Below are 114610 nucleotides of genomic sequence, written 5' to 3' on the forward strand. Positions count from 1 at the left end.
CTGATTCCAGGATGCTCTGCATGCAATTTCATTGTGTAAGAGGCCCCCAGTGCTTTTTACTCCACACTATGTTGTTCTGGACTTGGGTGTAGGGGGAAGGGTGAAGATTAAAAATGGCACTTCTTTTAAGGATCAACTCACCTCTCTTCTCGTTTCAGGCAGGATGTCCCTTCCCCTGTAACAAGAAGGGGAATTTACCTGGCAGTAGGATCCCTATCAAGGAAAAGTCAGTCTAGGTTGGGGCCATAAATCTCAGGTTAATGTCCAGTTGGACCAGAACTAGATCCCTCTCTTCCTAAGCAGTAGGAGTGGGTGTGGAATATGGACAGAGGACTAAGGAAGTGTGTAGGAAACAAAGACCAGACTCCACTGGATATGAGACAAAAAGACTACAGATAATATTATACTAGAGTTAAAAGAAAAGAGGCACATCTGTATGTGCTATTGTGAAAAGAAGCCCAAAACATGTTATTAAAGTAAAAAAAAAATTAATCAAACAACAGAGATATTATATCCCATTTATGTTTTTTTAAGTCCAAAATATATAGGGAAGTGAGAAAGGAATAAAGGTATAAAGTTTTCTGTGTTTAAATATTTTGCAATGAGTATATACTTGTGTATTACCTGCAATTAGAAAGTATATTTTTGGGGTGCCAGGGTGGCTTAGTTAAGTGTAAGATTTTGGCTCAGGTACTAACAGCTTAGAGCCTGGAGCCTGCTTCAGATTCTGTGTCTTCCTTTCTGTCTACCCCTTCCCTGCTCACACTCTCTCACTCTCTCTGTCTCTCTCAAAACAAATAAACATTTAAAAAATTAAGTATATTTTTATAGCAGAAAGTATGTTTTTAAGGCAGCAGTAGGGTTTAAAAGGGAAGGTAAGAGGGCGTCCATGGGTGGAATACAGGATTTGCATAAAAGAACCAGCTTCTGTCCTTAATGAAGCCCTTCTCTGTCCCCTCCTTGCAGAACATGGGACTGTCTTCTATGGCAAAGCGAAGTCTCTGGTCCTCTTTCAGCCCCAGAGTACCCCAATACCAGACCCCCAGTTACCAGGATGCCCTCAGGGGTCAATGAAACAGCCAAATGTCCAACTGGTAAGGAAAAGTAGGAAGAGGAAAATCAGGAGGAGGGAAAATTCCCAGATTCTCCAATGGGAAGGTTAGACTCCCAAGTTCAGGAATGACTACATCAAACTTCCCTTTGGAGGCCTCTATGTCATGCTGCAAACTGAACCCCAGCTCCAGGCTAAAGATAACATTTTCTACTGAGTCACCTATATTTTCCCTTTTGATTCTAAGGTCATTTTATATATGAAAATGTTGACCTCCAGAGATATGAAATGACCTGCCCAAGATTACACAGCAACACAGAAGCAGAACTTGCCTTTAGAATCCCAACCAATGCTCGTTTGTGTTTGTTTGTTTGTTTGTTTGTTTGTTTTTATCAAGCGATACTATACTGCCCTATTTAAAACCCAGCATTTATTTTCGTCAACTTTAATCTTGACCCTCAACCCCATTCCTAATTCACGGTGGGCTCAGGTGTTTCTGGCCACAGCCCAGTGGAAATGGTTTGTTTTGTTTTCTGTCCCTCCATGCTTTCCCTTCCCATCTTATCACCCAGAAATCTCCCTCTTGACCATGTTTCCTTCTTGAAAAGGGCAGTCATGGGTGGGAGGAAAAGAATGGATTCGGTCCCTGGCCTGATGTGGCTCTGAGGCTGTCTGGCTCTTTCCTGCACATTGCAGAAGATGACAATCACCAGGAGGGCTTTGGGGTTCCTGCCAACTGGGCCACCTCCTTTCTTCTTTGGGATGTCTTATCAAGGCAACCTCTTGACCCTAGTGATGGAGGAGGACAACAGGCTTTTAGTGGCCATAATTCAAGAGCCTAAGACCCTGAGATGAAGATTTGAAGAGAGATCATGAAAGATAATTTATGGTGGGCAGAAATCTGTAAACTGGGACAAGAGCAGCAGCTGAGTCCAGGGGTCAGTGTCTGGGAGTAATTTAGGAAAGTTCAGTGCTGACAGCTGTGTCTGGAGTTGAATGCCAGGGCCAAACCAGCTCCTGGGCTGCTCGGCTGCTTCAGGCTAATGAAGCTCTGGCTCAGGACACAGAGACAGCTGTGGTATGGCAGAAGTCAGGGCCCCTGGGGGCCCAGGCCCAGCCTGGCTGCTTCATAGCAGTGTAACCTTAGGCAAGTCCTTAGGAAAGAAGGAAAGGAAACGTCCACTGAGTGAGTCCAATGCCCTTTCACATACATTGTCCTCAGTACAGTTTATCCAGGAGGATGATGTATGTCCTTATCTTACAGGAGAGTAAGCGGAGATCATCAAGGTAACCGAGATCATTCTGGGCTATCTGGCTAGGGAGTGGGAAGACAGAAGAAATACCAGTCAGAGCTTCTGAACTCAAGTTCTGGGCTCTTTTCCCTGAGCTTTCGCTTTTTTCCCTGTAAAACAGGGACAATAATGTACCCACCTTGTGAATGAAGTCACCCATAGTAGGTTCTAAATAAACCCTTCCCTTTTCACAACCTTGGTCTTGAAGAGAGAGTAGTGGCCACTTTCTTCCTAGGAATGGAGTAATCTTTTACTTTTGCCCCTCCCTCCCATCCTGTTTATGGCACCTTTTTCCTAGGAATGAAATCATCTTACTTTTGCCCTTCCCCCCATTCAGATGTGTGGATCGAGGCCCCAGGAGGTGCCTCCGAAGGGAGGGTATTTGGATTTTGGTTTCCCCTCTGCCCGGATCCCCAGGCCTTCTCCTGACTCTGGAGGGCTGGCTCCCTCATCTCCACCTCCCCAGTTTTGGCGGGTGAGTTGACATCAGTGGGTGTTCCCGGGGAAGGGGAACTCTGAGCCCAGCTCCAGGAGCCCCTTCCCCCACGGCCCAAGACAGCCCCAACCTCCTTCCTTAGATACTGCGGCGTGGAGAGGCCCTCTGAACTCCCAGCCCCTTTCTTCTGCAGGTCCGTGATAGCAACACGCTAACCCCCTTCCTCAGCCCCCGCATCGAAAGAGAAGGGGACGACTAGGGTCCCGGGAGCGGATGCTCAGAGACCCGGGAGAGTCCTTGGGCGCCACGCGGCTCAGCCCAGGAAATGCGTCCTGGTTCTGGGGTTACGAGGGGAGCTGTCCAGCCCCGCAGGGTGAACTAGAAGAAAGAGTGGGCCAACGCCGACCCGCCGGAGGGAGCGGCGGGCGCCGGGGCGGGGTGGGGCATCGACTCCCCCTCCGGCCCGCGGGCCCCGGGCGTCGCCCCCGCCCCCCACGTGGCCGCAGCCGTCCCAGCCCCTGCGAGGAAGCGGCGCGGCTTCCTGGGGCTTGGGCCGGGGATATAGGCGCCCCCGCCCGGGCCCGGCTCAGCGCCACCGCCCCTCCTCGCCTGCTAGCCGCGCGATGGCCTCGCTCCGGGCAGAGCGCGCCGCCGGCGGCCCGCGGTTCTCTACGACCCTCGCGGGGCGACCGGCAGCGCTCCGCCTCCTCCTCCTGCTGGGCGGTGAGCGCTGCGCCCCGGGGCTCGGGCGGGAGGCGCGGGAGGCCCGGAGGGGAGGGGGGGCTGGACCGCCGAGGCCGAAACGGGCCCCGGGGTGAGGGCGGAACAGCGCTGTGCTCCGACAGTCCCCGGCTCCACCTCGGTGAAGGCGCAGCGCGAACTGCTTCCCACTTGGAGGAACGTGGGGTGCCGGGGGCCCGGCGGAGAGGTCTTGGGAGGTCTGGGGCTGGCCTGGAGGAAGAGGGTTTGGGGTCTGGATGTGAGTGGGAGGGAGCTGGTATCAGCCCTCTCTTCCAGTCACTGAAGCACCCCTTGGGAGCCTGGATTATTCTTCTTTCTCTTCTGCGAGTAGCTCTGACTTCCAAGGGTCTCAGACCCCTCCTCCAGGCTCCACCGCCTAGATCCCCGCCATCCTCCTTCCCTCCCCCATTTCTGCTCACAGCTGTCCTGAAGCCCCAGGAGTCCCTGGCTCAGCTTCTTCCCACTGAAGGCAGCTTGAAGTCAGAAGGTGTGTACCGCGCGACTCTGGGAAGGTGGCCGAGGGCAACGAGGAGAGCTAGGTCAGTGGGGAGGGTCCCTTTCCCACAAGGCAGGCCCCAACCCCAAATGAAATCGCACTAAACTCCCTTCCGTTCTCTCCTGGGGTTCCTTGTGGTCTTTCTCCCTCTCAGCCCACAACCCACCCTCCCCGCCCCCTCCCCCCCCCAGCTCTGAGCTGGCTCACCTCAGGTGGGTTAGAAGACCCCAGAAAAAAAACGTATATGGATGTTCCCGTCAGGCTGGGAAGTGCTGAGCACATGGAAGGCATTAACATTTTTCTGAGCTGAGACTCTCTCCTTGGGAAATTTTCTGAGGCTGTTCCTGGTGGCTGCCATGTCTGAAGACAGGAACAGTGGAAGTACCTGGACCTGAGGGCTTGGAGGGAGGGCCAGGGGTGTGGTCAGTGTGCAGCATCTGTGCCCACAGAGAACAAGATGGAGGACTATAAGGCGAATGCCCGGTTTTGCTGGCAATCTTATAAGGAGCAGATGGACTCTATCCCCAAGGACTGGTGCGACTGGACCATGATTAGCAGGTAGGGGCAGTGCTAGGGCAGCTTGGACCAGGGGTGGGGCCTGCTCCTTGTGTGTGGGCCTTGAGTGTGGGGTATTCCTCTCTCTGGGCCCAACCCCATATTCACTCTAGTCTTCCCTTGCTTCCAGGCCCTATAGCGACCTGCAATATTGCTTGGAGCATTTTGCAGAAGCATTTGGCCTGGGTTTCCCCAATCCCTTGGCAGAAGAGATCATCTTTGAGACTCACCAGATCCACTTTGCCAACTGCTCCTTGATGCAGCCCACCTTATCAGACCCTCCAGAGGATGTGCTCCTGGCCATGATCATAGCCCCCATCTGCCTCATCCCCTTCCTTGTCACCCTTGTGGTGTGGAGGAGTAAAGACAGCGAGGCCCAGGCCTAGGGTGGTGGTGTGAGCTATTAGCAGTCATCTTACTCCTTTCCCCTGCCACCACCAGGTCTCTCTCTTCCCCTCCCTGCCTCCTTCTCTCACTCTCACCCCCACCACAGACACTTGAATTGCTGGAAATGGAAGCCCAGTGGTGGCACAAGTTTTGTAATCTTCAAAATAAAACTTTTTTTTTTTTTTTTTTTTGGTACTATCCCCTCCCCATCCCAGAGTCTCTACCATTTCCCACAGCTCTGGGCAGCAGAGCTGGAAAATCTGGATACCAGCACTGTTTTGTTCACTTGCCTGCTCCTCACTATTCCTCTCCCCCCACTTGAAAGCCACCCCCTACACTGCTTCCTCCCAGGGCTGGGCCTTTCCTGTCCTTATCCAAAACCAACACCAGGAAACCTGCAGGAAGAGACTCCCTTCCGGCTTGGATGGCAGCTGGGGAGGTGTGGGGGAAGGGGCAAGGGTGGAATCTCTGCTGTGACTCCTGCGAGAAGGAAGGGGGACTGCCTAGGGGCTCTGAATTTTCCTCTTTTTCATGCCTCAGTTTACTCCCAGGGCCTAGGAATAGAAACCTTGATATGACGAAAAAGAGTTCATTCCTAAAGAGCTCAGGATTGAAGGGAAAGGCAGTGGGACTTACTCTACTAACTCCACCACAGAACTCCCTGTCCAGGTCCCTGGCCCTCATCCTACATTGTCCTGGACCCTGGGGGTGTGGCCTACAGCCTGTTAGCACACTGCCCCCTGGTGTCCACTGGAGCTAACAGCCAGAAGATGGATATGACCTGGAAGAAGCTCAAAGCTGAGGAGACTGGACCCTGGAATCAAACATCTGTCATCCCCATAGCAACCATTAGTTCTTAGCAAACCCTTCTATCAGCTTCCTAAGCCATACTGATACTCCTCTAAGACACCTTCCCACTTTCTAGGGACATACCTAGCCTCTGAACTCACCATTTCTGTATATGACTACTCTTACATGTTCCCTGGACAGTGAGGCCCAGTTTTCCCCAGAGGACCTTCATCTTCAGTTCTTCCAGATCATCAAAAATACTAGAGAACAAGGACAGCTGGATGGCTCAGTCAATTAAGTGTCTGACTTTGGCTCAGGTCATGATGTCATGGTTTGTGGGCTCGAGCCCCACATCAGGCTGTGTGCTGACAGCTCAGACAGAGCCTGGAGCCTGCTTTGGAGTGTGTGTCCTCTCTCTGCCCCTGCCCTGCTTGTGCTCTGTTTGTCTCTCTCTCCCCAAAACAAATAAACATTAAAAAAATACTAGAGAACAACTTTGTTCTCCATAAAGACACCTGTTTATTTTCTGTGGCACGTGGAGCCTTGTCAGGGACTTTCCTTCCCTCCTTGCTGAAATATTTGCCTCCCTGAGTACATGCATATCCATTTCCTTGGGACATGCCTGTCTATTCCACAGGTAGATATCTGTATGCTTCCTAGAATGTATCTACTCATCCTCTGAGATAGACTTCTCTCAGGGCATATCTGTCTCTCTAGGGGCATACCTGTTCCCTAGGACATTTTGGGTTTTCACCTGAGATAAGTCTCTGCTCTGTTCCCATGAATGCATTGGTCTTCCCCAGAGATATATCTATCCTCCTTTTGGCCCATATTTGCCTTCATGTGTTTTACTAATGTACATCAAGGGCATACTGGTATAAAATACTGTGTATGGTATATTGTGTTGGAAAGATAAGTTAGGACTTGGTTTCTGCTCTCAATGACTTTCCATCTAGTACGGGAGCTGACATGTGTACCAATCAACAAAAGCAATGGAGTGTGTGATTAGAGTCACGAAAGGGATACAAACCAAATGTTATCTAAGTGCAAAAAAAGGAGGGGTCACACCTAGCTGAGGTGTGATCACAGGAGGGTGATTGCAGAGTTTGTACACGACTATGCCTTAGGATGGAGTGCATTTCCCCTAGGGAAGAGAATAGGAAAACAGGTAAATTAGGAAAATATTGTGATAATCCAGGCTTGAGAAAAAGAGGACATGGGTCAAAGGAGTGATGGATGGGAAATAGAAAATAAAAAGTAGAAGAAATGATTAAAAACAGGGGAGGGACTTTGGATATGAAGGAGACGAAAGAGAGGAGAGGTTAGAGCTGATTGAGGCTTTGCATCTGAGTTACTAGGACAATGATGGAAGTAATGGTAGAAAATGGCCATTAGGGAGAGAAGCTGGCATGAAGAAAGGGATTTACAATATGAGCTAAAAATGGAACAAGCTTTTATGTCCCACAGAGAGTTAGAAATGGGAGGGGTGTTGGTGGTGGAAAGAGATGGGAGCTGGAAATACAGATTTAGGAATCTTTTGCACAGAAATGTCAAGTGAAACCATGAGAAGGATGAAAGTTCTCAAGACAGAAGATGTATTGAAAAGAAAGCTAAAAGGGCACCTGGGTGGCTCAGTCGGTTAAGCTTCCAACTTTGGCTCAGGCTATGAGCTCGAGGTCCATGAGTTCAGGCCCCATGAGTTCAGGCCTCTATGCTGACAGTTCAGAGCCTAGAGCCTGCTTCAGATTCTGTGTCTCCCTCTCTCTCTGCCCTCCCTCACTCACACTTTGTCTCTCTCTCTCTGTCTCAAAAATGAATAAACATTAAAAAAAAAAAGAAAGAAAGAAAAGAAAGCTGAGAGGGCACCTGGGTGGCTCAGTCGGTTGAATGTAGCTCAGGTCATGATCTTATGGCTCATGAGTTTGAGCTCCAAGTCGGGCTCCGCACTGACAGTGCAGAGCCTGCTTGGGATTCTCTCTCTCCATCTCTGTACCTCCCCTGCTCGCATGGTTCTCTCTCTCTCAAAATAAATAAAAGAAAAAAAGAAAAGGAAAGGAAAGAAAGCTGAGGTTAGGTTCTTAGGAAATGTGCACATTTATTTTATTTTTTTTATTTAAAAAAAATTTTTTTTTCAACGTTTATTTTATTTTTGGGACAGAGAGAGACAGAGCATGAACAGGGGAGGGGCAGAGAGAGAGGGAGACACAGAATCAGAAACAGGCTCCAGGCTCTGAGCCATCAGCCCAGAGCCTGACGCGGGGCTCGAACTCACGGACCGCGAGATCGTGACCAGGCTGAAGTTGGCCGCTCAACCGACTGCGCCACCCAGGCGCCCCTATTTTTTTTTAATGTTTATATCTGAGAGAGAGAAAGAGAGAGAGAGAGGGCGAGTGCAAGTGGGGGAGGGGCAGAGAGAGAGAGGGACACAGAATCAGAAGCAGGCTCCAGGCCCTGAGCTGTCAGCACAAAGCCTGACACAGGGCTCAAACCTACAAACCGCAAGATCATGACCTGAGCCAAAGTTGGATGCTTAGCTAACTGAGCCACCCAGGTGCCCCATGGAAAATTACACATTTAAAGAATGAGGGGGAAATGAGACAGAAAGATCAGAGAGACAGTAGCAGAACAAGGATAAAGCAGTGCCATGGAAGCAAAGGAGATAGTGCCTTTTGAAAGAACATTGTCAACAGAATGGTCCATCCATTCATACAACAAATATTTGCTGGGTACTACTGTGGATCAGGAACTGTGCACAATGAAGGGTGAACTTGGGTGGGGGAAAGGTTAAAGATCGGATAGGAAATTGAGAGGGTGACAGAGTCAAGGAAACTGTACATATTTTCAAGTAGGGATGGCCTATGCATATTTGTCAACTAGGGGAGAGGAGCCAGAGGAAAGGAAAAGAGGGTAGATGACACCCAGAGAAGTCCTGGAGGCACTTGGAAAAGAGAGGCAAGAAGATATGCCAAAGGTTGGCCTTGTAAAGGAAGAGGGACACTTCTTCCTTTGAATCCAAAATGAAGGGGTAAAAGTGGAGAGAAATTCTTGTGGGATGCATTAAGTGTGGTGACAAAGAGGGACAAAAAGGGAAAGATTAAGAAGTTCACATGTTCGGCCTCAAGTTCACAAAATAGAGAAAGGCATTCTGCAAAAGGAGGAAGATGGAGACAGGTGGAATGACTTGACGACCGGAAAAATGTGAAGAGTTACCTGGAGGGATGTGACAGGGAGTCAATAAAAGTGTTGGGCTTCACCGAGAGCCCAGCAGTGAGGTTAGTCAGGGAATCTGGGGGTTCAGCCAGCACGTTCAGACAGAATTGGGTAGTCTAGGCTGGGTAAGGAGTCAAATACGACCACAATGGGTCCGGAGTCTTGAGACTAGGAAGGTGAGGATGTGAGAGATAGATGGCTGTGGTCCAAAACGGCAGCAATGAATCATGGAAGCTGACCCATTTTCAGCAATAAAAGCTACAAATATGCTCCCATGGGTGCTGCAGGAGACCAGGGAATGGTGGAGTCGAAGGACACAGTAATTGAGGAGGCTGGGGAATTGTGAGTGAAGTTAAATGCAACTGACACGTGTTAACATTAAAAGAAGCCTTAGCAGAGTGAAACAAACTATCAAGCTATGCCGCTTTGGGGGAAGTCACTGCCCATTTCTAGAGCTGAATGAGACTTCTCTGGGCTCTAAACGGTACGGATTTTTAGGTTCATAGCAAGAGACTGGCAGAGAAGCAAGATACCTTCCGTTGGGCGGCCCTTCTCGGGAAAGGCCTCCGGAACCTTTCTGCTGTGCTTTTTGCCCGGACGTGCAGAAGCGGAGGCCGGAAGTCCTCTGCCCGGAGGTTCCGGGTTTCCTGGGCTACTACGATGGCGATGAGTTTCGAGTGGCCGTGGCAGTATCGCTTCCCGCCCTTCTTTACGTGAGGCTCAGACCCCGAGAAGCCCCGCTGTGCCTCCCTCCCCTGCCCCGGACCCCGGGCTCAGCCCTGATGCTTCAAATGGGGAGGGGGAGAAAGGACCCGGTCGCCACCACCCTTAGTCCCTCACTTTGTCCCCCAGACGCGCCTGCGTCTGTGCTGCCTCTCGCCCTCTCACGCCCTCTAATTCTGCGCCCCACCCCCTTCACCCGGCAGGTTGCAGCCGAATGTGGACACTCGGCAGAAGCAGCTGGCCGCCTGGTGCTCGCTGGTCCTGTCCTTCTGCCGCCTGCACAAACAGTCCAGCATGACGGTGATGGAAGCTCAGGAGAGCCCGCTCTTCAACAACGTGAAGCTACAGCGTATCCTCCCTCAGGCTCTTCCACAGCCCACACACACGCACTTCTGCACTTGCACACATGCCCAGACTTCACACCCCCTTCACCCCAGTAGGCAGGTTCCCACCCAGACTGGACTTGGGAAGGAGCCATATGTGTAGCTGACTTCCATTTTAGCCCCAACCCCCAATGCAAATGCAGCATCAGACCCTCCAGTCCTAGGTAGTGATGAATACCCAGGTGTCATTCCGGGCTTAGAATCTCTGACCCAAAGCCAAGTCCCCGGTTTTCCAACCTGAGCCCTTTTGACTGTGAATCTCCTGTCCTCTTCTGAGTGAAGCTCAAACTCTGGTACTACCTTAAGTAATTTTCTCCACCTACTCTCCTTCTCCCAGGAAGTAAGGGTCATTTGTTTTTGCTTCCTGATTCATAGCTAAAATATCTGTGGAGAAAGTCTGAAGGAAGAAGAGGAGACAGATGGTGACAAAAGGGAGTGCGTTTCATTTCTAAAGCTCTTCCTTTTTTTTTTTTTAATGTTTATTTATTTTTGAGAGTGAGAGGGCACAAGTGGAATAGGGACAGAGAGAGAAAGAGAGACACAGAATCCGAAGCAGGCTCCAGGCTCTGAGCTGTCAGCACAGAACCTAACTCGGGGCTTGAACTCAGGAACTGTGAGATCATGACCTGAGCTGAAGTCCCACCCTTAACCGACTGAGCCACCCAGGTGCCCCCATAAAGCTCTTCCTTTTAATTGAACTAGTATCTCTTTACCTCCCTCCCCCCTTTATCCAGGAAGTGCCAATTTATAGCCTTTTGGGGAATTGCACATATATGTGCGTGGGAGGGAGAGGAAGGGGACAGGTGGTTCTTCGCATGAGACTGGCCTCAAGAGTTTTTATCCCACCTAATTCATTCCATCAATGCTGTTCCCTTAACTTTAAACCAGGGAAGCTTCCTGTGGAATCAATCCAGGTTGTATTAGAGGAACTGAGGAAGAAAGGTGGGTTCAGGTCCTCAGATTTCCTTATTTTTCCTCCTAGTTGGGTTTTCCTGAGGGCAGCTTGGCACAAGTCTTTGCTTTTTTTTTTTTTTTTTTTTTTTTATTTTATTTCTGTTAACTTTTATTTATTAAGTAATCTCTGTACCCAACATGGGGCTCGAACTCACAGCCCCTGAGATCAAGAGTCCCATGCTCTACCAACTGAGCCAGCCACGTTTCTCTGAGATTTTAGTTTTAAGTAATCTCTCTCACCCAGCATGGGGCTCGAACCCACAACCTCAAGGTCAAGAGTCACCCACTCCACTGACTGAGCCAGCCAGGTGCCCCATGAGTCTTTGCTTTTAACAACTTTCTTTTTCTCTCCCCTGGCTTGGAGCCCATAGTGTTCTATATAGAAGATAGTCCAATTCCCTGGGTCCTTTTCCCTATTGGTATTCATTACTGAAATCTCTCCATCTGTGTTCTGAGACCTGGAGAAAGGTGGACGGAGAATTGGTGCCTTGCAGATAATAATAGTAAAACAATTCTTGGATTTCACTTCCTGAAAGCTGAATCTCTTCCACTCTTTATACATTGGTTTTGCCTTTTGTCCCTTCTTAGCGTAAGATACTTTCATAAGTATCTTTTTTGTAGGAAACCTGGAGTGGTTGGATAAGAACAAATCTAGCTTCCTGATCATGTGGCGAAGGCCAGAAGAATGGGGGAAACTCATCTATCAGTGGGTGAGACTGTTCTGCCACAGTGACCCATGGCAAAGGAGAATTATATCTGTGTTCAGCAGATACCTGGTGTTCCTAGGTCTGGACTGAGCAAAGTGGGAAGGGGAAGAAAGAGGAAGTATAGGTCTTCCAGGCAAACCTCTTTCAATGACTCAATTTCCTAGGCTGCATAGAACTTCCCTACCTTTGTAGGAGGCCAGAGGCTACGTGAGGCCATGTTTGGAGAATGCAGTGCTGGGAACCATGAGTACTATTGTTGGCTGGCGTCTCTGGCCACAGAAGATAAATGGGGAAAGGAAGGGAAAAAAAAAAAAAACAAAAACAACCCTGGGGCCCCTCCCCCACTAGGCGCTTTGGGGCTGTCCACAATATGAATGAGACATTCTGAACCAGTATGGGTGTGGGGACAAACTGTCTTCCCCAAATTCCTAGCCACCACCAGCCCTAAACTTTCCCAAGGGAGAGAAGAGGGGAAGAAGCATCAACAACCTAAATATAACAAACACATGCCACCTATTCCTGAACAGGAAAACAAAATGAGAGGTCACTCCTCAGACATGTGAAGGCCTGTGGTTTAGTGGTTCCGTATATGTGTGTACACGTATAAATATAGCACCTGTAGGGGTTGTGGTTTTTAGGCCACTCCTGCCGAGGTGACAGTGAGCCCTGGTTTGGGAACAGGTATCATTCGTGGGTCAGATAGGTGGAGTCAGTGAGCTCACCTTCCAGGAGATCCCTGGTCCTTATTCAGTCACTGTTTTCTGTGTCTATAGGTTTCCAGGAGTGGCCAGAACAACTCCGTGTTCACTCTCTATGAGCTGACCAATGGGGAAGACACAGAGGATGAGGGTAATGCTTCTCCCTTTCCCTCCAGTTTTGTCATCTGAATCCTCCAGTCCTTGTTCAGCTGACATTCAGACTTCCCATCCCTGCCTTTGAATTCCAAATACTACATGATAGAAGGGCTCTTAACCCATGTCCAAGGTTTCCCTAAGCCACCTGAATTTACATGCAAAATACCCCCAAATTTTGTCAGTGGGATATGTGCATTTTTCTAGGGATAGAGTCCATATTAAAAGATTGTCAAGGGCATCTGTGATCCATGAAAAGTTAAGAATTCCTGGTGTAGATAATGAATAAGGAACCGGCGCAGAAGATTAAGCCTGAAATCTCATTCTTTGCTGACGCTGGCTTTCTTTCACCCTTTATACTTACAGAGGGCTCAAGATTTGTGGGTGTCAGCTGAAGGGATTGGGCCAACACCACCATCCCCACCCCTAGGCCTTTTAAATACTTTAGTTTCTAGCCAGGTGAGGATTTATACACTGTTTGATTTTTACATAGTGTAAGTATACTCTTAGCTTTTTTATCTCTGACTTCATATTCTGATCCCAGGATCACCAAAAGTTCCAATCGCAGCTGGGGAGGAAAGGGCAGCTCCCCTTTCTGCCAGGCCCTGGCTGCCGTAACAGAGTTTACAGCTCTTGGCTGTTCCCCCCCTGCCCTACAGGCCTCTGCTTGCTACTCCCACCATTGCCCCATGACTTCAGTGCCGCAACCATGCCCAGCCCACCACTCATGCTGGGCAAAACTGGAGGCTTCCTCAGAAAGCAAGCTCCCTGACTCAAGCCGTAGGCCCCCGCAGGGAGTGAGGTGTGCGAGCCTGTTAGGGCTTGCCACCTGCTTCTCACATCTCCCTGCAATATCTTGCCATATCTCCAGATATTCAGCTGGCCCTTGGCTCCCAGCCTCGTTCCTTTTAACTAGGAAAGGGCAGATATCTGTGCTGGCCCTTAACAGTCTCCTGGTCAGAGGTATGGCTATACTTTGTGTTAGGACAGGTGCTCCTAATGGGTACAGGTGTGCAAACTAGGGTCAGTGTCCAGTGTCAAGGACCTTGACGTTCCTAGGTTTAATTGTCCCCCACTTTGTGGCCCAAAAGTAGATGGTGTCACTCTCATACATCAGATACTAATGGCACATGGGTGGGGGATACACATGAGGGTTGAGTCCAACAGAAGAACCCAGAAGGGGAAAATAAGTGAGAACTCACATTTTGTGCAGACTCTGGCTTTCTCTCACCCCTTACTCTTAAGGCGTACCCAGGAAGGATTGGTGGCAGCGGCAGCAGTATAGGTGGTACATGTCTACCCTGGCCTCAAGGGGTCCCAGCTTCCAGCTAGACTTCTCCTCAGGGGCCTTGAGCCCCCAGGAGCCAAGTGTCCCTGACTACCCATCTCTCCCTTCCAGAGTTCCATGGGCTGGATGAAGCAACCCTACTCCGGGCTCTGCAGGCCCTACAGCAGGAGCACAAGGCTGAGATCATCACTGTCAGCGATGGCCGAGGCGTCAAGTTCTTCTAGCAGAGACCTGTCTCCTTTTACTTCTTACCTCCCACCCTTCCAGGGCTTTCAAAAGGAGACAGACCCAGTGACCCCACAGACTGGATCTGTGACTCCACCAGACTCAAAAGGGCTCCAGTCCAAGGATGGGTTTCCCACTTACCCACGTTTCTGTCCCTGGGGAAGGGCGAGGCTGAGGCGCCTGGGAGAAAAGATGTGCTTCTCCTTGCCCTACCTCCTCTCCCATCCTAGACTGTCCCTGAGCCAGGGTCTGTAAACCTATAACTCCACATGTGTTCACACACGTAAGTACATACACACGCCTGCACAAGCTTCTGTCTCTTCCCCTACCCACCCCCTTAGCTGCTATTGCCTCCCCTCTCAGGCTGGTGCTGGATCCTTCTTAGGGGATGGGAGAAGCCCTGGCTGCAGGCAGCCTTCCAGGCAACATGAAGATAGGAGGCCCAGGAAGGGGCCTGGCAGTGAGAGGCCAGGCCCGACACTGATTTTATGATATTAAAAAGCTCATCCCCACTGCCTCCTGTTGGAAGTTACTACTACAATGGGCATAGGGAGGGCTGTGAAGTGTTGCCCCCTCAGTGAATCCCAGCCTAGGAGAGGGTAGAGGAGGCTTATGGCCTTTGTAAATGAAAAGGTGCCCCGGTGCTGGCAGGCTCCAGGAGGCCTGTGGTTTTACATCTGCTGGGTGGGCTGTGTGGGGGAGTGCTGATGGAACACAGCTTAGGGACAGACTGCTTTCTGAATTGGAGTAACTTCATGGCTTCCCCTTCTCCCCCATGAAAGTCCTGAACTGCTCTGAAGCCCCTCCCTCCATCCCACTGGTCCGGGGTGGGGTAGTTGAGGCCAAGGGGAGCTGAAGGGGTGTAAACCGGATATGGACTTTGGTTTATTGGGAACTTGGGCAAACAGAAGGAGGAGGAAGGAGAGCCCACAGAGCAAAAACAGCTACTGTGGCCAGGGATAGGCTGCGGCCAAGGTAGGAAGGCGGAGGGGATGGGTGACCGGGTCCTTGGCTTGGGGGAGGGACTTGTCCTGGGGTGCACACACCCATCCCTGTGCAGCCCAGAGGGTCAGCGGCTTGGGAGAAAACCAGACCTTTCCATTGACCTCTGTATTGTCGGCCTGGGGCTACTCCGGACGAACAGGAGGGGGTGGCGCTACCTTATCTGGGGCTTGCAGGCGGGTGGTAACCTTCCCTTAACCACCCCTCTCTCCCCCCACGCTTCTAGGGCCGGAGGGCCGCCGTCACGTTTCCTCTCCCAACCCCAGCATCGTGCCTCCCCCAGCTACCCCCGCCCCCCGACAGGTTTGCTCACTCTTAGTGCGGGAGGACACACGGCCGCCTCGCACCCGGTCGACTTCGTAATGAGCCTCCGGGCGGTGCACCGGGAGGCGAGGGAGAGGAGGGCCTGCGGCCGGGGGCGGGGCGGCCGAGGTGAGGGGCTGCGCACCCGATTCCGCGCGGCTGGCCGCTCCGAGGGGGCCGCCCTGGGGGGATGAGGGCGGGGCCGGGGGCGGGGCTGCAGGACGGTCGAGCCGGGACTGGGGCCCCTGTAGCTCAGCCCGAGCGCTGCGCACCCAGCCAGTCCGCCTGTCAGACCGCCTCGTCTCCAGCCGCCCGGCTTGCTGCCCTGCGGCGCCGGCCCTTCCTCATGCTGGCACCCCCGGCCTCCGAGACTGCGGTCCCCATGTCCCAGGCGGAGGCCGACCTGGCCCTGCGGCCCCCGCCGCCTCTCGCTGCCGCGGGGCCGCCCCGCCTCGGGCCCCCTCCTCGCCGGGCGCGCCGCTTCTCCGGGAAGGCTGAGACCCGGCCGCGCTCTTCCCGTCTCAGCCGCCGCAGCTCAGTCGACTTGGGGCTGCTGAGCTCTTGGTCCCAGCCAGCCTCACCCGCTCCGGAGCCCCCTGAGCCTCCGGACTCCGCTGAACCCGACCCCGCGAAAAGCCCACCGCCTAGCTGCCCAGAACCCTCCGAGGGCACGTGGACCGGGGGAGCCCCCGCGAAGGCTGCAGACTCAGCGCGTCCAGAGCTAGCAGTCTCGGCAGGAGGCCCGGGGTCCCGGGAACCGCCGAGGGTCCCCGAAGCCGCGGCTCGGGAGCGGCAGAGGGAGCAGGAGGAAAAGGAAGACACGGAGACCCAGGCAGTGGCAACGTCCCCGGACGGCCGATACCTCAAGTTTGACATCGAGATCGGACGTGGCTCGTTCAAGACGGTGTATCGAGGGCTGGACACCGACACCACGGTGGAGGTGGCCTGGTGTGAGCTGCAGGTGCGGCTGGGCACCCCCTCTGTGGCACCTGGGATGGGACCCTTTGGAGGTCTGGGGATGAGAAACCTAGGGGACAGCAGCAAGGGAGAGATCTATTTTTCCAGTCAAATGTCTGGACACTCCTGCCCCACCTTGCTCTGATGATTAATGAATCTGACTGATTCTGGGCTGCAGAAGGAAAAACTGAGGCAGGGGGTACATGGAAGCTCCCCTATGGGTTGTGGACATTTTAACTTTGAAGTCTCTGTACTCAACCCTGAGAGGTGGAAGATAGGATGCTAAATCGGGGAGGGAGCCAGTTTGGATCTGAGGGGGACCAATTTCCCTCAGTAGTAACAATCTCTTCCTTTCCCGTTCCCCTTAGTACTGAGACACTCAGTGTGACCCTGGTCCTCCTCCTTCACCCTGGATCTTTGCAGATTAGGAGGCTGGGATGATGGAAGCTAGAAGCTGGGGCAGGGTCCTCTCCATTTCCAAAAGATTTAGAGTGGTGGTAGCAGGACGGGGCCCTCCCCAGGCCCCTTCTGGAACAGTCAGACTTCTAGACTTCTCCACAACTGGGGGAGGGGGAGACAGAGAGTTCCAGCCCTGGCCTGAATCCAGTCCTTCTCCTCATCCCACTGTCTACCTGGGCTCTCCCTTCCCAGACCCAAGGCACTGAACCCAATGGGCTTTAGGGGGATGTTGGTGTGAAGGATTTCTTCTCATGGAGGGAAGAACCCAGTTAAATCTGGGCCAGCAGCAGCTTTGGGCAGAGCCTGGGTAAGGGTCCTCCCCTCCAGCCCTGGCGCTGGGCTCGCCCCTTGCGCCTGCCAGTGGCGCGCCCTAGGCTGTAGGCCAGGCAAGGAGAGGCAGCCAAACCAATGGGGTGGGGGGGCGGGTGGCGAGGGATATGAGAGGGGGGCGGGACGGGCAGGGGGCGGTCTCCTGGTCCTGGATCTTTCTCTCTCCCTCTCTGTAACTCCCTCTGCAGCCCTCCGGCCTCCTGTCTGGATCTAGCAGTTCCCAGTTTCTGGGGCCAACCCCGTTGAGGGCCCCAATTCTCTGCCCGCTGTCAGCCTGCTGCCCGCCTGCTGCCTGCCCGCTGCCAGCCCCTGGGGCGTCCCCTCCCGCCCCACGGCTGGCCAGGGAGGCCACAAAGGCGCTATTGAGCTCAGGGCTCCTGGACGGGGCTGCATAAAGGCCCTTGTGTCCAGCGGGGGGTCCAGGGGCGGCCCCAGGCTGGGCGTGTCCTTGCAGCAGCCGGAGGGGGCGGACCGAGAATTCGGGGTATACAGCTCCTTGGGCGAGCGATGACCTAGCCCCATTCGCGACCTAGGCCCTTCCTCGTTTCTGGGGAGGTCCTGGGCCTGATGTGATCTTGACTCCCACCCATCCCCTACCCCCACAGACTCGGAAACTCTCTCGAACGGAGCGGCAGCGATTCTCTGAGGAAGTGGAGATGCTCAAGGGGCTGCAACATCCCAACATCGTCCGCTTCTACGATTCGTGGAAGTCGGTGCTGAAGGGCCAGGTTTGCATCGTACTGGTCACCGAACTCATGACCTCCGGCACGCTCAAGACGTGAGCTCTGCGCCTGGTGATAGTGTTGGTTGGTGGGTGAACTGGTGGTGGGAGGTCCCCACTCCTTCTGAAACTTCTCCCAGGCTCCCCAAACTCCAGATTTAGGTCCAAAATCAGGCTCTCACCCACCCCTACTGCATCCCTGCCTTGGTGAGTGGCAGTGTCTACCCAGCACTCCAGCTGAAACTTGGGCGTCTCCCCAGATGCCTCCTTTGTCTCCGCTCTGTACATCCACCTTCTCCACCAGTCTGTCTCCAAGGCCCTTCTTAAAATGCCCCACTCTGCTTTCCTTGTTCCATGCGCTGCCACCTCAGTGGTCTGGAGCCCTGCAGCAGCCCCCTAAAGGGCCTTCCCCCACTCTGCCCTCACCTTTCGGAGCAGTCCTGTCTTCCCGCAGTCTGGTCAGCCTCTCTCCATTCCTTAAAACCCCTTAAAGGTTTCCCACCACCCTCAGGAAAAAGTCCACACTCCCTAACCTACTCACAAAGTCCTTAGGATTTAGCCTCCTCTTGAGCCTAAATTCTACAAAAACTGAATTCCCAGCACCTCCTCCCACCCTGCCCTATCACCGCCTGCGTGCCTTGGAGCACAGTGTCCCCTCGGCCTGGAAAGTCTCCATCCCTTCCCCTTTTCACCCTTGAACCCCTACTCATCCTTCAAGATGCAACATAAAAGTTATTTCCTTTCCGAAGCCCTCCCCCACGCCCAAGACAGTTAGTCATCCCTTCCGGCACCCCCACAGCCCCTTGGCGCAGCCTTATCTGTGAATTTATGCCTGACCCATTTTGTAATCTCGGGTCTACTACCACACCCCCGACTCAGTTTCTCTGTGGGGCGCACCGCGGACTGAGCTAGAATAATGCTGGGAGAAAATGTGTACCTGGCGGTGCCGGTGGAACTAGGGTAACTTCCCAGTGGGGGTCTCCTCCCCCCCCCCCCCCCGCCGTGTCTCCGCCCCGACCCTGGCTCTGCGCCCCTCCCCCAGATACCTGAGGCGGTTCCGTGAGATGAAGCCGAGAGTTCTTCAGCGCTGGAGCCGCCAGATCCTTCGGGGGCTTCATTTCCTACACACCCGGGTACCCCCCATCCTGCACCGGGATCTCAAGTGCGACAACGTCTTTATCACTGGCCCTTCAGGGTCGGTCAAGATCGGGGACCTGGGCCTGGCCACGCTCAAGCGCGCCTCCTTTGCCAAGAGCGTGATAGGTGCGTTCCTCCAGGAGGTCCTTGCTATTCCTACCTCCCCCGCGTTAGAAGAGACCCTGGGGGCCCACTCTCCCCAGCAGGGTCCTTGGAGTTGCACGGAGTTACAAGAGCATGGGGAAAGTGGGGAGACTTATGGCATCCTCTCTGCCCCGCACCCCTCCCACACACACGGTGGGGAAGGGTCCGTTACTAGCACTCCAGAACTCGTGAGGTTGCTCTCCCTCCCCGTCCTCCCCCCTCCCTCCCACCTAGCCTGTGGTACGCCCAAGAGGAAAGAGGAAGCCAGAGGGAGGCTCTGCAGCCTAATGCCTGCTGTGGATCCTACAGGGACCCCGGAGTTCATGGCCCCGGAGATGTACGAGGAAAAGTACGATGAGGCGGTGGACGTGTACGCGTTTGGCATGTGCATGCTGGAGATGGCTACCTCAGAGTACCCTTACTCCGAGTGCCAGAATGCCGCGCAAATCTACCGCAAAGTCACTTCGGTGAGAGGGGACGGGGAGGGGAGACAATTCCAGATCTCCTCCCATTTTCCGACCCTTACCAGCCCGCGTCAATGCCCTTTCCCTTAAAGAAAGCAGGCTAGACGCAAAGATGCTCTGGTAAACACTGAAGGATATTGGATGCACACACGCCCTATCCCCTTACTAGCTGTTTAGAATAATGATGTGTGTAGCACTCTCTAGAGTTTGCAAACGATTTCACATCTGATCTTTTACCCGCAGCGTGAGCAGGACGTCTCGTCCTGCCCTGCGCTTTACAAATGGGAAAACTGGCACAACACTGGGAGACTTGTTCAAGGTCATACTGTCAATACTTGGGCTGGGATTTGAAATCAAACCGTCCAGTAGCTGTCGCGGTGCCTTTGCGATTGCATGCTCTGCTGCCCCAGACGGGGTGAGGGGCAAGCAGAGAGCTGGGGCGCAGAGGCCTGGAGGCCTCATGCGCCCCCTTTCCTCTAGGGCACAAAGCCGAACAGCTTCTATAAGGTGAAGATGCCTGAGGTGAAGGAGATCATTGAAGGCTGCATCCGCACAGATAAGAACGAGAGGTGGGGTGGAGGGGGCAGGGTGGGGGTGGATTCAGGGGCCGGGGCAGGGGTGGGGGGACGGCGGCAAGGCTCGGCTCACCCCAGCACTCCCCCCAGGTTCACCATCCAGGACCTCCTGGCTCACGCCTTCTTCCGCGAGGAGCGCGGCGTGCACGTGGAGCTGGCGGAGGAGGACGACGGCGAGAAGCCCGGCCTCAAGCTCTGGCTGCGCATGGAGGACGCGCGGCGCGGGGGGCGCCCGCGGGACAACCAGGCCATAGAGTTCCTGTTCCAACTGGGCCGGGACGCGGCAGAGGAGGTGGCGCAGGAGATGGTGAGCAGAGGACAAACTGCCCTGCGCCTGGGCTTGTGCGCGGCCTGTCAGTGCCATGCGGGTGGGGCGCCAGGGTGGTGGGAGGGGCACGCAACCTGCCCCTCTCAGAGCGTCTGGTAAGTGTCCCCCTGGCCCGCGCGCCTAAACACACGCACGCCCCAAGTGCGGGCTCACAGCACATTTCCTTTTCCAGAGCAAGCCCTGGGTCCTCCAGCCTGCTTTGCTCTGCTTCCTGCTGCTCTGATTTCCCTGGAATGCTCTTCTCTCCAATTTATTTATTTTTCTCTTTTCCACCCCCCGCCTTGGTCTTTTTTTTTCCTCCCCTCTTTCTTCCTCCGTGCTCAGAACCAGGAATTTCAGGAAACCTGTCCCCTCTAGGGTCAAAATTAAATGCTTCGTTCCAGTTCAACAGGTCCTCCATTACAGGACCCACCACCATTGGTCCTGTTTTATACCAGGATACACTCCTGTCTCTCTCCTCCACTGGACTATAAATTCCTTGAGGGCAGAGACTGTGTTCTATTGATTTTTCTATCTCTGACAGTGCTCGGCACATGGTTGGAGCTCATTAATAATCCCACATTTGTACATGGCTTAGAGCACTTTCACATGCATTCGATTGTTGTTACCAACCCTGCCGGGAGTGATTTTATCCTGATGTATTGATGAGGAAATGGAAGGTTCAGAGAGGTTGAATATCTTGTCCAAGGTCCTGAGCAAGTAAGTGGCAGAGCTGGATTTAAACTCAGGCTGTTCAGATCTTAAGTCAGATCACCCTGTCCCACCTCCCTTACATGTGCTGCAAAGTTTGAGATGAATAAGGAGTTGATGAACAGAAGCTGCCAGCGCAGGAGAGGCATGCATGGGAGAGAGAAGATGCAGGACTGTTTAGGAAGGCCTGAGAAGGGGAGAGAGTATGAGGTTCTTGATAGAAGACCGGCAGTTGAAAGTGTGGGGATCCTCTATGGTAGGTCTGGATAGGGAACCTGAGAATGTGTTTTTAAATGTAGCAGAACAGGTGTCCTTAGCACAGCTCAAACCTGACCTAGGATCAAATCTTGATCCATTATGTACAGGGATTCTTTTCTTTTTTTTTTTTTTTAATGTTTATTTATGTATGTATTTTTGAGAGAGAGAGGGAGAGAAAATGCATATATGTTGGCACACAAGCTGGGGAGGGGCAGAGAGCGAGGGAGAGAGAGAATCCCAAGCAGGTTCCACACTGTCAGCGCAGAGCCTGAGATGGGGGCTTGAACTCATGAACCATGAGATCATTACCTGAGCTGAAATCAAGAGTCAGATGCTTAACTGACTGAGCCACCTAGGTGCCCCCCACTTTTTATTTGAGAGAGAGAGAGAGAGGGAACAGAAGGAAAGGGGCAAAGAGAGAGGAGGAGAGAGAGAATCTTCAGCACGTTAGGCTTGATCCCATGACCCTGAGATCATGACCTGAACTGAAATCAAGAGTCAGCTGCTCAACCAGCTGAGCCCACCCAGGTGCCCCAAACAGGGGATTCTTGATGATGACACACTATTGATACCTTTAGTTGGGAGACTGTCCTGTGTATTGTAGGATGTTGAGAAGAATTCCTGGCTTCCACTCACTAGATGCCAGTAGCACTGAGGTGTGACAACTACAGGTGTCTCCAAATATTGCCAAATGTTCCCCCTTACCCCTGAGAGCAGTTGATCTACTAGATAACCATGAACTAGTCACGGCTTTACTTATTTCTAAAACAGGGCTAAGCCCACTTCAGAAGGTTGTTGGGGGGATTTAACGATGACAATGTAAAGAGTTGTCAGTTAATGGACATGGTGCATGATCAATAAATATTAGTGTCCTTTCTCCAGGAGAAATATCCCGAGGCCTCAAGAAGGTGTCCTGATGGGTCTTTGAGTGGAGTCCTCACCTCAAACCGTGCTCCTCGCCCTCTTAACTCCAGGTGGCCCTGGGTCTAGTCTGTGAAGCTGACTACCAGCCAGTGGCCCGCGCAGTACGTGAACGAGTTGCTGCCATCCAGCGGAAGCGCGAGAAGCTGCGCAAAGCTAGGGAGTTGGAAGCCCTCCCCCCTGCACCAGGACCCCCACCGGCAGCTGTCCCCAAGACTCCTGGTCCCCCCAGTGTCTTCCCCCCTGAGCCTGAGGAGCCAGAGGCAGACCAGCACCAGTCTTTCCTCTTCCGCCATGCCAGCTACTCATCTACCACCTGTAAGCCACCCCTGACCTTGGGATATGGGATGTGACCTAGGTCCCAGAACCCTTGGCCTCTGCCCCCGCCCCACCCAGAAGTCCAATCCAGCAGCACTGTCACTTACCCTGCCTTCCACAACTAGCCACGAAGCTCCTTCTGGGAAAGAACTCCCACAGCTCCAGGCCCCTTCTTGCTCAGGCAGCCCCCCCCCTCCCCCCCGCTCTGCCACCCTTTATTTCCCCTTTTTTGATCCCCTCCCTCCCCCACCAGCGGATTGCGAGACTGATGGCTACCTCAGCTCCTCCGGCTTCCTGGATGCTTCAGACCCTGCCTTTCAGCCCCCTGGGGGGGTGCCATCCAGCCCCGCTGAGTCCCATCTCTGCCTGCCCTCGGTGAGAGGGGGTCACGTGGGGGGCTCCCAGACATTCCAAGCCTGTGACCTATCTTTCTCCTTGTAAAACCCAACCCCATGACCTAGCCCCATGTCCCTGGAAATCCACCACTCTGTCCTCATCTTCCTTAATTCCCTCTGCCTAGTACCCCCAGCATCCTTGACACCATCTCCCTGAACCCCCAAAATTGTCTTCCTCTGACCTCGTGAACCTATTTCCCATTTCAGGCTTTTGCCCTGTCCATTCCACGTTCTGGCCCTGGCAGTGACTTTTCCCCAGGAGACAGGTAGGTTCTGGTAGGGGTTGGGGGGCAAGGGTGAGACATATGGCGGGTCCCAGTGTCCATTCTGACACTCCTACCTCCTTTTTCTTTTCTAGCTATGCCTCAGATGCAGCATCAGGTCTTAGTGATGTGGGAGAAGGGATGGGACGCATGAGGAGACCCCCAGGGAGAAATCTCCGGCGTAGACCCCGATCCCGGCTTCGGGTCACTAGTGTAAGGAAGGGGCATAGGAGATGGGGAGTAACCTACGGGACCAGGAGGGAACTGTCAGGGGCGGGTGAGGGAGGTCAGCCAAAAAAGGGGAGAACAGTGTGTGACTGGTACCATAGAGACAGCCAGTCTGGTTTCTAATATCAGACTTTGGGGGCAGAGTCTGCTTCTGTCCAGTTCCAATCTGGCCACCGTCACTTGGTTGGAGTGGGGTGGGGGCACGTGATGAGGACAGAGGGCTTGACCTCCTCTCCTCTGCTGACTTTGAATCTGAAGGTCTCAGACCAGAATGACAGAGTGGTTGAGTGCCAGCTACAGACGCACAACAGCAAGATGGTGACCTTCCGATTTGATCTGGATGGCGACAGCCCGGAAGAGATTGCGGCTGCCATGGTGAGGGGGGAGGGAGAGGAGGACAGAGTCTTTGGGTCTAGGATAAGAGTCTCCCTCCGGATGTCCCCTGGTACCGAACTATCCCTTCCTCCCACCCAACAGCAAGGGTTTTTAAAGCATGATGACGCTGAAGACATCTGCTCTTGTTTTGAGGGCAGTTTTTATTTATTCAGTGAGGTTTGGATCCTCAGCTAGAGCAATTTCAGACTAACATAGGGTACACACAGATGCTGTGGTGAGGTACACGCTAGACACATGATACTGTGGCCATGAGTAAAGGGTGGTCTGGGGGCAACAGGGAGAAGAAGTAGAACTTATTCAAAGTCATGACAGATGGTTAAGAACAGCAGTGAAGACTGAAAAGGGCAGGTCTAGAGGAAGTACAGCATCAGGACAGGCATGGAAGCAGGGAGTGACTTGGAATATGGGGTGGGGGAGGGGGGCTTCATGAGGAGACCACTGCCACTAGAACCAAGAATTCCTCTAGGAGACTTGTGGAAGCGAGGTTGGGCATGCGGAGTAGGCTCAGATTATAGACAGTCTTAAGAGTTAGATGGAGTGTAACATGGTGAGAATAGGCTTTAAGAAGTCCATTCTGCCATGGGAAGTGGGAGAGGGTCGGGGGTAGGGAATCCAGTTGGCAGATGGATACGAGAAGCCACAAATGGTCCAAGGAGAAGATGGATTATGGGGGAAGAAAAGAAGAAAAGGGGGGCATCTGAGGGTTGTTTCAGGAAAATAAGTTACTCTGTGATCCAGTTTTTTTATTCTATTTTTTAAAGTTTATTTATTTATTTTGAGAGAGAGAACAAGCATGAGTAGGGGAAGGGCAGCGAGAGAAGGAGAGAGAATCCCTTGAGGGCTCTGCACTGTCAGCACAGAACCCAGTGCGGGGCTCGATCCCACGAACGTGAGATCATGACCTGAGCTGAGATCAAGAGTTGGACGCTTAACTGACTTGAGCCACCCTGGCACCCTTCCAGACATTTATTGATGTAATACAAGACAAATAATAGATGCTCAGGAAACATTTGCTGAGTTGAAATGATAGGGAGTTAGGGAGAGAGGATACCATGGGCAACTTGGAGCGTGGAGAAGCTAGTGGGAGTAGACCGTTAAAGGAGAGAGGAAGTTGGAAAATGAAAGTAGATGTTCTTAGGGGTCATGATGAGCTTGAATGACAGAGAGGCAGGCAAGATCCTCCCTGGGAGCACAACATGGTCAGGCAGGCCCGGAGGCAGAAGTGGATCGAGGAGTTGTCAGCATGGAAGGGAGAGTGAAGGGAGACGAGCTTGAGAAGCCAGAGGCAGAGAGGGTCTGAGAGTGGGTCTCAGTGGATGCCCCCATTTCTGGGACGGGTGAAATAGGTCATCAAAGGACACAGAGATGGAGCCTGAGAGGTAGGAGGAGCCCCAGAAAATGTTAGGGAAAACTGAGGGAAAAGAGAGTTTCAAGGAGGTGATGTGGGGTAAAGCCTGAGGCGAGCCCACACTGACTTTTGTCAGGAGAAGGTCTTTGTGCGAAACCAGCTTCCCTGGAGTGGGGGAAATGGATGCCAGCCTCTGTGGTGAAGGAGTGAGGGGAATGCGAGAAGCATCAGGCTTCGGGAACTCTCTTTGGAGCTTCCCCTCCATCATGTCACTCACCTTGTATCCAGGACAAAGACAAAATATCACTCGGCACACCGGCTTATCATCTTCCATCAAGCCACTTGACCCTTCAAGAATCTTTCCTCCGGCCACACTGGTGTCTGAATGGTCCCCTGACGAGGCTGGCTGCCTTTCCGCTTCTGCCTCCATCTCCTCAGGGGTCTCTTGCCTTGAAAGGCAAAGCCAAAGGGACCCCTCCCCCGACCACAGGGGTCACCCTCCACGTGTCTACAGCAGACTTGGGTCCGCTCTTCCTGCTGTTTGTCCCTACATTTTTTTTAAAGCTTATTTATTTTGAGCAAGAGAGAGAGAGAGAGAAAGAGAGAGAGAGAGAGAGAGAGAGAGAGAGAGAGAGAGAGAAAATCCCAAGCAGGCTCCATGCTGCCAGCACAGAACCCAATGCAGGGCTTGAACTCATGAAACCCTGAGTTCATGACCTGAGTCAAAACCAAGAGTTGGATGCTTAACTGACTGAGCCACCCAGGTGCCCCCTTGCCCCTACATTGTTAATGGCTACCTGTGGTTACAGAGTAAAGTCCCAATTCTGGAGCATGGCCTTTTTTTTTTTTTTTTTAAAGTTCTTTTCTTTTAATGTTTATTCTTGAGAGAGAGACAGAGACAGAGCATGAGTGGGGGAGGGGCAGAGCCAGAGAGGGACACAGAATCTGAAGCGGGCTCCAGGCTCTGATGTGTCAGCACAGAGCCTGACACAGGGCTTGAACTCACGAACTGGGAGATGATGACCTGAGCCGAAGTCGGATGCTTAACCGACTGAGCCACCCAGGCACCCCTGGAGCATGGCCTTTAAAACTCCCAGCACTCCCAGCTCTGCTCTGGTCTTGACTGTTTTGTGAATGTGCTATGTCCTCTCATACCTCACAGCTGTTAATTCATGCCATTCTCTCTGCCCTTCTCTTCCCGACGAACAGCATGGAACAGAGGAAAGGGTGGGCTTTCACTTAAGACCCGAGTTCAAATTTCAGCTCTGTGATTTACTGATTTGGTGAATTGGGGCAAATTTCTTAAGCTCTCTGAACCTCAGTTGCTCATCAGTAAAATGATAGTACTCATTTGGCAAAGGTGTTCTGATATGATATGTAATTTATGAGAAGTGAGATCACATATGAGATATGAAATTATACGAGAAGTGTCCGTACATGGTAGGTCCTCGATGAAGGGTTGCTTCGAGGCTCAGCTCTGTGTGGCCATCCCAGCTTCCCTTATTCCCCCTGGGTGGCATGACCTGCTCTCTCTTTGGAATGGCATTTAAAAAAAATTGTGGCAGAAAACACATACCATAAAATTTACCATGTTAACCATTTTTAAGTATTCAGTTCAGTGGGGTCAAGTATATTCACTTTGTCGTGAAACAGATCTCCAGAACTTCTTCATCTTGCAAATCTGAAACTGTACCCATTAGACACCTCTCCCTTTCTGCTGGTATTGCATTTGATCTGTACCTTGACCACAGTGCCTTTCCTACCATGGACTGACTTGCAGTAAATCGAGTTGTGTAGATATGTGTCTCTTCTACTAGATCTTGGACTTCTTCAGGACCAGGACTTTGTTACATGCTTTTCTGCATTCCTCACCTAGAACAATGTACCCGTACCCACAACAATGCCTGGCACATAGTATGTGCTCCAGTGTTTGTGAAATTGAATGTTACATTTACCATTTATTGCCTTATTTTCACTTGGTGTGTGTGTGTGTGTGTGAGTAAGCCTGCATGGTTTATGAGCCCTATGAGAGCAGGAGTTATGTCCAAAAGCATATGATGCAACCGTGGGAAGAACTCAGGCTCTGGCTTTAGACAAGTCTGGGGGCAAATCCTGTGATGTTAGGCAGACTGAACTTAACCTTTTTGAGCATTGGTTATCTTAACTCTAAAATGGGGTTGTTGGGGCACCTGGCTGGCTCAGTCAGTAGAGCATGCAACTCTTGATCTTGGGGTTGTGAGTTCGAGCCCCATGTTGTGTGTAGAGGTTACTTAAAATTAAATCTTTTTTAAAAAATCAATAAAATAAAATGGGGTTGTTAACACAGACCCGAGAGAGCTGTTGTTGGTGTTAGATGAGCTCAGACATGTAAAGCATCTGGGCCATGATGCATCCTAGGGATGTTAGCTCCTGTCCTCTAAGGTGTATTTCTCCTCGCACCACATGGTGCCTGGCATACAGTAGATACTTACTGAATACTTATTTTAGGTGGGTGGTTGGCAGAGCAGTCGGGTAAAGGGTTGGTTTTTAAAAACTTTTTTTTAATGTTTATTTATTTTTGAGACAGAGAAATACAGAGCCTGAACGGGGGAGGGTCAGAGAGAGGGAGACACAGAATCTGAAGCAGGCTCCAAGCTGTGAGCACAGAGCCAGGTGCAGGGCTCGAACTCACAGACTGTGAGATCATGACCTGAACTGAAGTCTGATGCTTAACTGACTGAGCCACCCAGGCGCCCTGAAGGGTTGGTTTTTAAAGATCAGTGCAGGGGAGAGAGATGAGTGAGATAACAGCCCTCTGTCCCCTTCCTGCTGGCCCTTGCCAGGTGTATAATGAGTTCATTCTGCCCTCGGAGCGAGCCGGATTCCTGAGCCGCATTCGGGAGATCATCCAGCGAGTGGAGACCCTGTTGAAGAGAGATACTGGCCCTGTGGAGGCTGCTGAGGACCCCCTGGGCCCCCAGGTCAGACCTCTTAGATCATCTTCGGGGGGGGGGGGGAACAGACTCTCTGCTCCAGACTTCATTACTCTCTGCCAACACCAGCCCCCGTGACTCTAACTCCTTCATCTGTGTGACCCTAACACAATGGTTCTTACCCCATTTGAGTATCTGATGAAAGCCATGGGCCCTTGTTCTAGAAAAATGTGTTCAATGCATACTTTTCTTTTTAACTCATTATTCTGGTAGAATTTCAGACTTACAGAGAGAAGTTGCAAGAATTGTACAAAGAACTCCTACTCTTTGCCCAGATTTGCCAACTATGACTGTTTTGTCATGTTAGCTTTATCATTCTCTTCTTCTCTCCCGTCTCTGTATGTATGTGCACATATTATTTTTTTCTGAACCATTTGGGAGTGAATTGCATACATCATACCCCTCTACCTGTAAATATTTAGCACATGCACTTTTGAGTCCCTTGAAACTCCTCTTTAGGCTCCTAGAAGTTCATGGGCCCTGGATTAAGCCCTGGCTGAACCGCCATCTAAGACTCAGCTCTTCCCCACTGTGACCATGGGCCCCTTCCTCTCCCTCAGGTGGAGCCAGCACCATTGCCTGCCCTCTCTGACCCCCTCCCAGACCCATCCCGTGGTATGTACTGCGTTCTGTCCCTACTCATCACAACCTTTGCAGCTGCTCCTGGGAAGGGCTTAGGGATTGGGGGACAGGGAACTCAGCACACCTTTCTCGCCAGCAGAGCTCCAGAGCAGCACCTCCCTGGAGCAGAGTTGCTGGGCAGCCTTCTCCACCTCGCCATCTTCTCCTGGAACCCCCTTGTCTCCTGGAAGCCTGTTTTCCCCCGGAACTCCTGTCTCCCCAAGTCCCATTTCCCCCATCACTTCTCCCCCATGTTGCCCCAGTCCTGTCCCATTCTCCCAAGTCTCTTCAAATCTCTCTCCACAGACCCTCAGCTCCCCACTGGCATTCTCCCCCAGTGCTGCCCAGTTCCCTGGCCCTGCCTCTCAGTCTCCACTGAGTTGCCTTCTCCCTTCTCCACCTGCCTTCTCTCCCAGTTGTTCTCAGGTCACCATTACTCCTCCTTCCTTTCCCCACTGCCCCTCTGCTTCCCCCCTTCCCTCCACCACAGCAGCCCCTCTCCTCTCTCTGGCTAGTGCCTTCTCACTGGCTGTGATGACCGTGGCCCAGTCCCTGCTGTCTCCCTCACCTGGGCTCCTGTCCCAGTCTCCTCCAGCCCCTCCTGCTCCCCTCCCTAGCTTGCCCCTGCCCCCTCCCCCTGCTCCTTGTGGCCAGGATAGGCCTTCACCCCCAACAGCTGAGACGGAGAGTGAGGTGAGTAGGAAACCAAGAGGGATGGTTAGGGGAGATCCACTCTGGGTCATTTCCCTTCTCACGGACCCACACTTTGCAGGTCCCGCCAAATCCTGCTCGGCCACTCCTGGGCGAAGCCAGACTAGCGCCCATCTCTGAAGGTGAGGCCTCTGACCACTGACCTTCCGCTGCCACCTTCCACTTCATACCCTGCCAATTTCTCTCCCTTCTTTCCTGACTCTTTCCTTCTCTCTCGACAGAGGGAAAGCCACAGCTTGTGGGGCGTTTCCAAGTGACTTCATCCAAGGAACCAGCTGAGCCTCTACCCCTGCAACCAACATTCCCAACTCTCTCCAGTTCCCTGAAGCCTCCAACCCCTCAGCTGACCTCGGAGAGCTCAGACACAGAGGATAGTGCTGGAGGCGGGCCGGAGGCCAGGGAGGCTCTAGCCGAAAGTGACCGTGCAGCTGAAGGCCTAGTGGCTGGAGCTGAGGAGGAAGGGGACGATGGGAAGGAACCCCGAGGGGGGGGCAGCCCCCCACCCCAGAGCCATCCCAGCCCAGTGTGGATGAACTACTCATACAGCAGCCTGTGTCTGAGCAGTGAGGAGTCAGAGAGCAGCGGGGAGGATGAGGAATTCTGGGCTCAGCTTCAGAGTCTTCGGCAGAAGTGAGTCTGGGGAGGAAGGATAAGAGGTGGACTTGGGAGAGCAAAGCATGTGGCTAGCCCTCATGGTCCTGGTGCTTCCTCAGGCACTTGTCGGAGGTGGAGGCACTACAGACACTACAGAAAAAGGAAATTGAGGACTTGTACAGCCGGCTTGGGAAGCAGCCCCCGCCGGGTATCGTGGCCCCAGCTGCTATGCTGTCCAGCCGCCAGCGCCGCCTCTCCAAGGGCAGTTTCCCCACCTCCCGCCGCAACAGCCTGCAGCGCTCTGAGCCCCCGGGCCCTGGTGAGACCGCAGTGGCCAGGCTCCCTTCTTTCCCAGGTCCCCTTCCCTACTGATCTGGCTTTCTTCCAGGCCCTGGGGATCTGCCCCTTGGTTTGGGGGCATTAGCCCCCCTCTCCCCGTGGCCCCTTCCTTCACTCAGTGCTCTCCCTCCCCATCCTGCACCCAGGCATCATGCGAAGGAACTCCCTGAGTGGCAGCAGCACCGACTCCCAGGAGCAGCGGGCAAGCAAGGGGGTGACATTCGCCGGGGATGTTGGCAGGATGGTGAGGGCGGGCCCAAGGGAGGGCGAGCCCAGGGAATGGTAACTGGCTGCAGCTTCACCCTTCTCCCATCCTGAAGGTTTCGTCAGTGCTTTTTCTTTTCCCTCCAGTGAATTCAGAACAGAAGCCATGTGTCTCTCCCATACCAGGGCCCATGATGGAGTTCGTGCTCTCAGAATCTGCTGACCAACACAGCTCCGCAAGAAGACCCCAGTACTGAGGAAGTAGAAGGCCAAAGGGGCATGGAGAGTGCTGCTCCATTAGAGGGAAGAGCCAAACACAGGGAATGATTTACTGTGTAGAAGGTGTCAGTTCTGCAGCCTACCATCCTCATTCCTCCACCTCCCCAGCCAAAGGTCAACCACTAAGCAATTCCACTCAAGCCCTAATGCTTCTAGAGAGCACACTCCCAGCTGAACAAGTGTAGGGGGTGTACTCACATAGAATTGGCAACAGTCAATTAAAATGCCGAAAACTAGGAATCTGTGATTCTGACTGTTGTGTCTTAAGAACTGGGAGTAAAGGCTTGTGGGGTAAGGCAGGGGAAAATTTAGAAGGGACTCTCCTCACAATGGGAGCAAGGCTAGAAGCTGCCCCGCTTTCTGGCTTCCTGCCAACAGTTCATGAGGAAACTGCAAGATCAACCAATGATGCACTTGACCAAGCTAAGATCTCATCTAGACCCCACCTTAGGCCTACAAAGCAAGGTCCAAGTGGAAATTAAAAGAATTTTAATTCCCTCATCTTTCATCTACACCTCTCAGAATGGGTAAAGGCAGGAAAGTTGGGAGTAGGGGTGTATTGTTTTTAAGGGTAGAGGACAAAAGAGTGACCTTCCCTCCCTGGAGACATAGTTTGGTCTCACACAGCCCAGTGACCTACCATGATCTCTCCCTTAAATCAGATGGGAACATCTCATGGAAAAAAGTAATTCTAGTTAAACATTTACAGCTCCCTGGGGCAATGCCACTGCTGCAGCTACTGCTTGTGGAGCTTTCCAGCATGGTCATGCCATCCCTCAGCCTCAACACACGCATCTTGGCTCCAAGAGAGGTGACTCAGTTTATTATTCTCAACCTAACCCCATCTTTTCCACTTTAGGTTCCAACACCACACAGAGCTGCCACCCCACCCCTATAACAGCTAAGCCCCTGGGAGGTGGAGAAGGTAAACCACAAAGTTAGAAAGACCGAGAAAAGCCAAGGTCAAGGTTGTACAACTCTCAAATAAGGAAACATACTATAAGAAGGGCTCAGTGACTGGACACAGTGAGCATGAAGTGGCCAATATTCCCTTGACCAGGCCAAACGCAATAAATCCCTGGCTTCTTGGGCTCATTCATCGTCCAAGGTTGAGGCCAGCAATGCTGTGTGCAGGCTTTGATTTCCACAGGGTCATGGGGCATCATCCACCACGTGAAGGGGCTCCAGCAGGTTGGAGATGCATAGTGCCCATCTGGTTCAGGGTCCCGATGCCCTCTCCATGGCTCGGGCTCGGGCAGCTTTGGCCTCGTCCTCCAGCTCATCTAGGAAACGCTCCTGGGACACGGAGTAGAAGGTGTAACCATCTGGGGAAGTGGGTTCAGGAAACCACTTGGAGTATGCACATTGCCTTTTCCTAGCCTTGTTCCACCACCCTTGTTATTCTCTCACCCTCCCAAATCAGTGATTGGATCTTCTGCCCTCTGCTTTTCTGAGCCTTGATTATTCCGTTATTATTGACAAAGCATATTAAAAGAGCATCTTACAGTGACAAAGTAAGGTACATTAAACGCTTGGCTCAGCATCAGGAATGGCCAAGACTTTCACGGCTCTGGCTCTTTTTACCACCCCCACACTACCTAGTACTCGCCACTGTTCCCCTGTCTCTGCCCCCATATGCCGTCTCCTGAGCCTACAGTTTGAACGGATACAAATAGCTAACACCAGGGCCCCGATGCCCAGGCCGGTCACGATGTTCCGGGTCCGCCGCTGTGGTAGAGTCTTCTGCCACTGGGCGAGCTGCACCTGCCGCATGAACTGCAGCTGCGCGGGAGTCAGCTTCTCTCGAGTTGGGTCGATGCGCTGAGCCACGGGGGCCTTTCCACTCTTAGCATCGAGAGAATCACCAGCTCCTGGCGCCGCCATGTTGCCGCTCCGCCCTTCGTAACCCCAAGGCGCGGGGCTTGCTGGGAATAGCCGTCCTTGGCCGCAGCAGCGGACTCTGGGAATTGTAGTCCGCGTTTTCTTTCGCGAGGGGAGTGCGACTCTTGGCCTTAGGGGAAGGGGGAGGGGGTGGCAAACCAACCGAGCTTTCTGATTGGCTGAGGGGTCCGTGGCCGTTAGGGCGAGAAAGGGCTGTAGAAGGCTCGAGGCAGTGGGGGAAACTGGGTTTTCCTCAGACTTGAGGTGAAGACAAGCACACAGAAGGGGACGAGGAGTCCCAGACAGAGTGTGGCGGAAGACTGGGGTGAAGCTAAGGGGGTCGGTTTATGGATCCCGTGAGCCGTCCAGGTGCCCCCAAAGGCTTCTGAAAATGCAGGAACCTGTGAGGTCAAGATTGGCCTCCCTCAGTGACTTTCAATTTGGAGCTGTTGCCACAGAGACGATCGAAGACGCTCTGCTTCACCTGGCGCAGCAGAACGAGCGAGCCGTGCAGGGGGCTGCCGGCCGGATGGGCAGCTTCAGGGAGACCCGGATCGTGGGTGTGGACCCAGGGCCCGGGAGATGGTTTTGTGGGAGACTGGGGCACCTGTCTGGGAGGCACCCCAGCCTGGAGGTTCTGTTTGCCTTCTTCATTCAAATAAGTGTCGTTAGTAACCACTATATGCGAGGTACAGGGGATACAGTGATGAACAAGATAACACCAGCACCCTACCCTTGATTTCAACCCATGTAGAGTGCTTCCCCGCACCGCTTGGGACAGAAGGACAAAACAGAGATTCAGCCCCTGCTTTCAAACCATGCCTAATCTTTAGAGGATATTAGAACAAATCTGTAAATGACCAGGTACAGGTACTGTTAGTTAAGTGACACAGCAGATAAAAGAAGCTTTCTGGGGATGGAAAGGAGCGATAGTGTGAGGTGAGGTTAGGAAGATTTAAGAGTGTTCTCCAGGCATGGTAGACCTCAAAGCAGGATGAGGTTTTGGTTGATGAAGGTGGAGGAGGGAGGGGGGCAGCATTTCTACCAAAAGGGGCTAACCTGAGTAAAGCCATGGAAACAGGGAAGCTTAGGGTGAGTGGGGGTACAGTGGTTAAGTCCAGGTTGTCCAGAGCATGTGGGGGAGGAGTTGAAATTAAGACCAGAAAAGTAGTTTGGAGACATTCCATATGGGACTTTGAATGCCAAGGGCCGGGGTGGGGGACTGTTTATACTTGGCTTAGTAGGAAAACAAGAAGGCATTGAAGGTTTTCAAATAGGGGAGTGATATGACTGTAACCTTCCCCCTAGAAAAAATTATTTTGGCTGCGATGTATAGAATGGAGTGGAGTAGGGAGGGATAGGGGAGAGGTAGACCAGTAGGAATCTTCTGTCACTAGTTTAGGCAATAGGGCAGAGGGAATGGCAGGGGAGGATGGATTAAAAACATTTCAGAGACAAAATGTTGGGTTCTGCCGTGGGTGAATTTAAGAGGTGGAGAAGGCAAAGAAGACCATGCCAAAGGGTTGAGTCTAAGAGAATGGGAATATAGTGGTGCCATTAAGAGAAATACAGACATCTAGTAAAAAAATAATACAACAGGGCATGACTTTTGTTTGTGAAAGAGAACAGCTTTGGTTTCAGATCCACTGAGTTTCAGGTGCTTGTAGAACCTCTAAAGGAAGGTTTCTAGTAAGATATTAAAAAAAAAAAAAAAGTCAGAAGAGAGGTCAGAACTAAAGATAACGGTTTTGGAGTTATCTCCATAGTGATACTGTTGAAACTGGTAGAGAATGAGTCTGAGAGGGAGAAAAGAGAAGCAGGTCAAAGACATTTCCTCCCTTGGGAAACATTTTGTGTTCAGGCAACTGGAGTAGGGAGAAGAGTCATGAAGGAAATTCTTAAAAATAGGGAGATAGGAACAGACCCAAGGCACCTCTGGAAGCCAAGAGGAGAGTTTCAAGAAGGACGATGGTCAGCAATGTCAGCTGCCTCAGGGATATGAACGACGGGATTGAAAGTTGCAAAAAGGTGATGATGTTTAACAGTTTGGACCTGTTCTCTGGCCTTTGAGACCATCATTCCGGCAAGCTGATAAAAGTAGAAGCCAAACCACAGAACGTCAGGGAATTCACGAGGAAGTGGAAGCAGCAGGTTTGAGCAAAGGCTCTCAAGAAAGTTAACAGTGATGCAAAACTAGCTTAAGAGGATAGAAGGGGAGGGTCTTTCAGGTAAATGATGTATGTTTTTAAGTGCTGGAGGGAGAGCCAGCAGGAAGGGAAAGCGTAACCATCACCTATTGCATCTAACCCTAGCTCAGTTTGCTTGGCAAATTAAACTAGAAAATAGAAACAACTGCCCAGATAATTCAGTCCCAAACCAAACCCAAACAACTACACACAAACACACACACACACACACACACACACACCGAAGAAGTAAGGCCTAACCTCCAGCAAACAAAAGGACTAATAACACACAGTTCCGTGTGCTAGGGTATTTTGCTTAATTGCTTAAACTAATTATCTTCTGCATTGGGCACTGCTAGCAGGGCTTTAGTTTCTATAACAGCCAGGCTTTGTACATATGTGTAACATGTGTTGGGCAGACTGTTCAACTGTCTTGCGCCAGCTTAACTTTTATGTGCCTAAGAAAGGCAAATTTTCTCTGAAGACACATGGTCATTTGACTATGCATAATTCTTTGCTAACCAGCGCTAAAAGTCCCAAGTTCTGTGGGAGCTTTCTTTGTTGAGAACTAACATTTACCCTTGTTTCCACCCTCTAATGATAATGCAAACTAAATAGAATTCTATCTGGGGCTGTTCTTTCAAAGAGAAACAGAGGCGGCCTAAGATTTTGCCAAGGTATCTTGCCCTTCCCATCTTCCCAATGCCCTTGCCCCCCTCACAGAGTGGGCTGTGGTCCCTGACGTAGGGGATATTTCTTCAAAACAAGCCACTCCCCAGTAACAAACTTGCTCCTGCGGACAGGCTCAGCCACTGCAGATTTACCCAACAAACGGGTGGTGGAGAGATGGTGTCCAGCTGTAAGGTGAATCCTGTTTGTAAAGCAATGGGAGTTCTCCAGAGGGTGGTTACTAAACAAACACTGTTACGAAGAGTATTGAAGCTCCAGGAGGGACTTTTCTGTTCCTGTCAACATTCCACTGAAAACAGAATATAGGGGTTAGGGTTTTTATCCATCCAAGAATCTCTCTTGAAGCTGGAGGTTCCCAGCATGGTGTAGAGGCCAACTGGACCAGCTGGTATGTTTGTGTGTAGCTGGCCAAGCCTTTTATCAGCTGAGACCCACAGGAAGGCTCAAGGGTCACCAAGGGGGCTCTGTCCGCTTGGATCTGCCTGTTGGCAGGAAAGGGAACTAAGCTCAGCTTGTGTTGTTCCCGTCTCCCCCTTCTCAGCCCCTGACCCTCTTCCCTCGGCCCTCTCGTGGCTTTTACACAATGCCAGGAGTTCACGGAGTGGTTTTGGTTGCACCTTGTGAATTAGGCTCTTCTTTTCTGTTTTGGCAGAGTTTGTTTTTCTCCTGTCTGAACAATGGTGTCTGGAGAAATCCGTGAGCTACCAGGCTGTAGAAATCCTAGAAAGGTAAAGCCCTGAGCATAGGTCTTTGTGAGTGGTACCTCTCAGAATAGCTAATGTCTCCAAGTCTTAAAAAAGTACAGTTGTCCCTTACCATGAGGCCTGGTTTTACACCCTCTGTTACTTACAAATGCACATGTCTCACCAAGGGACTGATATCGGAGAGGAGGAGATATAGCATAGTTCGATAGCACAAACTCCCTTTAGTTTGAGTGAGTGCGGATGGTTTACTCTCCCCTGCCCTTCCTTACAGGTTCATGGTTAAGCAGGCAGAGAATATCTGTAGGCAAGCCACGACCCAGCTGAGAGAGAAGACGGAGCCTCAGAATTGGAAAGCTCTGAAAGAACAGCTTTTCAACAAGTTCATCCTGCGTCTTGTGTCATGTGTTCAACTGGCGAGCAAACTTTCCTTCCACTACAAAGTAAGGAACTGGGGTCTCTCATGGACACCTGAATGTTAGGAGAAACCAGCTCGTCCAAAGGTGACTGTGAGAAACCTGCTCCCAAGCTAGGTGTTACTACTCCTGTGGAAATTCCAGAGTGTGATTATGCTTCCTAGGCATACCTCCTACACATGCACACACACACACACACACACACACACGCACAGTCACACAGAGGCAGTTATTAAATAGCCTGAAGTTCTGTTCCCAAAGTATAATTGCTGGACAGATGCCACCATTCATACAGGTCACCTTTCCTCCCCTTGGACTCAAGGACAGTTTACATAAGGTGCCTGAATTACCAACAGACCTATCAGTATTAAAGACAAATGGTCACATTTATAGGGGATAAAATGTTTCCATACCCCTACCCAATGCCTGTATAGTAAAACATTCACTCAACAAATGTTCACTGTCTTCTATGGTCAGATGCTGCACTAGGTGCCATGGGTACAACATTAAACATATTGCCTGCGATCTCAAGGAATTTATTATCCAATGAGAGAAGACATGCAGGCAAATAATGTGGGAGAGTGCTCTGATTAGTGTAAATACAGATGGCTATGAATGTACACCCACAGCCTTGGAGAGTCAAGGAAGTATATTTAGAGACCATGACTTTTTGAAGGGGGTATGGGCAGGAGATGGGAAGGTCCTTAAAAAAGATGGAGAGGAGTTAAGGAAAGTGGGGAGAGAGGAGGGGGAGGAAAGGGAGATCCAGACATAGGAAACAGCACGCATACAGGCCTGGAGAGCTGGACGGGCTCAGAAACTGCAAGTAATCCTATACGACGGCGTGGGGGCGTAAGGGGCAATTACTAAGAGAGAAGACGCGATGAAGGCATGGGCTGGATTGTGAAAAGCTTTGTATACTGTGCCAAGATGTATGACCTTTATTCTGACACCCTTCTCTCCCTCTCACTGTTTTGTTTTTCTTTGCTCAGATTATCAGCAACGTTACAGTCCTGAATTTCCTCCAGTCTCTGGGGTATGTGCACACTAAGGAGGAACTGCTGGAGTCAGAGCTTGATGTTTTGAAGTCCCTGAACTTCCAAATCAATCTGCCTACTCCCCTGGCATATGTAGAGATGCTTCTGGAGGTTTTAGGTACTTTATTACGTGTGTCAGAGAGTATGGGTTGGAGTCGTCCATAGAAGGCAACAAGAATGTGCCCAGAGGTTTGGAAGCCGTGGAAAGAACCTGCCAGTGAGAAACAGCAGGAAGTTGGGGGTGGGGGGGAGCAGGAAGACTGGGGACACAGTCAAGTGTCCCCTCTGGTACTTGTCAGGGAAGGAAACTCAGGTCTCAGCACCTGGCTTCTATTTGGACTCACTAGGCACTCTTGCTGTAGGATCAAAGAGGTGATTTTCTAGAGAGGTATGAGATAAGATGGGAACAAACAAATATACTCTTATCTGTATATATACTGTAGATGGAGATTTCTCTACCTCTCCCTTTATCCTTTTTTTCTTTAACATTTATTTTTGAGAGAGAGAAAGAGAGAGAGTGGGGGGGGGGGCGGAGGGGCAGAGAGAGAGGGAGACACAGAATCTGAAGCAGGCTCCAGGCTCTGAGCTGTCAGCATAGAGCCTGACATGGGGCTCAAAATGCGTGAACCGCAAGATCATGACCTGAACCAAAGTTGGATGCTTGATGGACTGAGTCACCAGGCACCCCTCCCTTTATCCTTTAAAATTGACCTCCTGGGGCACCTTGGTTTAGGCTCAGGTCATGATCTCATGGTTTGTGAGATCAAGCCCCATGTCAGGCTCTACACTGGCAGCACGGTGCCTTCTTGGGATTCTCTCTCTCTGCCCCTCCCCTGCTCGAACACACACACTCTCTCTCAAAATAAACATTTTAAAATCAACCTCCAAAAAAATAAAAATAAAATAAAATTGACCTCCCAACTAAAGAGATTTCCTACAGAACTCATTATCAGTAGCTCAAGAGCTTTAGGTCACATGACAACGGTGATTATGGTCAGAGAAGATGCACTTAATGTGCTTTACCATGCCCACACCCCATCTAGGATACAATGGCTGTTTGGTCCCAGCCACACAGCTGCATGCAACCTGCCTGACCCTGCTCGACCTTGTCTATCTCCTGCACGAACCCGTATATGAGAGCCTGCTCAGGGCTTCAATTGAAAACTCCATACCCAGTCAGCTGCAAGGGTAAGGCAACTCCTTTAGGGTAGGCCTCTTCCAGAAATAGCGAGTTAGGAACATACCTCGAGAACATACCATGGGAATGGAATTTCCCCAGTAAGGCATCCAGGCCACAGATAACCTGCACAGGTTACCTGTTTTTAATTAACTTCCAGTATTGCTTGGATGCAGATGACTAAGCCCAATCAGCAAAACTCTGAAGTATTTCGTTTTAAATTTAAATGACTTCAGGTAATTAACATACTTTCTTTCTTAGTTCTTCCTTTATGGCTGCTTAAATTTGAGATTACTGGACGGCCCTTATAGTCACAGGGCTGCAACTTGGACAAAAGTGGTTGATTACTGTAAAGTCAGACTGGTAAAAAGACTCACAGTTACATTTGTTAGGAAGACCGATGGGACAACAAAAGGCCCATAAACGAGTCAGAAGGCTCAGGTTTTAATCCCAGTTGGGCTGGGGAGGGGGTCAATTAGCTATTATTTGGCCATTTCCTTCCATATCTCAAAAAGTCCAAGATGATCAACATAAACAACTCTTAGTTGAAGTTCCATGACCCTCGGGTTTGGAAGATCAAATTTCATTCTAGCTCCAAAATTAATATGGTTTTAATCACTCAGGGAGAAGTTTGCTTCAGTGAAGGAAGACTTCATGCTGTTGGGAGTAGGAATCATTGCGGCAAGTGCTTTCATCCAAAACCATGAGTGCTGGAGCCAGGTACGCACCACTGAGCAGGACCAGCACGGTCAGAATTCACTTAATAGAAAGCATTCTCCCATCAGTTAAAGGAAAAGAAAAGACAACTTCTAAATGATAAGTCAAGACCTAGGATTAGGATGAATAAGCAGGATTTGGGAGAGGAAATGCTAGAGGAGGTCTGAAAAGCGCTCTCCAGTTTTTCCCTTATGGAGCTGGAAATGGAGGTCCGTGTTCAGCTCGTTCATTTCCCTTTCTGACAATACCCACTATCATGTTCAAGTCCAATAAGTATATCGTCCCAAATAGAAGACAATGTCAAGGCACAAGTGTCCCATTTATATTTCACAGACCTTATCTCCAGCACAATGAGATGTCTAGCAGAAACTTTCCAGGCTAACACTATCAGGGTAAAGGTATCCATCCTAATGTAATTTGGCCATTGGCAAACACTGGGATCTGGATTTAATCATCTCGGTAAACTCAGAGAAATGAAAAAATTTACATCTGGCTTGAGAGAACAGCATGAGCGATGTGTCTGTGCACTAAAACACGTGGAGATTATTTAGTAATAAAAAAAATCCGTCTATTTCTGAAGGTTGTGGAGCATTTGCAGAGCATCACTGGCATTACCCTGGAAAGCATCGCTGAGTTCTCTTACGCAATCCTGACTCACAGCGTGGGTGCCAACACTCCAGGGCGACAGCCTGTCCCCCCCCACCTGGAGGCCAGAGCTCTGCGGGCTGCCACTTCCTCCAACACGTGAGGCGGGCTCCACCCGCCAAGTATTCAACAGCCTTCACCACTGCGCTTATCCCTCCTTTTGTTTACTCTTCAACTCAGGGTACAAAAGTTCCAAGTATCTTTTGGACTATGTTTTGTGTTCCAACTTCATGTGCGCTTTTCTGCATCGGACAAAGAGTTAAAGTTGACAAGCATGTCCTTTTTGTTGTATCAGACTGAAAATGTCAAGGAGCTGGGAGGAGATAGAACATTAGTGAAGTTGGTTCGTTTTTGTTTAACAAGGTATTTATAGCTTTTCCTTAACTGTTCATTTCACTGAAAGAGAACATAGGATGTGGAAATTAGTGTTAACCAGGGGCTTGAAAACCGAGACTGTTTGGGTGACCTTGACTGAGCATCAAGGAGGCAGCCTTTATTTCCCCTTAAAGTTAGTTTAACATCTCTGTTCTGTCATTGACATGTACACAAATAGGGCTTCCTCCACAGCTGTCTATTGCCATTAGTCTTTTTTAAAACTAACACCAATCCATCTCTAAACATGTTTCAACAGAGCTTTCACATACCTGCACTTGAACTCAATACTCCCAGGATACAAAGTGCTCTATTTTAGTCAACAAAAAAACCAGCAGTGCACTTCTGGGCAGTTATCAGACTGCAGTAAATCTTTTATTACAAATAATTAAATCTCTCCATAATGTCTCAAACAATATCAAACACCATTTCATATCTCTAACAGAGAGCAGAGTAGGCATTCAGCACTGGAAGCAAGTGAGGACAAGTGTTAAATAGCAAGCTTCTGATCACATCATCTGGTGACCAAAGCTTATGTGTCATTTTCTCACGTTATCCAGCTGTACGTCTCACACATCTCGTCGTCTCAGTGGAGACAAAAGTTTCTATTTCATATTGTAAGTGCAGGAAGTTGAGAGAGATAAAACCCAGTGAAAACACATTGATCTCAATTCAACTCAGTTAACAAAACAAAAACAAAAACAAAAACAATTTTAAATTAGTTGTTTTGAGGGGAGAGAGGGAAAGGAAGGTTTGGGGTTAAGAGTCAAACCTATGACAAAGGCTGATAGCTGTACATGACACATTGTAGCCCTGGAAACTATCTGTCACATGATATCCTGAAATAAAGTGGCTTTTGTAGATTTTTTCTGTTTTGGTATTGTAAACATGTGCTGTTAATAGTACCCGAATTTAATTTAAAACTTTTTTTTTTTTTTTGCAAACAAAACAAAATTTAAAGCCTTTAAGGCAAACATCTCCCTAAGAAAAAAAGTCATTTGTTATAAAACTGTGAGGATACCCAAGCAAGACCCCACTTAAGATTCGTCAGCATGAACTTGAGAGCTTTTGTCCACTGTTCCTCGGAGTTAAACTGGGTTTTGATGGAATAGGAGCCGCCACTGCCTCCTGTGTCTTCAATCTTGCCTTTCTCCACATCCATCCTGCAGATGCACACAGCAGAGCTCATTAGTAACTGAGATCCGAGTTAAGTCAGTTCAGGCAAACGGGCAGGGACTTGATCATGGGACCATTCACGTCATTTTATCTATTAAAGAACTCTTGGCGAGGAATGGTAGTGTATTTTGGATTTGCTTAAAAGCCAAACATCAAGAAGGCTGTCACAAGAGCCTCATTGTCATTGCAGAGTACAGGGACAGGACACACACCCAAACAAATGAGAAGCCTGGAGCAGAGGGTAAGTGAGGGTTACAGTACCCCTGACTGTTTTCCTAGGCATCCCTGAACTCATGGGGAGAGAAGGGAGGCAGGAGAAAAGAAATGCTTTGTTTTGGGGTGACAGAAGCAGCTCAGCCTTGTTCTCTTGAACTAAGGTCTGCATCTATCACTGGGCTCCTACAACATTTGACCAAAGGAAGCATTCCTATGTATTTCCAAGGGCTTAAAAGGAAAGCTTCCTGAAATTAGAGAGCCAGCTTGAGCTCTGTGCTAAGAAAATCCCCCAGAGCACCGAAGAGAATATGTGACCAGATGGTCATATTCTGTCCTGCTTATAGTGTTGAATCACTCTTTGCCCATCAGTGTCAAGATTTTGCTTTCCTACCATTTAGACTATGTTTTGCCTCCATTCTTACTGTCCCTTTGGTTATGCTCTATTTGGTCCTACTCTAGGTTCATGGAGCATTAGGGAATACTGACCTGTAAGGAAGACAAAAACGTGTCTCGCCTTTCTCAACCTCTTCTTTGAACTGCTGCACACAGTCCAGGAAAGCCACCATGGCATGGTCAAACTTGTTGTCCCAGAAAAACCGCAACCCCCCGGAACAATATAATGGCAGCTCCTGCCCAAGAAGAGAGAACTGGCTGAGGGTGTGGCACCAAGACAGGCTACCAGAGAGTGTTCCCAAGACTCTCCATTTCTCAAGTCCTGTTTGTCTGTATTTCACTGGAAGCAGTAATCCTGGGCAAATGCAATGCCCAGGAACTGTTTTATCACCAGAGATGTATTAAATACCTCACAGTGACTCCTTTCCTAGCCTACCATACACATCCCCCTCTGATCTGCCCTTAGCCCTTTTCGACAGACTGTAAAAACCTACTTTTTGTCCGTAGGCCCCAAAGAGCTAATCCTGAACTAGACAAGGCATTGAACAAGACATAGGATCATGAGACCCCTCCACCTAAGGAACAAACTAAGAAATGCTATTATCAAAAGCAAACCATTTTGTCAGGAGGTACCAGGATTCTGCATCCCACTGAAGATGGGGCTCCCCAGAGTACCTTAGATTTGTCTGTCAGAGACTCCAGATATGAATGGTTTCCGTAGGGAACAAGTCGATACCTAAAATGGAGACGCATACAGAGGTGGATACAGGGCTCCTCCTGAAGCGATTATTGAAATGTTCTAACCCAGTGATTTTCATGCTTCATCCTATCCAAGGACTACTTTTACTATTTCCACCTCTGTCTCTCATCTCCCCATAGACTCCCACGTTTAAAAGATTCTGTTTACTGAACTACATTTATTACATAATTGTCTGGGGGTCTTTCACAGGTAAATGTAGGTTTTGGTTTAGGCTGAAAAAAAAAAACAAAAGCTAAAAACAGCCGGAGGAACCCCCAAGGTCCTGGAGACAATGGGTTGGGGACCACAGCTACGGTCATGCAGCTCAAGGACTGCTTGATGAGTGGAAAGCGACTTTTCTGGGAGTCTCTACCAGAAGCCGACGGGAGTCTCCACAGGCAGAAAACTCTCCGTGTGTTGTGAACAAGGGTTCTTGCCGCAGCAGAGGAGAGTACCAGGCTGGAAATACAAATTACATCAAAGACATGCCACACCCGGGGGGCGTCTGGGTGGCTCAGTCGGTTGGGCGTCCGACTTCGGCTCAGGTCATGATCTCGCAGACCATGAGTTCGAGCCCCATGTCAGGCTCTGTGCTGACAGCTCAGAGCCTGGAGCCTGCTTCAGATTCTGTGTCTCCCTCTCTCTCTCTGTCCCTCCCCCACTCATGCTTTATTTCTGTCTCTCAAAAATAAAAATAAACGTTTAAAAAAAAAAACCAAAGACATGCCACACCCCAAGAAAGGGGTGCACTTCTTACCTCTGGAATTTCAGACCCATCTTATTGGCCAGGGCATGGAGTAGCAGCACTGTTTGGCCCCACGCAGCATTGATCTCATTCCATTCCACAGGAACACTGGGCAGGCGACCCAGTCGGAAGTTATTGATTGTGCCAAACTGTCCACTGTGCCTAAGGCAGGAGGGCAGGAGAAAATACAGGGAGAACTCAACACTCGGCAACTTTGAGACTTCCTGTTTGCACCTAAACGCTGGTATAGATCTCCCTCATCTCCAGATTCATGGTAAGCTTTATTTGGCACTTTATTTTTTCTTAGGTAAGCTCTACACCCAACGTGGGACTTGAACTCACAACCGTGAGATCAGGAGTCATATGCTCTACTGACTGAACCAGCCAGGCGCCCCTCACTAGGCACTTTATTTATTTTAATTTTTTTTTTTTTTAACATTTATTTATTTTTGAGAGACAGAGAGAGACAGAGCATGAGCAGGGAAGGGGCAGAGAGAGAGGGAGACACAGAATCTGAAGCAGGCTCCAAGCTGTCAGCACAGAGCCTGATATGTGGGGCTCGAACTCACAAACCGCAAGTTCATGACCTGAGCCGGTCGGACACTTAACCGACTGCGCCACCCAGGCGCCCCTCTACTTGGCACTTTAAATACACATCTGGGGCGCATGAGTTGGCTCAGTCGGTTAAGCATCCAACTCTTCATTTTGGCTCAGGTCATGATCTCCCAGTTTGTGAGTTCAAGCCCTGCACTGTCAGTGCAGAGCCTGTGTGGGATTCTCTTTCTCTCTCTCTGCCCCTCCCCTACTCGCACTCTCTCTCTCAAAATAAATGAACTCAACATGTTAAACAAATACAAACATAGGTAGGTAGGTAAGTAAATAAATAAATATATGTCCAAATGTGAGCTGTCATCTTTACCCCTTGTGCTCAGATGCCAAAGTAGAAACAGGGGCATCACCCTTGAATGCTCTCTCCGTGCTCCCTCCCCTCAAAAACCACCAAGCTCTCGGGGTGCCTGGGTGGCTCAGTGGGTTGGGCGTCCGACTTTGGCTCAGGTCATGATCTCGCGGTCCGTGAGTTTGAGCCCTGTGTCAGGCTCTGTGCTGACAGCTCCGAGCCTGGAGCCTGTTTCAGATTCTGTGTCTCCCTCTCTCTCTGACCTTCCCCCATTCATGCTCTGTCTCTGTCTCAAAAATGAATAAACGTTAAAAAAAAATTAAAAAAAAAAAAACAACCCACCAAGCTCTCTTGATTGGACTTCCTAAATCTCTTCCATTTGTCCATTTTTTCCCAAACTCCATGCCACTGCTCTATCTTTTCCTGCTTAGAGTCCTACTGACAAGTCTCCTTACCAAAGGCACTGTCCTCTCCCTGCCCCGCCCCCATCATCTCCCACATTGCAGGTGAAACTATCATTTACAAATGCAAAAGTAATTATGTCACTTCCCTGCCTAAAATGCTTCAGTGGTTTCCAGTGCCTTTTGGATGAAGTCCAAATCCCTTAATGAGGCCTACAAGGTCCTTGGGGGAACTGGTCACTCTCCAGTTTCATATCCTGTCACTCTCCCCTTCACACTCCATCTCCAGTCACAATAAGCTCCTTTCAGTTCTTCGGATGCCCCACTCCCATGTTCCTCCGTGTCTTTGCACATGATGTTCCTCTGCCAGGAACAAGCCCCCTCCCTCTGCAAACTTCCACTTCGTGCCTCAGCTTAAGTATCAACCTCCCCTGGGGAAAACTCTGCATGCGGCCTTCCCAAATTGGGCAAAGTGTCTTTAGGTGGCCCCAGAGCACCCGAGGGTTACAGCTATCATACCGCATAACAACAGTCTGTCACGTATCCGTCTCTTCCACAAGGCTGTAAGCAACCAGAAGGCAGAACGCATGTTGTTTGCTGTTGCCCTTCTGGCGCTTAGCATAGTGCCTACCACGTGGAGATACTCAACAGATACTAGTTAAATGGATGAAATGTCGAATAAATACATCAATGACCCTAGGGGTTAAGAAATCAGCACCAGGCAGATGACAAAGTTTTCACGGGGCTGGAGGGCTCAGATCTTTCCCTTTCCTTGGGAGAGTGAATGTCACCAAGCTCTAGAATTCCAACCCCCTGAGATGTCTATCCCATCACAAGGAATGAAAGCAACCTGGATGGGGAGATGACGCACAGCCCTATTTCATGGAGGCGGGCACCCCGGCTTGGCGGTCACCAGCTAAGGCGCAGGCGTGCAGTGCTTTCCGGGCACTCCTCACCCTCCAACCCGCATTACCAGATGTGGAAGGTTGCATTAAAGACGTTGGTTTTCTTCAGCTTGTCCAGCTGCATCTGGGCGTAACGCATCTGGTTTTCCACACTCTTCAGCTCATCGTCCAGCTCCAGCTGCTGTCGCTTAAATTCACTGTATTCCCTCTGATACCTGTGAGCAGCAAGGTGGCCATTGAAGGCTGTAGGTTCAGGGCTAGAATTTCTCTCTCACCACCCCCCAGAACGATGTATTCTAGTGGTTATGGTTAGACCTAGTTACAGCATCCTTTCCATTTGGCACAGATCCCATTCAAAGGAACATACAGATCCTAGCTGTTTTGCCTGCGAGGGACAGAAATGTCTCAAATTCCAGCTGCCCACGTGCAAAAGATAGAGGCAAACAGGACTCTTCCTAAACCAGGACCAAATGCCTCTTGTATTTCTAATTTTTTTCCAGAAGTGGGGTCAGGGCGTTAAGAGTGGCTTCTTCCAGGAACTGACCACAGGTGAACTTCCAAAACTTCACTTCTGTGCACTCACTGTCCTTCTGTATAGTTGGCATACACCATTTCCGATGTAACTTGTTCACTCCTTTGAAAACATTAACTTTTTTCTCTGTCCATCACTCCCCCCAACTTTAGTTAATGTGGATACTGTGTCTCCTCCACTACACAGGGGGTTCTCTCAGGTCAAGATCACCAGTGACATTTCTGGGCTGGGAAAGAACGAATGTAGGCCAACACGTCCATCTTTCCAGAGGAGGATGCCAGCTTTGGTGGCTGACTTACCCAAACGAGCTCAGCTCCCCCCAGGGCAGCAATGCAACTTAGAACCCTTCTTTCTCTGCTCTCTATTCAACCAACATGCTTTTTTCACTTAATCATGCTGACCCTTCACACATAACCCTCCCAACAGACCTTGAGAAGCAGGGCCCGCAAACAGTATGTGGGATCTGGAGCAGACATGCTACCAAATGACAGGCGACTGCAGCTGACAAACTGCTCAGACACATTCAGTCAGAAGCCGCTGCTTCTCCTGGAGCCTTGTGGGAAGGGAGACAGAGGAACAGGGTGACCACTCACTGAGCTTCCTCCTGATCCAGTCTCTCAGCCTCAGCCTGGACCTTCTCGAGATTTTCTGCCACTATCTTGCGGTTCTTTTCCACGTCTTCCAGCTCCTGGATCAGCCTCTCCTCCTCTAACGCCAGCTCCTTCAGCTCCATCTGTAGCTGTCCACTGTCATCCTCGTTCATTTGCTCTAAGATCTCTAAACAGCGTCTGCCAAAGACACGGGCAGAATACACTCACCGCGGGGAACCTGTCCTTCTGTTTACCTGAGCGGAGCACGGCGCCTGGGTAAGAGCCAAGCAGTCTCCGAGCAGTGACAGCTTCACGGTCCAGATCTCCGTTTCCAGGCACTGGTCCTAGAGGCACTCACTTGTAGTTCTGACACTCATTTTCAGTGACGTTGAGCTGAGTGTCCAGCTGGTCTAAAAGGGTATCTGTGCATTCCTCACACAGTGGGTGATCCACATCTGTCTGGCCTGACATGATGTCAAAAAGGTCCCCAGTGACCTGGAAGCGTGGGGTGTGAGAGAGTCAGGGGAGGGCCTGCCCCAGGCTACCTGCCCGGCCACCCCCTCTCCCGGCCAGGCCTGCCGCCTGATGCTGCTACAGTGCTGACTTGCCTTCAGTCTTCGGCTGAGGTTCTCCATGGTGCCGCCATCAGATGCCTCCCCGATCAGAGTGAAGCTGTTGGCACTTTCTGTGGACATCATCCTGCAGACAGCCCCCCGCCCACGGGCCACATGAGGGAGCAGAGAGGCCTCCTCCACTCCACCTACTGCAGTGGCAGTGGCAGAGACCCTCAAGCACTGGCTGAGGGGCCTCAAGGCGCATACCCACTCCTAGCCCGACTGACCTCCCAAGGGTACCTCTCTCCCAAGGGAAGGCCATGCTGGTCTTCCACAGGGGCACTCAGCACGAAGGTTGGCCTGGATGGACTAAGGAGGGAGAGGGGGCATCAAAAACTGACATGTGTGTGTGTCTATAGTAGAAAAGGAAGGAGAATCAGGAAAGACCATTTTTAAATATCATACCCCTCACCAGCAGCCTTCACATGCATCAACGAGTAAGAACTTGAACATCTAACAACATCTGCTATTTTAAAACTTTTCAAGAGCCCCTCTCTCTTATTAGTCATTCACTCCCTCAACTTTTCTCGATTCTTCGTCATGAGAGCTACCGTCCCTTCCCACTGTGTGAACGGCTACAGGAAAAAATCAATACTGGAAGGTGACGGGCCAGGTATAAGAGAATACGTCTTTTCTGGAAGAGCCAAAAGGCTAGATGAGGATTTATTTCCATCACCTGGCTCCAGGTCTCAATTCTGGGTTCCATTAAAATTCTACTGGCCTTTGGCAAGGAACAGGGGGCTGAGGAGTAGTAGGCACCTGGCTGGGGGGATGAATCTGCGAGAGACACCATCCTGGCGAGTTTCAATAAATGGCTCCTGGGAAGGAAATAAGAGGGCATTAGAATTCTGGCAGCTTACAGGGGGAGTCTATTTCCCAAAGAGCCTCAGAACCATTTGGCTTTACCTTTGATTGATAACCACAGGACCTGATAAACCACAGAGACGTAAGAAATGGGTATGATCTAGCCAATCCTTGGTATATGTGCACTAAGAAAGGACCCCTCATACAGGCAAACGCCAAGTCCCATGTGATTTTTTGTGGCAAACCATGTGATATCTATGTGACAGTAGTTATTGTGTGGTTAAATCTGCATTTTCTCAACACTGACCAGTCAGGGGTAGGGGAGAGAAGGCCCTAAATCATGGCACAAGGAAAAAGGCAGATCAGACTGCAATGAAGTTTGCCATGGCACACGACAAGGTAGATGATTTATAGGTTTTTGATACTTTGACATAATTGATATGTCATCAAACTCTTATGACATCTACCTTCAGCAAAGAAAATTATTACTAACGTTACCGCAGCTTAAAAATGACATGTTCTCTGATACTGACAATCCCTTCTGGCTAGCGTAATCATACTCTAGTCCAAACTAAGACACTTTTGAGAATGTGGAGCAGTAGATATTAATAATTAGCTAGGACAATAGACATAAACCAGGCATGCCCTGGGATGACCTGGACACATAGGTCATCTCACCTCCTACCTCTAATGGCTTGTAATTCTGCTTCAAATAAAAAACCCCTCCCCACATTTTTAAACTGATGCCTCAGTCAGTAATCCTGTAACCTCAGGTGTACGTCTGACCCACAGTGGCCTGATCATGTAGACTGTCTCTTGTTAACCAGAGTTTCCAAAAGTCTGGGCACTCTAGAAGCACCAAGTACCCTGCAGAAACCCAGTTTGCATTCCAGTGTTTCATACTTCTCCTGAGTTAGCCTCTTCCTCTTGGGTCTCTCCTGGTTTCACCTGGGCTGTGGCAAGTAATGGAGCTAAGGACAAGGAAAATACGGAGTTAGAGTCTTAACAAAGCCAGGTTGTGTATGAAAATATGGGAAATAATAAAAACAAATTCTCATCACCACTCCCACCTCCACCTTTTTAATTTTTAAAATTTATTTAAAAAAATTTTTTTAATGTTTATTATTTTTGAGAGAGAGAGAGAGAGAAAAAGAGACACAGCACAAGTGGGGGTGGGAGGGTTGGGGAGAGAGGAAGACACAGAATCCAAGTAGGCTCCAAGCTCTGAGCTGTCAGCAAAGAACCCGATGAGGGGCTCGAACCCAGGAACCGTGAGATCATGACTTGAGCTGAAGTAGGACGCTTAACTGACTGAGGCACCCACGTGCTGCCTTCCACCTTGTCCTTAACGTTTATTTTTGAGAGACAGACAGAGTGTGAGTGGGGGAGGGGCAGAGAGGGAGCACAGAATCTGAAGCAGGTTCCAGGCTCTGAGCTCAGCACAAACTGCGAGAGCAGGATCTGAGACAAAGTCAGAAGCTTAACTGACTGAGCCACCCAGGCGCCCCACCACCCTTTTCTTAAAGTACCATTTGCATATAGATGAAATCTCTTATCTTCTTCCCCTTGCCCCCATTAAAATCAGATTAAGGAACTGTTAAATTTTTTCCACTATATGGTGTCATGATTGTGTTTTGAATTTTTTTTAATGTTTATTTATTTTTGAGAGAGAGAGACAGTGTGTGTGTGTGTGAGAGGGGAAGGGGCAGAGAGAGAGGGAGACACGGAATCCAAAGCAGGCTCCAGGCTCCGAGCTGTCAGCACAGAGCCCGATGAGGGGCTCGAACCCACAAACCGTGAGATCATGACCTGAGCCAAAGTCCGATGCTTAACCGACTGAGCCACCCAGGAGCCTCTAATGGCTGTGTTTTTAAAAAGACACCTTATTGGGGCGCCTGAGTGGCTCAGTCGGTTAAGCGTCCGACTTCAGCTCAGGTCATGATCTCATAGTTCGTGGGTTTGAGCCCCGCATCGGGCTCTGTGCTGACAGCTCAGAGCCTGGAGCCTGCTTCGACTTTTGTGTCTCCTTCTCTCTCTGCCCTTCCCCTGCTCACACTCTGTCTCTCTCTCAAAAATAAACAAACATTAAAAAAATTAAAAACAAAAAGACACCTTGTCTTTCAAAAATATTTACCAAAACATTTACAGTATTTTTATGTTTGGGATTTGCTCCAGGGTGGGAGGGGAATAGATGGGGCTGTAGATGAAACATGATTAAATAGGCACTGATAATTGTGGAGGTGATGGGTATGTGAGGGCTCATTATATACTTTGAGGTTTTCCGCAACAAATGTCAACATCCCCTTTCCTCCAGAATAACTAGGAATGAAAGTGAGGGAACATGAGGAGACTTTCTACATCACCATGATCTGAGTTATACTGAGTTATTCATTTTGTCAAAAATGCACAGCTAAAGACGACTGGCTGGCTTGGTCAGGAGAGCATGCGATTTAATCTCAGGATTGTGAGTTTGAGCCCCATGTGGGGTGTCGAGATTAAACAAATAAACCTTAAAAAAATTTTTTTAGGGGTGTCTGGGTGGCTCAGTCAGTTGAGCGTGCAAATTCGGCTCAGGTCATAATCTCATGGTCCATGAGTTCAAGCCCCGCATCAGGCTCTCTGCTGTCTGTGAAAAGCTTGCTTCAGATCCTCTGTACCTTCCTCTCTCTGCACTTCCCCCCCCCTCAAAAATAAAGATTAAAAAAAAATTGTTTTAAAGCACAGCTAACACTTGTGCATTTAAAGACATGCCAATTCACATGAAAAGACGCTCAACGTCGCTCCTCATCAGGGAAATACAAATCAAAACCACATTCATATACCACCTCACACCAGTCAGAGTGGCAAAAAGGAACAAATCAGGAGACTATAGATGCTGGCGAGGATGTGGAGAAACGGGAACCCTCCTGCACTGTTGGTGGGAATGCAAACTGGTGCAGCCTCTCTGGAAAACAGTGTGGAGGTTCCTCAAAAAATTAAAAATAGATCTACCCTGTGACCCAGCAATAGCCCTGCTGGGAATTTACCCAAGGGATACAGGAGTACTGATGCACAGGGGCACTTGTACCCCAATGTTTATAGCAGCAGTTTCAACAATAGCCAAATTGTGGAAAGAGCCTAAATGTCCATCAACTGATGAAAGGATAAAGAAATTATGGTTTATATACACAATGGAATACTATATGGCAATGAGAAAAAATGAAATATGGCCTTTTGTAGCAACGTGGGTGGAACTGGAGAGTGTTATGCTAAGTGAAATAAGCCATACAGAGAAAGACAGATACCGTATGTTTTCACTCTTATGTGGATCCTGAGAAACTTACGAGAAGACCATGGGGGAGGGGAAGGAAAAAAAAAAGAGGTTAGAGAGGGAGGGAGCCGAAACATAAGAGACTCTTAAAAACTGAGAACTGAAGGTTGATGGGGGGTGGGAGGGAGGGGAAGGTGGGTGATGGGCATCGAGGAGGGCACCTGTTGGGATGAGCACTGGGTGTTGTATGGAGACCAATTTGACGATAAATTTCATATTAAAAAAATAAAAAATAAAAAAATAAAGACATGCCAATTTATTTTTTAAAAAGAATAAAAAGCAAAATAATTGAGCGGGGATGGGAGGTGAGTGAAGATATAGAGAACACAAGAATGGCAGAATGTGGCTAATTGTTGAAGCTGGGTCACAGATACAAGGGAGTTCATTACGCTGTTCTCTTGACCATACGATGGAAATTTTCCATAATAAAAGGCTAAAAATGTATTAGAGTTAATTCTACTCAAAAAAGAGAAATTGGTAGTAATGATAATAGCTAACATTTATTGAGTACTATTTGCCCAGTATATTCCTAAGTACTTATGTTCATCATATTTGATCCTTACAACTATCCTGAGGTCATTTTACATTTTACAGATAAACCAAGAAACCAGGGCTTAGAAAGTAGAGTAACTTGCAAAAAGTCAGTCAGCTAGTAATTGAGTTATGATTTAAATCCAAGCAGGCTGACTCTGGACCCTTGAGCTTATTTAAACTACCTATTCAGCCTTTTTGTTCCTTTTCTAACTTCTTAAGACTCTGCTCCTCCATTTGCCAGCTGTTGGCCACTGATAAGTCACTTAAGCTCTCTGAGCCTCAATTCCTCATGTGTAAAATGATGATTGTACTCTCCCGTAGGGGCTGTTGCACAGATGAAGTAATGCACGCACTGCACTTGGTATATGGTAAGCCCTCAACAAATGGTGCTTATTATGATACACACACATTCCTTTACTCTGAAACAGCAGGAGCAGAACACTAAGGACCTCTCCTTAGAATAGGAAGCTCTCAGAAGGATACAGTGTCAGAACTTCTTCACGTTCCCAAAGAGAAAATAGGGAGCCCGAGAGATGAAATGACTTTCCTAGGTTCATACAGCGAGAGTCTATGGCCGACTACAAAGATAGCTACCTTAAGACCTACATCTCTAAAGCTGTCCATTTTCCACGATCTTGACCACCCTCTTTTCAGGGGTCTCGCTGACCTGTGAGCTCCTGGATAGTGACACGGTCCAGGATCTTGAAGCTCGTGTCCAGTTTCAGGGGCTGGCTGCAACGCTGGCACACGAAGCTCACCTGCATGGTGCTGCTGGACGTTTTAGACCCCTCCATCCCTGCGGCGGTGGAGAGGAGGCGATGTTAGGGAGAATCAGCGCCCTCGAGCCCCTGGTCCGAGGCTACCACCTGCCTTGCTGGTGTAGTCAAGGGGGCAAATCCTCGCCCGCGCCGTTCCCTGTAGGAACGGTCTGATACCAGGCAGACCCGTTTCCGGGGCAGCGCTGGCAAAGGCAATTTACCAGCCCAGAGTCAGGGAGGGGCTGCAACAGGGGCCGTCAGGGTTCCCAGGCTCCCTTCTAAGGCCCCGGCTCAGCCCCCGACGCCCGTCACCTTGGAACCCGGTGCCCGCCACCGTGGTCCGGTCTACCGTGGGGGCACCGTGGCGTCGGGTCTGCCCCGGAGGGAGGCCTCCAGAACTGCCATCGCCCAGTCTTCAGCTACTTCCCGGTCGGCCAGGGGAGGACTTCCGCCCGGACCGGACGTGACGCCACGACCGCCCTGCCGGCGCTCCAGAGGTCAGAACGGGTCCACTCGCCTACGGGTCCCGTCGCGCCCCCTAGAGGCTAAGCTGGGAAGCGCGGCAGGCGTCGGCGGGTGGGCAAAGGTAGCGAGGGGAGGTGAAGGAGGAGTTGAGAATGAGGAGACTGCCGGTTTGTAATTCTGTGACTTTTCTTTAGATTTGTCACTTCCGAGCGGAACCACTTTAATTCTTCTTGCAGTATCAGTTTTAAAAGTTTCTCCTTGGGAGAACCCGGCTTTCTTTTAAACACCCCTGAAAGTGGTAGACACACTTGGAGGGGAAGGTGAGAAGGTAAATTTTATTGTTTTATTTTATATTTTAAATTTTCAGTTATTAATCAGGAAAAACCGAGCCCTTCTGATACTAAATATTCAGATATTAAAATTATAAAACGAAAACCTTTTTGCCTTGGTGCAGGAATAGACCGATCAATGGAAATAATATAGTTCAAAAATAGACCAAGTGTACAGAGTATTTAGTAGGTGGTAAAGCTAGTATTCCATTTCAGTGGGGAAATGAACTACTTAATAAGTGATGAATGGAGCCAAAGAGCCTGAAGATAGTAGATAGTACGTAGTAGTGAGCTGAATCTCTGCCTCCCTGGTTACACCAAAGAAGCTCCAAGTTTGGTCACAAATTTAAGCATCAAAAATACAATGATTGGGACGCCTGGGTGGCTCAGTCCTTAAGCCTTTGACTTTGGCTCAGGTCGTGATCACATGATTCACGAGTTCCAGCGCCCCCATCCGGCTCTCTGCTGTCAGCACAGAGCTTGCTTTGGATCTTCTGTTCCCCTCTTTTTATCCCTCCCCTGCTTGCTCTCTCTCTCAAAAATAAATAAACATTAAAAATATTTTTTAAAAAAATACAATAACTAAAGGCACTCGATGAAAGCATTTGGTGAATATTTTTTATAATCTTGGAGTAGAGAAGGTCTGTCTAAGCAGGACATGAAAATCAAAACCCGAAAAAAGGAAAATATTGAATTTTACTCGTTAGAAATTAAAACTTTCTGCACCATCAATGACACTGTAAAAAAATTTACAAAAGAAAAATGTAGAAAATGGTTGCAGCTCAAGATAGAAGGGAATTTCCTCAATATACAGAACTCTATTCAATCCATAAAAATACCAATGGGCCTGGAATGAAATGGGCAAAAAATATGAAAACGCAGCTCACAGAAAAACAAATGACTGATAAAGAAATAGATGTTTCATTTAATTTGTAACGAAGTCAATGGAAATTAAACTAAAGTGAGGCAGCATTTCTCACTTATGAGATTGATAAAAGCTGAACCGGTTGATAACATCCACTGTTAACATTCGCACAACTATAGAATACCATTGGCTGGGAGTGTACATTAGTATAATCTTTTCAGAGGTCAAATTGGAAACGTCTATCAAAATTTTCAATGTTCATATTCTTTGACTTATAAAATCTCTAGGAATTTTCCTAGTAGATATTCAGGTGCACAAATGTATATGTACAAGAATGTTCACTGCTAAATGTCTTTCAGCAATAGGGGATTGTTTAAATAAATTATGGTGTTATTCATTCAGCCGAATACCATGCAATCATTAAAAGAAAATAAAGTAAACTTGCTTTTTATTTGGTTCATTTGGCCACTTTGAGAATAGTCTGAAGCAGGGCAAGGGTGGAAGCAGGGAGACCAGCTAAGAGGTTTTCCATGAATTGAGGCAAGAGATGATTGTCAATTGAAATAAAAATTATAGGCAGTATACATGGTATGATTTTATTTGTACAAAAAAAACATGGTATATGATATGATGTTACATGTTACAGGAAGTGATGCACAACAAGCTGTGACTGTAACTGAACAATAGGACAGAGACTTTTTCTTCTACTTAATGTAAGTTTGTATTGCTGGGTTTTGTTTTGTTTTGTTTTCCACAATAAGCCTATAATTCATTTACAACAAAATTAAACCTTTATAGAAAGATAATATAACAAATACAAGAAGCTATTATTTTTATATTTTCCATTAAGGTGTGTTTGTCCTATGGATTTTAACACAGTTGTATTTGTACTTATAACCTATCTGCAATTTTTGTATCCTGCTTTGAAAATTTAACATTACAGGGGCACCTGGGTGGCTCAGTCAGCTAAGTGTCCGACTCTTGATTTCAGCTCAGGTCATGATCTCAGGGTTCATGGGTTCGAGCCCTGCATTGGGCTCTGTGCTGACATCGCAGAACCTGCATGGGATTCTCTCTCTCCCTCTCTCTCTGCCCCTCCCCTGCTCTCTCTCTGTTCCTCTCTCTCTCAAAAAAACAAAAAAACAAACTTTAGGGGTACCTGGGTGGCTCAGTCAGTTAAGCGTCCAGCTTTGGCTCAGGTCATGATCTGGCAGTTCACACTTTTGAGCCCCACGTCGGGCTCTGTGCTGACAGCTCAGAGCCTGGAGCCTGCTTTGGATTCTGTATCTCCCTCACTTTATGCCCCTCCCCCACTCATACTCTGTCTCTCTCTCTCTGTCTCTCTCTCAAAAATAAATAAAAACATTTTTTAAACCTTAAAATTTAACATTATATATTATTTTTCATTTTGCTACATAATTTTCATAATTGTCATTCTCATGGCTGCATTACATCCAATGAGTGACCTTAATGTATTTTTTTTAATTTTAATGTTTATTTATTTTTGACAGAGAGAGAGAGAGAGACAGAGCATGAGCGGGGGAGGGGCAGAGAGAGAGGAAGACACAGAATTTGAAACAGGCTCCAGGCTCCGAGCTGTCAGCACAGAGCCCGACGCGGGGCTCGAACTCACAGACCGCGAGATCACGACCTGAGCCGAAAGTCAGACGCTCAACTGACTGAGCCACCCAGGCACCCCAATGTGTTTCTTTTTTGCTGGAAATTTCCATCGCTTCCAGTTTTGGTGGTTACATTCATGCTGCCACGAAGAGCTGCCTGATGCCTTGTGATAGGGTCTCACAATTGGGATTTCTGAATTAAAAGAGCATGGCTATTCCATGTCTACTGATTAACATTAGCAATTGCTTTCAAAAAAGGTTGCACATAATTACATTCTGCCTCCAGAATGAGAGAGCCTGTTTCACGATGTGTTGGCCAGTATTAGGTATCATATATCTGAGGAACATGGGCTAAAAAATGGCACTTGCCTGTCATTTTAATTGGCATCATTTGTTACTTGTATATACTGGCTTGCTGTAATAGTTCCTCTTTTGTGAATTTTCTGTTTCCATCCTTTGCTCATTTATCTGCTAGGCCCTTAATATTTTTCTCAATATTTTTCATCAATTTGTGTGAATGGTCTATTAAGGTGTTTTCCAGATGTGGAAAAGTTTTAAAGTTTTATGAAACCAAATCTTTCCTTTTTTTCTTGGTGACTTATATTGCTTAGAAGGTTGTACTTACTAAATAAATACATAAATAAATAAATAAATAAATAAATATTAAAATTAAATTCCATTTTAAAAAAAGACAGTTGTTCCCACTTCCAGAAATAACTTTCCTATTATTTTAAGTGTATGTGACCTTTCTATAACTGGTATTAAATGCAGTGTGTGGGACTAGATTGCTCTTCTCCTGGTATTGCTAACTAATTAGAGATTACAACCTTTTTCCTCTTGGGTCTTTCAGCATGACACCCCCTCCCCTCCAACACATACACAACCTGGAGGAGGTGAATGGAATCATCCCCAAAGAATTCTCACCTTGGCCTGGTTTGGCCGGTTCATAGTTCTACATTTCTTCCTGCTTGGCTGCCACCAACACCATCTCAGAAAGGTCCAGAGATGTAATGAGCTTTTAAAGCAAAGAGCATAGGGACACCTGGGTGGCTCAGTCGGTTGGGTGTCCGACTCCGGCTCAGGTCATGATCTCCCAGTTAGTGGGTTCTGGCCCCACGTCGGGCTCTGTGCTGACAGTTCAGAGCCTGGAGCCTGCTTCCGGTTCTGTGTCTCCTCCTCTGTCCGCCCTTCCCATGCTCATGTCTTGCTCTGTCTCTCAATAATAAATATCTTTTTAAAAAACTAAAAAAAAACAAAGAGAAGAGCATATAGAGATTACAACTAGGGATTTAGAAGTCTAGACTGCCTGGGTTCAAAACCTATCTTTGTCATTCCCCAGCTCTGACCTTGAACAAGTTGTTCAACTGCTCTGTCCCTTGTTTTCTTATTTATAAAATGAGAATAATAGTATAGGTCACATAGAGTGATGTGATGATTAAATAAACTACTAATATTAAACACAAAGAGCAATGCCTGGCACTTAGTAAAGTGCCTGTGCCCTGCTGCTTGGGGAATATGTGACAGTCAGCATGCATAATGCTTGAGGGATTGTCAATAATGGACAAAATACCCTAAGTCATTGGGGTGCCTGGGTGGCTCATGTGGTTGAACATCAGTCTTGATTTTGGCTCAGGTCATGATCTCACAGTTGTGCTCCACGTTGGGCTCTGCACTGGGCCTGGGGCCTGATTAAGATTCTCTCTCCCTCTACCGCTTATGTTCTGTCTGTCAAAAAACAGTACCCTAAGTCATCAATTCAATAAATATTTATTGAGGACCTACTATGTGCTAGTTACTCTTCTACCTCTGTAAGGATACACTAATGAACTGTTCTAGTAGTTTATATTCTGGAGGAGAGAATTTGACAATAAACTTATAAACAAATAAGATGATCGATAATGGTAGGTATTAAGGGTGGAATTGTGTCCCCACAAAATATGTTCAAGTCCTAACCCCCTAGTACCTGTGAATGTGGCCTGATTTGGAAATAGGGTCTTTGCTGATGATCAAGTCAATCAGGTCATTAGGTTGGGCCCTAATCCAATTTGACTGATGTCCTTTAAAAAGGGACAATCTTGGGGTGCCTGGGTGGCGCAGTCGGTTAAGCGTCCGACTTCAGCCAGGTCACGATCTCGCGGTCCGTGAGTTCGAGCCCCGCGTCGGGCTCTGGGCTGATGGCTCAGAGCCTGGAGCCTGTTTCCGATTCTGTGTCTCCCTCTCTCTCTGCCCCTCCCCCGTTCATGCTCTGTCTCTCTCTGTCCCAAAAATAAATAAACGTTGAAAAAAAAAATTAAAAAAAAAAAAAAAAAAAAAGGGACAATCTGGATACAAAGATGGATGTGGGGGTGCCTGGGTGGCTCAGTCGGTTAAGCATCCGTCTTCGGCTCGGGTCATGATCTCACGGTTCATGAGTTCAAGCCCCGCGTCAGGCTCCGTGCTGACAGCTTGGAGTCTGAAGCCTGCTTCGGATTCTGTGTCTCCCTCTCTCTCCCTCCCCTGCTCACACTCTGTCTCTGTCTCTGTCTCTCTCTCTCAAAATAAATAAACATTAAAAAAAAAAAAAAAAGACGAGACTAGCCTACGGTCCTCCAACCCCACCACCATCTTCCTTGCCTTCTCCATCTGGCGTACTTAAAACAAACAAAACTGTGAAGTATAAAACACATATAGAAAAGGACAAAAATCCTAAATGTACAAGTCAATGAATTTTCACAAATGAACACACCCATGTAACCGTCCCTCGACTCCCCTCCCCCATGTCCCCTTCCAGTTGCTATTCACTCCAAGGGTAAACAATACCCTCAGTTCTAAAACACCATAGATTAGTTCTGTTTTGAACGTCATGTAAATGGAATCATACATTATGTACTCAGTGGAGATGGGGGAGGGAGGGGTGATAAATGATTAGGGAAATGACTTTGCAGTGTGGGAGAGTAAACTTGTCACGAGCATGTAGTAGGCTCTCAGGCAGTGTTGTGCCCCCATTTGAGATCTGTGAACATGAATTTAAAGTGAGACCAGTCATCGGTGATCACGTTTGATTCACAAGCACCAAGAATGAACAGAGTTTGTTAAATATAGTGGTGCCCTCGACAACTGGTCGCTGAATAAATAAATAAAAAATGAGTGGAGTATTACATAAAACATTTGGATAGGAGAGGAAGGGAAATAAAGAAGGAATGTGTACCCTGTATCCGTCTTCTTACAACCTATCTGAAGACAAAATACAATTATTTGAGAACAAAGTCATATTTCGACAAGCACAAACATATTAAGTTTTCAACTTAAAGTTACTGATTCTGAAAGAAATGCAGGGTAATGGCATACTTAACATAGGATGAAGTTGATTTGGGAAAGGATTCCTGAGGTTCCAGATCAGAGTTCAAAAGTTACCAGGTGCAAAGTGTTAACAAAAAGCAGAGGTAAAAGAGAGAAAACTAGCAGACGTTAATAAGCAAGATCGGCAGTATGGGCTATGTTGTATGTAGTCTTGAAGAAATGGAAAAGGACTTTGAGTTTGGAAGCAGGGATGATAATAATTATATAGTTTAAGGAGTAACCTCTTCATGCTAAGCACTAGCAGGTAGCATATCTGACCGGTGGCTGCTGTTTATCTGCTGCCTGCCTTGTGTTCAGACACTGTGCTAGTTCTTTTACATATTCGTAATTTCCAATATTCACAAACACAAGAGTTACATATTATTTATTTGTTACCAAAATTCCATTTTACGGATGGGGGATTTGAGACTCAGCGTTTCAGTCATCTTCCCCAAAATATCAGTTAGTAAGGAGTTGAGGTGGGATCTGCAGCTAGGTCTGATTCCGAAGACCCCAGTCAGTGGCACTTCATTTAACCGCGTATTCCCACCATCTCTCTTGTGCTTCCCGCATTATTCCTGGCCTGCCCAGGAATAATGCTGAACAGCCAGAATGACCCCAAAATGTAAATCAGACGACCTGCCTTTGCACTTAATCCAAAGTGTTTTCCTAACAATCCTGCCACCCCACTCCCACCCGCAGTTCACTAATGAGTCTTTCAATTTCTTCAACAGAACAACCTCTTCCCCTCCCCAGGGCATTTGCCTGTGCTGCATCTCTAAGTACCTTGTACCTTCGGAGCCTCTTCCCCTCACTCTTCCCCAGTTAAACCCTTTACATCCTCTAGATCCTCGCTTGTCACACCATCTGAGAGGCTGTCCTTGGCCATTCTACGTAAAATAGACCCCTGGTGTTCTCTATGTCAGTCACTTGTTTCGTAATATTTACCATATTTGGCAATTATGTTGTCAGGTTATTTTCTAATGTCTTTCCCCAGTATTAAGACCCAGGAGGCCAGAGAACTTGAGGCTTGTTTACCTTTGATGTCCCAGGGATGTGCTTTTCAATACAGGAGTGTCGCACCTCTGAACTGAGATGTACAGTATGTATAAAACTCGTACTGGATTTCGAAGACTTAGCATGAGAAAAGAGTGTACAAGATCTCATTCATATTTTTATATTGATGACATGTTAAAATGATAATGTTTGGATTAACTGGGTTGAAGCACTGATCAAAACTATTTTCACCTGTTTTACTTTTTAATGTGGCTACTATCTAATTTTAATTATATAAATAACATTGTTTCTAGGCTCCGGGACAATGCTGTCCCACGGCCTAGTGCAGTGTCTTCTACTTTATTGAGTGAAAGCACCAATGTTAAGAGACAGACCGAATGAATGGATGAGTGAAGAGATACGGTCTCTGCCTTTTATTAGGAGAATGGATACGGCGCTTGTCGTGGAAGTCAGGAGATCTGGGTTCTGGTCCAGGATTTACTGGAAACACTGTGTAGCCTTGGACAAGCACTGCCCAACTCTGGGCGCCAACTTGCCCATCAAGCAGGCAGCTGTTCTCTGAGGTCTGGAAGTGTATGAGAGTAAGTGGCGGAGAAAGGCGGGGAAGCCTGGTACAACAGAACTTGTCTTCAGTTGGCTCTAACCTAACACTAGAGCTTGGGCCGACGGGAGGAGGCAGCAAGAGTCACAGACTAGAACCCCCGAGCCCAGCGCCGGGACCGCCGGCTTCCTCGGTCCCACGTCACTGGGGCGCGACGGCGTTGTCCGTCCTGTCCTCGAGGCGGCTGCAGTTCAGAAGGTCCCTTCGGTGAAGGCGAGTGCCGAGCCGACAGAGGCTCAAACAGTACTCGAGTCTCTCTAATGTTCAGTTTTCAGCAAACTACCTTCTGCCGCCCTCCCCACTTCTTCACCCTTACCCGCTCAGGAAGCCGGGAGATAAGACTCCAGCCCGCCGCGTCCAGAGCTAGACCTCAGCGCGGCTGCGCAGGGCACGTGCTCATCCTCGCCGGAGTCCCGGCGATTGGCTGTGACGTAACTTCCGGCGTGAGCGGCGAAAGCCGGGAGGGCGAGCGAGAGAGCGAGCAGGCAGCAGGCAGCAGGCGGGCGGGCGGACGGCACGGAGGGAGGGTGCAAGTGAGCAGTGAGTGAGCCAGCGAGGGCGGCCGAGTCCCTAGAACAGCCGAGATTCCTCCCGTCCCTCTGACCCCCTCCCCGGAGCCCACAGCGCCTCCGGTCTCCAGTGGAGCGGACACGGCCCGGCCCGGCCATGGCCTCGTTGCTGAAGGTGGATCAGGAAGTGAAGCTCAAGGTAGCGGCACCGGTCTGGGCCTCCTTACCCCTCGCTTCGATCTCCGAGCAGTCTGACCGGCTCCCCACTCCCCATGGCGTCTTTGTCTCCCTGGGGACACCAGCTCTGAGCTTCCGCTCGGCTCAGCCCAGCCCCCCACTCCCAGAGATGGCATCGGGGGAGAGGATATTATAGGGTGGCCTTCTAAACCGCGTCTGGTGGTGGAGAGCCCCTGGGAGACCTCCGCGGACACGTGGTGGACTCAGCACTGTAGGCCAGTGACAGCTAGAAGTCCCCCAGCCCAGAAACGTCCCCCCCCCGGGATGCTACCGCTGCTCTCCCCCTACCCTTGGCATCAGGCCTGCCTGGTATCAAAGGCTGGGTCTGGATGGGGGTTGGCACGTTTGTGAGCTCACACCTCCCCTCTCTACCTGTCTTTTGTTTGCTCTCACATTCAGACAGCTTCAGACACTGGAGGGAGGGTGGGAGGGAAGACAGGTGGGTGCTGCTCTTAAGCCCCGCTTCCCTCTCCCGAGATGGAGAAATGGATCCTCAAAAAAATAAAGTATTTACAGTCTGGGGGCCTCTCAGCTTCTCATTACAATTACAAGGTGAGGGGAAGACAGCTGGATTTGGGTTTTCCCATCCTGCCCTTACCTCTATTGGCCAGGTACTGACTTGGCTGTTACTGAATTGCTCTCTTTGTTAATTTTAGGTTGATTCTTTCAGGGAGCGGATCACAAGTGAGGTGAGTACAATAAACAGAAACATAAGTGTTGGTTGGGAGTTGGGAGTTTCCAAAGAAGAGATCTGTAGAGAGAGACCATCCCACAATTATTAATTGAGCTGTATTTTCCTTCATCTGTAGGCAGAAGACTTGGTGGCAAATTTTTTCCCAAAGAAGTTGTTAGAACTTGATAGTTTTTTGAAGGTGAGAGACCCTTTCTTTTCTTCTGATTCCCCAGTTTTTTTGGCACTGGTCTTTCTGTCAAATGGGACAAATCATGTGTTGATTCTATTTTGTTTTGTACTGTAAAACACTCTCATTTCTTGCCCTTCAAATGAAATACTTCTTTGTTCATTTTGAAAAGACTAATGTTGTTTTGGGGGTGGGTGTCTCTCTTTCAGGAACCAATCCTAAACATCCATGACCTAACTCAGATACACTCAGACATGAATCTCCCAGTCCCTGACCCCATTCTTCTCACCAATAGCCACGATGGACTGGACGGTGTGAGTGTCCTGTGTTTTTCTTTGTATTCTGAAGCAACATGTTCTCTATTCTCTGTTCTCTATTTCCTGGTCATTTTGAACATGTACGAGGAGACAGCGGGATTCAGATCTAGGAACAAGGGCTCTTACAGACATGATGATTCCAGTACACCCCTTTTCAACCCAAATTTTTATTTATAGCATGAACTGTATAACCTAATGCTCCACTGTCCTGGAGTGAGTTCCAAATAGGACTAATAGCTACAGGTTCCCTCAAGTTATCTGGTCTGTCCCTCTGGCTCTAAGCAAGATTTTTCTTACCCATCTGAATGTCTTGAGCGTTGTTTACAGGATGAGTAGTTCTTGCTGTAGAATTGTAGTCCCTGTCTTTGCCCCTGCATCTTTAGCACCTAGCGCTTGTCAAGTTGTTCGTTCACATTTTTAAATAACTGATAACACTGTATTGTTGTTTGAATTACTGTCTCATCGATAGAGCTTGCAATTCTGGAAAGCAGAAACTGTCTTAATCATCTGTATCCCCAACACTTAGTACTGTACCTGCTACATGTATTAAGTGCTAAATACATGTTTGTTGATTGAATATTGTGCTTCTTTGTGGAACCAGAAGATTTGTACATATTCCCTTAATTATCCTCATCTTGCATTTAATGGTTCATTTTCCCTGTTGTGTATAGTATCCACCCCCTCCCCTAATTGCTTAATGTGTTATTTGAAAGGAAAAAGTGTAAGTTGTTTTGTGGCAAGAATGTTTTCTTAAAGCCTTGTGTGTGCTTAGTAAATTGTGCATAAATTAATAAAACAACTTATGGGGCCAAAGAAGGGATTGGACTTGCTTGAAGGGTGACTTGTGATGGGGGTTTGTCAAGAGCAGGCTAATTCCTGTCTCTGTGTCCTTAGCCCACTTACAAGAAGCGAAGGCTGGATGAGTGTGAAGAGGCCTTCCAAGGTAAGAGCCTGCCCCACCTTACCCACTCCCTGGCTAGCAACCTGAGCAGGAGGATTGGGTCTGGTGGTCTCCTGGTCAGGAGATAGAATCAGATTTTATTTTTCAGAGTTAGCATTCTCAGATTCTCCAAACATAATCATTATTTAGCACCCAAAACCTAATTTCCCAATAAACAGAGAGGGTTTAACGTAGTGTGGACTGCCAAGGGAGAGAGATTAGAAGTGGCTACACATCTCAGATTTTTCACAGAAGTCCCAGTTTTGTGTTATTTTCTCTTCCTTAGTAATATTGGTACATTAAATCTTTAGAGCATATTTTAATTTCTTTATTCTTCAGACTTTGGTTATACTTTAGACACTCCTTTGCTAATACGTACATTTTCTCTTTTTGATTCTCTTGGTGGTGTCATGGTTTGCAGATAGGGTTGTGATAGATAAAAGGCAGAGGTCATAGCATCTCATGGGTTTGGGAAGAAGAGAGAAAGGTGGGGGGTGTTAATGTCCTCCCTACCCCAAGCATTTGACTTTCGTGTCCCTGCCAGGAACCAAGGTGTTTGTGATGCCCAATGGGATGCTAAAAAGCAACCAGCAGCTGGTGGACATTATTGAGAAAGTGAAACCTGAGATCCGGCTGCTGATTGAGAAATGCAACACGGTGAGGCGGGGGCTTGTGACCTATGGGCTGACCCCATAGCCCCAGACCCAAATAGCCTGGCTTGAACTGAAAAATGTTGGATGTGCATTGGGAGGCATGGACGTTATAGGGGGGTTGGCACATTAAGTGTCTTGGTTCTTGTGCTTCTGGCATGTGACCCTAGCGGCATGGATTGTATACTTTCATGGCTTCAGCAGAAAAGGCAAGGATCCTCATTTATATACTGTATTATTTATCACATGTATTCTGGTCCCCTCACCCTCCAGGTCAAAATGTGGGTACAGCTCCTGATTCCTAGGATAGAAGATGGGAACAACTTTGGGGTGTCCATTCAGGTAACGTGCTCATATTACAAACTGGAGAGGAAGGTTTGGGAGGTTTACTTTCCTTTCCCCTGCTTTGCCTGTTTTCCCTTTCCCTTTGGTCTGCTCTCTGGGTGACTTGGAAGTGACTTGACCCACTTGGTTTTTTTTAGGAGGAGACAGTTGCAGAACTAAGAACTGTTGAGAGTGAAGCTGCATCTTATCTGGACCAGATTTCTAGGTAGGGCTGCTTGGGCCTGGCCCAGGAATCAGGGACTGGTGACGTGGCAAGCACTGTCCAGGGTCTCCTGCAGCTTCCTCCTCTTCTCTCTCCTTCCAGATATTATATTACAAGAGCCAAATTGGTTTCTAAAATAGCTAAATATCCCCATGTGGTAAGTAAGGGTTTGGGGGTCTGAGGGTGGAAGTGGAAGGAGAGGGAGACCGTTTCTGGGCAAGAGCTGTGCGCAGTCTGGCGTCGGGAACTAGGCTGTTCTCTGCCCTCCTTTCAGGAGGACTATCGCCGCACCGTGACAGAGATTGATGAGAAAGAATATATCAGCCTTCGACTCATCATATCAGAGTTAAGGAATCAATATGTAAGTAGCCTGACATATTATCTGACTGCCCACGGTCACCCTGGCTATTAGTTCTGGGGATCATTTTCTTGCTGTGCTCTGGGGGTCAAGACAGGGGATGGAGTACGATAAAATGAGTAGGATAAATTCTCATCAACTGAGTGTTGAGAGTCATGAAATCTTTGGGAGCACGTAGCTGGGGACCCCCTTTCTCTTTGGACAACAGGGAGTGCAGTGTAGGCATGAAGATACGGGCATTGGAGTCAGACAGGCTTAGGTTCAGAACAAATTCTTCCTGTAATCTGTGGCCTTGGGCAGGTTGTTGAACCTAAAACTCCAGTTTCTTCATCTCTAAGATGAAACTTAGAGTATCTACAGCACCAAGGTGGTTTTTAAAAGTGAGTGAAGAAGGGGCGCCTGGGTGGCGCAGTCGGTTAGGCGTCCGACTTCAGCCAGGTCACTATCTCGCGGTCCGTGAGTTCGAGCCCCGCGTCAGGCTCTGGGCTGATGGCTCAGAGCCTGGAGCCTGTTTCCGATTCTGTGTCTCCCTCTCTCTCTGCCCCTCCCCCGTTCATGCTCTGTCTCTCTCTGTCCCAAAAATAAATAAACGTTGAAAAAAAAATTTTTTTTTTTAAAAAGTGAGTGAAATAGAGGCGCCTGGGTGGCTCATTCGGTTAAGTGTCTTGACTTTGGCTCAGGTTGTGATCTCGCAGTTCATTGGTTTGAGCCCTGCGTCGAGTTCTGTGCTGACAGCTCGGAGCCTGGAGCCTGCTTCGGATTCTGTGTCTCCCACTCTCTGCCCCTCCCCCTGCTCACATCATGTCTCTCACTCTCTCAAAAATAAACATTTTTTTAAAAATGAGTGAAATAACACATCAAAGACCCAGTATAATTGTTAGTACATTAGGTGCTCAGTAAATGTTAGTTGTTGCTAGACACTTGGGTCCTGGGAAGTACCCGGGAATCCCGTGTGTGGGTATTAGAGAGGGGAGGTGGCCACCCTGAATTTGCATTCCGGTGAGTGAGATTGGGATTATGCGTATGATTGCTTAGGGATTTGTGGTTGGTATCTTGTTTCCTTGGGAAGTTGGGGGTGGAATAAATGTGTGATTTTCTGACCTTTTCTCCCAGGTCACTCTACATGACATGATCCTGAAAAATATCGAGAAGATCAAACGGCCCCGGAGCAGCAATGCAGAGACACTGTACTGAGGCCAGGGCCAGGGCCAGGGGACTCTGTGAGTCTGGCTCAAGACCGACATTGCCTTGGTTTGTTACATGACTATCGTGATGGGGAAACTGGCTGGATATAGTAATCACACCTCTCTCTGTTTTTAGTTAGAGTCTAATGAAACTCTCATGTAGTTCTGTGACGTGTTTACCTCTTTTTTCAGGCCTCAGGAACTCTTCTATTTCCTTCCCTAATACCCTACACCCGACCTGTCCTAATTTCTGGAGAACTCCAGGTTTGTGTGTGCAGGATATCAGCACAAGAATATGTGTGTTTTCTCTCCCTGCCCTTTCCCTCCTATGTCTTGGGCTTTGTGTTTTTTTTCCTTCTTTTGATTAGTTGATTAGAAGCTGAGGGAACTGGAAGGAAAGTGCTAGGTGTTTTTTAGGAACTGGAGTCGGGGGGGACCAGCTCCTCTCCTCTGACATAAGGTTAGTGTCTCTTGCCACTGTGTGGGACATTGGATCTTCCCTCCCACAGTTTCCCTGGTAATGACTTAGGGTTTCCCATTCACATACCTCCCACCTTGAACCTGATCATGACAAGAAACACCTTAGGCCTTCAGCCAAATCCCTAGCTCCTTGAGATGTTTTTATAACTAGGATTTTCACATACACATATGTGTGTGGTATACACAGACAGACAGAGCATATGCCTTCCTACTCTGTTACCTGATTTCCCCATCCCTTCATCTGTGGTGTTGTCCCATACACCCCCCCCCCCCCCCAATCCCATGAACCCTGTCACACATCATTCAGAAAGTGATAGTTGTCCTAGTCCTCACCCCCCAGGGCCCTTTGTTTTGCTATTATAGCCTCTTGGTGCCCAGAGGCTGGTAAGTTGGAGGAGAGCTAAGAGATGAGAAGCAGAGGATTTGGGGAAGGCCCCTTTCTCTGTGACTCGGGTCCTTTCAGGCGTTATTGCAAAGGATGGTCCTCTGACTCCTGGTTGCCTCTTCCCAGGCCAGTTGTAAATGGGGTGGGGCTGTCTGCAGCTGTGAGGGCCAGATGCTGCTGCTCCTGCTGGGCTTTCCTATGGGAAAAATATTTCTCTTATTTATAGTATTGTGCTTCCAAGGAAAGCAGCACCTGTGTGTGTGTGTGTATGTGTGTGCGTGCACATGTGCACGTGCGCATCGTGTGTATGTGAAAATCTGGGCAAGTCAAAACTATAGAAGAGTTGCCTCCTATCTCTCTAATCTTCCAGAGATATCACTTGATACAGCTTTTCTGTTAGCCGTCATCAAACCCCCACTTTTTCATCCTGCCACTACTGGAGAGTCCGTATCTGCAGTCAGCCTGCCAGTGACTCTCAGTATCTGTTTCTGACTTTCATTCTTCCCCTGTCTCCTTGCCTTCAACCCCAATCACATTTCCGCCCAGATGCATCATTTTTACTCCCAAGTATGCTGTAGAGAAGGAGTCAGGATGCTGTCTTCCCATGAATAGTACTCAGTAACAAACCAATTGCATTTTAGTTGGGCAGTGCCCCTACCCACCCTCCAGATCCCTTCCAGCTGAAACCCTTCCCTACTGCCACCATGTGTTTCTCAGTTTCCCCTTTTGTTTGTTGGATTATTCTGCCCTTTCTTCTCACTCTACCACCCTTGGATCGTAATGTAAAATTCTTTTACCATGTCAAGAAATTATTAAAAATGCAGGTACTTTGACCTCTTTCTAAAGCTGCAGATCCTGGTGCGATACTCTGGTGACTAGGGACATACCCGTACTCAAGTGCGTGCACATGGGCACACCCACCTCCACGTACACCGCCAGCCACCCTGTTGGGGATTTTTATACCAATTGAGCTTTTTTCCCTAAAATAATGGGAAGACTGAGATTTCTGCCAACCCAGAGGCCGGGGTGGTCCTTCATTTGTGTTTAGTCTGAATTAACGTGAAAGTTTGCTCTTCCCGAACCTAAGCTGCTTGTCTCTCTCCTTTCAAGATCCCAGCTCCTTCCTCTCTTCCTTGGTGATACCCATGAACTGCCAGTAGAGGCCACTCTAGTTCCACGTGTGGGGAATCACCTGGCTCAAGGCACACCCTACCCTGGCATTTTCTATACCTTATACTAATTTTCCCCACTGAGTAGTGGCTTAAATTTCTTGAGGAGATACCAGGGACTCCTGGTTTTGGTTTTCCAATGACTTGGAGGGCTGTCTAGGACTCTAGCTGAAATAAAGTTTCCTTAACTTCTACCTTGCAAAGTAGCCTTCTGGTATCCAGCGATCCCCTCATTGTCTGCAGAAAGAGATTTGAGATCTTGAACAGCGGAGGAACATTTGCTGTATTTGGTTTCAGAGCTTGGTACCAGTAGCTAACAGTTTTTGAATGCCTCCCCTGTGTTGGGCTCTGTTAAGCACGTTATGTGCATGACCGTGTTTAATTTTCATGAATCTTGGGTAGTTTACCCCTTCTTTGTAGGTGAGGACACTGAAACTCATGATAAGTGACTCCTCTGAGGTCCCACAGCTTAGGGACGGGGTGGTGGCGGTTGGTGTACAAATCCGACTCCTGAGCCCAGGTGCTCACTGCTTCTGTCCCACTAACTAGGTGGGAGGCCTGATATTACAAAGCAGGGGCTTGGCCTTTGGCAGCGGGCCAAGTGCTTCTTGCTGAACTGGGTCCTGGGAATATCGGGGGTAGTGCCCGCTAGGAGGTAGGAAAACGGATAGTTCCGTGCCTGCGTGTAGCACACAGCACTTCACTGGGCATCTGAGATCTGCATTCTGCCTCGGACCCATTCTGAGTGAAAGGTAGAGCTTACAGTTAATCCCTTGAGTCTAGTCTAAGTGATAGTGATCAGAACTGTTACCAGTGCTGCCACCAGGAGTTCAGGGGCAGGGGACAGGCTGTGCACGTGGATGTAGTGCCTTGAGCCAAACCACGGAACAGAAAATTGGAACAGAATTATATAAATTAAAGTCAGAAATTTCCTGTCCAGCCCACAGGGTGGAGTTTTCTCCATTCCTATCCATCCTACTGAATATAAACCCTGATTTGATGTCAGCAGGGGGAAGGAGCAGCTGGTAGGACTCACATTTCAGCTTTCTGAGTTCACCATGAATCTCAAGGTAGTCCTTGTGTTCCTGGCACTGTCCCTCATTACCATCTTTGCCCTGGCCTATATTTTGCTGACCAGCCAAGGTGGCTCCAGCCAGCCTCCCCGCTGCCCCTCTGTATCCCCCAGTGCCCAGCCCCGGACACCCCCCAGCCAGAGCCAGCTGTTTGCAGACCTGAGCCCAGAGGAGCTGACGGCTGTGATGCGCTTCCTGACCCAGCAGCTGGGGCCAGGCCTGGTGGACGCAGCCCAGGCCCGCCCCTCGGACAACTGCGTCTTCTCGGTGGAGCTGCAGCTGCCCCCCAAGGCTGCTGCCCTGGCCCACCTGGACAGGGGGAGTCCCCCGCCCGCCCGGGAGGCACTGGCCATCGTCTTCTTTGGCGGACAACCCCAGCCCAACGTGAGTGAGCTGGTGGTGGGGCCGCTGCCGCACCCCTCCTACCTGCGGGATGTGACGGTGGAGCGTCACGGGGGCCCCCTGCCCTATCACCGACGCCCCATGCTGGGAGCGGAGTTTGCCCAGATGTGGAAACATTTGAAGGAGGTGGAGCTACCCAAGGCACCAGTCTTTCTGGCTTCTGTCTTCAACTACAATGGCTCCACTCTGGCACCTCTGCATGCCACCCCCAGTGGCTTGCGCTCAGGGGACCGTGCTACCTGGATAGCCCTCTACCATAACATCTCAGGTGTTGGGATTTTCCTTCACCCAGTGGGGCTGGAGCTACTGCTGGACCACAGGGCCCTGGACCCTGCCCGCTGGGCTGTCCAGCGGGTCTTCTACCTTGGGCGCTACTATGCAGACTTGGGCCAGCTGGAGTGGGAGTTTAAGGCTGGCCGGCTGGAAGTTGCTAGAATTCCTCTACCCCTGCCGGATGGGGCTTCATCCCTGAAGTCCCGAGCCCCCCCAGGTCCTCTCCCCCCTCTTCAGTTCTCACCTCAGGGCTCCCGATACAGTGTGCAAGGGAACCTGGTGGCGTCCTCCCTCTGGACATTTACGTTTGGTCACGGGGTGTTCAGCGGCATGAGGATTTTTGATATTCGGTTCAAAGGCGAGCGAGTGGCCTACGAAGTCAGTGTCCAGGAGTGTGTGTCTGTCTATGGTGCCGATTCACCCAAGACAATGATGACCCGATACTTGGATAGCAGCTATGGACTTGGCCGTCACAGCCGGGGCTTGGTTCGGGGAGTGGACTGCCCCTATCAATCTACGATGGTGGACATCCACATATTAGTGGGCACTGGGGCAGTCCAGCTGCTCCCGGGTGCTGTATGCGTGTTTGAGGAGGCCCAAGGACTACCCCTTCGGAGGCACCACAATCACCTTGAGAGTTATTTCTATGGTGGTTTGGCTGGCTCGGCCCTTGTAGTCAGGTCTGTGTCATCCGTAGGCAACTATGACTACATTTGGGACTTTGTATTGCACCCAAATGGGGCTCTGGAAGGGCGGGTCCATGCCACAGGCTATATCAACACGGCTTTCCTGAGTGGGGGTGAGGAGAGCCTCCTCTTTGGGAACCGCGTGGGGGAACGAGTGCTGGGGGCGGTGCACACGCATGCCTTCCACTTCAAGCTGGACCTGGACGTGGCAGGTGAGTGCTTGGGTGAGGATTGAGAGTTGGGGTGGAGGAGAGGGAAGGGAGACCCCCAAATCAAGCCACAAGCAGAGAGTGGCATGCTAGCACCACGATATATTGTGGCAACAGAGAGGGACTGGTGTGTATTCAACTGCGGTCAGCCCGAAACACCGGGCTGACCTGGCACAAGAGGAGGGATGCCCTCACCCGGCTCCCCTGACTTGCTGTGAAACTAGCGATTGTGAAACTAGTTTAAATGCGATGGCTGTGCCTGGCTGCCTTAGTCTCAAGTGACTCCGCGGGTAGTGAATTTGCCCCGTCATTTGGGGCTGGAGTTGGGGCTCTGAGATTTTCCTAACGGATTCTGAGGGTCAGTGGTTATGGGGAAAGCAGGAAAAGGAAGCAGTCTAACAAGGTTTTCAGAGTAGAGGTGGTCCTGGGGCATAAGAAGGGTGGGGACACTAGTTGGGGGTTGCCTCACAGGATTTCGTAAAACTAGACAGAGTACAGTGGCCCCACCATCCTCCTGGGGAGGGTCATCTCATCTCTGCCAGCACATGTCATAACCAGCCCTCCAGTGACACAGCAGGCATGTAAGTCGTGCTGCAAGTGTAGAAAGGGATTTCTCAAGTGGGGCTCAAAGCACAGAGAGGACTTACTGTTCCTGGCAGATTTTTATCAAGAACAAAATAACTAACTTAATAAAGACTAGGAGACCCAGAAAGGAAAACAGAAGTCTCCGGCCCTTTGGCCTAAGGAGGGTGGGGGGAGATAGGACAAGAAGGGACTGGCCAAGTATAATGCTCTGTAACTACACATCTTGTGACACATTTTCTTATCCTCTTGATTATAAAGACATGATTTGGGGTGGGAGGAAAACTAAGAACATTCCGTGTTTGAAATGAGCATATTAATTAACTATTCTTTGGCGTATTTGGAACAGGACTTTTCTGATGTGAAGTTTCTCTTGAGCGTTTCTGGTATTAAAGAGCCTGTCTAGGGGTCCCTATAGTGCGCAGCCCAGGCGCCTGAGTACGGACAGCCTGCAGAGGCACTGGGCTCGGTGCAGCGCTCTGTGCACCATGCCAGGTGCCTTCACAATAGGTCCTGTTTAAAGGAACGGACAGCCTGAGCCTGCAGAAAGAGTATACGCATGTGCCAAGTGGGAAGAGGAGTGTACATTATGCGTGCAATCGAATCCCGGGGAGGTTTCAGCCAATATAAAATCTAAATCTACTCACTTCTGAAAAAGAAAAACCAAAGTGGTCCCCACCTTGTGGAGAAAGGAAGCAAAATACCAGAGCTGGGAGAAATATGCAGAGTACCCTGGGAAGGGGATTGGGTGTTTCCAGCCAGCTTCTCCAAGACAAATCTCTCTTTCATAGTTAACAAGAATGTAACTAGCCACCTGCATATTCTTTTCCACTTACAGAGCTCAGCTACAGAACAGCTCTTACTATGCCCGCTGTAGAGATTCAGAAAGAATCAGAAGAGCCAAGCATTGGTCCAAGATCTACTAGGTAGACCAGTTGCTAATAGAACTTTCTGCAGTGATGGATATTCTCCATCTATGTTGTCGGATACGTTAGCCACTAATCACGTGGCAACTGAGCACTCAAAATGTGGCTAGTGTGACTGAGGAACTGCATTTTTAACTTAAATTGGTCTAGCCATTTCTGATCTTAACCATACTGAACAGGGCAGGTTCAAAGAAGATGGGCCAGCACTCGAATCCAGACCTGGGTCCCAGCACAGAGTGCTCTCTGATGAGCTCTGCTGCCCCTTGTCAGGCCAGTGCAGTGGGCATCGTGGGGGAACCAAGGGACCGTCTCACCTGGTGTGGACCTCCTTTCCCCCCTCCTCCCCCTGGCAGGGCTGAAAAACTGGGTGGTAGCTGAAGACGTGGTGTTTAAACCTGTGGCAGCCCCTTGGAGTCCAGAGCACCAACTGCAGCGCCCACAGCTGACTCGGCAGGTCCTGGGAAGGGAGGACCTGACAGCTTTTTCCTTGGGAAACCCCCTTCCCCGCTACCTTTATCTGGCTAGCGACCAGACTAATGTCTGGGGTCACCAGCGCGGGTACCGAATCCAGATCCACAGCCCCCTCGGCATTCACATGCCCCTGGAGAGCGACATGGAGAGGGCCCTCAGCTGGGGGAGGTGAGGAGGGCTCTGGGCACTGGGTGGTAGGGAAGGACTGGTCCGCTTCCCCATCCCAGCTCTTGGAGACCCCAACTCACTACCCTTAGCTTACCATTCACCCCCCTACCTCTAAGATCCAAGTAGATATGGAATGGGGAGTGGTCTCACACAGAATCTGATCCAAAAGACTTCTAGGCCAGTAACGGACCCTGACATTTTCTGACACCACCTTCCTTCGACATTCCTGGTCAGATACCAGCTCGTGGTGACCCGGAGGAAGGAGGAGGAATCACAGAGCAGCAGCATCTATTACCAGAATGACATCTGGACACCCACCATGGCCTTTGCTGACTTCATCAACAATGAGACCCTCTTAGGAGAGGTTGGTAGCCCCAGAGGCAGAGGAGAGGGTCAATTTATGCCCAATGTCTTGGCTGCCCAGTCCCTGACCGTAGGTTGGAGGGCATGGTAGGTTTCCAGTTCTCAGATTCAGGGGCCAACAAGGGTCATTCCTCTTGGGGTGAGATTAGCTCTGAGACCCTGACCACTCCGACGCTTCTCACAGGATCACCCCGCCTACAGTGTGGGTCCAGGGCTGGGCAGAGGTGGAAGCAAGGCTGAGGCTAGGGGCTGGGCATCGTGGCTGAGGGGGGTGGTTCTCTGGGTCTTGCCTCCAAAGTCTTTCAGCCTCTTCCTCTTCCTGCAGGACCTGGTGGCTTGGGTTACAGCCAGCTTCCTGCATATCCCCCATGCTGAGGATGTCCCCAACACTGTGACTCTGGGGAACAGAGTTGGCTTCTTGCTCCGACCCTATAACTTCTTTGATGAGGATCCTTCCATCTTCTCCCCTGGCAGCGTCTACTTTGAGAAGGACCAGGATGCTGGGCTCTGCAGTGTCAACCCTGTGGCCTGTGTCCCCCACCTGGCGGCCTGTGTCCCAGACTTGCCCCCTTTCTTTTACCAGGACTTTTAGCCCCAAGGGTGTGGTGGGACATGGAGGGAGGTTGCTGAGATGTTTGCACCTTTCTCTCTGTTCTCTCTTCCTGCTCCCTTGACTCTTACCTATTAATGTTCCTTAGGAAACAGCCTCCCATACTATACCCTTATATATCCCCTCCATTAATTCCTATTTTCAGTTCATTTTAAATGATGAATTTATACAAATGATATTATTAAAATATTCAAGCAAAAACATCACAATTCTACCCCTCAGAAATAGCTAGTGTTCATATTTGGTGAATGTTATGCCAGACATTTCTTTATGCATATGCATTGAAATGGAAGAATAGATGGAATTTTGTAAAAATAGATGGTGTGTGTGATTTATAATAAAAGGTATTACAAGATTTTTATTGCTTGAATTTCTTCTATTTGACTTTTGAGGTATCTAGAATCTGGCTTCCCCCCTCTCCCCCCCCAACCCCCGTGCCCTCTCCAACCCTCCCCCCCCCCCCCCCCCGGGGAATATTAAGGACTCTGGCTAAGGAAATTAGCAATAGAAGAAGAGAGGGCAAGGGGGATAGACCTGGCCAAGGAATGCTGCTTGGGAAGCTACAGGGCTGGTGGTGGGGGTTTCCTTGGAAGGAGAACAATAGCTCCAAGCTACAGGAAAGGGAACATCTGGCCCTGGGAAGGTGGGGGTTGGGGGAAGAAGCCAGGCTGAAGGGGACGGGGGGGTCTGCTCTGTGCAGACCCACCCAGCTCCTTACTGGTGGTGCTTTTCCAGGTTCTGGCTGATCAGTTGCATTATTTTGAAATCCCACTCTCCTCTGCCTACCCCAGCTCTCCCCAGTTCCAACCCTGACCCAGAAAGCAGAGTCTGATTTGGAGCCTGGAAGACAAAGCCATGTAAGGTCTGTGGAAATCTCTGCCGCCCTGCTTCTGGCCCGCCCCCCAACCCCAGCCTGCCCCGCCCCCTCCCCAGCCTTCCCATGTCCTTCCCACCCTCCCCACCCTCAGTATCCTGAACCGCTGAATACCCGGAACCTTAGCCAGAGTCCAGGAGACCCCTGTATAGAAGCTAAGAGACCTTCCTCTGCTGACCTGAGAATACACGTCTCCACTCCAGCTCAATTCTCTGTCCTGCTGTCACTGACAATGAACCAGAAGACCACTCTGGTACTCCTTGCTCTGGCTGTCATCACAATTTTTGCCTTGGTGTGTGTCCTGCTAGCTGGCAGGGGAGGAGATGGGGGTGAACCCGGCCAGCCTCCCCGCTGCCCCTCTGTCTCCCCCAGCGCCCAGCCCCGGACACCCCCCAGCCAGAGCCAGCTGTTTGCGGACCTGAGCCCAGAGGAGCTGACGGCTGTGATGAGCTTCCTGACCCAGCAGCTGGGGCCAGGCCTGGTGGACGCAGCCCAGGCCCGCCCCTCGGACAACTGCGTCTTCTCGGTGGAGCTGCAGCTGCCCCCCAAGGCTGCTGCCCTGGCCCACCTGGACAGGGGGAGTCCCCCGCCCGCCCGGGAGGCACTGGCCATCGTCTTCTTTGGCGGACAACCCCAGCCCAACGTGAGTGAGCTGGTGGTGGGGCCGCTGCCGCACCCCTCCTACCTGCGGGATGTGACGGTGGAGCGTCACGGGGGCCCCCTGCCCTATCACCGACGCCCCATACTGATGCGAGAGTACCGGGACATAGACCAGCTGATCTTCGACAGAGAGCTGCCCCAGGCTGCTGGTCTCCTCCACCACTGCTGTTTCTATAAACGCCAAGGACAGAACCTGGTGGCGATGAACGCGGCCCCCCAAGGTTTGCAGTCAGGGGACCGGGCCACCTGGTTTGGCCTCTACTACAACATCTCAGGGGCTGGGTTTTTCCTGCACCCCGTGGGGTTGGAGCTGCTGGTAGACCACAAGGCTCTGGAGCCTGCCCACTGGACCATCCAGAAGGTGTTCTTTCAAGGCCGCTACTATGAGAGTTTGGCCCAGCTGGAAGACCAGTTTGAGGCCGGCCTGGTGAATGTGGTGCTGATCCCAGACAACGGCACAGGTGGGTCCTGGTCCTTGAAGTCCCAGGTGCCTCGGGGTCCGAGTCCTCCTCTGCAGTTCCACCCCCAGGGCCCCCGCTTCAGTGTCCAGGGGAGTCAAGTGGCCTCCTCATTGTGGACTTTCTCCTTTGGCCTTGGAGCTTTCAGTGGCCCAAGGATCTTTGACATCCGCTTCCGGGGAGAACGACTAGCTTATGAGATCAGTCTCCAGGAGGCCTTGGCCATCTATGGTGGAAATTCCCCCGCAGCATTGCTCACCCGCTATATCGATGGCAACTTTGGCATGGGCAAGTACTCCACTCCCCTGACCCGGGGGGTGGACTGCCCCTACCTGGCCACCTACGTGGACTGGCACTTCCTTCTGGAGTCCCAAGCCCCTAAGACAATGCGTGATGCCATTTGTGTGTTTGAACAGAACCAGGGCCTCCCCCTGAGACGACACCACTCAAATTTCTACTCCCACTATTTTGGGGGTCTTGCAGAGACAGTGCTGGTCCTCAGATCTGTGTCGACCTTGCTCAATTATGACTATCTGTGGGATATGGTCTTCCATTCCAGCGGGGCCATAGAGGTCCGATTCCATGCCACCGGCTATATCAGCTCAGCGTTTCTCTTTGGTGCTGCCCGAAGGTATGGGAACCAGGTTGGGGAGCACACGCTGGGCACCGTCCACACCCACAGCGCCCACTTCAAGGTGGATCTGGATGTAGCAGGTAAGATATTCCAGCAGAAACAAGGATTCCAGAAGAGGGGATTGAAAAGTTGTCTGTTTGCTTTGGGTTTTCTGGAAGTTATCAGGAAAGGCAGATCTGAGCATGAGTTGTGGTTTGGGAGTTTCATACTTCCACTTTTGTTGGACGGGAGAAAGTTGGCTGCTGAATTTTATTTGGATCTTAGCTCATTGGCTGAGAGCAATGTCACCCTCCCTCCACATGACCTCATCTGAAAATCTTGAGAAATGGCAAAGCTCAGGGAGGAGGCAGCCTCTGGGCTCACAAGGTCCCCTTTGCCCTCCTCCCTCCCTCCCTCCCTCCCTCCCTCCCTCTTATACAGGCCCCACTTCAGGGAGGCAGCCCTTCATTTTTCAGTTCATTTCTCTGTGTGTGGCCTGTGGTGCTGAGGTTTTGGAGGCTCTGTTTGCATTGTGCCAAGTCCCTGGCACATGCAGGCCCGTCATGGAATACCCCAGGTTGTACATTTCCTTGGGAGATGAAGCCCCCCTCCTCCCTGAAATTCCATCTCTCTCTGGGCACAATACACTTTATAGCATAGGTGCTGTGGAGTGTTCAGATAGATCCTGGGGTTAGTGGTCACCGAGAGAGCCAAAGATACGTGAGGTCTTGGAGTCTGTCTTTCCACTTTTCTTCCCCACATTAAGTCAATCACCCATTTTTTTTCTGGTCTGCCTCCAAAATGTGTCAAAGCCTTGCTGGGCCAGCCTTCTCTCTGCTGTTTCCACTCTTCTTCCTCTCAGGTCCAGGGGCCACCTACCAGCCTGTGCCTGCATGCTCCCCTGGGTAGCTCCAAGTTTCCCCATCACCTATAAGATCCGCACTCAGAGGGTGCAAGGCCCTTCCCCTCAAGAGTGCGGCTCCAGCCCGCCTTTCAGGCTCCTCCCTCGGCTGTCTTAGCCACGCCCACCCCCTCCGAGGCCCGGGACACACGAGTCACCCCAGTCACACACGAGTCAGGCTTCTATGCTTTTGCTCATGTTTCGTCCCTGCCTAGAACGCCCTGCTGTGCTGGTCGTATGTCCTGTTACAAGGCTGAAAGGCACCCAGGAAGGCCCCCTTTTCCGGCCTGCGCCTGTATTCCTGTGACCTTGGACCGTGAATGTGCTCCTCTCGCACAGCAAGCCAGCCAGGGCTTTGCCTGCTGCAGCCTCCGTGAGAGCAGGAGGGAAAGCACAGGATTGCATTCCTCCGTGTGTCCCAGGGCTGAGCACAGTCTCTCCATTAATAAGTGTGAAGGAGTAATGAATGAAATCCTTGAGGAAATACTTTACAGGTCAACAGCTTTGGCTGAAAGATCAGGGATATCTTGGGGAGAGGGAAGGGGAGCAGGGGGCACACCCAGTTCTGGGTTTCTCTTTGGCCCCACTCTGAAGCAGTGAGTGGAGGGGAGGGGACAGAGTCCAGAGGGGACAGGGCAGCTGCATGACCAGCCCTCCTTCCCACCCACCTCCACCTCACCCCGGCAGGACTGGAGAACTGGGTCTGGGCTGAGGACACGTCCTATGTCCCCACGGCGGTACCCTGGAGCCCCGAGCACCAGATGCAGAGGCTGCAGGTGACCCGGAAGCTGCTGGAGACTGAGGAGCAGGCCGCCTTCCCCCTGGGAGGCACCCCACCCCGCTACGTGTACCTGGCCAGCAACCACAGCAACAAGTGGGGTCACCCGCGGGGCTACCGCATCCAGATGCTCAGCTTTGCTGGGGAGCCGCTGCCCCAGAACAGCTCCATGGAGAGAGCCTTCAGCTGGGGAAGGTGAGCGGCAGGGTGTCAGAGAGGGGCTGGGGGAGGAGTGAGAAGGAGTGGGAACCCAGCTGAAACTGTATTCGAGGGAGAGGTGGGAGCTCCGTTAGGATTTCCCAGTTGCCAAAATGCATGCACTGGGCATATGTTCCCTGCGGAAGGCTAAGGCCCAGGCGGGAGACCCCTTCCTCATTTTGGATGGGGGGAGACGCCATGCTGTGAAATGGCAGGGGGATGATCAGAAAGCAGGATGTGGAAAGAGGTTGGCTGACCCACTGAGGTAGCACCAGAGTCACGGTACGAGTGAGATGGGAAGCCGGAAGTCTGTGCACTCAGCCCCCCTTCCATCATAATCAGGCAGCAGGACAGGGTTAGTGACCATGGAGGCCTGACCAGTGCCTCCCTAGGTACCAGCTGGCAGTGACTCGGCGGAAGGAGGAGGAACCCAGCAGCACCAGCGTCTACAATCAGAACGACCCTTGGGCCCCCACTGTGGATTTCACCGACTTCATCAACAATGAGACCATTGCTGGAGAGGTCAGTTGACTGTGGGAGGGTGAGGGGAGGGAGACAGGGGCACAAAGAGGAGCCCCACCTTTTCTTTAGTTCCCTGAAACCCATCTGGTCCCCCAGGGGCGGAGCTGACTCCTGCCTTCCGTGCTTTTGCGGATCCACCATTACCTCATGGGAGTTCATTTGCAGACGCTGGCCGAGGCCCCAACCCATCCTGGAGACCCTGTGGCTTTCTGAGTCTTAGCTTCATGGACTTTGTCCTTTGTCCTCAGGATTCAAGGAGGGCTGGAAGACCACACTTCTTGTGTGTAAAGCTTCTCTCATTTCTGGCTTGACCTCTAAAAGATTAATTTCTGAATGTCAGACACTTTTGCCTCCTAAGCCCTGGTCTCCCCACTCCATCCTCCTCTCAATCATAGCTGGGGACACGTGGAGAGCGAGAGAGAGGCTAGCTAAAGTAGCCTGTGGGCGTCATTCCTCTGGGGGTGGATAGGCTGATGGTGGCATGATGAAACATGTCCGAAATGGAGAGCACAGGCTGGGACAGGGAGGCAGGGGCTGTTCCCAGTGTGAAGCTGACTATGCTCGGACTCCTGGGCCAGTGGGAAAACTGTTTAAAGACTTAAGATCCTTTCAAGGAAAGGTGGGCTGGCAAGGTGGATCTGTACATACAGGGCTACTGGAGGAGGCAGGCATGTCCTTCGCAAAGCCAGGCCTCAGGATCATCTTTCTTCTCCCCTGCCAGGACTTGGTGGCCTGGGTGACAGCTGGCTTCCTGCACATCCCACATGCAGAAGACATTCCCAACACGGTGACTGTGGGGAACGGTGTGGGCTTCTTCCTCCGACCCTACAACTTCTTTGACCAGGACCCTTCCTTCGATTCTCCTGATTCCGTCTATTTCCGGGGGGACCAGGATGCTGGGGCCTGCGAGGTCAATCCCATGGCCTGCCTCCCCCAGGCTGCTGCCTGTGCCCCAGACCTCCCTGCCTTCTCCCACGGGGGCTTCTCTCACAGCTAGGGGGGTCCCTGGGATGGGGAATGTGGCCAGGGGCTCCAGGGCCAGGGTGTGTGGGGAGGGGAACAGTGGGCCTGGGCCAGGCAGCCTGGTACCCTCTTTTCTCCCAAGGCCCCTCTGTATGGCCCTCCCTGACACCCCCTCCCTGCTGGGAGCATCCTGAGCCTGTGATGCCTGACCCTGGGGGAGGGGCAGAGACACAACTCAGCTTTGTTGGCCCCAGACCTGCTGGGTTCCTGTCCCAGAGAGAGTGGCCCGCTGAAGCCTGGACTGATGGCCAAGCTTTTTCCAGAAGACTCCTGTTTTTTGTGGGTTTGTTTTTGTTTTTGTTTTTTATTTCTGGATTTCCCAAATCTTTCTCATCCATCTCCAGGTTTCTCCTGAGCCTCCTCAGTCCCTCACTTGGGAGGTGAGGGTGGCGTTTCTGCACTGGGGATAGTCCCCTAGAAGCCCCAGGGCAGGGTTCCTGCCAGGCCTACATATCCACGGATGAGCTAGAAGGGGTTCCTTAGCCCATGTTCCTCTTATACAAGGCCTCCTTCTCTCCCTCCTTCTCCCTTTTGCCTACTGTTTCTTCTTCATTTCCCACCTGTTCTTATATCCTGAGATTTCCCTCCCAGCCCTGAGAAGATGTTCCTCTGTCCCGATGCTCCCCTAGCCTTGATTTCTCAACTTAGATCTCCTCCCCTGGCTCTATGCCTGTGGAAGTCTCAAAATGCAAGGGACATCTAGTTTGAGAGGACAATCCCTGTCTGTCCCCTGTGTCTGTCACAAACCGGACTAGGAGTTGTCCCCACCCCTGTCCTGGGGCAGGCTGTAATTCCCCGAGAAAGTTCCCTCCACCCCTTTGTATTCACCTGCCTCGAAGTCTCCAGCAGAGGATGGTCACACAGACAGCAGCCGCTCAAGTTAGCATTTGAGGTGGATTTGTGGGTGCAGTGGTAATGAGGAGCGGTCATTTTTGCCAGCGGTGTATGTGACCAGTGACCTCTACCCCGCAGCAACAGACATGGAAGGCTGGTGGGCACCAATGGTGAGAAGCAGTGAGACCCAAGAATTCCAGCAACCTAGAGGTGTCCAACACAGGTGGCCATGCAAATGAGCTAGGCGGGGCCGGGGGTGGCTCCCACCACGCTGTCCTTCAAGGGGGTCTGGGCGAGGGATGGGTATACCAATAGTGAGAGATTGGAAACAACAGAAACATCCTTTCCTAGAGGATTGGTTAACTAAATTCTTGTACCGCCTTACTATGCAGCTATAAAAAGAATTCTCTCTCTTTGTATACTAATATGGAATGATCTTCCAATGCGAACAGCAAGGTGTATGTAGTGCCCCTCCCCTCTGGGTTGTAGAAGGGAGGAAACTTTAAGTACATATTCACGTGGGGGCGCCTGGGTGGCTCAGTTGGCTAAGCGTCCCACTCTTGATTTCAGCTCAGGTCATGATCTCACAGTTTGTGAGCTCAAGTCCCACATTGGGACTGTCAGTGCAGAGCTTCCTTGGACTCTCTCTCTCCCTCCCTCTCTCTCTCTCTGCCCTTCTCCCATTCTCTCTCTCTCTCTGTCTCTCAAAATAAATAAACTTTAAAAAAATAAATAAATACATATTCACTTGTATATGCATATTCACAAGAGACTAGTGATACTTTTGGGGAGGGGAAACCGGGAGGTGGGGATGGGGCAGGGAGGAGACTTAGCACACTATATACCCTTTTGTATATTTTGAATTTTGAGCCATGTGACTGTATTACCTATTCAAAATTAATAAAAAATGGACCCAACCAGGACCTGACTTTTTTTTTTTTAATTGACAAGTCTTTTAGGAAGAGTTGAGGGTAGGTGGAGGGTTAAGTAAGTGAAAGTATGGACCCAGGGACTCAATTTGGTAAAGTTTCTGAGACCCGGAGAATGGATGTGGCCTCTGGTAACTCCTTTGCACTTTCTTGTCTGTCTATCCCCGATAACAATGCGAAACTTCAGCCACCCTCTCTCACTCCCTCTCTGTCTCTCTCTCTTTTTTCCTCCTCTCTCTCTTCAAAGAGGGGACAATGAGAAACAATGGAGAGAAGTGACCTCTGCCTGCTGGAAGCCCAGGCCAGGCCAGGAGGTGAAGTTCAGGAAACCAGTTTGGGCTTCCGCTCAGCCTCTGACCAGAGGGAGACCCTGTCTAGGGAACTCAGGCATCACAGAAGCTTCTGCTACCTTCTGTGCTGCCCCAAGCCCAAGTTCACTTCTAGGTCAATGAAACAGTGGGTGGGGATACATCAGTAAGCTGGAGAGAAACTAGGTTCCAAAGAACAGGGAGGAAGACCTCAGCGAGGACAGCGGGCCAGTGACAGCTGCGTTACTTTGTGGCACTGCCTGCCTGGGGTGAAAGGAGTGACAACACAGAAGGAGACTGAGGACAAGGAGTGACTGAAGACTGAGACACAGGAGAAAAAGGATGTCATGACCAGCTGTGGGCTCTGACACTGACTTTCTACTTCTCTTTCTCCGACCTAAGTAATTTAACTTCTCTGCTACAGGCTGACTCTTCTTATGGTCAACCGCACAGTGGTCACTGCTGGGGGAAATGGAATAAAGGGATGCTGGCGTCCACCCCTCCCCCCTCCCCATCACACTGACATGAAGCTTATGACCTCAAAACCCATGTCGACACCAAAGAGCGTGAGCGCTTGTGTGCCGTCATATGTGTGAGTGGGTGCAAATGCTTGCCAGCATTTGTCTGAAAATGTAACTGTGTGTGGTTGTGTCTCTACATGTCACCGTAGGGATGACACCACCTGCCCCAGTCTCAAATAAGAGGAGGTAAGATGGACCTGTGGATCATTAGAACGTCCACCCAGCTGGGGTCAGGAGGGCTACAAGGTGGACCTCCAGCCCCCTACCCCAATCCAATCTCTTCCTTAGACCACTGAGGCCAGCTTAGTGTGTTGGCGTCACATTTGTGATCAAGCGATAGGAGTGAATACTTATCAAGGATGTTAAATTATGAAGGGACGGGTGCCCCAGTGCTAAAATCTTTAGGACATGGACTCATCGCCCTAAGAGGAGCTGGACAAGGGGAGCCCTGAGGCTTGGGTCAGAGGGCATAACTGGGACTTCCCTGGGAATGTAGACACTAGAACGCCCTGGAAGGAGCACATGTACTCACCTGCCTCTGCTCTCCTGTGGCCCCCAGGAAGGGCCCCAGCTCCAAGTACAAGAAGATTCCTTCATGCTTCCATCCAACGAAGATTTACAGCGTGCCTTCTAAGGGCCAGGCACATGCAAGGCACTAGGATACACCAGTGAATAGGACGCACATTTTTTGTCCTCGGGCAAGTGAGGCCAGTAAAGGACCGTTAAAAGGGAGGTGGGAGGGCAACAATAGCAGGGGCTCCTGACTTGGGTTTGGGAAGGGCTCCTGTGAGACATGATGTCCAAACTGGGGATAAGGAGGACAGTGGAGAGAATTTTCCAGGCTGAGGAAACAGCATGATCAAAGACCAAGAGGTGACAAGGTGGCACCGTCCAAATACCCAAGTTCAATGAGAGACATGTGGGCTATAGGGAGAGCCCGGAGGGGCAAGCAGGGAACAGACGAGGGAGGGAGTTCTTGCAAGCCATGGTTACTCTAAGAGAAACGGGGAGCCATGGAAAGACTTGGGGCAAGAGAGTGACAAGTGTCAGATTTGCCTTTTAGAACATTCCCTCTGGCCCAGCTACAAAGCACAGAGTTGACAGAAGACCTGGCCATGGGCAGTGGGTCGGAAGTCAGAAATGATGGTGGCCTGAACTCCTGGCAGGGCCTGGGGGAGGACCCCTGTGGGGAGTCTGGCCCGATGAGGTGAGGCCGTTTCTGAGCTGCTCCAATCAGAACCCCACATCTGCATGCCTCCCTCCTCCCTTCTCCCTCCCACACTTTCTGCTGAGGTTGCTGGGAAAATGAGGAGGGCTGTCTGGCCACTAACTGGTCTTTTTCCTCCAGAATGGAAGAGCATTTTATTTAACGAGCACTTAACAGATCACTTGGGAAGGTCAGATGCTGATTGAAGAAAAATCCCAACAGTGCGGCTCTTCTATAGTTGGTGCAGTTATGTGATAATTGGTTAACTCATCCTTGTAGACTTTATACAATGCAAAGGGGGTTTGAGAAAACTTAAACCCCTATAAAAGAAAAGGAACTTGGTGCCCCCGTGACAGCTTCTTTGTTCCGTGATGAAGATGGGCTCATTAATTCCACAGCCTTTTTACCTGCTTAAGCCCACCCTTCGGGCTCCCCCCAGAAGGTTCTCCTTCAGTTATCCACTCCTCCATCTGTATCTTTTTATCTCTCCCTCTTTTTTTTTTTAAATTTTTTAACGTTTATTTATTTTTGAAACAGAGAGAGACAGAGCATGAACAGGGGAGGGGCAGAGAGAGAGGGAGCCACAGAACCGGAAGCAGGCTCCAGGCTCCGAGCCATCAGCCCAGAGCCCGATGCAGGGCTCGAACTCACGGACCGTGAGATCGTGACCTGAGCTGAAGTCGGACGCTCGACCGACTGAGCCACCCAGGCGCCCCATTATCTCTCCCTCTTTATTGGCTCTTCTTCTCAACTCTCATCTTGCTAAGCCTTCCTGGGGACCCTGCATCTCCCTGGCAGGGTCTTCTCTCTCTCTCTCAGTCTGTGCCTTTTCAAAAACCCCTTCTTCCGAGGCATGTTCTATCCTTCCTGGGTCTGCTTCCTCTGCCTCCCCAGTCACTCTCGACCCATTGCCCTCCCTCTGCCGGCCCACAGCCACAGACATTGCTCTGACAAAGGTCACCAGTCACTTCTAAATGCAGAATCAACGGGCTTTTCCAGGCGCCTACTTTCTGGACCTTTTGGTGGCATTTGACAACACCACCTACTCCTGCCTTGACTTCCCCACATTCTGACCCCTCCCTGTCCATGCTGCTTCTTGGTCTCATATGCTGGCTCCTTTACCTCTGCTCCCCCACCAGCCCACATAGGCCCAGACCTTGGCATTTTCCAGGATGCCATCTTGGGCCTCCTCTCTTCTCTTTCCAGAAGTCCTCCCTGGGGTGATCTCAGGCTCTCTTTAACTGCTAATACTGTTGTTGGCTGAAATGTCTACGTCTAGCCTAGAACGTCTCTCCTGTGCTCCAGACCCATAGAGCCAATTGCCCTATTTCTTTTTTTTTTTTTAATTTTTTTTTCAACGTTTTTTATTTATTTTGGGACAGAGAGAGACAGAGCATGAGCGGGGGAGGGGCAGAGAGAGAGGGAGACACAGAATCGGAAACAGGCTCCAGGCTCCGAGCCGTCAGCCCAGAGCCTGACGCGGGGCTCGAACTCACGGACCGTGAGATCGTGACCTGGCTGAAGTCGGACGCTTAACCAACTGCGCCACCCAGGCGCCCCTAATTACCCTATTTCTAAGCCTCTGTGCTGGGACTTCCCATGAGCACCTCAAACTCAACCTCGTTGGTTCCCCCTTAAACTTGCTGCTCTTCGGGGCGCCTGGGTGGCTCGGTCGGTTGAGCGTCCGACTTCGGCTCAGGTCACGACCTCACGGTTCGTGAGTTCGAGCCCCACGTCGTCGGGCTCTGTGCTGATGGCTCAGAGCCTGGAGCCTGCTTCGGATTCTGTGTGTCCCTCTCTCTGCCCCTCCGCTGTTCACGCTCTGTCTCTCTCTGTCTCAAAATAAATAAAAACATTAAAAAAAAAAAAAAAAAAACTTGCTGCTCTTCATGTATGCCCTTTCTGGTGAAAAGCCCCATCACCCATCCAGTCACAGGAAACCTTTGTGTCACTTAAAACACTGTGTTCTTCGCCTACCCACACCCAATTGGGCACCCAGTCCTGTCACCTCTGCTCTTCAACATCTTAGACTTATTCCTTTTTCTCTGTCCTTGAGGTCACCGACCTCATCGAGTCCACCCCACACCCTAGCGCTGCTCCACACCTCCACACTGTTGCCACAGCTGTCGCCCTACACTGCAGACCTGCGTGGAGCATGACCTGTGTGGACAGGGTTGACCCCCGGGCTTCTGTAGCAGCAACCCGGCTGAGACACAGCTTTCTGGGGCCCAGTCTTCAGCCTGCAGGCAGGGGGTGGCCTCTGGCTCCAGGGAATAAACTCATCCTATTCACAGAGGCCAGGGGTCAAGTTTATTCAAAGGGAAATAAGACCTAATGAGAGGCACGTGGTCCTGTCTCCGGAGTAATGCTTCAAAAGGGACACCTTTTGTGACAATTGCGAAGAGGTATCAGAGGGAACAGTGTGACAGCAAGACACCTAGGGAAGATGGTTGGGGTGGCACCTTTTATACACCTGCTTCCCCACCAGCCAAGGCAAAGGGCTCTCCCCCAGTCATGACCCACCTCCCCACATGAGAGCCCTGTGATACCTTACTGGAGCCAACATTCTTTTATTTATTTTTTAATGTTTATTTATTTTTGAGAGAGAGAGAGACAGAACATGAGCAGGGGAGGGGCAGAGAGAGAGGGAGACACAGAATCTGAAGCAGGTTCCAGGCTCCGAGCTGTCAGCGCAGAGCCTCGTGCGGGACTTGAACCCACAAGCTGTGGGATTATGACCTGAGCCGAAGTCGGACCCTTAACAGACTGACTATCCAGGCATCCCTGGAGTGAACATTCTTGACTTCTGCTTGGTAGGTCAAGACCAAGAAACGTGAGCCATCATAATGATGTGCTCTTAGCTGGGAGCTGGGACGATAACTTACCAAAGAGCCTGGACCCGAGTTCCCGGGGTTACGCGCTGCCTGTGGCCGGGGCTTAGGCCTTGACATTAGGTTCTGTTTCCTCTTATCCCACACAGGCCCATTCCCAATGACCCCTTCTGCCTTCGTGGTGGTAATCCTGTTGTCTCTGTCTTGACCACGAGTTCTCCAGTCTCTAGTCTCTATGTTACTGCTCAGTTGATGGGAGACTGGGTGTGGATTCTACTCCCAAGCACTCAGGGGTAGGCATGAAATGTCATGTTTCTTTATGCTTCTATATCAGATAACAAGCTCGGTGCCCTTGTACCTGGTTGGCAGGAAATTCATTCACGGGCATGCTCGTGGGGGTTCTCATCTTCAGGGTTAGGGAAGACCCTGTAGTCTGAGATTTGGGTGGGGGCTGGGGGGAATGGTCAACTAGTCTTCAGGTGACAGTGGTCACTGCTCTTATGTTCACTTTCTGCGGCCCTGAGGCCAGCCTTGCTGGGGCAGAGTTGGGAGGCGGGCCCTGCCCTGGGATTGACGGCACACCCACTCTCCTGTGCAAAAGCCCTATTCTCTCCTTTTTCTCTCACCGACAATAGCCCTGACAAGAGCCCAGATGACCCAAGAGGTACTGGTTAAAGCTCTTGTTTTGGGGAGGGGACTGTGAAGGGGACCTAAAGGATGAAAGGGAAGTGGATTTGTCACAGTACACTCCTTTATGCTTTCTACATGTATTTACCAACTGTTGTGTGTGTGTTCATCAAAATGTTTTCAAAACATTTTTTAAATCAAAAATTTTTTAAATACTTTCTTCCACAAAGAGCTTCTGCAGAGTATGAAAACCAGACCAGCGAAAGAAAAACCGAGTTCGGGGGCGCCTGGGTGGCTCAGTCGGTTGAGTGTCCGACTTCAGCTCAGGTCATGATCTCACAGTTTGTGGGTTTGAACCCCGCATCAGGCTCTGCACTGAGAGTTCGGAGCCTGGAGCCTGCTTCGGATTCTGTGTCTCCCTCTCTCTCTGTTCCTTCCGTGCTCAAGCTCTGTCTCTCCCTGTCTCTCAAAAAATAAAATAAAACGTTTAAAAAAAGTTACAAAAGAAAGAAGAAAAACCAGTTCCATTTTCCTTGAGGACCCAACCCCAAGGGCTTGCTTCCCTGGGGATGGAGGGCCCCAACTTTTTGGGATGGAGGACCCCAACTTTCTCACCATTTTAGAGAGAGCACCTTTACTCCTACCTCTTTAAATTTTTTTTTTCAACGTTTTTTATTTATTTTTGGGACAGAGAGAGACAGAGCATGAACGGGGGAGGGGCAGAGAGAGAGGGAGACACAGAATCGGAAACAGGCTCCAGGCTCCGAGCCATCAGCCCAGAGCCCGACGTGGGGCTCGAACTCACGGACCGCGAGATCGTGACCTGGCTGAAGTCGGACGCTTAACCGACTACGCCACCCAGGCGCCCCTACTGCTACCTCTTTAAAGAACAAGGGAAAGGAAAACCCTTTGAGTTTCCATATCAAAATACAACTGGACGAGGGGCCCCTGTGTGGCTCAGTTGTGGAACGTGCGTCTCTTGATCTCGGGGCTGTGAGTTCAAGCCCCACACTGGGTGTGGGGATTACTTAAAAATAAAATCTTTAAAAACCAAAACCAAAACCAAACTGCAGCTGGACGTATAAATATTTCTGGATGAGCTGACCTTTTTGTTATCAATTTACCTGGTTTAACTCTCCCAGGCTCCCGGATACCTCACCATCTACCCGCAATTACTGCCTTGCTTAAAACATGTACCACAGGGGCGCCTGGGTGGCGCAGTCGGTTAAGCGTCCGACTTCAGCCAGGTCACGATCTCGCAGTCTGTGAGTTCGAGCCCCGCGTCGGGCTCTGGGCTGATGGCTCAGAGCCTGGAGCCTGTTTCCAATTCTGTGTCTCCCTCTCTCTCTGCCCCTCCCCCGTTCATGCTCTGTCTCTCTCTGTCCCAAAAATAAATAAACGTTGAAAAAAAAAAATTAAAAAAAAAAAAACATGTACCACACAAAGTGGGTGATGGGCATCGAGGAGGGCACCTGTTGGGATGAGCACTGGATGCTGTATCGAAACCAATTTGACAATAAATTTCACATTCAAAAAAAAAAAAAAAAAAAAACGTGCCACACAAAACTTCCTTATCTTACCTCTTCTGCCCCCATTTTGTCCCCACCTCATACCAAACTCACCGACCTTTTGGCCGTTCCCTGCCCATGCTGAGCTGTTTCGAGTTTCTCTACCTTTGTACCTTCTGTTTCCTTTGACTGACATGTTTTTCCCCTTCTCTGCCCAGAGAACGCATTCTTCCCGCAAGGTCAGTCTCATGTCTGTTTCTGGGGAAATCTTCCTGGGCAGGTCCATGTTGGGAAGGATTCTCCTCCAGGTTCACGAGGCAAGCATCTCCCCTCCCTGGAACCTTCGGTCTCTCCTTGTTCCTCTCAGCACCTGACTGCCCAGGTGACGGTGGCCTCTTGCACATCACCTGGCAGAGAATGGAGGTGGCTTTGCTCTCTGCCTCTGCAACATTTTGGAGGAAGGTTTCCTGGAATTGAGGGCTATGGGTTGCCAAGGTAACTCCACAGCCAGTGTTCCAAGTCCCCTGACCTCTGACCTGGCCCGTCAGTCCTGCTCAAAGGGGAGACAGGGGGATCTCTGTTACACTGTGTACCTGCTCCCTGCCCCCACTTCTGACTGGTTGCACACCCTGTGTACCCCACCTCCAGTGATTTAGGGTGCTTGGAGCCTCCACAATGTTGATCCGGTTCAGCCCTTCACCACCCCCAGCTCCTCCCAGGTGTTTTATGTTCTCAGCATTACTCCCATGCCTGCCCATAGGGTTCTGGTTGATAGCTGGTGGGGAGCAGGAGAGAGTGATGAGAAGCAGAGCCTGGAGGGAAGAGGGGAATCTGGCTGGAGCGGTCTGGGCAGGTGAATTTCCATTGCAGCCTTATAGCCAGGAGAAGGGTTCCATCTGGAGGGTGGAGGGAGAGCCCAAGGACAGTCCCTTTCTGTCCCCTTTACTTCCTCTTGCTTCTACCTGTGTTATCTCCAAAACCTACCCTTCCCCCCACTTGGTCCCCCAGCCTTGACCCTAAGTGTTTGATTTGGAACAAGGGGACAGAGGCTTACATGGGCCACTTAAAGTCCAGGTTCCTACCTCAGCCCCACCTCCCAAGCTTGGCCTGACCTCTGGCCCCCTCCAGTTTCACCCCCACCCCCACCCACCCATCTGCCCTTGGCTGCTTATCTTCAATGTGTCCATCATGCCTCTTGCCCAACAGCTCTGCTCAGAGACCAGGAACCTCCAGAGACTCAAAGAGGCATCCTGCTCCCAAGTCCTGTCTGTCTTTTATCTTTCTATTTCCCATTTTGCATTCTGATTCAGGAGCCTAAGGACAGTCCAGGAGATTTACCTATGGCTATCTTCATTATTTTGTCCCTGTGTAGTGTTCTGGTGACTGGCATGGGTAATGGCGGGAGTGAAAAGGGATTGGAGAGGGAATATGAACCTGGCCAGCCTCCCCGCTGCCCCTCTGTCTCCCCCAGCGCCCAGCCCCGGACACCCCCCAGCCAGAGCCAGCTGTTTGCGGACCTGAGCCCAGAGGAGCTGACGGCTGTGATGAGCTTCCTGACCCAGCAGCTGGGGCCAGGCCTGGTGGACGCAGCCCAGGCCCGCCCCTCGGACAACTGCGTCTTCTCGGTGGAGCTGCAGCTGCCCCCCAAGGCTGCTGCCCTGGCCCACCTGGACAGGGGGAGTCCCCCGCCCGCCCGGGAGGCACTGGCCATCGTCTTCTTTGGCGGACAACCCCAGCCCAACGTGAGTGAGCTGGTGGTGGGGCCGCTGCCGCACCCCTCCTACCTGCGGGATGTGACGGTGGAGCGTCACGGGGGCCCCCTGCCCTATCACCGACGCCCCGTGCTGATGCGAGAGTACCGGGACATAGACCAGCTGATCTTCGACAGAGAGCTGCCCCAGGCTGCTGGTCTCCTCCACCACTGCTGTTTCTATAAACGCCAAGGACAGAACCTGGTGGCGATGAACACGGCCCCCCGTGGTATGCAGTCAGGGGACCGGGCCACCTGGTTTGGCCTCTACTACAACATCTCAGGGGCTGGGTTTTTCCTGCACCCCGTGGGGTTGGAGCTGCTGGTAGACCACAAGGCTCTGGAGCCTGCCCACTGGACCATCCAGAAGGTGTTCTTTCAAGGCCGCTACTATGAGAGTTTGGCCCAGCTGGAAGACCAGTTTGAGGCCGGCCTGGTGAATGTGGTGCTGATCCCAGACAACGGCACAGGTGGGTCCTGGTCCTTGAAGTCCCAGGTGCCTCGGGGTCCGAGTCCTCCTCTGCAGTTCCACCCCCAGGGCCCCCGCTTCAGTGTCCAGGGGAGTCAAGTGGCCTCCTCATTGTGGACTTTCTCCTTTGGCCTTGGAGCTTTCAGTGGCCCAAGGATCTTTGACATCCGCTTCCGGGGAGAACGACTAGCTTATGAGATCAGTCTCCAGGAGGCCTTGGCCATTTATGGTGGAAATTCTCCCTCTGCTCTTCGAAGCCGGTACACAGATGGTGGATTTGGCTTGGGTCACTTCTCTTCAACCCTGACCCGGGGGGTGGACTGCCCCTACCTGGCCACCTACGTGGACTGGCACTTCCTTCTGGAGTCCCAAGCCCCTAAGACAATACGTGATGCCATTTGTGTGTTTGAACAGAACCAGGGTCTCCCCTTGAGGCGACACCACTCAGATATCTACTCCCAGTATTTTGGGGGCCTTGCAGAGACAGTGCTGGTCCTCAGATCTGTCTCAACCATGCTCAACTATGACTATGTGTGGGATATGATCTTCCACGCCAATGGGGCCATAGAGGTCCGACTCCATGCCACCGGCTACATCAGCTCAGCATTTCTCTTTGGTGCTGCCCGAAGTTACGGGAACCAGGTTGGGGAGCACACGCTGGGCACCGTCCATACCCACAGCGCCCACTTCAAGGTGGATCTGGATGTAGCAGGTAAGATATTCCAGCAGAAACAAGGATTCCAGAAGAGGGGGCTGAGGTCTCCATGCCTAGCTTTAAAAATTGTCACTGAAACATGAAAAATATAAAAGTGTATGAAATAAACGTGAAAGTCATTGGATTCCTGAGAGATTTTCACCCTTAGCAGATCATTCTTCCATACTTAAAAAAAAAATTGGGGCTCCTGGGTGGCTCAGTCGGTTAAGCGTCCGACTTCAGCTCAGGTCACGATCTCGCGGTCTGTGAGTTCGAGCCCCGTGTCGGGCTCTGGGCTGATGGCTCGGAGCCTGGAGCCTGCTTCCGATTCTGTGTCTCCCTCTCTCTCTGCCCCTCCCCCGTTCATGCTCTGTCTCTCTCTGTCTCAAAACTAAATAAGCGTTAAAAAAATTAAAAAAAAAATTCTTCCATATTTTAAAATGTCGCATCTGCAATATTTAATAAATTATAACATTTATGATATTGTATACTATCTACAAATAGGATATATTGATATAAATATTTAAGGTTTTTATTACCAAATTTGGGTCATAATGTACATATATTTTGCCACATCTGTTTTTTCACATAACAGCGTATCACTCATGTAAGCAACAAATATTTACTGAATGCATATTTGTGCCAAGCACGGCATTAATGCAATTTAACAAAAGAAACAACATCCTTGCTCTTAAGAGGCTTGCATTCTAATGGGGGAGTGGAGAGCGTGTGCAGCACCTTGAAAAATATGTGTGATAGAAACATTTTTATGCTTAACTGCTCTATACATCGGTTTACACAAGTGTAAAAATGGTGTAACAGTCCATTCTTAGTAAGACTGTTTGAGGATTAAGGATGAGTACTTTAAAACACTGTCTCTTAAAAAAAACTTATCCATGCATTCATTCATTTAAGTAATCCTTATACCCAACATGGGACTCGAACTCACAACCCTGAGATCGAGAGTCACATGCTCTTCTGACAGACCCAGCAAGGCGCCTCCAAAACACTTTATCTTCTGAAATAATTTTAGACTTAAGAAAAGTTGCAGGGGCGCCTGGGTGGCGCAGTCGGTTAAGCGTCCGACTTCAGCCAGGTCACGATCTCGCGGTCCGTGAGTTCGAGCCCCGCGTCGGGCTCTGGGCTGATGGCTCGGAGCCTGGAGCCTGTTTCTGATTCTGTGTCTCCCTCTCTCTCTGCCCCTCCCCCGTTCATGCTCTGTCTCTCTCTGTCCCAAAAATAAATTTAAAAAAAGTTGAAAAAAAAATTTAAAAAAAAGAAAAGTTGCAAACTTTGTCCAGTTCCCATATACCCTTCACCCAGCTCCTTACATGTTAACATCTTACATAACCACAGTATGGCCATCAAACCAGGAAATTAACATTATTACAATACTATTAACTAAACTACAGACCTTATTAGGGTTTCATTTGTTCTTCCACTAATTTTCTTTTTCTGTTCCAGGATCTAATGCAGGATGCTGCACTGCATTTACATGACTTACCTCCTTAGTTTCCTCCAACCCGTGACAGTCTCTTAGGCTTGTCTTGTCTTTCATGACCTTCACACTAGGGAAGATATTGGTCATTATTTTGCACGATATCTCTCAAAGTGGGGTTCTCTGTTATTTTCTCATGGTTAGATTGAGACTGTACTTTTTTTTTTTTTTGCAAGAAAACAAGAGAAATGACATTATGCCCTTCTCAGTCCATCATATCAAGAGATATAGTGATGTTGACCTCAAGCACTTAGTTACGATGGTGTCTTCTAGCTTTCTCCATTGTAAAAGTTAATATTTTTCCATTTCCTGTTAATAAATATCTTGGGGCAATTACTTTGATGCCATGTGAATATCCTATTTTTTTTTCTTCTCAAATTCTTGCCCACTAATTTTTAGCATCTATTGGTGGACTTTTTTTTAATGCCACAATTATTACTGCAGTGTTACCCTACTGGTCATTTCAAATTTTTTTCCTTATTCTTTATTCATTTATTAATTAGAATTCTTCATAAGGAAGGGCTATCCTCCTTTTACATGTATTTATATATGTAATTATTCACAACTGCACGGATTCATGGATATTTATTTTAGTCTAAGGGTTATAACCCAGTACTATCGTTTATTTTGTTCCTTGAACTGTTCCAGTTTTGGCCATTGGGAGATGCTTCAGGTTGGTTCCTGTGTTCTTTTGATGTGCCTCCAACCTTTTTTGAGCACTTCTTGGCACAAGATGTTCGAATTTTTTTTAATGCTTATTTTTTTATTTTGAGAGAGAGAGATAAAAAGTGAGCAGAAGAGGGACAGAGAGAGAAGGAGAGAATCCCAAGCAGGCTCCGCACTGTGTGGAGCCTGACGCGGGGCTCGAACTCGTGAACCGTGAGATCGTGACCTGAGGCGAAAATCAAGAGTCAGATGCTTAACTGACTAAGCCACCCAGGTGCCCCACAAGATGTTTGAATTTGATCTTGTATTTTCCCTGCTCCAGCCCTGGAATCAACCACTTCTCCAAGGTGTTCTGGTTCCTTCTAATTGGAAGATATTATTTAGAAACCAAGACCTGGGTACCCAGAGTGCTCATTGTCACTGGGATGTCATTGCTTTTAGGATCGCTCATTGGACTTAGCTAGAAAATATAGGTATGTATTCTGCCCGACACACACACCTCTCTTTAGCTCTGTTCCTGAGCAATATCTCTTCAAGCACTTTGAGCGGTGCCTGACGCATAGTGAGGAGTATTAGCCATTGTTGCTGCTGCTGTCCTCCACATGAGCCCGTGTGGGTGTACCAGAAAGAACTCTTGGCCTTTTTATTTATTTTTATTTATTTTATTTTTTTTTTAATTTTTTTTTTAACATTTATTTATTTTTGAGATAGAGAGAGAGACAGAGCATGAATGGGGGAGGGTCAGAGAGAGGGAGACACAGAATCTGAAACAGGCTCCAGGGTCTGAGCTGTCAGCACAGAGCCTGACGCGGGGCTCGAACTCACGGACCGCGAGATCATGACCTGAGCCGAAGTCGGCCGCCCAACCGACTGAGCCACCCAGGCGCCCCTATTTTTATTTTTTTTAATGTTTATTTATTATTGAGAGACAAAGAGAGACAGAGCATGAGCATGGGAGGGGCAGAGAGAGGGGGAGACACGGAATCTGAAGCAGGCTCCAGGCTCTGTGCACAGAGCCTGATGTGGGGCTCGAACTCACAAATCATGAGATCATGACCTGAGCTGAAGTCGGACGCTTAACCAACTGAGCCACCCAGGCGCCCCTCTTGGTCTTTAATTGTCACCTCTGGGTAGAAACCCTGGGGTGTGGACTAGGGGCAGTGAATCCACAAAAGGAAACTGAGAGTGTGCTTCATCAGTCTCTGCTCTCCTCTGGTCCTTGGAAGGTATGGAGGGAGTTTCGGCATGTTTTGGTTTACTGCTCTTTGGTCCCAGATCACTTAAGTTGATTCCTAATATGGGACCTAGTTAGATTCTAATAAAATCATTCAAAATTCCCAGAGTTCAGGGAACAGACTGTGCACTTGGCCCTGCTCTTAATTCCTTGCCAAGCCTCAAATGATAAGAAATACCCCCAAGCTCCAGCAGCATTGGGCCCGGGGTCTGATTTTCCTTCCCTCTGGCCAGCATTTCTGCCATCCATGTGTGGTGGGACCATTCTATGTTGCTTTCCTCTGTGTGCTGCTGTGTGGACAATGCAGAGCCAGAGTAAGACAGGGGTCCCCAGCACTACCATGATACTAACCACATGCCCTTGATGACAAACTAGAGCACATTCTTTAAATCTCTAAGCCTCAGTTGTCCCATCTATACAATGGGGACGATTGTCATTCCTCCTTCATAAGGTTGTAGTTCAAGTAAAGCACCAGTGCCCTGCCTGTGCAGAGCTCCTCGAGGAGGAGGTACAACTATTTTTATGTTAATGGCAAGGTAGTTCCGGTGATGCTATAGGGCTTTAGACATGAGGCGTAGACACTTTCCTTGGGTCAGGAAGAATCTGACTCCTGCACATTGCCAGCCAGTCTGCTCCAACCTCAGGGAAACCATCCTCCCTGGCAGGTCCCCAGCAGGAGAAGGTCAGTGGAGATCCAGTCATAAGGCATCTGGGATTATTACCAGAGACGACATCAGTCAGGACCTTCTCCAAATCTCTGGATAGGAGATATCTTGGGGAGAGGGAAGGGGAGCAGGGGGCACACCCAGTTCTGGGTTTCTCTTTGGCCCCACTCTGAAGCAGTGAGTGGAGGGGAGGGGACAGAGTCCAGAGGGGACAGGGCAGCTGCATGACCAGCCCTCCTTCCCGCCCACCTCCACCCCACCCCGGCAGGACTGGAGAACTGGGTCTGGGCTGAGGACACGTCCTATGTCCCCACGGCGGTACCCTGGAGCCCCGAGCACCAGATGCAGAGGCTGCAGGTGACCCGGAAGCTGCTGGAGACTGAGGAGCAGGCCGCCTTCCCCCTGGGAGGCACCCCACCCCGCTACGTGTACCTGGCCAGCAACCACAGCAACAAGTGGGGTCACCCGCGGGGCTACCGCATCCAGATGCTCAGCTTTGCTGGGGAGCCGCTGCCCCAGAACAGCTCCATGGAGAGAGCCTTCAGCTGGGGAAGGTGAGTGGCAGGGTGTTAGCGGCTGGAGGAGGTGGACTATAAGAAGGGCCCCAAGTTGCTCAGAAGCCACTTGCTCCCACCTCCCACAGGTGTGCATGCACATACACAATCATGCACACACACACATTCCCGCAGCCACAATCTTGGTGGTATTCAAGTGCTGGACGGAGGGATCAATGGAGAGTTATGTGCCAACTCGAGTATAATAAAATCTTGAAGGTGGGTTCTAGGTCATGGGTATATGGGTGTTCACTACGCCATTCTTTCAACTTTTCTGTATGTTAAAAATGTTCACAATAAAAATTGGAGGAGAAAACTGTACGAGAAGAGCACAGATCTGAGGGAATATGCCCTAAAACCCAGACAGGTGATACGCTGAAACTGACTTAAGATCGGAATCAGGCCATGTCTGCACACATGCATCCAGGGCGCAGGCTCAGATCTGGACGGATGCACGAGGATGACATTCCTATCTGAGATCTGGACAACGGGTCAGTTGATGTTTGAAATATGAGACACTGGACACACTCAGGAAGTCTCGGGACAGAAAGAAAGAGAACAAGTGGAGACAGAATAATAAAGAGGCTCGACGCTGTGAGACCTTTGTGCTCACTTCCTCTTTGTGCTCCCTCTCCATTGTCATTTCGGGCAGTAGGACAGGCTGATGACCTTGTGCGTCTAATCCAAATATCCTGTAGGTACCAGCTGGCCGTGACCCGGCGGAAGGAAGAGGAGCCCAGCAGCACCAGCATCTACAATCTGAACGACCCTTGGACTCCCACTGTGGACTTCACTGACTTCATCAACAACGAGACCGTTGCAGGGCAGGTCAGCTGAGAGGATGGAGGGGGAGGCTCGGTGGGGAGGTGAGAGAAGCAGGGATGAGCTACTTCATCCTCTCCCAAGCCAGATTCCTTAGGAGTCTTTAGAACCCACTAAAGAAAAAAGCTTTGTGATTTCACGTTTTTCCTGGGCTAGTGAGCTGAATCCGTACACACAGGGCTACTGGAGGAGGCAGGTATGTGCTTCACAAAGCCAGGCCTCAGGATCATCTTTCTTCTCCCCTGCCAGGACTTGGTGGCCTGGGTGACAGCTGGCTTCCTGCACATCCCACATGCAGAAGACATTCCCAACACGGTGACTGTGGGGAACGGTGTGGGCTTCTTCCTCCGACCCTACAACTTCTTTGACCAGGACCCTTCCTTCGATTCTCCTGATTCTGTCTATTTCCGGGGGGACCAGGATGCTGGGGCCTGCGAGGTCAATCCCATGGCCTGCCTCCCCCAGGCTGCTGCCTGTGCCCCAGACCTCCCTGCCTTCTCCCACGGGGGCTTCTCTCACAGCTAGGGGTGGTCCCTGGGATGGGGAATGTGGCCAGGGGCTCCAGGGCCAGGGTGTGTGGGGAGGGGAACAGTGGGCACTGGGCCAGGCAGCCTGGTACCCTCTTTTCTCCCAAGGCCCCTCTGTATGGCCCTCCCTGACACCCCCTCCCTGCTGGGAGCATCCTGAGCCTGTGATGCCTGACCCTGGGGGAGGGGCAGAGACACAACTCAGCTTTGTTGGCCCCAGACCTGCTGGGTTCCTGTCCCAGAGAGAGTGGCCAGCCGAAGCCTGGACTGATGGCCAAGCTTTTCCCAGAAGATTTGTGTTTCTTCTGACAATTTTTTAATCTTTGTTTTGTTTTGTTTTTTTAAGTAGGCTCCACGCCCAATGTGGGGCTCGAACTCACAACCCTAAGATCAACTCGCATGCTCTACCAACTGAGCCAGCCAGGTGCCCTTCATCTTATTTTTTGTAACAAGATTTTTTTTAACGATTCACATGTCATTAAATCCACCCTGTCAATATGTAAGATTGAGTGGGTTTTGGTATATTTACAAAGTGCGCAACCGTCACCCCTATCCAATTCCAGAGCATTTTCATCATCCGAAAAAGAAACCTCAGGCCCCTTAGCAGTCGCTCCCTGTTTCCCTCCAACCCCTTCCCGGCTCTAGGCAACCACTAGTGTTTCTGTCACTATAGATTTGTTTATAACCTGGACATTTCATATACAAACAGGTTCACACTGTATGTGGTCTTTTGTGCTTCTTTCACGCGGCATCTTGCTTCTGAGTTACGTCCATTTTGTAGCTTGTGTCATGGCTGAATGCGATTCCACTACATGGACAGACCACATTTTGTTCATCCACTCTTCGACTGATGGACATTTGGGTTGTTTCCACTTTATGGGTAAAGCTGCAGTGGGGGCGCCTTGGTGGCTCAGTCAGTTAAGCCTCCGACTTCGGCTCAGGTCATGACCTTGGTGAGTTCGAGCCCCGCGTCGGGCTCTGTGCGGACAGCTCAGAGCCTGAAGCCTGCTTCGGATTCTGTGTCTCCCTCTCTCTCTCTATCCCTCCCCTGTTCGCGTTCTCTCTCTCTCTCTCTCTCAAAAATAAACATTAAAATAAACAAATAAATAAAAGATTATTTTAAAAAGCTGCTGTGAACATTCACGTACAAGCTCTTATGAGGACATGTGTTTTCATTTCTCTTCAGTACATACATACCTGGGCGTGGAATTGCTGGGTCGTATAGCAACCCTGTCCCTAACCTTTTGAGGAACCGCAGGCTGGTTTCCAAAGTGGCTGTATCATTACTTTTCCTTTTCTTCTCTTTTCTTTTCTTTTCTTCTTTTCTTTTCTTTTCTTTTCTCTTCTTCTTCTTCTTCTTTTTCTTCTTCTTCTTCTTTTTCTATTGTGCTAAAACATACATTGCCTAAAGTTTACAAATTGCCCAAATTTAAACATACAGTTCTGGGGGCGCCTGGGTGGCTCAGTCGGCTAAGCGTGCGACTTTAGCTCAGGTCATCATCTCGCGGTCTGTGAGTTCGAGCCCCGCGTCAAGCTCTGTGCTGGCAGCTCAGAGCCTGGAGCCTGTTTCAGATTCTGTGTCTCCCTGTCTCTCTGACCCTCCCCCGTTCATGCTCTGTCTCTCTCTGTCTCAAAAATAAATAAACGTTAAAAAAAAAATTTAAAAAAAAACATACAGTTCGGTGTCACTAAGTACATTCAGAAGCTTGCTGGGGCCTCCCCAGCTCCTCCTCTGCCCTTGGGCCTTGAATTTGAAGATGAGGCCTCTATGGACCACCTGTTCTTTCAAGTACCAGGGCAGGGTCCCCACTAGGCCTGTGTCCTAGAAGCCAGGAAGGCGCTTTTCCGTCGTCATGTTCCCTTGTTCTTGCACATTCCTTCTCCTCCCTTTGTTCCCCCTCTTCCTCCTTCCCCTCCTCTTGCTACTTCAGCTTCTACTTCCTGCTATTTCCTTCTTCTCACTATCAGAACAAAAATGCTCCTCCTGTCATCTGTCTACACTGCCAAATGTTCTTCTGAGTTCTTGCCATGTACGTAACCATGTGGAGTGTGCTTTTGAGAGGGGGCAGGATGGTCAGGGGACAGCAGCAGTTCAGGAGGTTTTGTGGGTGGAATGGTGAAAGGCCATCTGTTCCCAGGGCCTATGAGTGACAGTGGCCTCTAATACTGTGCAGCAGCCAACATGAATGACCAAAATGTCACCAAAGGTAGGAACCAAAAAGCATCAGGAGCTTGGCCCCCAGGCCAGGAGCTGTCTGGTCGGGGGAGGGCATGCCAATGAGCCAGGGGTGTCCCAGTGAGGACTGGCCCGGCCTGGTCTGGCAATAGCCTCCAGAGCCTCCCATCCCCACTGGCCTTCCTGACATGTGGACTATGGATGGGCATAAATAAGAACTGGAACATTTTCCAGAAAAGAGTATGGGGGCAGGAGTAAGGTGGGGAAGAGGTAGGGCTCAAAGACCAAGCTTTCTCAGGTGCTTCCAGACCAGAGAAACCATGTGTTATGTGGTGTCTACACCTCTGCTTCTACAGCATGCCTACTTCTCTCAGTCTCTTTTCTAGAAAAGGGGGTTGTCGAGTCAGGAGGAGAGGGGGTTCCTTCCCCAGGAGGAAGCCCAAACCACTGACCCAGCCCTCAGGGAGGGCAGGCTGGGGCAAGAGGGCAACTGAGGGCACAGAAATTTGGGTCCAGCTCAGCTTGTGACCAGAGAGAAATGGCAAACCCAGAGCTCAGACACCATGGAAATCTTGTGGTTCCCCTCAACAGCTGCCTACACTCTCAGGCTCAACCAGGTGAGCTGGAAAGGAACTAAGTTCTGGAAAAGGGACCTCCATACAAAGACTAAAAGCCATGGGAGCCAATGAGGGGAACAACAGCAAGAGAAATGTAACATGAATTAAATCTGTCTCTCAGCCCACTGGTAGACACCTGAAACACGCAGAGCGTGACCTTGCTCAGGGAACTCATGGCTGCCTTACTGCCTTGCTGCCTTAATGTTTTGGTTTTATTAAAGACTAAAAGTAACCTTATCTTAGCAGTAGCTAGCCCCTCAAGGTCCTGAAAGCCTTACTTTCAAATTCTTTAGAGACTTACGCTACCCCTAACCCCCACTAACTTAAAAGTATATAATCAGTCACTCCTCACAACCCCCATGCAGCTTTTTCTGCCCAAAGGTCCTGTCTCCATGCTTCAATAAAATCACCTTTTTGCACCAAAGATGTCTCCAGAATTTTCTTAGCCTCTTGCTCAAGAACCCCATTAAGAGCCACACTCTCAGTTCGAGAACAGCAACAGGGTATCGTGAAAAGTGCTCAGATGGGGAAGGGGTTAAGGCAGAGCTGGTTAAGGTAGTTGCCTATGCTTCTTTCCATTTGTTTCTAGGCTCAGTGATTTAGTGTCTCTTTATTCTTTCAGCCCAGATAATATCCTCTTTCGACTTTCTTGTGTTTTCTTATGTGAAGAAATTTGGACCAAGATGGGTATAGATGCTCTCATCTTCCCTTCCCTCATGGCCAAGCAAATGTGGTGGAGGGAGCCAGGGATGCTTCTCTTGGCTGTTCCACCTCTGCTTCTTCACATGCAGGGATGGGGGAGGGGACATGTGTCCCCCAGGCTGAAGTCTGTGTGAGGGGCCCTGCTACTGTGGCTCACCTGCTAACCGGTGAGTGTGTGATGGGGCTCCCCACTGGGGTCAGAGGGGACGATTGGAGCCACTACAAAAGAGTGTGTGCACAGGGAACTCTCAGGAAAAGCCTCGAGGCAGCCCCATTGCATAGCCCTACTGGGAACACACCCTTCCAGCCACAAGAAAATAAAACAACCAGACACTGAGGAATGTAGCCCACAGAGATCTAAAGGGTGAGAGTAGCAAAGTTATAGGAGGAACCCAGTGAGGGGGAGAGAACTTTGGGAATGTGGGCCCTCTGGTGACCCTCGGGCCTACAGACCCCACTAAAAGGACCTCGACCACTGTCACACACACAAATACACATTATCCATGTGAGCTGACCTCTTAGTGGCACCTGCTTCATGTCCCCACTCCAACACTTGGCCTGTGGCCAATGGCTGGCCATGTGTGCTCCACTCAGGCTCTGCGGGTGGGTATCTGCAGGTTCAGTAGAATTCTTCCTCCCCACATCTAAATCGCTTATGAGGCTTATATTCTAGACACCTGTCCTTGGCATGTTTCTCATACTCTGCAACCTTATGTCTGTGGGCCAGAATATGATGGGGAAACTCCCCCTTTCTTAAGGACCCTCAAGGAAAGTGATATCTCAGTCTTTCCTGCTTCTCCCATTGAAATGAAGCCAGTATGGTGGAGACTACCACGGGTGAGCTTATTTCCATCTGTTGCCTCATAACAACCTTGAGAAGCAGATATTATTATTCCCATTTTACAGACGAGAAAACGAATATTCAAAGAGATTAGGTAACTTGCCCCCAAGTCATCTGGCTAGTAAGCTGTGGGGCTGGGATTGAACCTAGGTCTTCATGGAATTATACCTGGCTGTTTTCTCCTGTATCGCTGCTCTTCACTGGCAGGCAGGTGATGCTTGAGAATCATTGTTGAATTTGGCACCTGATGCATGGTAAATGACCCTCTAAGAGCAAAATCAACATTCAATGGACCAGAGCAGAAATATGCACAGTTGCCTTAAAAAGCAAAGTTTCTCGACCTTAACTGTGTATTAAATCATTGGCGGAACTTGTAAAACTCCACATACCCAGGCTGTACCTCAAACTAATAAAATCAGAATTTCTGAGAATGAGGCTCAGCTATTAGCAGCTTTTAAATCCCCCCCTGGTGATTCTAACATATATCCAAAGTTGAGAAAACCCTGAGACAGTAGTTCAGTTCCAAGTCTGCCAGAGGAGCCTTGATATATAAAAATATAGAAAGAATGTATCTAAGATATATAAATAACGTGTTCATTGGAAGGCACAGAAGGCACAGAGTCTGTCCTGGCAGGACAATCCCACCATGTCTAGAACAGAGGACCCAGCCCAAGGCCAGTCCAACCCTGGAGGCACAGTAGCCACTTGGATGGAGGCACAAGTCCCTGCAAACCCATCTCATGACCAACTGCTGATTCTGATTCACAGCTCCTCGGGCTAGCTTCCCACCACACCTTGGTCATGGGAAGAAAACAGGCAAGTCAATTATACCTCTTGTGTAAATGAACTAATTGGTATTCTGATAAAAAATTGCTTTTGCCTTGACAGTTACTATAAATGAAGATTAGCCTGTAGGCGTTACTTTGGTAAAGTTAGATCTTCCCGGAAAGATGAACCGCACCCCTCTTGGTGATCTGGTGAATCCGGTTTCTGATTTAGTTTCCTCCCTTGAATTGTGGTGAATTCACCAAAGAACCAGGGTGTCCTGGAGACATCAGCCAGACTCTCTTAATACAACCCACCCAGCCTTGCCTGGACTTCACTTCTAACTTCCAGAGCAGAAATCCACTGTAAGCAAATCCCCACCTTCCTTCCCTTTTCCTCCTATAGTTTTCCTTCTGCCAACTGATGCTTATAAATCTTTGGAGCTCCTCACTCTCTGCCAGGTATATCAGTTTCAGCGCCTCTTGCCATCATGGTGTCCTGCACTCCAGATGGCCCAACCGTGTGTGCTTCCCCAGTCCATTCCCATCCATTCACACCTCTGCCCATGCACTCCCTCCTGCCTTCCTCTGGTTCCTCCCTCTTCTGCCTTCCTCCCTTCTTCCTCTGGTGATGCTTATTCATCCTCTAAAACCCAACTCAAATACCACCCCCTGAGCAAACCTAGTTGGTTTGTTGTCCCTGGTGTCTCAGTACTTTGGACAGAACCCTATAGAAGAGGTTCATGCACTGGATTCTAGTTCATTATCTACACATATCTTCCCTTCACTCCCCATCCAAGAGACTGAGCTCTCTGGGGCAAGAACCATGTCTTGTTGGCCTCGTTGGCCTGGTGCTCAGCATGGTGTCATGCCCATTATGGGTGCTTAAATACATCTTTGTTGCAATCTGAGCAAACAATAACTGTTGGTATATTCAAGTAATTCTTGGTCTTATAAAAAGCCATTTCGTATCCAATTTTTCCTTTGACTTACTCAGAAAGAAAGGTCTAAGGAAGCCCAAAGATTCTGAGTCTTTGGAGAAAATCACCCTGGCTGTACAGGTTAAGCCAGGACATGGGGCCAAAGGGCGATACTGATACGCTGAGCCTGAGCATTCCCTTTCCAGATGAGACCTTCACCACAGGAATCAACAACCCAACAAAGGTCGCAGGAACAGAGGAGATGGGACAGAAGGGTTTCTGCGTAGGTGTACATTGGCAGGTCTGGAAATCAATTCCCCATCCTGGGATTTCCCTGAAACAGACAGGAGAGGCTCAGAGCCTGGAATAGACCCAAAGGAGCATGGGGTGAGAGGGTTAGAGGCAGACACCGAGCATTGGACCCCAAAATGCCATAGAATTTGGCATGCATGCGGGGAAAGGTGTTTCTGAGGCAGCAACTCCATGAGTTCATGTTTTCCTCATTCTGCAACACGGTATAATGGTTTTATAATGTGGCTTCTGGCGCCAGATTGCTGGGGTTTAGATCTGGTAATTTTGACACCTTGGGCAACTTATTTGACATCTCTGTACCTCACTTTCCTCACCTGTAAGATGGGGACAGTAATAAAATCTACCTCAGAATTTTTATGAGGAGTAAATGAATTAATCCATGTAATTTTCCAAAACTAGTTCTTGACGTATAGTAAATGCTCAATGAATACTAGCTAGTGTTTAATAGTTTATTAACGAGCACCTGCTGGGTGTTTCTGTTACTGCATGACAAACCACCCTGAAACTTAATGGCTTAAAACAACAAACCATTTTATTTGCTCAGTTTTCCATAGGTCAGCCATCAGGGCTGGGCTCATTTGGGAAGTTCTTTTGCTGGAGTCACCTGGAATCACTCACAGGGCTGCAGATATCCAGCAGATGGACTGGTGCTGGATGGTCTAAGACGGCCTCACTCACATGTCTGATGGCTGGGGCTGGCTTTCAGGTCACTCACAGCAATGAGTCTCCACAGACCAGCCTTGACTTCTCCCCTCTGTGGTCCAGGGTTCCAACCGCAACCCAAAAAGGACAAATCCTAGTCAACGAATACTTTTCAAGCCTCTGCTTGCATTACATTTGCTCAGGTCCCATTGGCCAAGGCACAAGATCAAGCTCAGATTCAAAGGTTGGAGATAAAAAGTTCACATCTTGATAGGAAGAGAGGCAAAGTCACAGCACAAAAAGGCATATGTCAATGATGGGAAAAACCATCACAGCCACCTACACAGGCTACCATACTGATATCAGATCTACAAGTAGAGCTCAGTTCTGAAGGCTGGAAGAGATGTTTTCTTGGTCCTCAGGGCTCAAGATAGCAGGAAAAATGTTGAGACATATGCGAAACAACTGTAATGCAAGGTTTGAACAAGATTAGTGCCCCAAGATAGAACAGTAAAGTGCTAAGGGAGTTCAGTCAGTGTGATCCTTTATATCTGAGGAAGGGTGCACATCAGTGGGTTGAGAAGACTTTATTAGCTTGGCCTTGAACATGGTTAGAATCTGGACACCTGGAGATGGGGAAAATTGTACTCCAGGTAGAGGGAAGTGCAAATTTAGGAAACCCAAGGTTCCTCTGGGGAATCCAAACCATTTGATATATAACTGGAACAAGGGATCCATGAAGGAGAGATTGGAGATATGAGGCTAGAAAGATAACCCGGATCTGATTGTGAGTCAGCTTAAATTTGAACTTCACTCTGGAGGCAATGGGGAGCCACTGGAGATTTTTCAGGTGACAGGTGAGAAGAATTGTGTTGTAAGAAAGCTCTTTTACCAGTAGTGTATCAGATGGCTTGGACTGGGAGTGGGAAAGGGAGTAGGAGATCATTAGGTAAGGGAGGGGCTAACAGGTCTAGGCAGGGAGATTGACAAGGAGCAGCAAGAGTGGAAAATATATGGTCAGAACCCGATGAGGCAGCGTCAAGGATGACCCACAGGTCGCCAGGCTCAGTGCCTGGAGGATGGCAGGAGAAGAGGAGGTACACAAGCAAAGCAAGAAAGTCTGGAGGAGGAACAGGTCTGGAAGGAACCCGTGGATTTGGGGAATGTATGGGACGTCCAGGTGGTGTCCAAGAGGGGCCCAACGTCATGCTATGGCAGGAGGAAGAGGAGAAAGGAAAGAAGAGCTTGCTGGAGTCGCACTGAACACAGAGCGGGTGAATGTTTCAAGGTGGCCGTCAGAAGTGTCAGTGAGACGGTCATGGTGACTTCCCAGTAGAGCAGAGGAGACTGACATTGCACGGGGTTGAGGAGTGAGCAACAGGCTTCCTGCTGTCCGGAATTCAAGGTTGGAGAGATCCCCTGGACTTACGTGACCCCAGTGCCACCCTCCTTCAAGCCTTCTAAAGTGAAGGAAATCTTTAAAATCCTAAAAATAAAACAAACAGTGTCTTTCCCTTTCATCCTAGAGGAGGGAGGCACGCAAGAGTCTCCCTGCCTTTCTCCCTGTCTCCTGCTTGCTGGCCAGAGATCGGGTGCTGTCAGGACTCGTGTCCAGGGAGACAGGCGTTGGCGGGACAGACGGCTGTTTATTTCCTAGCAGAGCCCTGCTGTGTTTTCATAGCTCAGAATAGTTCCTTGGCCCTCTCCAGGCCTGGGGGGCGGGGAAACCTCACTGTTTATTTTCAGGACAATTCTGGGCCTCACCTCTTCCTCTTTCTCTGCACTGTGGTCCTCATTTGGGAATTCTCAGAGGGGGGTAAGGTGTGGGTTAAGAAGGTCCAAGACTACTGATTTCCTAATTATCTCCCCCCGGCTAGGCTCCGGAAGAGGGAAGGCCTAATAACTGACTTACAACATGGTGTTTTTGTTGGGATAAAAATTCTGCAGCCATTAAGAAAGAGTTGATTAGAGGACTACCGGGTGGAACTGGGGGAGAAAAAGAAGGGGGGAGGAGGGAACAGGGGGAGGGGATGGCCCCCTCCTCCAACCTACATCTGGGCTGGATGCCAGCATCCGTGCAGGGAGCTCGCTGCCACTGGAGATCCCCTGGGGTTTCTCAGTGCTCATCAGGTCTCGGCTGGGCTTCGGCAGCCCTGGTGTCTGGAAGGTGCCCAGAGGTGGGTGGAAGAACTGCCTTCACTGAATACTCCTTCAAACTCTGAAATTCTAAAAACTATGTGACTACATTACTTTTTTTTTTTTTTAAGTCATCTCTACACCCAGTGTGGGACTTGAACTCACTACCCAGAGATCAAGAGTCACACGCTCCACCGACCAAGCGTGCCAGGCGCCCCGTGACTACATTACTTTTGAAAATATTTTAATTAAAAAGATATGAATACATTTATCTTTTCCTCCTGGCAGTAATGAATCATTTACTTCTGTTAGATTATTAAAAGTCAGGCACCGCCTCACTGGAGTCCCTTTCAAAGGAGCACCTAAGACTCAGAATGTTAACGCTGAGTGTTATTACTTAATTGTTGACAAAAGTAAAACCCAGACAACTCTAGTGACTCAGTCAAGGTCACACAGCCCTTTAATCTTCCTTTGTAATCTTTTCTTTTCCTTTTAAATCTTAGTGGTAGCGGTGGGGGGGGGGAGGGGCAGTCTCCTGGGCTGCCTGCTGGAGGCCCGAGGGTGTTTCTGAAAATCTTCTAAGGAAAACCAAGACCCTCCTTCTGCCCTGCACCCCCTCACCTCACTCCACTTCCCACCAGGCTGAGCCCTGGCTGCGACCTGACTTGGTTTCCCTCCCCTCCTTCTTTTCTTGGTCCCCTGGATTCTTTGAAAGAATCCAGTGAGTGGAAGCAAGGAGGGACAGCTGTTTGAGGCTGGATTCTCAGCTTGAGTCATATTTCCCATCTCTCCTCAGACAACCCCTCTTTGCTTCTGAGCTACGGACCAGAACAAAGGGGAAGATGAGCTTTTTGCAAAAAGTTCTGACCAGTGTTTTGGAGGCTTACTTCCCTTGCCTCTGGTGTGCACCATCAACAAAGTTTAACCCCTGGTGGGGGAGGATTGCATTTGACAGCAGGAACTGTCCTGAACGTTCACGTGATCTGGCAGGGCCAAAGGGTTGAAGAAGAGTGGGAGAAATGTCTACCACCCGGCGGTGAGGGGGCTGGTTGACCATTTGTGGAAACAGGATATTCTCTGGAAGAAGCAACAGCTCCTTTGGGGAGGACGGTTAAGCAAGATGGGGGCAGGCAAAAGATAGGAATCTGTGATTCCTGCAAAAGTTCTGATGATTCATCATATGTTAGTAGAAGACAGACCTTAGGGTGGCAGAAGAAAGGTAGTGAGAGGGGAGTTCTTAACTGTTTACAAAGAAGCAAATGCCCTCCAGTGTTTTTCTGTGGACAAAATGTCCAGCCCATCCTGAGACATGAACCATGCTCCCCCAGCCTGGTCAATCGATGCACAGTTCAAGGTCCTGAAGCTGAACTTTCTCACCAAGCCAGAGATAAGTCAGCCATTTTCAGTGGTTGACAATGATTAATCCATATCTCCCTTTACCTGTTTTTCCCAACATGTTTTTGTAAAAAATGAACTGGGTCACTCGCTTAAAAGGTGACAGCAGTCAATCCAGCCAGTGTCTACTGTCTACCCATAAACACCTACCCCCAGTGATCACTTGGTAGGGGGGGAAAAACCCACCCAAAAAACAAATAAAGAAATTAGAAAAAAATAATAAAGCTATATCTTGTACAGTTTGGGCCATTACCCTTCAGAGAAGTCTACCCCGCTCAAAGCTCCAGATCAAATCTGGGTTTTGCATCCCTGCTACAGTGTGTAGACAAGACCCTCGCTAGTGATACGAGGTAAAGGCATCTCCTTCCTCAACAGAGCCCGGAGCCCAACCAGAATACAGGACTTGGCTGGAAGTGAAGTCAGAATTTCTTCTTGGTAAGAAATGCAGTTTTTGGATGAGGTGTGTGGTGAATTCTGGCTCCTTTTCCTCGTTACTTTCCTGTCGGCTAATAAACTTGTTTGAGTGAATGAGTCAACCTTGTTCTTGGAGAAGAAGGTGCCAGGACACTGGAAGCAGCTGTGCTTTTTTAGTAGCAGACCAGACTGTACTTTCTGGCCCCTTTCCTTCATGTTCTTCCCAAACCAAGATCTCCAAGCCTCTGAGTTTCTGTTTGTGGAGAAAGTGCCTGAGGAGTGCCCGGCTAGTATACCTGTCAAAAAAGGGCCTCTATAATTTTCCATTTTCATTGCTTCCCAGACTCAGCTGGTCATTTCCCCAGAAGGCTTAGTAAGTCTTGAGTCATCTCCACTGAGGACAAAATAATAAGGACTCTGAATCCACTGAGGACTCAGCTTTGGTTTAAGGATCCCCCAACTGACATAGCTGTTGAATACCTGACCTCTGCCCCACTACATTGTCAAGGTCCCCCGAGAACACAGGGGATTTGACTCTGGATCCTCAGAGAGCCAGGCAAGGTGCTTTACTCAGGAAACGTTTGTTTAGTTAAACTGGGAAGCTTCTTGAAGAAGCTGACAGGAGGTAGGGGAAATGATGGAACCCTGCCTCTGGGAGACAGGTCTTCAAATGAGTGGATTCCTCATCCAAATCTCTAGCAACTCAAATGCTTTCTCCACAATATTCACCTCAAATATCCACAAGTCCTTTGAGGATCTGAGAACTCTACAATGTCTCTCTTCAGTCAGCTTTCTAGCTGACAGATTTCTAGCTCAGGTCTTTTGGGGCCTCATTTTTTCCTGCACATGATACAAATTTGCCAGAGGCAGCAGGAAGGAGCTGGAGGGTGGAAAGATAAACACTAGCAAATGGTCTCATGATGTACACAATTGCTCTGACCAAGAGGGTCCCCCTCCCTGGCAGGCAGCCTGCCAGAAGGCTGCCCCGTGTGCCCAGAAGGGGGTATCAGCTCCATCTTGACTCTTTATCAGCACGAACATTCTCTCTGTGGTTCCTCCAGAAGGTAAGGCTGTCCACTGGCTCCCCATCTGCTGAACACATGATGGAACTCCACTCGACTCAGAGTCTCTGGCTCCTAGCAACCCTGTGTAGACCCAGACAGTGGCCTTTGAGTGTTTGGTCAGAGGAGCTGCCCTATTCACCCTCGAATCACCTCAGATCATAAAAACTCCAGGGATCACCACAATAGTTACTCAATACTTTTGAGGAAGGCTTATCTGAGTAGAAGGAAGGGGCCATCTCTTCTGATGGGGCCTACTGTCTGTGGCCTCACAGTCCTGACAATGCAGAATGCTCTCCTCCACAATACTTCCAAGTACATGCCCAACTGCATTGCCCCCACAGTCACCACGACCACCATTACCAGCTCTCTAGGCTGGAGGTGGCAGGGTAGGGTTGCTTGGACCAGCAAAGACAATGTGGTCAAGGGCAGTTGGAGTTGGCTTGAGCTGGGTGGGAGACCAGGGAAGGTGGGGATGAAACTCCAGATCATACCTCCTGGATGATGTTTTAATCATTTCCAGCATGGAATGTTGTCAACCTTTGCTACAGACTCATTGGCTCTGAGTTTCTTTTCCTTGTCCCCGACCTACCCCTTACAAGGCAATATGTACTTGCTGAAGGAAAATCCAAGCAAGTTTCGAAAGGCTTTATTCCCAGTAGCTCTAATCCTTGAAAATGTCAGTCTGTCACCTGATTCAGCCCCTGCTCCATTCAGAGTTTTAGGTGACCCAAGTGTGTGAGGTTTCTATCTGTGCATTGCTACACAATGATTTCTGCTCATGCAGGTGAGCAGGTAGCATTGTTTCTCATAACTTGGTACTTGTTACTTTTATTTATTCTTTGTCTATATCCAGGACTATAACAAAATTGTATTGACTTCCTGGTGACTATTTTATATATATATAATATAAATAAAATAAATATATAATATATATAATATATAGATATTTATAATCTCCAACTACAAATGAAAGAAAGCTCAAAATACAGCATCCCCCTAAGGAAGATGCAGATTAAAACCATAATAAAATATCACTTTACAGGGGGGCCTGGCTGGCTCAGTCAGAGGAGCATCTGACTCTTGATATTGGGGTTGTGAGTTCAAGCCCCACACTCGGTGTAGAGATGACTTAATAAGTAAATACTTTAAAAAAGATATCAGTGTGGCCAACTAATCTTTGACAAAGCAGGAAAGAATATCCGATGGATTAAAGACAGTCTCTTCAGCAAATGGCGTTGGGAAAACTGGACAGCAACAGGCAGAAGAATGAACCTGGACCACTTTCTTACAGCATACATAAAAATAAACTCAAAATGGGTGAAAGATCTAAATGTAAGCCATCAAAATCCTAGAGGGGAAAGCAGACAAAAACCTCTTTGACCTCGCCCGCAGCAACTTATTACTAAGCTCGTCTCCAGAGGCAAGGGAAACAAAAGCAAAAATGAACTCGTCAAGATAAAAACTTCTGCACAGCGAAGGAAACAATCAGCAAAACTAAAAGGCAACCGACAGGATGGGAGAAGATATTTGCAAACAACGTATCAGATAAAGGGCTAGTATCCAAAATCTATAAAGAACTTATCAAACTCAACACCCAAAAAACAAATAATCCGGTGAAGAAATGGGCAAAAGACATGAATAGACACTTCTCCAAAGAAGACATCCAGATGGCCAACCGACACATGAGAAAATGCTCAACATCACTCATCATCAGAGAAATACAAATCAAAACCACAATGAGATCCCACTTCACATCAATCAGAATGGCTGAAATTTACAATTCAGGCAATGACAGATGCTGGTGAGGACGTGGAAAAAGAGGAACCCTTTTGCACTGCTGGTGGGAATGCAAGCTGGTGCCGCCACTCTGAAAAACAGTATGGAGGTTCCTCAAAAAAAATTAAAAGTAGAACTACCCTACGATCCAGCAATTGCACTACTAGATATTTATCCAAAGGATACACATGTGCTGTTTCGAAGGGGCAAATATCATATGACTTCACTCCTATGTGGAATTTAAGATACAAAACAAATGAACAGAAGGGAAAGGAGGCAAAAATAATATAAAAACAGGGAGGGGTACAAAACGTAAGAGACTCTTAAATATAGAGAAAAAACTGAGGGTTGCTGGAGGGGTTGTGGCTGGGGGATGGGCTAAATGGGCAAGGGGTATTAAGGAGGATACTTGTTGGGATGAGCACTGGGTGTTATATGTAGGGGATGAATCACTGGATTCTATTCCTGAAATCATTTTTGCACTATATGCTAATTTGGATGTAAATTTTAAAATATAATAATTAATTAATTAATTAAAAAAATCACCTTGCACCTGTCAGAATGGCTAAAACAACAACAACAACAACAACAACAACAACAACAAGAAATAACAAGTTTTGGCAAGGATGTGATGAAGAAGGAATTCTCATGCACTGTCGATGAGAATAAATGCAGCCACTGTGGAAAACAGTATGGAGGTTCCTCAAAAAATTAAAAATAGAAATACCATATGACCCAATAATTCCACTACTGAGCATTTACCCAAAGAAAGCAAAAACACTAGTTCAAAAAAGACATACACATCCCTACGCTTATTGCAACATTATTTACAATAGCCAAGATATGGAAGCAAACCAACTATCTATCAATAGATAAATGGATAAAGAAGACACACATGCACGCGCACACACACACACACACACACACACACACACAGAAATATTACTCAGCCATAAAAAAGGATGAGATCTTGTCATTGAGGACAATGCAGATGGACCTAGAGGGTGTTAGGCTAAGTGAAATAAGTCAGACTGTGAAAGACAAATCTCATATGATTTCACTCATACATGGTGGAATCTAAAACACAAAACAAATGAATAAACGGACACAAAAAGCAGAATCAGGCAGAAAAATACAGACAACAAATTGATGGTTGCCAGAGGGGACGGTAGGGAGGGACATGGGTAAACTGATTGAAGAGGAATAGGAGATACAGACTTCTAGTTATGGAATGAGTAAGTTACAGGGATGAAAGGTACAACATAAGGAATATAGTCATTGACATTGTAATAGCATTGTGTGGAGACAGATAACAGCCACACTTGTGAGCACAGTGTAACGTCTAGAGATGTTGAATCACCACATCGTACGCCTGAAACTAATGTAACATTGCATGTCAACTACATCCAAATACATTTTTTCAAAAAATAAGGCCTTTCCCTAGTCCCCATTGACCAATTTGCTGGTGGTTTTATTTAGAACCATATACTCATCACATTGTTTTTGCAGGAGCACACATTCATTCTACTGTTTAAATTTATGTGTTAAAACCCCAAAGGTCCTAACTTGAAGGACATTAAATGAATTAATCAGTGCATTCGAAGATGATTCTTTTCCTGTCCTAAGAGATACAGAGCCAATACTGGGAAGAGGGTTTGATCTCCCAAATCAGAGGCACTTCATAGACTCTATGCCGTTAAGAAAGGCCCAGCAAGGTGAGGGTTCCCAGTACAATAGAATTTACTGTATTTTAAAAGTGATACTCTTAAAACATGATAGCTAGAGTACCAAGACTTTTCTTTGTCCTGAGATAAGTGCACTTGCAGACAGGGAATCAGGATCTTTGCAAGAACCATGGCAGATTTAGACTCTGTCCTGTGTTTCTGGCTGGGTTTCGGAGCCAGGAAGGCAGCCCCTGAACTATCAAGCAGCATGCCAAAGTTAATCATTGGCCCTGCCGAGTACATGGCAGATCAGGCTGTTTTTGTGTGCCTGTTTTTCTATTTTACGTAAATCACCCCGAACATGTTTGCATCAACCTACTGGTGATGCACCTTTGATCAATAAATTTTAGACAAAAGTGGT

The 114610-nt window shown here is 49.5% G+C and overlaps 11 protein-coding genes across 25 annotated transcripts in view; 9 read left to right on the top strand and 2 right to left on the bottom strand.

Moving 5' to 3' along the window:
• The first annotated feature begins 3245 nt into the window (after positions 1–3245).
• RAMP2 (receptor activity modifying protein 2) lies at positions 3246–6257 on the top strand. Of its 2 annotated transcripts, none has more exons than XM_086687376.1 (4): positions 3246–3502; positions 3852–4007; positions 4466–4574; positions 4702–6257. In XM_086687376.1, exons 1-4 carry the CDS (start codon positions 3403–3405, stop codon positions 4955–4957), a joined length of 621 nt encoding a protein of 206 aa, XP_086543502.1. In that variant the 5' UTR covers positions 3246–3402; the 3' UTR covers positions 4958–6257. The 2 variants fall into 2 exon arrangements, with proteins under 2 accessions (XP_086543502.1, XP_086543503.1); XM_086687377.1 differs by having other exon boundaries at positions 3262–3502; positions 3942–4007.
• A 3282-nt stretch (positions 6258–9539) lies between these two features.
• Positions 9540–14604, top strand: VPS25 (vacuolar protein sorting 25 homolog). The gene is made up of 6 exons (XM_086687391.1): positions 9540–9670; positions 9884–10029; positions 10952–11005; positions 11639–11727; positions 12498–12573; positions 13975–14604. The coding sequence occupies exons 1-6, from the start codon at positions 9618–9620 to the stop codon at positions 14085–14087; spliced, it is 531 nt and encodes a 176-aa protein (XP_086543517.1). The 5' UTR covers positions 9540–9617; the 3' UTR covers positions 14088–14604.
• A 1002-nt stretch (positions 14605–15606) lies between these two features.
• WNK4 (WNK lysine deficient protein kinase 4) lies at positions 15607–31285 on the top strand. Of its 9 annotated transcripts, none has more exons than XM_086687382.1 (19): positions 15607–16354; positions 17745–17917; positions 18903–19123; positions 19376–19608; positions 20086–20174; positions 20271–20487; positions 22431–22695; positions 22949–23070; positions 23298–23356; positions 23449–23566; positions 23840–23956; positions 28148–28285; positions 28858–28912; positions 29016–29611; positions 29691–29751; positions 29851–30259; positions 30343–30542; positions 30709–30806; positions 30914–31285. In XM_086687382.1, the coding sequence occupies exons 1-19, from the start codon at positions 15740–15742 to the stop codon at positions 30914–30916; spliced, it is 3789 nt and encodes a 1262-aa protein (XP_086543508.1). In that variant the 5' UTR covers positions 15607–15739; the 3' UTR covers positions 30917–31285. The 9 variants fall into 9 exon arrangements, with proteins under 9 accessions (XP_086543508.1, XP_086543506.1, XP_086543510.1 ...); XM_086687380.1 differs by having other exon boundaries at positions 30953–31285; XM_086687384.1 differs by having other exon boundaries at positions 30709–30764; positions 30953–31285.
• Positions 31286–31846: 561 nt separating this feature from the next.
• On the bottom strand, positions 31847–32971 carry COA3 (cytochrome c oxidase assembly factor 3). Its single transcript, XM_025917552.2, has 2 exons — positions 32716–32971; positions 31847–32370 (listed from the first exon to the last, which is right to left on the bottom strand). Exons 1-2 carry the CDS (start codon positions 32927–32929, stop codon positions 32264–32266), a joined length of 321 nt encoding a protein of 106 aa, XP_025773337.2. The 5' UTR covers positions 32930–32971; the 3' UTR covers positions 31847–32263.
• A 145-nt stretch (positions 32972–33116) lies between these two features.
• CNTD1 (cyclin N-terminal domain containing 1) lies at positions 33117–40722 on the top strand. Of its 2 annotated transcripts, XM_025917628.2 has the most exons (7): positions 33117–33486; positions 36455–36530; positions 36778–36946; positions 37912–38074; positions 39000–39144; positions 39757–39853; positions 40431–40722. In XM_025917628.2, exons 1-7 carry the CDS (start codon positions 33318–33320, stop codon positions 40596–40598), a joined length of 987 nt encoding a protein of 328 aa, XP_025773413.1. In that variant the 5' UTR covers positions 33117–33317; the 3' UTR covers positions 40599–40722. The 2 variants fall into 2 exon arrangements, with proteins under 2 accessions (XP_025773413.1, XP_086543516.1); XM_086687390.1 differs by lacking the exon at positions 36455–36530 and having other exon boundaries at positions 33386–33486.
• A 483-nt stretch (positions 40723–41205) lies between these two features.
• On the bottom strand, positions 41206–53947 carry BECN1 (beclin 1). 2 transcript variants are annotated; one of them, XM_086687388.1, is made up of 13 exons: positions 53795–53947; positions 53392–53520; positions 49784–49851; positions 48836–48894; positions 48317–48385; positions 48071–48161; positions 47821–47957; positions 47466–47660; positions 46409–46555; positions 44149–44298; positions 43328–43388; positions 42746–42888; positions 41206–42030 (listed from the first exon to the last, which is right to left on the bottom strand). In XM_086687388.1, exons 2-13 carry the CDS (start codon positions 53516–53518, stop codon positions 41862–41864), a joined length of 1416 nt encoding a protein of 471 aa, XP_086543514.1. In that variant the 5' UTR covers positions 53519–53520; positions 53795–53947; the 3' UTR covers positions 41206–41861. The 2 variants fall into 2 exon arrangements, with proteins under 2 accessions (XP_086543514.1, XP_086543515.1); XM_086687389.1 differs by lacking the exon at positions 48317–48385.
• An 8187-nt stretch (positions 53948–62134) lies between these two features.
• On the top strand, positions 62135–69014 carry PSME3 (proteasome activator subunit 3). 2 transcript variants are annotated; one of them, XM_025917398.2, is made up of 11 exons: positions 62135–62404; positions 63099–63131; positions 63252–63314; positions 63512–63616; positions 64514–64562; positions 65104–65216; positions 65483–65551; positions 65692–65759; positions 65859–65913; positions 66031–66117; positions 67228–69014. In XM_025917398.2, the coding sequence occupies exons 1-11, from the start codon at positions 62363–62365 to the stop codon at positions 67306–67308; spliced, it is 765 nt and encodes a 254-aa protein (XP_025773183.1). In that variant the 5' UTR covers positions 62135–62362; the 3' UTR covers positions 67309–69014. The 2 variants fall into 2 exon arrangements, with proteins under 2 accessions (XP_025773183.1, XP_025773182.1); XM_025917397.2 differs by lacking the exon at positions 62135–62404 and adding an exon at positions 62882–62994.
• Positions 69015–69142: 128 nt separating this feature from the next.
• AOC2 (amine oxidase copper containing 2) lies at positions 69143–75450 on the top strand. 2 transcript variants are annotated; one of them, XM_025917566.2, is made up of 4 exons: positions 69143–71978; positions 73837–74122; positions 74357–74486; positions 74811–75450. In XM_025917566.2, the coding sequence occupies exons 1-4, from the start codon at positions 70391–70393 to the stop codon at positions 75075–75077; spliced, it is 2271 nt and encodes a 756-aa protein (XP_025773351.2). In that variant the 5' UTR covers positions 69143–70390; the 3' UTR covers positions 75078–75450. The 2 variants fall into 2 exon arrangements, with proteins under 2 accessions (XP_025773351.2, XP_086543518.1); XM_086687392.1 differs by having other exon boundaries at positions 73837–73933.
• Positions 75451–76047: 597 nt separating this feature from the next.
• AOC3 (amine oxidase copper containing 3) lies at positions 76048–82879 on the top strand. The gene is made up of 4 exons (XM_086687393.1): positions 76048–77801; positions 79289–79574; positions 79970–80099; positions 80821–82879. The coding sequence occupies exons 1-4, from the start codon at positions 76202–76204 to the stop codon at positions 81094–81096; spliced, it is 2292 nt and encodes a 763-aa protein (XP_086543519.1). The 5' UTR covers positions 76048–76201; the 3' UTR covers positions 81097–82879.
• Positions 82880–91102: 8223 nt separating this feature from the next.
• On the top strand, positions 91103–99865 carry LOC112853990 (amine oxidase [copper-containing] 3-like). The gene is made up of 4 exons (XM_086687394.1): positions 91103–92818; positions 97132–97417; positions 98116–98245; positions 98489–99865. Exons 1-4 carry the CDS (start codon positions 91228–91230, stop codon positions 98762–98764), a joined length of 2283 nt encoding a protein of 760 aa, XP_086543520.1. The 5' UTR covers positions 91103–91227; the 3' UTR covers positions 98765–99865.
• A 14653-nt stretch (positions 99866–114518) lies between these two features.
• G6PC1 (glucose-6-phosphatase catalytic subunit 1) overlaps positions 114519–114610 on the top strand; it is an 8703-nt gene continuing 8611 nt past the window's right edge. Inside the window, exon 1 of one of the 2 annotated variants that reach the window (XM_086687396.1) lies at positions 114519–114610. This exon is cut by the window's right edge and continues 219 nt beyond it. The gene's annotated coding sequence lies outside the window, so the exon portion shown is untranslated. The other variant, XM_025917556.2, reaches the window with a different exon arrangement.

This window comes from Puma concolor, chromosome E1, assembly GCF_028749965.1.
Source record: "Puma concolor isolate L17-30 chromosome E1, mPumCon1.1.hap2, whole genome shotgun sequence".
NCBI classification, from domain to species: Eukaryota; Metazoa; Chordata; class Mammalia; order Carnivora; family Felidae; genus Puma; species Puma concolor.

Coding starts and splice junctions, on each gene's coding strand:
- RAMP2 (XM_086687376.1), top strand. CDS start 3,403: ATGGCCTCGCTCCGGGCAGAGCGCGCCGCCGGCGGCCCGCGGTTCTCT. Junction 3,503..3,851: donor CCTCCTCCTCCTGCTGGGCG/GTGAGCGCTGCG, acceptor TTCTGCGAGTAG/CTCTGACTTCCAAGGGTCTC. Junction 4,575..4,701: donor GACTGGACCATGATTAGCAG/GTAGGGGCAGTG, acceptor CCTTGCTTCCAG/GCCCTATAGCGACCTGCAAT.
- VPS25 (XM_086687391.1), top strand. CDS start 9,618: ATGGCGATGAGTTTCGAGTGGCCGTGGCAGTATCGCTTCCCGCCCTTC. Junction 10,030..10,951: donor CAACAACGTGAAGCTACAGC/GTATCCTCCCTC, acceptor ACTTTAAACCAG/GGAAGCTTCCTGTGGAATCA. Junction 12,574..13,974: donor GGAAGACACAGAGGATGAGG/GTAATGCTTCTC, acceptor TCTCCCTTCCAG/AGTTCCATGGGCTGGATGAA.
- WNK4 (XM_086687379.1), top strand. CDS start 15,740: ATGCTGGCACCCCCGGCCTCCGAGACTGCGGTCCCCATGTCCCAGGCG. Junction 20,175..20,270: donor CGCACAGATAAGAACGAGAG/GTGGGGTGGAGG, acceptor CACTCCCCCCAG/GTTCACCATCCAGGACCTCC. Junction 28,913..29,015: donor CCTCCCAGACCCATCCCGTG/GTATGTACTGCG, acceptor CTTTCTCGCCAG/CAGAGCTCCAGAGCAGCACC.
- COA3 (XM_025917552.2), bottom strand. CDS start 32,929: ATGGCGGCGCCAGGAGCTGGTGATTCTCTCGATGCTAAGAGTGGAAAG. Junction 32,371..32,715: donor GGCCCTGGTGTTAGCTATTT/GTATCCGTTCAA, acceptor CCACTTCCCCAG/ATGGTTACACCTTCTACTCC.
- CNTD1 (XM_025917628.2), top strand. CDS start 33,318: ATGCAGGAACCTGTGAGGTCAAGATTGGCCTCCCTCAGTGACTTTCAA. Junction 38,075..38,999: donor GATGCTTCTGGAGGTTTTAG/GTACTTTATTAC, acceptor CACCCCATCTAG/GATACAATGGCTGTTTGGTC. Junction 39,854..40,430: donor ACCATGAGTGCTGGAGCCAG/GTACGCACCACT, acceptor CTATTTCTGAAG/GTTGTGGAGCATTTGCAGAG.
- BECN1 (XM_086687388.1), bottom strand. CDS start 53,518: ATGGAGGGGTCTAAAACGTCCAGCAGCACCATGCAGGTGAGCTTCGTG. Junction 44,299..46,408: donor AATGCAACCTTCCACATCTG/GTAATGCGGGTT, acceptor CTCCTGCCTTAG/GCACAGTGGACAGTTTGGCA. Junction 42,031..42,745: donor CGTTTTTGTCTTCCTTACAG/GTCAGTATTCCC, acceptor GTGCATCTGCAG/GATGGATGTGGAGAAAGGCA.
- PSME3 (XM_025917397.2), top strand. CDS start 62,920: ATGGAGAAATGGATCCTCAAAAAAATAAAGTATTTACAGTCTGGGGGC. Junction 65,760..65,858: donor TATCTGGACCAGATTTCTAG/GTAGGGCTGCTT, acceptor CTCTCCTTCCAG/ATATTATATTACAAGAGCCA. Junction 66,118..67,227: donor CAGAGTTAAGGAATCAATAT/GTAAGTAGCCTG, acceptor CTTTTCTCCCAG/GTCACTCTACATGACATGAT.
- AOC2 (XM_025917566.2), top strand. CDS start 70,391: ATGAATCTCAAGGTAGTCCTTGTGTTCCTGGCACTGTCCCTCATTACC. Junction 74,123..74,356: donor AGGGCCCTCAGCTGGGGGAG/GTGAGGAGGGCT, acceptor ATTCCTGGTCAG/ATACCAGCTCGTGGTGACCC. Junction 74,487..74,810: donor ATGAGACCCTCTTAGGAGAG/GTTGGTAGCCCC, acceptor CTCTTCCTGCAG/GACCTGGTGGCTTGGGTTAC.
- AOC3 (XM_086687393.1), top strand. CDS start 76,202: ATGAACCAGAAGACCACTCTGGTACTCCTTGCTCTGGCTGTCATCACA. Junction 79,575..79,969: donor AGAGCCTTCAGCTGGGGAAG/GTGAGCGGCAGG, acceptor GTGCCTCCCTAG/GTACCAGCTGGCAGTGACTC. Junction 80,100..80,820: donor ATGAGACCATTGCTGGAGAG/GTCAGTTGACTG, acceptor CTCCCCTGCCAG/GACTTGGTGGCCTGGGTGAC.
- LOC112853990 (XM_086687394.1), top strand. CDS start 91,228: ATGGCTATCTTCATTATTTTGTCCCTGTGTAGTGTTCTGGTGACTGGC. Junction 92,819..97,131: donor GGTGGATCTGGATGTAGCAG/GTAAGATATTCC, acceptor CCACCCCGGCAG/GACTGGAGAACTGGGTCTGG. Junction 97,418..98,115: donor AGAGCCTTCAGCTGGGGAAG/GTGAGTGGCAGG, acceptor AATATCCTGTAG/GTACCAGCTGGCCGTGACCC.